This window comes from Peromyscus californicus, unplaced genomic scaffold, assembly GCF_007827085.1.
Source record: "Peromyscus californicus insignis strain IS unplaced genomic scaffold, ASM782708v3 Scaffold_9__1_contigs__length_137607984, whole genome shotgun sequence".
NCBI lineage: Eukaryota > Metazoa > Chordata > Mammalia > Rodentia > Cricetidae > Peromyscus > Peromyscus californicus.
Genome location: NW_026294617.1, coordinates 109,271,060 through 109,415,238, shown reverse-complemented (window position 1 = coordinate 109,415,238; position 144,179 = coordinate 109,271,060). Strand labels below are relative to the sequence as shown.

At 39.0% G+C, this 144,179-nt stretch overlaps 1 protein-coding gene across 1 annotated transcript; it reads right to left on the bottom strand.

Annotated features, from left to right (window-relative positions):
* Positions 1–31,258: 31,258 nt before the first annotated feature.
* On the bottom strand, positions 31,259–128,314 carry Dkk2 (dickkopf WNT signaling pathway inhibitor 2). The gene is made up of 4 exons (XM_052731580.1): positions 127,327–128,314; positions 41,872–42,022; positions 37,329–37,484; positions 31,259–33,523 (listed from the first exon to the last, which is right to left on the bottom strand). The coding sequence occupies exons 1-4, from the start codon at positions 127,546–127,548 to the stop codon at positions 33,273–33,275; spliced, it is 780 nt and encodes a 259-aa protein (XP_052587540.1). The 5' UTR covers positions 127,549–128,314; the 3' UTR covers positions 31,259–33,272.
* Between the last annotated feature and the right edge of the window lie 15,865 nt (positions 128,315–144,179).

Below are 144,179 nucleotides of genomic sequence, written 5' to 3'. Positions count from 1 at the left end.
ATACATTTGTGAAATTCTCAAAGAATAATAAAACATTTTTTAAAAATCACATAAATAACTTTAATTTTTAGTTAAAATACAATTATATATTCTGTCCCTTCCCTTTCCTCCTTCCAGTCTCCCTCATCCTCCCCTTGATCCCTCTCCAATTCATGGCCCCTTTTGCTTTGTTACAGTTATGTGTACATGTAAATGCCTAAATATATAAATACAACCTGCTGAATCAGTTTAGTGTTGCATATATATATGCAACACTAAACTGATTTATATATATACACTCATCCCTGAAACGACTATTTCTCATGCTTCCCTCATTCCTTAATTGCTTGTAGTTCTTTGTCTAGGGGTGCAGCCCCATGAGATTCCCCCCTTCCAAGTTAGCATATCTATTGATGTTATACATGTTCACGTCTTGTTTAGGGAGCCATGTTGTTGGGGTATCATGGAGGGAGCTTCCCTATCAGCTCTAGGAGACACAATTGCACACCATTTTTTCTGGTCCTCTGGCTTCTACAGTCTTTCTGTCCTTTCTTTCACAATGTTCCCTGAACCTTAGGTGAAGGGGTTGTGTTGTAGGTTGTAACAGGAATCTTATACAGTTCTTATTAATAAATCAAACTTGGGGCCAGTTATTGGGGTGAAATGCTGGATGGTCAGAGAGACAGAACAAGCCACAGCTAACCTCACCTGGCCAACTTCTCAGCTGGTCTTGTTTCCTCAGAAACCTCTGTGTCCTCATATCCGAATGGCTCTCAGCTGAAGTGTGCTGCTAGAAGCCTGAAAGCTTAACCAGCCAAATGCTTAACCAGCCAAATGCTTCTAGTTTCTGGTCCTCACACCTTATTTACCTTTCTGCCTTCTACCATCACTCCCTGGGATTAAAGGCTTGCTTTCTGGGATTAAAGGCGTGAGTCACCATGCTTAGCTGTATCCTTGAACAGATGAATTTCTGCCTCTGGAATGCAAGGATTAAAGGCGTGTGCTAACATTTTCTAACCGAAGTATCTTGTGGCTTTTCTGTTCTCTGACACCAGATAAGTTTATTAGGGTACACAATATTTTGGGGAACACAATACCACCACAGTAGATATAGCCACTGAATCTGGACACTGCACAATCACTTAATAGAGAAAATGTGGTTAATATACAGTAGAATGTTTTTCCACCATAAAAGTGAAAACATAACCTTTTCATGAATGAAACTGGAAATTTGTGTGTGAAATGAAATGAGCTAGACTCAGAAAGGCAAATACCATGATTTCCCTCATATGCAGAATCTTTACTTAAAGTGTGTGTGTGTGTGTGTATATGTGTGTGTATATGCATGGGTGTGTGTGTATGTGTGTGTGTGTGTGTGTGTGTGTGTGTGTGTTATGAAAGTAGAAATGAGCCAGGCGGTGGTGGCGCACGCCTTTAATCCCAGCCCTCGGGAGGCAGAGCCAGGCGGATCTCTGTGAGTTCGAGGCCAACCTGGGCTACCAAGTGAGTTCCAGGAAAGGCGCAAAGCTACACAGAGAAACCCTGTCTCGAAAAACCAAAAAAAAAAAAAAAAAAAAAAAAAAGAAAGTAGAAATGGGACCATGAGAGCAGAAAAAGGGACGTTAATGTAGTGGGGAGGGGAGAAAAAAGACAGTGAAGGTATTGATGTGACTTAGAGCAGAAGGGGGACTGTGTGCAGGTGGAAGGAGAACAGCCGGAGAGGGGATGGGGATAGTAGGGAGGAGGGAGATGAATAAGGACAAAGTATAGCGACATATATGTATGAAAACAGCATAATGAAACCTATGATCTCTACACAGAGAAAATTCATCTTAAAAACACAGAAAAATATCCCCAAGCAGCTCTTTCATTAAACATTGAAAGAAGAATGAGAGGTAAAGGGAAGAGTGAAAACAGTCACAAGGTAATGCAATGCAATGCAATGCAATGCAATGCAATGCAATGCAATGCAATGCAATGCAATGCAATGCAATGCAATGCAATGCAATGCAATGCAATACAATACAATACAATACAATACAATACAATACAATACAATACAATACAAGAAAATGAAATATGTGTAGGGGCCATAGAGATGGCTCAGCATGAAGAGGACCTGGTTTCCAGGACCCACAGGACAATTCACAACTAACCACCTGTAACTCTACTTCTAGGAGATCTGACACCCTCTCTGGACTCCACAAGCTCCTGCAGACACATGGCACACATAAATGCACACGTAAGTGCTCATGAGCATGTGTGTGAGTACGTGTGCACACACACACACAATAAGTAAAACTTTAAAATTTTTATATGTAAAAACTCTCAATAGAAAAATGAACAAATGAGCAAACAAGAAGCATAACGCCAGGAGAAAGCAAGCAAGCACGCAGGAGAGTGGGCATTTCCTCTTCTGCATTTGAGCAATCATAAAGAGTTCAGTCCGTGGGAAATAGACTTCTGTCTATCATCGCTTTGACTCTGCATCCTTTTCTGAGAGCAGAGGCTGTTTGCTATTTTCTTTCTCCTTTTGTTTTTTTTTCAAATTGCGTTTCTTATTTGAAAATTTCACACAGAGTTTCAAGGCTAAAAAGAAAGGAAAGGAAAAAGCGCTTCTTCCCTGCTGTGTAAAGTCTTGACAGCATTTGGAGGTGGAGTGTCTCAGGAGCCCGTTCTGTTCTCCTTGTTTGGTCTGCCACCACTGTCTCAGAAACCTTGGACGATTGGGATTCCTTCTCTTCTCCTTCCATTCAGAAGCATCGAGGATGTTTACAACAAGGTCTAAACAGATTGTGCTTAGCGTGTTCGCTGTCTTGGGGCCCGATCCTTCGGGGGAGTTGGGATGCAGGGCTTGCGGTTCAGAGCTGAGCTGAAAGCGGAACCAGCGCCCTCTGCTGGATGAACATTTAGCGTCCTGTTAACCGCGGACCCGGTTCTCCTGAGCTCTGAAGTTAGAGTGGGTTTGTGACAAGCTGATAAAACAACATTGTTAATACGGAACCCAGCTTTTCAAACGGAAACCGGATCCTAGGTTACACGAGTAACATGTTTTAAATTTTGTTTTAGAACAGGAGACACTACTACATATCTGTGGAATATGTTCGCAAGAGTAATGTATGTGTTTCCTACAGCCATGCGTGTATGTGTGCAATGTGTTTTTCTTTGATTTGTGACTGCTTCAGTTGTCGCTACTTTTGTTTGAATTCAAAATTCCTTTAGAAATAATTAGTAGTATTGCAACTTCAATGTTAATATTTACTTTTCCTATTTCATGGTTTATTATGCTTAACGTATTATTTTCCTTATTCTTTCTCTTCATAAATCCATTTCTATCATTGACACTTGTTCAAAATGGAATTTATTTTGGACAGAAAAGGTGATTCCTGGAATAATAGTCTTCATCACAGGGCAGATACTTTTCAATTTCCTTTGACTTTTGTTAGTGGCAAGTTCAAAATGGGATTTATTTTCTAGAGAAAAGGTGATTCCTGGGATAATTGTCTTCATCTCAGGGCAGATACTTTTCAATTTCCTTTGAGTTTTGTTAGTGGTTTACCAATGGCCATCACAATTCTCTGATAGAGAAATTGTCAGTACTAGCTGACAATTCGAAAGATGTAAAATCATGACTTTTTAAAAAAAGATAGTTATGAATCTCATAAAGGTTAATTTTTAAAGAATTTTGGAAATAAGCATCCTTCATTTTCAAACTAATATTAAGGAAACTGACAGAACTTCTCAGATCTGACAGAAAGTGGCTGACAGACTTGTCTCTCTGAAGCATGCTAACTTGAGTTAAGTGTGCAGCTCCTCAAAGCTCTTGTTGGTGGACTGGCTGTGCCTTCAGTCTGAGTGTTGAGAACCATGCATGGTGAGTCTCCCTCGCATCTGCACTGTGGGAAAGAGGAGCATCCTCTCTCTCCATCATTGACTCTGGAATTTCACTGCTAGTGCTCTTTCTCAACACGCTTGTTTATTCTACTGGAAATTTATTAAAATGAAATAGTCAGTTCTTAGCCAGCAGCCTTATTGATGAATCAGAGGACGAATGAAGGTCTTCAGTCAAGACGATCCACCCTTTACAGAACCTCCACTCTGGCTCTCAGGATTTGAAATGCCAGGCAGCAAATCTCCCTGAACAAAAGAGCCCCAGTCAGAAGTGCCAACAAGAGAACTGAGAGGGAAGGAAGTTGGAACCAGTTTATACATAGGATATAAGGTATGCAAATAAGGAGCTTCTTCCAGGGAAAGATGCCAGGGAATGAGCTGGGTAAGACATGAATGTTCTCACACTTGTTTTAAATGAGAGACAAAGGCAAACTTTGCACCTACTTGATAGAGAGGAAAGGAAATAGAATATGCAATTACCTGAGGGGAAAGCGTGTGTTCCTGGAAGACATGGCATGCATTTAGCATGCTGAGAGCAGTGTACCAGAGGCAAGAAGCAGCAGCACAGGAAACTGAAGGGTGGAAAGGACCTTTATTTTACAAGTAACCCAGGGCTGGAGAGGTGGCTTAGTGGATAAAGGTGTTTGCCACCAAGCCTGATGACCCGAGTTCCATCCTTAGGACCGACATGCTGGGAAGAAAGAGCTGACTTCTGACCTCCAGTGTGCCCCATGCACATGCACCCACATGTGTTGTTTGCTTACACAAGCACACACTAATTAAATAAGGAAAAGAGAATAAATTAGAACATTAGTCAACGAAACTATGCAAATGGGATTTGTCACAGAAATATCATCATCTATAATAGGAAAAAATAAATTATAAGAAAGGCGTGACAATAAAATCAAAGGATACTCCTGTGGATAATGGTCCAAACTAACAATCCTTCTGAATCCTCAGCACTTCATGGTTCATTGAATTTGGGGAAGGGATAAATGAGCTGTTTCCTGGAGATTTTTACTTGAATAAACAGAGGGATGCTGATGTGAAAATAAATATAAGAGAGTATCTAGTGCTGGCAAGGAAGAAGAAAGAAGCTTAGTTGTTACAAGTTAGGCTAGAAGTGTCTGTGAGATAGGCCAAGAGTCAGGATCCCCAAGATACTTGGCACACACAATGAGACTCCTCAGCAGTAGACATGGCTTGTTGACATGTGGTACATACATGTTATTATGGCTCATCTGACATCCCTTCTCAACTTGCACGAGCCAGTTAGTTACTTCTCTTTGAGAAACCGCTACCATTCTACTGTCAATTCATTTTATTCACCATTTCTGGTCAAATCCAAAGGCTCTGAGGGGAACATGTGAAATTATAAATTCATAGATAAATGGGTAGGGCAGAAAACAATCATTCTGAGTGAGGTAACCCAGACCTACAAATACAAAGGTCATATACTTTCTCTCACAAGTGGATGTTTCTTTTGAATCTTCTCTCTAGCATATGGATATTAATTTTGAATCTTCAGACAGGTGTTTTTTATTTGGAATACCCATAGAGGTCAGGAAATGACTAAGGAACAATGGGAAAGATTGTTAAAGGGATGAGAGGTAAAGCACACTGGTATGAAGTGTTAAATAGGTAACAATGGAACAGGAAGTATTAAACTAGGGCAAGGAAGCATTAAGTGGGGTAGAGGAGGGAATATGGAGAGAGAAATAGCATTAAAGACATTTCAAAGAGACATATGGAAATCTACCACTGTAGAAGCTACAGAGAGGGGGTATCAAAAGGAGCTGTCCTATATGTAGTTTGAAAGAATATGCCTCCCAAAGGGAGTGGCACTGTTAGGAGGTGTGGTTTTGTTGGAGTGGGTATGACCTTGTTGGAGGAAGTGTGTCACTTTGTGTCACCTCAAAAGCAGGATTTGAGGTTTTCTATGCTCAGTACTGTCCAGTGTCACAGACCACTTTCTGTTGCCTGCAAGTCAAGATATAGAACACCCAGAAACTTCTCCAGCACCATGTCTGCCTGCACACCACCATGTCACACCATGATGATAATGAACTAAATCTCTGAAAATGCAAACCATCCCATTAAATGTCTTTCCTTTATAAGAGTTGTTGTGGTCATGGTGTCTCTTCACAACAATAGAAACCCTAACTAAGACACTATAACAACAATGCCCTTGTTAGACAACAGAGGGTAACAAATAAAATGCCCAGTGTCAGAAATGGCTTACTTGTTGTGAAGTTGTTGGCCAGTGGGGTCCCATAGATCTACAGATATTAGAGGCTATTTCCAGGACTCTTGGTTATGCTCCAGTACTTAGCAGTAAGACCCTATTGATGAAAACACCACATACTTGAGTTATGGAACACAGTGAAATCAAGCTGATATGGACTTGGACTTCATCCTTACTGACTAGCTTTCAGAATATTGGAAGGTGCTATGCAAGATGCTATTGGAGACCGTAATCATCAGCCATACCACGCTGTGAACTCTATGGGCTACAATAATGACATATGCATTAGTGCCATAGGAGCATGAGCATATAGGAACAACCAACTACTCATTGGTGGTATTTAAGTCTAGCTCCACAAGATGACGCCCACGTCTGGCAACATTATCAAGCTAAGAACTCATGGCTAGACAGGTCATAGGCCCCAGGAGAAACCTATTACTATTATTCTGCTTAATGGGTAGGATAACAAACTGGCTTCTAATGACATGTTGTTGTTTCCATAGATCAATGCATCTCTTAACACTCATTGGAGAGGTTTCTGTTCACAGTACATTGTGATTAACCCAGGGACTCACAGTTGGTTAAGGTACAGAGAATATGAGACTGCAAAATGTTCAGCCCTAAAGGAGCACTTTTACCCCATAACCCCTCCTTAGGCTCAGGGATCATTGTAGAAGAGGGAGCAGAGGCAGAAGCAGTGGCTGACTACAAAGAAACAGTGTCTTCTGAAAACAACAGGAAAGCTGCACTTATGAACTCACAGTAGTTGGGACAGAATGTATAAGATCTGTGCAAGCTCAAGCCAGACTGAGTCCCAGTGTGGAGAAGGGAGCTGGGTGTAGATGTAACCAACCGTCTTATTAAATAAGAAACACAGAGCCGATTCAGAGAAGAAAGCCAAGAGGTCAGAGCTAAGAGCCTCACCCTTCCTGATTCAGCGATCCTCTTCAGCCAAGAGAGCTCTCCGAAAAAAGGGACCTACTTCCTGTGTGTAAGGCTGTTCTGCCTTCTCATTGGTTATAAACCCAAACACGTGACTGCCTCATCACTGCCTGAATGTACCGTCCTCCAGGTCCTTAAAGGCGTGCGCCACTGCCGCCATGCACTTGCTATGGCTCTAATAGCTCTGACCCCCAGACAACTTTATTTATTAACATACAATTAAAATCACATTTCAGTACAAGTAAAATACCACCACAGCTGGGTATACAATCTTATCCCTAGCTGTGGAGCTTTTAGTAACTGTTGGCTGCCGAGAAAGGGCTGGTTAGTTTTCTCTAAGAGTTTAGCCCCTGGTAACTTGAACAAACTCTAGAGGAAGACTGAATATCTAAGAATATTTGAGTGCACACATTGCTCCTGAAGGATTAAAAAGGGGATGGGGACACAAAGTAGTAGGGAAGAGGGAGCATCTGAGAAGAGTTGGGGGAGGAGGGTGAATATAATCAAAAGATGTCTTTGACATTCTCAAAGAACCAATTAAAGAAGAAATTTAAAAACATTCAGATGTATCAATTTAAATGATTTATGTAAAGAAAACACTTTCTTGCTGTTAATTGGTCCCCGTCTATCCCTTTCTACCCTTTACAGTGTGACTCTGCTGCTTTTCCCATCAACAGACAGACAAAATCTTCCTCTACTTGAGGTTCTTGTTAGTTGTATAACTTACTTTGCCTACCAGAATGAGGAAGTGATGACTGTCTCATGTATGGTTAGAATTCAAAAACTTTGAGTATAGTACTCTGTCCACTGAAACCCTCCTATCATATGGAAAGCTCATACCCGTCTACAAGACAACAAGAAAAGGAGAAGTGAGATCTCAATTGTCCCAGGACTGACCATTTTGATGTTTATCAAACTTCCAAATTTGGAGGAAGGATGCAATCAACAGAACATTTCAGTCAACCACACACTGAAGAGGGCTTGGCCAAGATGAGGGAGCAAAGGCAATTAGATGACCTGAAAGTACCTATATGCAAGTTAATGTGTTTAGTTCTAAGATCTCAAGTTTTGAGGTAATATACCTATTACTAGTCTTCCTAATTCTAACTTTTCTCTACTTATTTGAGCCACTAGAATACATCAAAATATGTTAGGGTATTATACTTTTCCTACCAAACACAGATACAGCTTTAATTTCATTCTAAATAAAAACAGTGTTCTTATAAAAGCCCACAGTGAATGCTGGCAGGTACCTCACCATTAGCATCTGTTATTCCCAATAGTCATTTTCTGACATGGTACTGGATCCTTTGACATTTTTTTAGCTTATCTTAGACTCAGCATTTGTGTTTGATGTTTCCTTTGCTCATAGTATCCTTCTATGGCAGTTCCATGGCTCTCCTTCATCCCCTTAACCCTTTGACTCAAATATGCTCAAGGAGGTATGTTCCTATCTTTTAAAATTAGTAATATTCATCAATCCCAGCCCACCCTCTGTCTTCTCTTTTTTGCTCTATTTGTCTCCGTATAACCTACCATAATCTAACATACATTTTATTTGCATACTTAAATTTTATGTATGTATTTTATGGTAAACTACTTATATAAAGGCATCAGGAATTGTTCATCAGTTTTCTTTTTCATCCTCAGTTTTAGGACAGTCTTTGTTTTAATAAGTCTTCTTTAAAATAAAAACTGTTAAGCAAATGGATATGGTGAGAACCTTAATGTGCTTGAAGCTAGTGTTTTTTTTTTCTCCAGATGATAATCCAATAAATATCTGATTTTAAAGTTGATTTGCCTTCATTTGAATTGGTGTTACTAGCATATTACACATTCCTGACCAGGCAATAACTTTTCATCAAACAGATGGAACATAAGGCCAAGCAACAGGACAGGTCTCCTCAGACAGTCTTCAAAGTGGAAGAATAAAGATCCACGGATCCTTGAAACAGTTCAGAGTTTGCAGGTAGAATAGAAGCTTGGATAGGAGGCAAAGTATTCAGGAGAAGAGAATACTCTAAGACAAGACACTCAAAATCATTCCAATCTGTCCCAGGGAGTCAAATAAGATATATTTACAAGCCGGGCGGTGGTGGCCCACACCTTTAATCTCAGCACTCAGGAGGCAGAGGCAGGCGGATCTCGTGAGTTCGAGGCCAGCCTGGGCTACAGAGTGAGATCCAGGAAAGGCAAAAGATATATTTACAGATATGATTGAACTTCCAGTTCATAATTTCTTGTCCTGCATGCAATTTTTTTATGAAAATTGTTTAGGGGCTATTACATATATAATTTTTGTGATTTGTTTTTTGATTATCTGTACTCTTCCACACTGGTAATGAACCTCTTGAAGGAACTTTTGATATTTTTCTTATTCTTTTTATATAATGTGTTTGGGTTGGCACATTCATGGAATGAGAGAGACTGTTACCACTTCACCATAAGCTGACTTGTAATATATTAGAGACAGAAAGAGTCGGGAGGAGAGACTATCAATGAACAGGATTCATTCACACCAGCCACTGTCAAAGACTCCAGGGAAGAGTTTCTTCTTTTAGGATTGTAATAACCAGAGTAACCACACAAGGATTCTATAGATGAAATCCATGAATTAAAAGAAAAGAGAACCCCTGCAGGGAGGGGGGCACTATAAGTGCAAAGTGTTACTTTTAAAAGATGAGCAGCTGGAATTTCCATATCAGGCAATTAAAGTTAAACCCCCGTGTATTAATGCACTAATGCATTTGAAAGATTCTCTGGAAGTGTTTTAAAGTGGAGTCATGCATACCCTCTCACTCTGTCTGGGAGATTTCAGGTGCATAGCTTCTAATAAAGATGAGTATGGCTCCCTCTCCCCCATACCCAAGGGAATAGTTCTGCTGAATAAAATTTCTCAGCTTATCCATCACATCTCCTTAAGGACTCTGACATGAAGGCTGCACATGTAATCATTCTATCTTTCCAAGTGATAAATTTTCTATTTCATTATGCTCCCCAAAGATAGCACTAGGCCTTGTGAAGGACTTCTTCAAAGTCAGGTCTGCCACAACCTGGGTCAGAGTGAGACTAGGGTCCTGGCCACCACTTCTCCAGAAGTGACTACCAGAGTCCCCTTCACTCATCTGGAGATGGGCCCTGTCAGTAAGAAGGAAAAATTGTGTCCCCATAGCCCGTTTCCAGGCTGATTCTTTTTTGACAGAACAAAGACTGCCATTTGGGCCAAAGCTGAGGTCTTTACTAATACACCGGGAGCTTTAGTTCTCTGGGAATAGTGCCAAGACCACCAGACGCATTGAGCTCACAGAGTTTTACCATCACATCATCAGAATGAGTTCCAGTCCCTCTGGCCAACATTGGATTCTGACCAACGTGAGTCAGGTGAAAGGTTACCAACTTCAAGATTGCCTTGCCTCAACCCCCACCTCCCTCCATCTACTTCCCATTGTCCCAGTAATTAAATTGTGTTTATCATTCCTTAATACAAGTTTATGTCACTCTGTGCTGAATTTCAGGCTACTGGTTGACAAATGGCTGCTCAGCTCCATATGGCTATTTAACTTGAATTCTTGCAGTCTTATTTAAGAGGGCTTATTTTATGGGAAACTTTCAAATTAGAATTAAAAGATAACTTGAAAATCTAACTCTCATGTTTTACTCTATTGAATCTTGCCTTTCTGGAAAATAAAATAGACATAGAGGATTCATTACTTTAGCTAATTTCAGAACTGCTAATAGGATGAAAATGTTTAATAGAGTTTAATGATACTCTAAAGCAGTGGCTCTCAACCTTCCTAATGATGCAAATCTTTAATACAGTTCCTCAAGTTGTGGGGACCCCAATCATAAAATTATCTTCATTGCTATTTCCTAACTATAATTTTGCTACTGTTATGAATTGTGATGTAAATATTTTTGGAGATAGAGGTTTTACAAAGGGGCCATGACCCACAGGATGAGAACCACTGTTCTAAAGTCAATAATGGCATCTGCATTTGTATGAGTATTAACACATCTCAAAATATTTTGTGTTGCTATCAAATAATTCTTTAGTGTCACGTACAATGTGGTTCTCCTATAAAATAAATATAGGAAAAGCACATCCTCCATAGGCATGGATTTCAATAGTAATTTTTATTGTAATAGTCCACAAATATTTATTGACAGCCTATGTCTTAACTGGAAATACAGATGGAAAACAAATCATGTGAGAATATGTCTCCTGGAAATGGCAGAGAATCTGCACTCATGATATCTCAACAAATATGGCTTCCTAAAGTGGACATGAACAATGACAACATCAACAGACATGCTAAGGAGGGAAATCTCAGAGAGTCTGATCCCTAAAGAAAGGAGCACAGGCAACTAATGACTTCTGAGATGTGGAAACTAGCCTCTCCCAGGGTTGAGCCGCACAACTGATCATTCAATATAAAGTAGCCATCCCTGAAATTATATATACACAAGCTGCACCAAACAGACTCAGAGGTTGTATTTGTATATTTATGCATATATATTTGTGTATGTATGCATATATATATATAATATATATATATATATATGTAGAAACAATAAAAAAATGAGGCCATCAGTTTGAGAGGGGGTGAGGAGAAGATTATGGGAGGGATTGGGGGAGGACAAAGGGGATGAGGAAAAGGTATATAAATATATTTTAATTAAAAAAGAAAAATAAAATAAAATAAATACTTGTAAAGCTAAAAATAGGTAAGTAATATTTTAATAATCAAGAAAGTCAGATAAAAGCTATTTGAATTAAATTAATACCTGAAAGCTCAAAATATTAGATTTATTTATTTTATGTCTATGAGTGTTTTGTCTGCATATAGATTTGTGCATCTCATGTGTGCCTAGTACCTGAGAAAGTCAGAAGAGGGCATGCAATAGCCCACAACTGGAGTTACTGGTGGTTGTGAACTGCCATGTGAGTTCTGGGAACTTACCCTGGGTCCTCTGCAAGAGCAGACAGTGCTCTTATCTATTGAGCATTTCTACCCTCCCCATAATTATTTTCTTTGTTGATTTGTTCTTTTTATTTTGGAGGTGAGGGAGTTTGCCTGGAATTTTCCAGATAGGGTGGCACTTTCTCCAGCTGTTTCTTTCCCTTTTTTTTGTGGTATGAATCTTATAGATGTAACCAATGGTCTTATTAAATAAGAAACACAGAGCCGATTCAGAGAAGAAAGCCAAGAGGTCAGAGCTAAGAGCCTCACCCTTCCTGATTCAGCGATCCTCTTCAGCCAAGAGAGCTCTCCGAAAAAAGGGACCTACTTCCTGTGTGTGTCTTTATATAGTCTAGCTGTTCTGCCTTCTCATTGGTTGTAAACCCAAACACGTGACTGCCTCGTCACTGCCTGAATGTACCGCCCTCCAGGTCCTTAAAGGCGTGCGCCACTGCCGCCATGCACTTGCTATGGCTCTAATAGCTCTGACCCCCAGACAACTTTATTTATTAACATACAATTAAAATCACATTTCAGTACAAGTAAAATACCACCACAGAATCTTGCCTTCATATTTCTATTTCAAACAATGAGTGGTATTGTCTTTGTCCTGACAGAAAAAGTTCTCAGCAAAGTCAGACCCACCTATGAACCACTGTGTGGATGTCTGAATAGGATGCTAACACAGAGCTGATGAAACCTGACTGTGCTCCCTCAGGAAAATCTTTTATCTCTTCTCAAAGAATGCTTCCTTCCCTGGAGAAACAATCTGAGTGTTTTCTAGCTAGGACACGTTAACAAGAGATGGGTTCTCTGGCTTCTATTTTCCAGTTACATCATCAGAGTCACCTTACATAATCCAACTTCTCTGTGGCACTGTGGACAATGCATACCAAAAGCAGAGAAGACATAGGACATAGACTTAATGTTTAGTCCAAACATCTTGCCTGAAATGTGTAAGCTCTTGAAGAGAGGAAGGTCAGCACATGATATCATTGCTTCCATCAGAGACTCAAATGTCAGAAAAAGGAGGCTAAGTAAAACACCGGTACTTTCTGGGAGGGCATTCTCCGGTATTGGAGGAGGAGGGAGCAGTTAAGTAGGTGGCAGGCTGTTTTCCTACCGTAAAACACAACTTTCGTATCATGTCATTCTGACAAAGGGGAATTTAAAACTATTTCTAGTAAGGTGTGATGTGCATTGGAAATGTTTGATGAAAACACCGGGAAGTGATTGGGGACCTGGAAATATGGACTTGATTTGAACCCTTAGATGAAAAATCTTCCTTTCTGGGCCATTTCCATGACTTGTAACATTACAGTGATGACATTTGCATTCTCCAGCCCAAGATTATCTGGAGGGGAAGGAAGGCTCAGTTGAATTGCTTTAGTGAATGCATAAACCATGACATCTCCTGAAAGATAATTCTGATTAAAGGATCGTAAACCCTAAGTCCACTTGCTTCTCAGCATGGGCAGCAGAATTATACACAAATGCAACATTTGCCGAAGTTGAAAGAGGAAATTCCTCTTCATCATCATCTGCATCCTGGTTCTGGGATGAGAGAAGCCATAATTTTCAGATGGTGATGTCATATCCATTCCCACAACAGAGATTAGACCGCACCACAAACACAGATTTATGCTTTCATGGGAGAAATCTTGTGTTTTCAAACATTTGTCTTTAACAATGGGCTACCGGCAGGAAGGAAAGCTACCAGTCACACATAAAAGTATGCATTGTCTTGTCAATGATAGACTGTGCACAAACACGGGTGTTGGCTACTTCTGTGGAATCCACTCCTGTGATGCATACACATTAGCTATTCCATCCGAATCATAAGGTAAGTAGTTTTATAGCTCATTTTGGTAGGATAATTACAAAAATGTTTATCACAATAAATGGCAAAATTGTACTTAAATATCAATGAAATTTCTGTTACAAGAACTTAGAGGTACAATTTTTAAATTCCGTATTTAATAAATGAGGAAATAGCAGCAAAGATAATGTTGTTTTACCCGTAAAAATTCAGTTGGCTAAAACATCAGAACTCTTTCTAGCTTTAAAAGTATTGCATTATACAGGTTTTTTATTATTAAAAGTTACAAATTTTTAATAGTATCAAGACATTGGACTTAGTGGTTTCAGAATAAATTACCTTGGGAAGTCATTGCCCCCATTTCAGCATCTGTTGATGATTCTGTGTTGATTATTTTATTATTATTATTATTATTATTATTATTATTATTATTATTATTATTTCCTCTTCTTGTTTTTGGAATGAATGTATATGGTGTGTATGTATGTGCATCATGAGTGTGTGTGCAGGTGTCCTTGTACTTGTGTACAATGCCTAGAGGTCAATGTTGGGTGTCTTCCTGGTTCTTCACCTTATTTTTCTTGCGACAGAGTCTGTTATTAATCTTGGAGCTCACAGCCTGGCTAGACTGGATGGCCAGCAAGCAGCAGAGTTCAGTTTCTGTCACCCAGCTCTGGGATTATCCACTAGTGTTTGAGCACTCAGCTTGCTGATTGAGGGGAATGCCAGAAATCCAAACTCAGGCCCTCATCTTGCATAGTAAACACTTCGTGGGCTGGGATATTTCCTCAGACCTTGTGGTTGCTGTTTCTTTAAATCCTAAGTTCCATCTTATTCTAAAAAGAATGGAAGTGGATTTGTAAGCATGTATACCATATAGTCAGGTGAAATAAACATAGAAGAGAGGAGAAAATAGGGACTGAAATTAAGGAGGGTTTCATGATTGATGGACACTCTCGTGAGGATGACTCTGCTTTCCAGAAATGAGTCTCACATTTGAATCTCACCTTCCCAAAAGCCAGAAACAAATGAGAAAACATTATTAATGACAAGATTTCATTTCTTCATGTAAATAAAATATTTTTATCTACGTGTATGAGTGCTTGTCAATATGCATGTATATGTACCACATGAGAACATCAGATCCCCTGAAACAGGAATTGCAGACATTTCTGAGATGCCATGAGTGGGCTGGGAACAAAAATTGGTCCTCTACAAGAGTAGGATGTGCTCTTAGCTGTCTCTCTAGCCTGATTTCATTTTCTTTAAGATTTTCAAGATGCTCCTGAGAATACATGCGATTACTTTGGTCCTCCAGGGGCTATAAAAGAGAAACAATATCTTGAAATAGGACAAAACCATGGTTGTCATTGATTTCTCATTCCTTCATGATTACATGGTGAAGCTCTCCCGAAGACATGGGGCATGTGGTAGTGCCGTAAGTCTATATGCCCATGGAGTATATGCTGGTATGTAATTTCCTTTCCTTTACAATTTTCATGTTTCAGTTTTCATTACAGTAAGCATCAAGAAATGTAACCAATAGAAATAAAAGCACTTTGAAGGTTACAATCATTTTTTTAATTAAACAAATTATTGTCATGTGTGTATAAAGATATATGTGTGCAGAGGTCAGAAGACAACTCTGGAGTTGGTTCTCTCCTCCCACTGTAGACTCAAGAATCAAACTTGGGTTATTGACCTTGTATGGCAAAGGCTTTATCCACTAAGCAATCTCTCCAGTGCCCCAGTCATTTTTGAGAATATGAAAGGGTCCTTCCCAAATATGTGAACATTTTGCTTATTTTCACTTTCTTGACAGAAAAACCTGAAGCACTACTATCACAGAGGTTGAATATTGGGTTTAACAAAGAACACCCAGAATCTTGAAAAGAATTCCATAATGCTTGAAACATTGCAGGGTTTGTTTGTTCACATCAGAGTTCTGAGAACTCTTTCACAAGAAAAGGAAAATTAAATGGATATCCTGGTCCCAAGAATCCTTTGCTTAAATTATATGAAAACACAGTTTTTAATTGCTTTAATTTTTTGATATAATGTATAGTTGGACTTTCTTGTTGTATTTTCTTGGACCACCAACCCCCAAATAACAACACAGAGACTTATTAATTACAAAAGCTTAGCCTTTAGCTTAGGCTTGTTCCCAACTAGCTTGTATAGCTTAAATTAACCTGTTGTGGGAATTCCGTCATTGGGTTCATTGATCAATCGAATAGAGCATTTTTTTTTTTTTTTTTTTTTTTTGCCTTATGGGCATGGTCTTCTCTGAAGATAATGCAAACCCTTAAAACTGTGGATCGAGGGTCACAAGCTTTCTCTTGGGCTGGTCAGAGCAGGAGCGAGAGGCGGAGAAGTGTGGCTTGCAGTCTTGCTTTCATCCCCCTTGCACAGAACGGCAAGGGCACCAGCAGCTGAACCAGTGGTGGCGTCTCGGCTCGGTTCTGTGTCATGATGTACCTTACTGAATTCATTCTTTAATAAACCTTACCTGGCCCTATACTTCAGTGTCCCACATTATTAACCTGCTTTTATTAATCTACATTCTGCCACATGGCTTTTTCCCTCTCTTTCATGCTATACACTGGCCCTCCTTGGTGTCTCGCTGGCATCTTCCTGCCTCTCTTCTTCCCAGAGTTCTCTCTCTTCCTAGAAGTCCTGCCTATTCTTTCCTGCATCTCTATTGGCCATTCAGCTCTTTTTTAAACCAATCAGAAGGCACCTTGACAAAGACACATCTTCACAGTGTACAAAAAGATTGTCCTACAACAATAATGTTATTATATCATTTCTCCCTTCCCAATCTTTCCTCCAAATTCTCCTACATTCCTCTACTTTCTTTCAAATTCATGACCTTTTTTCCTGGTAATTGTTATTACATGCATATATGGATGTGTATATACATATATATATTCCTAAAAATAATCTGCTAGATCTATCTAATATTACTTGTATGTACACATTCAGGGATGACTGGTATTAGACAACAAATTGGTGTGCTCTTCATTGGGAAAGATTCTCAGCATCTCTTAGTTGTCTATAGTACTTTGTGTGGGATTGAGGCCTCTTACGCTTTTTTCTATCCACTTTGGTATGCCTCTCATTTTAAATAACCACAGTGGTTAGTGTGTAGAGTGAGGGACTAGGTGGGAGAGAAGGAACTCCCTAGGAAGAGGAAATAGAATAGATAGTTATGGATTTATTTGGGTGGGTGAGGAGCTGGGGAGGCGTTGGAGAAGAGGAAAACATAATAAAAATATATTATATGAAAAAATCTATTTTTCAATTAAAAATAAGTAATATAAAATAAAGTTTAAAATACCATAGGAGCCTGGAGAGATGACCCAATGGCCACTAGCAGTCTTTGCCTTTGCAGACCTGGGTTTGGTTCCCAGCACCCAAATGTTGGCTCACAACCATCTCTAACTCCATTTCCAGGTGTTTCAATGCTGTCTTCCTGCCTCCATGAACTCCTGTTTGTCTATGGTACACATACATTTATATACTCAGGCACACACATAAACATGTAAAAAAAAATAAGCTTAAAGCACCAACAAAACTCCTTTCTTACTACCTCTCTAGGCATGAATTAAGGTAAAGCATTTCATGTTACACTGCCAGTTCGTTCTTCTATTGCAGAAATAAGTGATGCTTCCAGTTACCCTCGCCTGTAGAAGGCTTGGCAGGTTCAGTTTTCCTTCACTGGACCCTTGTTTGCAATAATCCCATAATGTCAAAATAGAAATGCAAAAGCCTCATAAAGTGGAAAAGCGTGGCTCCTTTCGGTCAGTTTGGTGAACTGGTATGCAGCAGCAGATGCTTATGAAAGCTGTTAAGTACCAACTGTGGCTTCTGAAATCACTAAAGTAGATTTATTGTTTCCTAGAGTGTAGACCTGGACACTGTAGGGGTTGAATGGAGGATGACATTTGTCAGAGATTCAATAGATTTATAAGATATCATTAACAGGTGAAAGTAACCATTGTCTGTACTTGATTTGCAATGGACTTACGTTTTTATGAAACCACTGTGAACTGAGAATGTTACAACAAAACTTCATTTTGTACTGGAGAAAGGCTCAAAGTTCAAAGTAGGATTTCTGCTGAATTTGGGTTGCTCTCATACCTTGGTGAAGCAGAAATAGGTTAGACTGAACGATAGTTATTGAACAATAGTTAGATCAAGGACAATGGGTACATGAGAAAGGACAATGTAACCAAATCAATCTTCCAAAGGGAAAAAAGTCTCCAAATTCAGAAACCCAAGTGGGTGCTCTCATTTACTAATGCCACTTGGGAAGAAATTTAAATCTTACCAATTGAACTCTCAGGAGAGGAGTGTCACACGTGTAGTTATTGTGAGAGTGGAATGAACACACACACACACACACACACACACACACACACACAAAGTGTGCTATAGAACAAGTGCTCAGCAAACGTCATTACATCAAGAGCTGCAGAGTGTGCTGCAGTGAGAAATAGAACATGAATGCAGAAGAAAAGGCTCGCTGGGGTCAGCTTGGAAGAGCTTGCAGGGGAGTTAAATCTTCATCTTCGGGGCTACTAAGTGGAGTGGGAAGTTATAAAGGTCTTGGTGGACCATAAATTTAAAATCTAATGGATGCAGGAGGATCAGCCCCAACTCATACATGCACGAGTGTCAGAAACATGGAAAAGATGCTGGGGTCTCCAGAGATGGACCTGGAAGTGCTAAAATGCAGGGAAATGAGAAGGAGAAAGGGAGAGTGTGGGTTATTACAGTGGCCCAAGTGGAGCTAAGTGCTGCGCACTACCTATGGGACCAACTTGCTCCATTCATCCCTCCTAAATTAAGTCTCACTTTCCTCGGAGGAATCTTTGAGAGTCATGTTCCAGAGGGAGGGTTTGCCTTTTGTTTTATTTATTTTATTTTTATAAAATATACATTATGAACATAGGCAACAAACTGACTTTCACAAACACAAAGATATAAATCCTAACAAGTGTTCAAGATTATGTCTATGTGCTTTTTAAGACATTTATAATTCTTTGCCTCCTCATTAAAAGAACTAGAAAAATAAAAAATCATGAAAGGGAAAGACTCGCATTAATGGAAATGAGCATTAATAGCACAAAAAAATTCAGGGATAGTCAAATGCAATGGCTTTCCAATTCTTTGACATTTTTTAATGGTCATGGTGAAATACCTTTGCTTTATTATTGTACTTTTCCGGGTTACAAAGCATCTTTATTCTAATTAAAATAACATCCTTGGGTTTCCATAGTGCACAATAACTCTCATACCCCTAATCCCGGGGCTGAAGGAGCAGTCACAATCTGAACCATTTAGAGGTCATACAGTATTGGTTCACTTGGTGGTACAAATTTATGGATTTGCTAGATGATTCTGGAAGGTACTGATGTTGAAGTTTAGAAAAAGAGAGACAGGTCAGTAGAAAGTAAGACCAGGACAAGATATGGGAGTTGTATACACACAGGTGAGATTCTACTCTTATAATAGAGAACATCAGAGTAGCAAGGACTACCATTTTGTAAAGATCCCACCTGGCAATTCTCGAAGAAGTAAGGGCAGCCACCATTTCTGTTGTTCTTGTCTAAATAGAAACATCACAAGCAGAAAGACTGAAGCAAGGGAGACTTTGAAATTTAAGGATCCAGAGAAATAAGTGTGGCTGGAGGGGCAGAAGAGAGCAAGAGAGGCAGGAAGTGAGGGTGTGTGATACATGGAAGCCAGTTGACTGGTCAGAGTGCACAGTACATGGAAGCCAGTTGGAGGCAACAGGAGTCCTTGAGTACAGGTGATAAAAATATGTGTGACAATTCTTCCTTAGTGTTTCAAAAGGAAAACACCTGCATTGATACTAAAAGAGGAAAGGAAAGGAAATTGTCACGTGGACTAGCAGGTGGTGGACAAATCAAAAGGTAAGGCAATGCGGCTCTCTCCACACTCTAATATCAAGAAGAAATTCAGGATCAGAATTTTCCTATTCTGTTTTGATTTCTGTTTTGCTTTGCTTTGTTTTGTTCTGTTCTTTAGGCACACCTAAAAATCCGCATTTTACAGAATAAACATGTAGTTTTCTAACTGTTGTCAAATGATACAAAGTTTCTTACAATTGGCAAATAAGGCAGCACTCTGTAGATAAAATAGAACATTCTTGGAAGCCAGACAGAGCCCTGGTTTTGATTATCTATCAACCTGATGATGTTATGTCCTGACTCTCATAGATGATGAAGGAGAACAATGAGAGGGGAAAGGTCAGAGTCAGGTTTCAGTGTGGCATCAGGCAGGGAGCATATGATAAACAGGCACAGAGTGAGTGTGAGGCTGATCAGAGAACTGTTTATATGATGGTACCAGGATTGGGAACAGGAAGCAAGGGGGACTGAATTATCAGGACTGAGAAAACAGGAGGTACTGTCACTGGGCCCGGAGGAGCCCATGCTGAAACTCACTAGGTGCTGCACACCCTAGTCTGTGCTGAGGTGGAGTACAGCTTCCAACAAACTACACAGGTCAGGGATAAAGCTCAGAGGTTAGAGATTCTCAGTCCTCTTTTCTCACTCTTGGAGCTTCCATGGGCATTTCCTGTTAGCCAAACTCAGTATGCTTGAGGAACAGGGAGTCCTGGGCATGAAGCAGGTATCCATCACTCTCCCAGGATACAGGAGACAAAGATAGATAATCCAGCACAAACAGATGCCTTTATCATTTCCACATTATTTGTTTCAAGTACAAGTGACTTCAAAGATACTAGTATCTTTGAAATGATATCACTTGAATGAGAAATAAAGAGCTTTAGAATTTTTAAAAATAGAAACCAGTTATAAACTGGCCAAAACCAGCTTAAAGTTTTACTTGTTTAATATGTACATTGTTGGAAAATTATGGCCAGACAAAGCCTTTTTCTCTTCCAAAACTGATTCTTCAAGTTTTTCCTTTCTTTGAATCAAAACAAAACAATAACAATAACGTGCTTTTGTGTACACCTTTCAGATTCTAGTGAAAAGTATTCTTCAAATATATTATGTAGCTAGAGTTTTCCTGACTGGCCCACAGTCAGGACAAATCTCTGACCTGCCAGTCCCACAGCCACTCAGACCCGACCAAGTAAACACAGAGACTTATATTGGTTACAAACTGTATGGCCGTGGCAGGCTTCTTGCTAACTGTTCTTACAGCTTAAATTAATCCATTTCTATTAATCTATACCTTGCCACGTGGCTTGTGGCTTACCAGTACTTTACATCTTCCTTGTCCTGATGATGGCTGGCAGTGTCTCCCTCACCCAGCGTCCTGTTCTCTCAATTCTCCACCAGTACTTTACATCTTCCTTGTCCTGATGATGGCTGGCAGTGTCTCCCTCACCCAGCGTCCTGTTCTCTCAATTCTCCTCTCTGTTAGTCCCGCCTATAATTCCTGCCTGGCCAGTGACCAATCAGTAATTTATTCATTGACCAATCAGCAACACATTTGACATACAGACCATCCCACAGCACTTCCCCTTTTCTTTTCTTAAAAAGGAAGGTTTTAACCTTTACACATCTCCAAAGTCAGCTTGGTATATTTGGGAATTTGGGCGTAGCTTCTCTTACTACTTCCTGCTGGAGGGGGGCGCTGTATCTTATGGGGACACAAAGAATATTTTAGGGTTATGGAGTAGTCCATGAGGGTGTATCATCTGAGCCAGTTGCCTTGAAACGGTTCTGGATGTTGGATCATCTGGGCCATGGTGTCATCGGAGATCTTTCAGGTGGTCTTGGCTGGTCAAACCTGATGTGTCTTAATCTGGAACAAATCCATAGCCTCTGGCTTTCTGTGGAAACAAAAGCAGAGCCTCCTTTCCAAAGCAACATATCCTTACATCCAATTTTGAAGTCAATACACATTTTGGCATAATTCAACAGCTTTTGTAATCAAATGTTTTTCTTTAGTTACGAATATCAAAGAGAACATAATCCAGATTCTCTGTGTGGTAGTCATCTTTACGTGGCTTATTTTTTTATATTAGCTTGAGCCTATTGCTTTGAACTGCAGCCTTCTAAGCCTGAAAGGGCACTGGCGCTGCTGGCTCCGCCCACTTTAGCTTCCCAACATGGCGGTGATACATTTTCTGCCAGCTCTGGGAGCTATCAACTCTCAGAAATAGTGGGTCTGTGCTTCTATCAAAGCAGCGTGTAGCCCAGAAACCTCTTTTTTTTGTTTTGTTTTGTACTAGCAAAGGCTAAATCCACCACACAGCTTAATGTGCCATTTGCAGAGGCCTCATTCCCGCCATACTGCAGGAACCCGCCAGTAGCTCAAACCGGCAGCTGCCGCTCATTTGAGACAGACAATTAGGAAGCTGTTTTTAGCTCCGTTTTAGAATCTTTTTTCTCAGTTTTTAGGTGGAAACTCTTGCCACGTTGGACGCCATTTGTAGCTTAACAGGACGCTGGGCGGGGGGAGAGACACTGCCAGTCGCCATGATGACAAGCCGCATGTGAAGATGCCAGTAGGCCACGAGCCACGTGGCAAGGTATAGATTTATAGAAATGGATTAATTTAAGCTGTAAGAACAGTTAGCAAGAAGCCTGCCACGGCCATACAGTTTGTAACCAATATAAGTCTCTGTGTTTACTTGGTTGGGTCTGACGGCTGTGGGACTGGCAGGTGAGAGAGATTTGTACTGACTGTGGGCCAGGCAGGAAAACTTTAGCTACAATATTACTTAAATTTTTTTAATTTTTTTTAAGTTGGATGTTATGTACTGTGTCTGTGTGGGAGTATGTACACATGAGTGCATGTACTCACAGAGACCATCAGAGGGGGTCAGGCCCTCTGGGGCTGGAGTTTAATGTAGGGGTATGTATACATGAGTGCATGTGCTCACAGAGGCCATCAGAGGGGGCCAGGCCCACTGGGGCTGGGGTTTAATGTAAGAGTATGAATACATGAGTGCATGTGCTCACAGAGGCCATCAGAGGGGGTCAGGCCCTCTGGGGCTGGAGTTTAATGCAGTTCCAGATGCCTGGTGTGAGTGAGGGGATTGAACTGGGATCCTCTACAGGAGCAGCACATGCTCTTAATCATGAGCCATCTTTCCAGCCCCCATCCACTGCTTTTAAGGAAGCAGCATCTGAACTTATGAAATAGTCTCACTTCCTCCTCATGGAGCTGAACTGACTTGGTGGCTGATAAGATGCTACCAACAAAATGAGGTGAGAAATCTCTAGCCTCCCAGAAATGGATGGATTTTCTTTTTTTTTTTAATTTTTATTTTGCAATACAATTCAGTTCTACATATCAGCCATGGATTCCCTTGTTCTCCCCCCTCCGGCCCCCTCACCTTCCCCCCAGCCCACCCCCCATTCCCACCTCCTCCAGGGCAAAGCCTCCCCCGCGGACTGAGATCAACCTGGTAGACTCAGTCCAGGCAGGTCCAGTCCCCTTCTCCCAGGCCGAGCCAAGCAACCCTGCATAGGCCCCAGGTTACAAACAGTCAACTCATGCAATGAGCACAGGACCCGGTCCCACTGCCTAGATGCCTCTCAAACAGATCAAGCCAATCAACTGTCTCACCCATTCAGAGGGCCTGATCCAGTTGGTGATTTTCTAACCCGCTATACTATACAAAGGAACAAAAACAATGATTTTAAAGCATACAGAATAGAACTCAGCCCCAGGTAAAGCGGGAGTTTGGAGTCCAAGCCTATGGGTCAAAGTTTGGGTACATGTCCATCTCTGTTTCCTCTGACCCCCAAGCCATTGACCTTGGTAAGTCATTTTGTCCTCTCTACATTTCAGTTTCCCTCACAGAATGATATGCAGTCAATTGTTTTCATTATGTTTAGTCAGTCTATGTGTTCCCTAAACAGAAATTGATTTGAAGATGGCCGGCCATTGGACAGAGAAGGAGGTCAGTGGAATCTTTGACTTTTGAAAAAAAAAAAATGGTGGTATTTTCAAGGAAATTTTCTAAAAATACTACTTTTAAAGACTATCTGAAAATCTTCCAGAATTTTTCAAATAATTTCAATTAATGTTTTTAAAATACAGATTTGGCTTTCTACTGAATTCTGCTGTCACAGCAGCAGACTGTGGTTGAGGTTCAGCGACTGTCTAAGAGTCTTGGCCTTAGCCTATTCCTAGCTACATACTGTAAGTCCCATTTGAAAAATTCTATTGCAGTTTTTCATTAGCCTTGTGAAACTTTGAACTTTTGGATTAGCCTTCAAGTCCGTTGATTGCAAGTCGCACACTATTAATACCCTCAAACTGCTTTTGTTAACACTGTCCAGAATACTGACATACGGTTAAATTTGTCCTCTGAAAAGAAACCACCAAGAAGGACTATTTACTGGGTGGTGGAAAGAGGGAGGTATGTTTGCCCTAATTTCAGCTGTGGCTGCTCTGTTTTTGGAGAAACTTAGGAAAGTTGCTTTGGGGAAATAGTGATGGGATAGGGCAGTGATAGCGATGGCCCAAGACAGCCTTAAGCATCTCACCCAATACTCACATGACTGTGTGACAGCAAGAAGGCCACATAAAAGGCCCAGTTACTTCAAGTAGAAACAGCCTAAGTTACTGAAGCCATAGCCTCAGAGCGTTAACAGTTTCAAACTCTGACTCTACTTCTCTTAGCTCCAAGATGGTTGCTATCAAGAATAAAATGCTGCGGTGCGGCAGATCTTCATCAACCTAGAAGTGTGGCACATAGTAAAGAATCACCAGGAGGAAGGACTGGCTCATTGTAAGCACTAGTGTAGGGACACAGAAGCATTGTGAGGTAAATTCAAACCGCTACATCAATGTAGGGTTACTGTCTTTGTCACTGTGCCTGTATGCTACAGACGATTCATCATGAACACTCCTTGTTCGTAGAGTGTGAGAAGAGTTAGAGTCTCAGTAAATGACTGCTATAATCAGAAAAGCATGTTGAACCATAACAATAGGGTTAGGTAGTCCCTAAGTCACTCGATGTCCTACAATCCCACCCCTTGTATCCAGTGTTTCCATGTTCAGTCCTCTTTAGCACTTCCTTCATTTGGCTTGTTCAAGGCTACTGAAACTTTGTTCCTATGAGGAAAGTCTGCATGCTTGAATAGTTTCTGGGATCACCTTTATCTACCCGTTTCTTTCAGATGGTCTATCTCTTTAGCCTTTTCTACTATGAAACTGAGTACGTTTGCTGTGGGGCTTTTTTTTTTTTTCTGTATGAAGTATCTATTCTTTCTGTAACCTGAAAACAGTATTTTGAGTGATGTCATACTATTGAAGAAAGACCTTTAACCTTTATTCTGCATACACACACACACACACACACACACACACCATCTCTCCAAAGCTAAGGTTAATTTTTAAGTCTCAAATGGAATTCCAGAGTATACTGGAGTGTTTACTACCCATGAGAATTCCAGATCCCTTGGAACATGTAAAAGAGAGTCTTTCTGTGTTTTCTTCTCAGACATCATAAAAGGATCTTGAAAACTTGCAAGGCATGGATGTGTGTTAAACCAATTGAATATGAGATTCCCATAGACATTACTGGGTTTTACTGATGTCTAAATCAGCTTTAAGAGTGGCACAAAACTGGGCACCGAATCAACAGCTGTTGGAACAGAAAGAACACAGATGGCAGAAATGATAGACAGGGTAGAAAAAGAAATGGAAGACAAAATGATCTAAATTTCAATATTCGTCTAAAACGCTTAAGTAGGACTTAGAATAACTTACATGTGCTATGACGATCTGATGGTCTCCATCTGTTATGAGACCCCAGAGGCTGACTGGCCGTTAAACAACAAGATGATGACTGGTGTAACAGGTGCAGTGAAGTGGGAAGGTGTGGAGCAAATAAAACAAGTCCAAGGCATCTCTAAGAAATGGTGACCCCCAGGAAATTTTAAAAGGCTGTGTGCTGCGGTATTCATGACGTATGTGTGAGAGGCGTGATGGCAAGTGTATTTCTCATGAAAGCACTTCAATTACTTGCATATTGTTATTTCTTTAGAATTCCCAGGCCCAGCACTGTACACTTACTTAATGCTCAAAGAGAGCTATGACTTGCTTTGACAAATTGGCCTTTAATGTAACTCATTGGAGCGATGTCAATGGGAATGTTGCCTGAGCTCCACCCGTTGCTAAAGTAATTTTCTAAACCTACCGCTGTGATTCAACTGGTCTCGTTGTGAGTTTTCCTTGACACCCTTTGACATCTGTATCAAATTGAAATTCCTTATTAGCACCCTTCAGGACTTCCAGCCTTAAATCGATGCATCTCATTTTATTTCCTCACTTGAAATTCTGCTTGGCCCGTGCTCTATCTTAGGTTTCATGTCTTCCCTAGATCATCCTGCCCCTCTCATATTCCTCTATTTTTCTACAACCACTTCCTTCAGTGCATCTACCAAGCTATTTCTTAATAATATGATCCATTCTGCATAGAATCTTTTCAGATATCAGGATGGCCTGTGAAAGATTTACTAAGGGCAGCTTTCTAAACATTTATTTGTACTGTACTAAGGCAATTGTTTTATATATTAAATACATAGAATATTCATATAATAACTATAGAGTAGAGAGGATTGTTTAAATTCCTCTTGAGACCAGTTTCTCTTCCTCTGTTCTTATCATACTAGACCTGAAGGTTCCTTTCTTTCATGAATGACTTTCATCTAGTCTAACAGTCCAGGTAATTCTCCATACCCTAAATCCAGTCACTTCTCATGAATTCTACCTTTCCCCACTATTATACACAGCCATGAGATCCTGCCTACGTGTCCGACTGTCCAATCTCTGATCATCAGCCCGATCCTTGCAAATCATGCCAGTTTATGTCATCCCCTTCCAAAGCCATTACCAGCTCCATCTCTTTCAAAATAAGACTGATGGTGGCAACACAGTTCTCTACCATCTGACCCCAATCCTGCCTTCTTTGTCTCATTCATCTTGTCCCAACCTTCTCCAGTCAGCTGCATCCCACTGATAAATATATGCATTTGTTCTTCTGCGGTCTCATTGTTCCTTTAGATCTTCAATCATCACCCCTTCAGTTCTCTTTTAGTTCTTCGGTTCTCATTAGTTCACTCCATTTGTGCAAACTTTATCCTAAGAGGCATTCATTGACTAGTAACATTAACATGTAAATACCAATCATTTTCCTTTTCTTCTCTCCCTTACTCTGGCTTCGCTCATAGTGTTCATTGTTGTCTCCTATATTGTTAATATATTTGCTATTTAGTTTTTTTCTCCCTATCCTTCTTGGTAAAATACTAACTGCAATATAAAGATGAAATCTTTGACTTCATTAGTTTGCATGGTGCCTCTATCATTTCAGATCTGTTTAAAGACCTTGTGGTAAAGAGCAGATAGAGATGGCAGCGTGCCTGTCAGAGTATGTGGCCTCCAAAAGTCGCAGAGGATCTCACAGTCCCTTCTGCAGGGCATAACCTCAATGTCCTAAGGACCTTCAACTAACACTCACCCGATAACGGCCCACATCATCACTGTAAAGATCAAATTCCCCAATATGTAAGCCTCTTGGGAACACAAACCATATTTAAGCTACAGAGAGAATATCCCCTGGGATCGTTGGAGTATGTCATTTCTGAAAATATTTTTCCAAAATACTAGTAATAATTTTAGTTCAGGAATATGTCAGTGAACCTTACAAATGTAGGGATGATGGAATGCATGTTTCAACAACATGAATCACTGAAAAATCACACAGAGACATGGACCTAAAGATGTTAGCTTGTAAGAGATTATGGAGGCTATGTCATTCAACAGAACCTATTTTCAGTTAAGCACTAGCTGTACTCTGAGTATGCTAGGCACAGGAGAAGGAAACACTAATAAGATTACCACTACGGAAAATCCCTAAACTTGACCAGTCTTGTAAAGGAAGGAATAACTCAAAGCCTACACATTCTTAAAAGGAAAAAGATTGTATGGGTAGATTCTCTTCTCACCAAGCCATGTGTTCAAACATAGACCCATCATGCAGGTTTAGTAAAGCATCAGCAACTTCACCAGTCTGGATAATTGTCTAGGTTTCCAGTACCAGGCATGCTTTCCCTTGTGGTGAGTCGCTCTTAAGTCTAATTAGAGAGCTGTTGGTTACTGGCTGCCGAAGTACATGTGCCACAGCTGCACCCTTGGGGTTATCATGCTGTGCTGGGCATAAATATGGTTCATAGGTTTCATGGCAAGATAGAACTGTTACTTGTTTCCCTCCTTTGGAAGCTTGCATTGTACCTTCTGGTATCATGAGAGCTAGTCCTCACAGAGAAGGCTTTCAGGTCAGAGCCAGCACAGGAACAACTAAGGAATACCGAGGGCAGAAGAAATAGTCTTCCCCAAGGAAAAGCACAATTGGTAATCCAGTATCAAATGGTCAGCCCTGAAAACATATCTATAGATGTAACATTATACAGATTGAGCAGGTTGTAGCTATGTGTTTAGGAATATATTATATTTTGTAAGATATATAATATGTAATATTTTATACATTATATATATATATATATATATATATATATATATATATATATATATAAGAAATTAAAGAAAAAAGAGACCATAAATTTGAAAAAGAGCAAGGGGATACATGTAAGGATTTTGAGGAGAAAAGGGAAGGAGTAAGTGATATAATTATAATATAATGTCAAAAATATTTTAAAAAGAGAGAGAGAGCCTTATCTGTTTGGTGGAACACCCTCCCACCACACACACACACACATAGATTTCAATATATCATAGTTCCAGATACCTGATTTATATCAGTAGACAATTTCACAAAGTAAAAGGAAAGAATTACATTGATGATATGAGTGCATTATCTTCACTCAATCCCATGCACCTCTATGGGGGCCTTTGAGAACTCCTAAGTCTTACTGTGCTGGCTGGACTTTGACAGAGATATCAGGTCTAAGAACCAGAGAACATCTTGTTTTCAGTGCAGTAGCACCTTTGTCTTAGCATTTTGTGTCCTCAAAATTCACCAGACTTTATTGATGGTTGGCAGTGTTAGAGACTGAATGAATTCTTATGTCCTACTGGATTGTCAGCTAAAAGAACATCTTGGCCACAGCTGCTCAAGGAGTTCTAGTTTAGCCACCAGGAACCCTTCAGAATACAGAATAATAATGAGGAAATTTGGCTATTAACTTGAAGATTTTGAAGTTTGGTTGTTTGGGACTCATTTTAAAAGGCAGATAATGATTGCACAATTTAATTCCTTTGAACCTCAACTTGTTTTGACTTAGTTTAACATGCAAAATAATTTACTTTTTGAAGTTCAGTTCCTCTCTAAGGAATTTTAATAGAAGAGATTCAGTTTTCAAATGTGGGGTTTCTCTGCATTATAATTTTATTGTTACTAAAATACACTTGTGCATTCTATTGTTGGATACTTAATGTGGTATTTTTACTGCAAAATCTCTGAAAGGTTATGTTAGATGATGTGACAGACATAGTTGATATGGTAAAAAAAAAAAAAAAAAAAAAAAAAAAAAAAAAAAAAAAAAAAAAAAAAAGAAAAAGAATTGGGAGTTATTTTCCAGATCTGGAAAAAAGTAATCTTGGAATTGGTTTATTTAACAAGTTTCATCCAATTTGCAAGCTGAAAGTCCTGCAGTATAATACAAGCATGTTGTGAGGACTCTCTGGGTACTTTATCTTCATTGATAATAATGATAATTGATAATAACGGGGGGTGTACATCTGGAAACAGATTGGTATATCTCAAACCAGAAACCAAGAGAGATTTGAGTCCTACTACACTTCCTGAAGGCATGTCTCCAATGACTCATGGGTATTCCACTAGGCCCATCTCTTAAAAGATCGACACCATCATCCAGTACTGCCCCTCAGGACATCAAGTTGCCATCACATGGATTTTGAATGGGACTCAAGTCATATTCAAGCCATGGTACTGCACTGGTAGATAGCAGGTCACATTTTAGTTTAAAGCCACGGCTTTCATAATATAGGGACGGTTTTATACAACGGGATGCAGTGGGGGAATGGTGTATTTGGTGTGGTGGTTTTCTTTTATAACTTTAGTACTTATTTAATATGGAGTCTAGCAGTAATGTCCACTTCGTTACATCCCTCACGTACTTCTCAATATGAGTTTCCAGTGTAGGGGAATTCTGAATAAAATTCTTGGATGGGAAATGCATAGCTCACTTTCTCACTCCTTCACCTTTTTAACTCTGGAAGGAAGTGTGCCATTCTGATAGGCCTGTGCATGTTGGAAATTTGGAGGGAAAGTTCACACAGCACAGGACTGATGTAGTTCAGTGTCATGTGCTCAGTGTCTCATACCAGTGCTTAGTGTTTGGAAAGACCCTTGTCCATAAACGTATGTCATATTCTCTAGCATTAATTTTATCTACAACAGAGTACTGGTAGGTCATCTGGCCTTTTGAAAGATCTTTGTTCTTAACTAGCCTGAATTTGAAGGAAGAAAGAAATATAATTCAATAATTGTTCCCCAAATGATAAAAGGCAGTAAGGTACTTCTTGGTTAAGAAAGGAAGATGAGGACATTTGTCCCTTCTCAGAGCATGTCATTTAGTGGAAAAGAAAAAGAATGTCACTCATAGGATTGCTGGAGTCTAAAAATACATTTTCACAAGGAAATACAAATGGTCTCAATTTGAGGGAATGAATGACTGAGAATACCCTAAGTGACTGATTAAAATGATGTGGGAATTGTTCAGTCATGCTTCTGAGATCTTTAACTCTTTCCTGCAGCCCTGGGACTGTTCTGGCTTCATTAAGCAGCTATAGCTACATGTGAACCATCCCACTTTGTCACAGAATGTCTGCTTTTTGCATTTCTACACACAATAGAGCATGGGCTTTTACATCCACCTCAGTCTCATGCTGAGCATTGTCAATCAAACATTCCTGACCCTTAAGGCTCAGAAAGCAGAAGAAAAACCAACTTGCCAGGAAGTAGACTGGGGTTAATACAGGCCCAAATAAATGGACTGATTTCCCTCCGCAACTGTAGCAATTTCATAGGATGTAGAAGTGAACGAATACACTAAACATACTGGGCCTCCATTTTGGAAAATTTCTCCTAAGAGAGAAGGTTACAGGGACTATGGCAGCTGTCTTCAAGTGTTTTTGAAGAAGTTTGTAGAGATCTCTTCTTTAAAGAGGGTCCTGAAGGCAATGGAAGAATGAATGGATGAAATCACAAGTGGGAGTATGTTGGTTTAACTTTATAATAGCAATTACAGCCATTTTGTCTTGGTAACAATAAGCTGGGCCACCCTGTGGTGCTGACATTCAGATGACTCCCTTTCAGGCTGAAGACTCATACCACACCCAGTTGAAACTCTAAGAACTTAGGATTCTGTGAGCAGTTTTTTCCCCCCATAGGAAGACACAAGGCACTTCGCGTTCAGTTTTTTGAAAGAGAAAATTTTAATATATTTTATCTTATTATACATTTCCCCTAAATTACAAAGTCGAGAGCTGCAAATATATTCTGCTACAAAGCTTTCTGTAAGAAACATCTCTATAAGAAAATACATCTCATTAACATTTCCTGTAAATAAATTATTTCAAATAATAATTTTTTGAGAGGGTGAATATAAGGGAAATAATGTGGGAACTGGATTGTGTCATTGCTGTGTAGGAAATTCTGACCAAAATGTTCCATTTTCACCTCACCAAGCTCATACAACAAATTTTGGCTTTTGGAAACATTAGCTTATGATTTTTTGCTCTAGGATACATATGTGGAGCACAAATCATCATCATCCGGGCAAAATGCATATCAGAATCTGAAACTCCTAAGGGGCTGTACTTTGAGATTGCACATGGGATTTAAGTAAAGCAAGAAAGTGATGTGGGTATTCAAGACCTTAAGTAATGGCATGATAGCCTTATGTTTTTTTGGTATTTTGTGCTCTAGACATAATATTTAGAACTGTGTTAAATCACAAAGTAGTAAAGTGGTTTCAGAGAATTTCTATAGATTGGAGATGTGTTGATTTCACTTGTTATTGCTTTTTAACTCTCTCAATAGTTGCAGAGAATAGAAACTATGTCTTTGGTAAAGAAATTCCATTGAGAGGCTAGTACAGAAACTTCTGAAAGCATCATCAGTTCAAAGCTTAGGGAGGACATTGGTTTTTCCTGTATTGCTTGGCTTAAGAGAACCCACTCTTTAAGGGCCTCTCATATTAGATTTTACAACCTCAAAACTGTGAAATATTTTGAGGGTAGGGAGGGCAAGTTTCACTGCACTGAACTCATTTGCATGGTAAGTATCATGAGGAGAACAAACCCGACGGAGAGCTTCAAGTTTGCTTGTGGACCCTCTGGTGTCAACCATAAAAATTCAGCCTGTGCTTCAGACATGTGAAACTAAAGCCTGGAAAAATGATGAGGTTTCCTCTGCTTCCCTGCTGTGCTCCACACAGTACAAATATCATTCAAGTCCCTAGTGTCAGCCTCACCCTACTGGTCTCTAGCTATGCAAAGATAAATGAATTTAGCAGTCTAGTTCTATCACGTGTAGGGGATGTCAAAGCTTTGGCAAAACAATGGTTACTCCATTATTCAGTTCCCCACATGTGTTGGACATCTTTAATGTTTTTGCAATCTGTGAAAATTCTGCCCTGTGCTTGTACCACACAATTAATAGCTCTAGCTTAGATAGGCGTACATTTGAAACACAATGCCATTCCTTCACAATGCAGGATCTGTTTTTGTCTTGCATCTGTCTTCATTAATTCAGGCGAAATTAAGTTTTTGAGAAAAGAAACGAGTGGTATGAGGAGACACATGTTTATCTTTTTCTAATGTCTAAAAGACATGCTAGTATCTTGAAGTGATATGGGAAATATTGACTGCCTTTTTCTCTTGTCTACCAAGGCCTTTATTTGAGAAGTCAAAGCAGAGTTCCAAATTAAAAGGTGTTTTTTGTGATGCAAATTAATGACGTTGCATATTTTCACTTCCTGTTTATCTTCTTTTCCATGTTTTAGAAATTATCTTATGTCAAGGGACAATGAGAATAATTTATTAAACTCTAACTTTGAGCAGAAATATGGCTTTAGGTTATTTTTATAGCCATTGCCAATCTGAAGGAAATGTCCGCTCTAGCTCAAGCCAAACTCTTGGAAAATCCCATGGCATTTGTCAGTAATTTCCGTGGTGTGCTTTCTTTTAATAATAGCATTTTCACAAATGTGTACATTATTTACATAAACAAGTTGCATAATGGAAACACTGGTTGTGCTTTGGTTTTCACTGTCTCTACTTCCTTCAGTCCCCTCTCTCTTGTGCTCCAGATTCTTACCACATTCCTCCTTCTTCTGCATTCCAAACTGGATTTTTCCATCATGCCATAATGCATTAAATACACAAATTCACAGTCTGATAGAGCTAACGCTCCCAGTGTCTGTCAGATCTTCTGGCACACGTGGAGTCTGGCTTTGGAGGAGTAGGTAGCATCTTTCCACACTTTGCAGGACAGGCCCTTTGCACAGTCACACCTCTGGAAAATCTCCAGCCCATGAGAACCTTTCTTGCGTTGTTTGGTACAGACTTCCCCCTGATGGAGCACAGGTTTGCAGATTTTGGTCCAGAAGTGGCGAGCACAGCAAAATCCATCAATGCAGTCTGATGATCGCAGACAGGGGTCTCCTTCGTGTCCTGCAGAAAACATGAGCATAAAGGAGTACACGGGTACTTGAGAGCAATTTCTCCTTTACAATCAGAATCACAAGAAATGCTTTCACTTATATTATATTGCATTATATGGCTACCAATAATGAAAAACCTTGGATTCCTACCAGTTTATCTCTTTATTCTCATAAGTTTGCTTTTGTCTCTTTCCATTTTCTACCATCTGAATATGGCATTTATTGAACAGCCAGACTGTGTTCATTTTCAATGTCATAGTCTACTTTTTTCTATTTTTTTCTCTCTCTGTGTTAATGGGTGTAGTGTACATATATGCATGCTTTTTGCTTGTATGTGAGTGCATGTATGTAGGGGTGTGCAAGCACGTGTGTACATGTGAATGTGAAGGACCAAGTGTGATGCTGGGAAGCACCTTTTATCATTCTCTCATCTTATTCTTTGAACCAAGATCTCACAGTCCAACCCAGAGGTAGCTGATATGGCGAGATTTGCTAGCCAGCTTGTTAAAGGGATCTCCTGTTTCAGTTTTCTGAGACTGGAATTACAGACAAGCTGCCACACCTCACCTCATATTTATAGGGGTTCTGGGGATTGGAACTCCTGTCCTCAAGTTTGCATGGCAAGCAATTAAACCATGGAGTCAACTCCCCAGTCTACGGTCTAACTTTAGATATTTTCCTGATGATTTTCCACTTATGGGGTGAATTAGAGGAGAAAAACTTGGTTTCAAACTAATGAACTTGATGTCTTTTCAACAGGCCTAAACAAAGCTGTGACTCAAGAAAGCTGAAATTTTCAGGGACTCTTGACACCATTTATCAGTTGAGTCCAGCTGTGAAAGCAGAATTATTAGCACAGGTTATTTAATACAGAGAATTGGTCACATGTGTGGTGGTTGAACTAAGAATTATAAGAGATGGATCAGCTGCAGGAATTTACTAGCACATTTAGGCCAAGAGACCCCCAAGGAGCAGGTGATGTCAGCATCCAGGGGCTCGATTCACTAGCCAGAACCTAACAGCCCCACCTGGAAGCAACTGGAGATTGAACGAAACACAGTCATACCAGAATACCAATGCAGGCAGTGAGAGTAGGGAATGGTTTAAACCCAGCCAAACGCATCTGACAAGGAGTGGTAGGGAATACAGCCTACAAGAAGCTGTGAGATAGAACAGAGCAGAGAGGTGACAGCCAGCTGAGCTCAGAGCCATCAGGCTCAGGAGCAACCAAGAACTTAGTTAAAAACATGTGGGATTCCAAATCGGGTTAGTGTGTGCACACACAGAAAGATTAAGTCACCAAACAGTACCCTCCCACACACATCTTTGTAGCTAGAGTTTTCCTGCCTGGCCCACAGTCAGGATAAATCTCTCTCACCTGCCAGTCCCACAACCGCTCAGACCCGACCAAGTAAACACAGAGACTTATATTGGTTACAAACTGTATGGCCGTGGCAGGCTTCTTGCTAACTGTTCTTACAGCTTAAATTAATCCATTTCTATTAATCTATACCTTGCCACGTGGCTTGTGGCTTACCGGTACTTTACATCTTCCTTGTCCTGATGGCGGCTGGCAGTGTCTCTCTGACTCAGCCTTTCACTTCCCAGCTCTATTCTCCTCCTTGTCCCGCCTATACTTCCTGCCTGGCCACGGGCCAATCAGTGATTTATTTATTGACCAATCAGCAACACATTTGACATACAGACCATCCCACAGCACATCTTGGCTGTAATGATTGTGTTTCAGTGTTAGGCAGGAGTTGTCAGACTTTTGTGTTAGTTGCCCAGCTAAAAATACATTAGGGTTCTGAGGCTAAATGATCTGTAAAACTTAGCCATAGAAAATGTCTATATGCATGGGTAAATTTCTGATTTCATGAACCATTACTTAGAAAATCCAGTGATGCAGATTAGGTTCAAAGTCTGTCATGTGACTACCTGTGGTCCAAAGGATTCTCTAGCATCCTTGATGTAACCACTTCCACTGTAAAATTTTGATGCAATTCACTAGCCATGGCAATGTGGTGTTATTTTGTGTGCTCTAACAAATAAAGCTTGTCTGGAGATCGGAGTGCACAGCTAGCCACTGGAGGTCAGGCAGTGGTGGCACACACCTTTAATCCCAGCACTTGGGAGGAGGAAACAGGAAGTGATATGTCTACGGGGAGAGGGGGAGTGATAAGGTGGTATGGAGACAGGAGCTCGACCCCTTTTGGTCTAAGGATTTGGCAGAGATAAGAAGTCTCTCTAGTGGCTGGCTCCTTTACTTCTCTGATCTTTCAGCATTTACCCCAATATCTGACTCCAGGCTTTTATTAAGACCAATTAGGATTCACGCTACAATACAACACAAGATTTCTAGTTAGATTGAAATAATTGGTAGATTTTGAATAGTGCTGTGATGTAGATGTCTATTGGAATGAGGAAAGACACACATAATGGCTATATAGGAATTTGATGAAACAGAAATAAGAGGTTTTGGAAATAATTCAGGGTCTTGGTAGGTAAAGCAAAATAATAAGAGAAATTACTTGCCAACATTTTTAGCATTATACATATGACCACTATTGGTCCAAGCTACACCAGTAGGTCAGATCTTCTCCAGGAGACTGGCTCTTTAGAAGATGAAAAAGTGGGGAAATAGTTTTGTGGTGAGAGAAGCTTTGGAAATAACAAGTTTACAAAAGGAAACTAGGTTTTCACATCATGGATTCCCAGAGCACCGCAGATCATCAAAAATTCTCAACAACAGGGAGATTATCTGTTACAAAATTCTTGAGAACACTGGGCTTTTTTAATCATGGACATCTTGAAAGAGGAATACTTCACAGATACACATGGCAAAAGCTCCTTTGAGTATAAGTATACTTCATGCTTTCAAAATTTTATTATTAGTAAAATAATTTACTATTACTAAAATAATTTCCCACTATTCAAGTTTGTTATTGGTGAGTAGGAGGAAGAAGAGGACTTTATACTGATGACTCACTCCACTACAAACCAACTGTTCTCATAGGTTGGCTATGAATAGCAAGTCATATGATTGCTTAGTGAAATCTACTTCCTGAATCTGCAAAGGTGAAAAAATGGGCAGGAATTGAATTGCCAGCAGCAATATTTTCCTCATGCATTTCCCACAATGCTTTCTCTGATAGGTTTGGACCATACAAGTTTGTTTAGAAGATTTCATCTCAGTTTTCATATGAAAAGAGAGGCATGCTTAGAAAATAGCGTGGCAGGTCAGGCTACTGCCTTTCTCATAATATATACTTTCCAACAATTCTATGAAATCTCCAGCATTTTCAAAATTAAAAATTAGTAAACTCAGTTTAAAATTGTCCATTAATGAACATTTTCATAATGGATTCATTGAACCAAAGAGAATTAACTATCTATGTGGGGTGGTTTGAAAGACAATGGCCCCCAAAGGGAGAGACACTATTAGGAGGTGTGGCCTTGTTGGAGTAGGTGTAAGTTTTGTTGGAGGAAGTGTGTCACTGTGGACGTGGGTTTTGAGGTCTCATATATGCTCAAGGTACCACTTCCTGTTGCCTGTGAATCAAGATGTAAGAACTCTCAGCAGCTTCTCTAGCACCACGTCTGCCTGCATGCTGCCTTGCTTTCTGCCATGATGATAATGGACTAAACCTCTGAACTGTAAGCAAGCCACCACAATTAAATGATTTACTTTATAAGAGTTGCTGTGATCATAGTGTCTCTTCACAGCAATAAAAACCCTAAGACACTATATTTTCTTTTACTTCTTTATAAAAGAAAGAAAGAATAAACAAACATGGAAGTATAGGGAGTCCTACCTTTAATATGAGACATCTTGGTGTGTGGCCTTCCTAGATTCTGCCATCCTAGGTCATGGTTGGAATAGTGACCATGGTTCCGATCTCTATGCCGAGTGCCATCCAGAGCTGGAATATGAGGGGTCAGGATGCTCTCAGTGACTGGGATGCAGATACCTGGAAATGAAGTTGTAAACAGATCACTATAACTGGTGATATAACCTGTGATGTTCATCCTGGTCTGTGTTCGGACATTTATATCTGTGTATAGACATTTATGTGTCTATTTCTTAATCTACCTACTATGTATCTATCTTTTTATCTGTTAGTTAATTCATTCATTCATTCACTTACTTATTAAGGATAGAATAATTTGGCTCTGGAGCCAAGCTTCCTAGATTTTAATTTTTCCTTTTCAAGATCAAATGACATGGTGCAAAGAACAACAAATTAGGAATAAAGGCAGAATGAATCTCATCAAATTATTGTAAGTATATGCAAAGTACTTAGAATAGTGATGTGGTGTAGAATTAAATCAGTGTCCACTATTTCTTTTTTCAAAAGTCATCTGACCAAGGACCTGTCCAAGGTCCTTTTTGTTTATGAGCTAAACAATCTCAGTCAAGCCTACCCACTTCTCACATGGTGTGAGGTCTTTGTCTGCCCCTTCGGTTCCTCTTTAAGATATTCATAGTAGGTTTATTCTTAGAGACCAGAGAAGGCATGACAATATAAGCCTGACTGTGTCATTTTTTATGACTAATAATTCTAACCACCTTCTGCAATTATTTAATCAAGTGTCTGTGATTGCTTTCAGTACATTAATAGTGCTGAATAGATGTCTGCCTATCAGCTCATTAGGCTTGAGTGCAGCCAGGCTGCAGGTGGACCAGTCATCCCCTCACCTAGTAAGGATGCCCTAGGACATCTTTAATATAATAACTATAATATGAAACTCCTGTGTGTGGGTACCATCAAAATTGATAAAGGTTCGATTTGAACAAGGGAGACCTCTTAATTAGAGGAGGTGATAGTTCATCAACTAGCATGAACATCCAATTTAAACTAACTTATACCAGTAACACATGCCTTTTCATTTAATCAGATAACAACTTGCCAAAAAAGGAACATCCCCAAAAAACCTTGGAGAAAGGTTTTTGTTTTTGTCTTTTAGGAGAATGAAGGTTAAGGAATCTGAAGAACACTGGACAAATGAGACAACTGAAGAAAAGGGACAAACCATCTATCCCAGGAAACAGAGTGAAATGGCGTATGGGTATATTATCTAAAAAATTTTGTCTTCCTAAATGATTGTTTCTACTTTTCTCTAAAGATTTAACACTATTGGTCTTCTAATAATCCCAGTTCAATTAAAATTTAAAGCTGACTTTGGAGATGGAGAATGGCTCTCTCCTTCTTTAAACTCAAGCATGTTGTTAAAAGGAAAATGCAAACTCCCTGTATCATGCCAGAAGAAAAGAGCCATCTTCTGCTATGGGACAGGAGAAAAGCCAAATTAATTAAGGGACTATTCTATTACTAATCTCAACTCTTTGATTCTATTCTGATTCTTTAAACTTTTCTTAAAGTATGAATTTTATATCAAAATTTACAAGATTAATATATATATAGATATATATAGATATATACATTTTAAACTTTGCTAAGATATGAATGGTCATATAGAGTACTAACTAATTCTAGAAAGAAAAAAAGGCTTCAATTAGGTGCATATATATGTCTTTGTGTTCAAGTCTCTTATCAGTTTTCTACAGGAATTCATGGCCAGGCCTAACATCAACTGAAGTCTCCAGGAAGAAGATGGGGCCCCACAACAACAACAATTCCACGTGGACAATAATAACATCACTAAGCTGACAAACATCATCTACAGATCAGCTTTGAACTACAGAGTGCTCAGAGCAATTTTGAGAGGGCTAGCTGAAGATGATCCAGTCTCAAAGACTACTTGAATAAGGATTTGAGATAAACCCTGAACTTTGGCATTATACACAGACTGGATAACAAAGGATATAGTTACCTTTCCTAGAATTTGACAATTAACCTAAAATTTTTCTTTTCAGGATAAAGATACCTTCGCCAATACCCAACAGGAAGCAATTTTAAGAATACGACTCCCACATTCCCAAAGAGGTGGGGTGGGGTGGGTGGGATTTTTTTGGTCTTTTAATGGGTTTTGGATCTGGGATAATTTTCATTGATTAGGGGGTTTTGGTTACAAGTTGTTGTCAGGGGTTAGGGATTTAGCTCAGTTGTAGAGCGCTTGCCTAGCAAGCACAAGGCCCTGGGTTCGGTCCTCAGCTCTGGAAAAATTAAAAAAAAAGAAAGAAAGAAAAGAAAAGAAAAATGTAAATACTTTACATTGGATTGGATTGTTTTATATTGTATTCAAATTATATATTGAAATGGATATTGTTAGAAAATGCTATATATATATTTCTAATTGTACTTATACCGTTCATTTAACAATGTAATGCAATTTTCTGATCCTTGAATGTTATTATTACCAACTACTAAGATATAATAAATGAAAGTTAGTAGTTAGACATTATAATAGAACTTGTGGTCATATTAAGTATGTTTTCAAGATTGAGCAGATATATTTTAGATAGACAGGTCATCTTCAAACCCTTCAGAGATCTACAGAATATGGCATTTAAAATGTTTTAATAACTTAGAAAATTTTTCTTTTTTTATGACTATGAGACATGTTGGGTCCTGGCAGTACCAATCTGCTTCAGAGAAAATATGGGCATTGAAAAAACTGCAATTGGAGTTAACTTTCATTGTGGTAAAAGTTAGCCACTGGACAACAAAGTATCCTCGAATCAACTGCTGACAAACAGGACAGACAGGACACAAAACAAAGGACTACTGATTCTTGCCAAAACAAGTGTGGTTATGGCTTCATCAAAAGGCATCTTCTGAGGCCAGGACAATATAGCATCATCCCTGAAGTGGCCTTCGCAATCCGGAAAAGGTACAGTGCCCTTTTCTTCAAAGGCAGCTGAACAGGCAGTGGGTCGATGGCTTCTGATGTGCAATGGAACAGCAGCTGAAACAGTTATTCTTGAAGAGTAACTAAGCTCATGCCTCTCAATAGTAAAATGGCATTTAATAGAGGAATGTGGAGAAGAACGGGATGCTGAGATGAAGCCACATACACACATAGCCAAGAAGAATGGACAGCTGAATCCAAAAAACATCAACAATTTCCAGAATTTAAAATCCTGAATCATGACTTTGACACTAGTGGAATTCAGGTGTTTCTGGTACATGGACTGCTCTCACTCAATGTGAGGTTGAACTGTTGACCTTGTGTACATCCTACTTCACAAATGAGTCTGTCAGATACGCTAAGCCTATAGGCTGAAGATGATGCCCCAACACTGTGGTGAAACCTCAGATGACTGTCCAGGCAGCTGGTTGTTTCTGTCAACTCACAATTTTTTGGAAGTTGCTTGCATGTACTTCCTGTTTTTATTTTTGTTAGCTAATATTTCCTTCTTGGGTCTCTGAGGGAGTTGAAGATTAGTTAGTTATAGTCGAAGATTAATTAGGATAGAAAGTGAATTAGATACATTTTGGACTTACCAAAATAGGATAGATAATGGAATTATTTTCTCTGCATTTGTCAAATACAAATGAACCAGACATTGTTTAGGTATTTATTGCTTGTATATATTGTATATAGTTATTGTACTTTTGTATATAGTTTTTCTTATGTTAGCTATAAGCTTTTTCCTTTTTTCTTTTTATTAAAATAGAAAAGGGGAAATATGATGATATTTTATTTGTATTAAAATGTTATTTGTATGTTAATAAATAAATTTGCCTGGGGGTCAGAGCTATTAGCAAGCCATAGCAGAGCCGGGCAGTGGTGGCATATGCTTGTAATCCCAGTACTTGATAGGCAGAGCTAGGTAGATCTCTGTGTGTTCAGGGATTCAGCCAGCATTGGAGATACACGACTTTAATCTCAATACCAACCATAGAAGACCTGGAGGTCTATACAGACAGGCCGTGACAAGGTGGTCATGTGGTTGGGTTTACAACCAATGAGAGGGTAGAACAGGAACTCTATATAAAGACTTTAACACAGGAAGTAGCTCTCTTTCGGAGAGGTAGGACCACTGCAGGAGGAAGGGTAAGGTTTTAGCTCTTAGCTCTGACCTCTTGGCTTTCTTCTTTGCATTGGTTCTGTGTTTCTTATTTAATAAGATGGTTGGTTACATCTACACCTGTGAATCTGGTCAAGGGACTCACAACTACACTTGTCTTGGTATTCATGCATTTAGGAAACAGAGCATTTTGTGATTTTGCATACAACACTGCAATTTTGCAACAGGAAGTGGCCAGACCTCGGGAAGCCCTCAGTTTGGAAGGTGACTCTGGTATCTAACACTACACAAACACTCAAACCCTCCCAGTCCCGAAAGGCTTATAACTCAGGGGTCCAGATAAAGAAGCATTAAATCACCTTAGGACAAAGGCTTCTGAGAACGAAAGAGGCTGCTTAATTAACCTTGATGAGATCTCTTACCATTATTGCAGCGGGTACCAGGGCAACACATGCCATCTCTATGGCATCGTTTCTTTTTCCTCCGACACACCATACAGGCTGATGATCCTTGGTGGGGACTGTGACAGTATCTTCCAACTTCGCACTCCTTATCATTGCTGCAAGGGTAGGCCTGTCATCAGATAGGAAAGAAAGAAAGGCGTGAGGTCCTTGGATACTGAAAAGGCATCCAGGCAGCAGCCTGAAGAGAGACTAAGTCACATTTGTGGTGCCTGAATGAAATCACCCTAAAGTAAAAAAGCACCTTGAAATTAACATGCCCCATGCATTCTCACTGGCCACCTTTATACTGTATACTGGTAGGCACCTGCTGCAAGTGACTCCGGAGGCTCAGGAAAAGGTCACTGTTGAATCGCCACTAACTGCAGAACACACAATCAGCCTCACCACTCCATTCCCACCTGCTATTGAGAGAGGAGGAAGAGTAAAACAGACAAATGATTGTGCTGATTGGTATCTGCCCAGAGAACAAACACTTCTAAGAAAAACTCACACTTCCTGCCTGTGAAAGGTAAGGAGAAACTCTTACAGATGATCTGAGAAACAACCTGATCTGCACACAACACACAACACCCCCCCCCCTCCAAAAACAAAAACAAAATAAAGGACCTTGCCCTCATCCCTACTTCCTCTACAGAGCAACAGCAGTGTCCGCATAACCAGAAGGATGCTGGACTTTGGTCACTGAGAGTTCTCACGAAGCCCAGCAAGGCATCCCCCTCTCACGATCTCCTTGCAGCAACTATAGCAACTATGCCTTCAGTTTGTGCAGAAAAGACAGGTTATTAACTCATTTCTCCACCAGCGGTAAGTCCTGAAAACTACTTGAGCTGTGTGTGATAGTAACTCCCAAAATAAAAGTAAAATACGGACTCCAGTTACATACACCCTGCCTTTTGGAAGTTCTTGGACCATTTATCATGTACACACTCAGGAGACTGTGATATCACACAGCACACTTAGACTGAGCATTGAGATAGGTTCTCCCCCACCCTTTTTCTTTAAAAAAAAAAAAAAAAAGGTCTAATTACTCAGCCTATGATTGCTGGAACTCACCTTAGACCAGATTAGTCTTGAACCTTAAACTTGTGACAATTCTCCTGCCTCTGTCTTTAAGTAGTGGGATTATGAGCAAACATTACCAGGCCTGGCCTCCTTTTATTTTATTTTTCCAATTTTTTGAGAAATATTTTAATTTTTAACTACCAATACAAATCTTATTTTTGAAAGCTTTGACTTTTGCTTTGAAGTGTGCACAAATGATATAAGGATGAAACTGTGGATAAGATGTTTGTGTCTCTAAAATAATTATTTTGGTTTGGGTGTTTTCATTATGAAATCCCACTTGATGTCCTGACCCCGCACATTGCGTATTTCCTTTATCCTCTCTGCCTTCCTTCCTTCCTTCCTCCATCCCTCCCTCCTTTCCTCCCTCCCTCCCTCCTCCCCACTTTCTGCTCCATATCTGCCAGGTACATCTCATCATCTTCAATTAGAGACAGGAAGTAGAGATGAAGTTTATGTGTGAGTCTGAGGGAAAATGGATTTTATCACCATTACAACATCTTATTTACCCTTGAAAGAGTAGCACTGGGAGCCACTCACGTCCCTTTGAAAGTGATTTTAAATGATTGCACAGTGGCAGTGTGCCATGCATCCATAAGATGAATGTGTGCTATCAGTCCACTTTACGATTCCTAGGTTGACTTTCAAGAATCTGAACGAAGCTGAATTCACGGTAGTGGGATGTTTTTCAAGAACCCAGGACTGACAAAAACCAAACCAATGTCACTTCCCGCCTGGCCTTGCCACACTCTTGCCCCCAGGCATGTTGCCATCTTCCTATTTAGAGTCATTAATTTTAATTGAAACACAATTCACATGTTTCTGATTCATTTACATTCATTTCATCAAATTGTTTTGCAAGAAACATTTGATGTCTTACAAGTCTTTCCTTTCTCAAAAATAGGACATGTTCTCTCGTCCGAAACAAACATGTGCCACCTAAAACATCATGTGCTATTTACAACTCAGCAAACTCTCAAACGGTTCTGACTAGATGTAACACTGGGCTCCATCCATAAAGAACAGACCGAATTGGAGAAGCAAGCTGATTGCTAAATTTAGTTTATTTATCCGGAAAAATGTTCTTAGGTTGAAGAAACAGTGGCATTGGCAAAGACAGTATTTGGGATGTTTTTGAAATGTTATAAATGTTCTGTGCTTGGGACTGAATGCCCATACCAAGATTCTAGAAGGAAGAGTTTGAAAATTTGATAGCAACTTTTAATAATTTTAAATAAAAATACAACTTCTCCCAAAGCTCATAAAACTTTTGGCCACAGTAAACTATATGAAGTAAAATATGTGACTATGAACACGCATATATTCCATAAATGTTTTCAAAAAGGGGGCATAATAAATTGAATGAAGTGAGTTTGAGAGAAGCAAGTGATCTTAGGAGACATGCCTTGCTTTCAAAAATCAGTGTCCCCAGCACAGATTTATTGAGGCATAAAGCCTTTTTAGCCTGATCATTATCAAGAAAACAAAACATAAACTGTAGGCCTAACATATTAGCAACACATATGTATCAGCATTGGTGCATCACATTTCAGCAATTTTGAATTCCCTCCCCAGAGCTGAGGACCGAACCCAGGGCCTTGCGCTTGCTAAGCAAGCGCTCTACCACTGAACTAAATCCCCAACCCCACAATTTTGAATTTTGGACGAAGGTATTTCAGCACTACCATGAGGGCTCAGTCATATCATTTCAGAGGTGTTCTTTTGTGTTTATTTTTCTATTATTAAATTGTGTTGATGGGCATAGGAGTGACTGACAGGACTTCTGGTGAGAAAAATATACATAAATATAACTGCCATTTAGGAACTTTCACAAGAGGATCTTTACTTCCCATTTACTTTGGTCTCGAAAGGCTGTCACTTGGCTCCCACTTGAGGGTAGCATTGTGGTAAACATAGAGCAAGTTTGAGAGCCTTTGCCAAAGTTTCAATTTAATGTTAATAACATGCTTGCCTGGTACTTGTTTTAGAGATTTAAAAGTAAAAGGCTGATATGTTTCTTACTGCAGCAATTAATAGCAGTGGTGTTTTTACAGCTTTCTTGACTTGGTCTTTAGGCGAAGAGACTAGATAACCATGGTGTGGGAGGACCAGTGGCAGTCTACAGGAAAACCAATGGCCAAGTGTAAGAACCAGAGTGAAACTTGCATTCTCTCTCCACTAACTACTTCCAGAACTGATTAGGAATCCCGTTTTGTCAGCATTCACAATCACTCACTACCCAGACTCAGGCATGGTTAGGATGTAAGTTAATTAGGGGCACCTAAGAAAAGGAGATGATTTGCCATAAATTAAGAATGTATGAGAGCAGTCCAGGATCAGGCCAAAAAACAAAGACATTTGTCTTGCCCCTTTTTAGTCTAAATATAAAGTCACTTCTATAAATAGCTACACCAGTGATCATTATAACCATGACAGGAGCTTTAAAAAAAAAGAGTAAACACATTGGACACAGATTGAATTGAAGTCTATCAGAAACCAACATTTCTCTATAGTATGAAGAGTTTGAAGTCCATTTCCACCATGCTAGTTTGGAATAATTATTTATAGTTTTAGCATTAAAGTGAGGAAAAGACATTATGTAACTTTTAGAGATAAATAGTATGCTCAATGGTAGAGAATTTGAGTGTACTGAACTTGCCATGGCATCAGGCCTGAGGTATCAGAACCAAGAGCATGTTATGGGGAAGGTTTCACACCCGTAGAGATGAGGTTGTGCATTGGTGACCTCTGTGCTGAACACAGAGATTGTGAAGGTAAACTTGCCCACATTTTTCTAATGCCAACAGCCTGTCCTGCAGCAGCTGTTGGAAATTCAGAAACCTGTAGGGAAACACAGCCGAAGCTATGACAATGATTCCAGTTCCTGACAACAGTTTTAACTGATTGTAAAGCAGAGTTATAAGCAGAAGCCTGCCATGCAAATAATGACAAATAGAATTCTAAGGAGCAAAGCAAAAAGGAAATGTAGCCGTTCCATCTTATTTGAAACAATTAAGTCTTTTCCCCCCCTCACTTATTGTCAAAACTTGCCCTCACTTATTTCAAGAGTAAGGGTCTATTAATTCAGTTTTACATATAGGATTGAATTTATTATTGTGTTTGTTTTTTGTTTAACTCCCCATCCCTTTGAAATGTAACCACTAGATCAGTTCTCTGAAATCATGAGGAATATTGCTTCAGGTTTCTCTACAACATTGACCAACAAATAGACCTTTGGCCACAACCGAACCTCCCACATTCTCAAAATAATGATATTTTTCCTGTTTGATGATGGGGGTTGGGGGTGGGAGAGAAAGAGACAGAAACATCCCACATTGTTCATGTGGGATGGCTGGCCACCCATCCGGATTCTTGCAAGATCGACCTACTTTCGTCGTTGTTGTTTTAATCTAGACAATCTTTTGTCCCCTTGAGCACTGTTTGTAACAAGCACGGAAGTTGGCTGGAGCCAGGAAAACGTCATCAGCTGGGCAGGCAGAAGACAGCCTGTGGGGGTTGGGGGTGGGGTGGGGACAACCCAGCTGTGTGAATGAAAAACATTTGAGTGGATAGAGGGCGTAACAGCGGAGGGCTGGGGATAGGAACATATCTTGGGGCTCTGCGGTCAAAGCAGAGCAAGGCTGGCCGTCACATATGGGAAACCACAGCCTTTTCCTAACTTCTTAGAGGAAAGGTTAGTTTCCCAGGTTATGACACTCCACCTGGTAGATTTTTATTTCTTCGAGTACATAAGGCACACTACTGCCAAGGCATGCAATTCAAAACTGCATGGGAAAACTGCACCACGGGAGTTGTGTGTGGACTGTACCCCAGTCTGGTTATGGACAAAGTGCTCATTATCTCCTCTGTCCACTATTATCTCTGGGTAAGCACCTTTGAGGACTCATGAGTCAGGATGGGAGGAATGTGCTTTATTAAGTTTGAGATAAAGAGTTCAGATTCTCGTGGTGCTATGAAAGCTTGGGTTCTTTCAAACAGCTGTCTGGCTCTGCACTCGGCAGTCAGCCGTCACTGAGCCCTGGTGGACTGACTATCAGTTATCTCCCAGGTACTTCTAAGAGCTAGATCTGTAATCTGCAATTGTGTGGCTGGCTACTCTGAAAATATGCTCTTACACATTCAACATCTAAAATTTGTCAACACGTGTTTTCTTGCTTGTCTCATTAATATAATGCTTAACGTTAAATATTTTGTTAACATTAACTTCCCAGTAATTTAATATGGCTCAATAAAATAGATAAAAACAGTATATTCATCATAAAATTAATTGCAGTGTATTTTCCCCTGATCACTTCCCCTTCAATTAAATATTGTGGCTTACATTCAGTTAAATTTTGAAATGCAGAAGTCATCATCACAACTTTGAATGCTTTGCTTCCAGATTTTCCACGATTTCACTTCAGAATTCAGGATAGGGGCCAGAAAGATGTCTCAGCCTGTAAGGGCACTTGCCACCAAGACTGATGACCTGGGCTCCATCCCTAGTGGAAAGAGAGGACAGACTCCCCCAAGCTGTACTCTGACCTCCACATGTACATGTACGATATGGCACATGCACGCCCATTCACACACAAAATAAATAAATAATAAATGTGGCAAACATTTTTAAATCAATGATAACACAAAGAGGAAGAGATTTTCAGAGAGAATATTAAAAATAATCATTCTGAGATCTCCTGAGTAAACTGGGGGCGGGGGAACAATAGAGGATAGGGGATGGGAAATGAGAACATAAGGGAACTGGATGGTTGAGCTGGAACAGGGACAGAGCGGGAGAGCAATGAAAGAGATATCTTGATAGAGGGAGACATCATGGGGATAAGGAGAAACCTGGTGCTAGGGAAGTTCCCGGGAATCCACAAGAATGACCCCAGCTTAGACTACTAGCAATGGTGGGGAGGGTGCCTGAACTGGCTTACCCTAGTAATTAGATCAGTAGGTACCCTAACTGTCATCATAGAGCCTTTCTCCAGTAACTGGTGGAAGCAGATGCAGAGATCCACAGCCAAGTACCAGGTTCAGCTCCAGAAAGTCCAGCTGAAGAGAGGAAATAGGAATTATATGAACAATGGGGGTCAAGATCATGATAGGGAAACCTACAGAGATAACTGAACCAAGCTAGTGGGAACTCATGAACTTTAGACCAACAGTTGTGGAGCCTCTGTGGAACTGGACTAGGCCCTCTGCATAAGCCAGACAGTTATATACCTTGATCTGTTTAAAAGGCCCCTGGCAGTGGGTTCAGGATCTATCCCTGGTGCATGAACTGGCTTTTTGGAGCCCATTACCTATGGTGGAACACCTTGCACAGCCTTGATGAGGGGGAGGGACTTGGACCTGTCTCAACTGAATGTACCAGGCTTTGCTGACTCCCAAAGGAAGGCCTTACCTTTTCTGAGGAGGAGATGGAGAGTAGGTTGGGGAAAAACTGGGAGGGGGAAAGCAGAGGAGGAATGAGAGGGAGATCTGTGGTTGGTATGCAAAATGAATAAAAAATTCTTAATAAAGAAAAAAATTAAAAAAAATAAAAACATTCAAGTCAAAATTCAACCAGGTGATACATGTCTGTAATTCTAGCAGTAAGGAGGCAGAACAAGAGGATTCCAAGTTCAAGACCAATCTTGGCTACATAATGAGTTCAAGGCCAGTCTGGACTATATGAGACCCTATAACACACACACACACACACACACACACACACACACACACACACACACACACAAATACATAACATTAAAATGTTAAGAATTTTCCTATATTTCCATCTATAAAGTGTTAAAGGATGCGTAACCTCAGATGTAACTCCAGGCAATTTCAAGAAGAACCATGGATGCTAAGGATCTGGAAGCTAATTTAATTAAAATAATGTGTGCTTCCGGCATTGCTAGGAGACACAATCTCACAGGAAACTCCCTGATCCTCTGGCTCTTATACTCTTTCTGCCCCCTCTTACACAATGTTCCTTGAGCCTTGGTGCAGGATTTGTTTTGTAGATTCACCTGTTGGAACTGGGATATGCAGCTGTGCACTTGGGTTGGAAATGGTTTGGCTGGTCGTGGTTTTATATAATTCTCTCTCTCTGTTAGAATGAGATGTTTCATGGATCAGAGTTGAAGACTACACTTGTATCTGAAGATGTGGAGCTATCCCACAAAGTCTCACCAACATAACAGCCTGAATATGAGATGAACAAGACAACAACAGATGTGCCGAATTGGAAGGGGTAAAGACCACAAGGCTGCAACTTTACATAACTACTACAGGACACCTACAGAACTACAGGACTACAGGAATGCTCAGAGTGGGAAAATGTAGTCTTCCTCCAACTAGCTACCTAATACTGAATGATCACACTTGAAGCATAAATACAGGTGACGTTATACAGACTGAGCAGGCTGTATTTGAGGACATATATGTATACATAGATGCATGGACAATAATCAATAAAAAAAAGCCATGAATTTGTAAGAAAGCAAGGAAGGGTATATGGGGAGGCTTGAAGGGAGGGAAGGAAATGGAGAAATGATGTAATTATATTATAACCCCTCAAAGAAAAGAAAACAGTGAAAAACCAACCAAACAATGACAAAACAGCCACTGGATCAACATGACTGAGTCTACATTAAATTTAGTTTCCTAAGAAGAATAAATAAATAACTTAGGCTGTTCATTCCATTACATATATTTGTTTTAAAGAAAAGATAGAAAGTTGAATTTTGACACAAAGGTTACAAGACAGGAGAATACCTGCTAATGCTACCGGGGTTATTAACTAGGAATCATGGATCTCTTCTAGTAGCTTGGAAATACATTAGTTCCCCAATTAATTCAGAAAGTCCCACCAAGTGCCAAGAGGAAAAGTTAATTCTGTAGAATAAAGACTAGGTAATCTCTGGCTTGTTGTGCTCCACTCTGTCATTTTTCTAAAATTTCTTTTGTATTTGAGATTATAATAAAAATGTATCATTTACCCCCCCTTTCCTTCTCTCCCTCCAAACCCTGGCATATAATCCTTCTTGTTCTCTTTCAAATTCATGGCCTCTTTTTTTCATTGATATTGCTACGTGTGTGTGTGTGTGTGTGTGTGTGTGTGTGTGTGTGTGTGTGTGTACATATATTACTAAATATAGCCTGCTCAGGCTGGATAATGGCACTCATACAATACTCACATGTCTTCAGTGCTGACCACTTGGTATTGGATAACTAATTGGTATGCTCTTCCCTGGGGAAGATTATTTTCCAGCTCTAGCATTTCTTAGTTGCCTGTTGCTCTTTTAAGCAAAGAGAGATTCTAAGAAACTGTGTGAACACATCTCATATTCTCCGCTATAGCATACATTACCCATCATGGAGTGAATGGGAGAACTAACTTTTCTGTCTGGTCAGAGAACTAACGGAAACCTAAAGGATGCAGTTTACCTGGATCTTCAATTTTTTTTTTAATTTTTCATCCCTTCTCCCCTCATTATGTTTAGCCATTCCCTCTCATTCAAAATGTATAGAGCAAACTACTCCTGTCTGTGACAACAGCAATGCCTTAGCATGTGCACAGCTGATGAGTCCTGTGTGTTCTGTGTGTCTATTACCAAGTCCTTTATAACTCAGTGACTGCCTGAGTATAATTATCCAGACTTAAACAGAGCAGTAAAGTGCCCAACTTTCGGTTCTCTTCAAAATGTCTGGTTGACATCAATAATAAAAAAAAAAAGTCATCATAGTCTTACAAATTTGCCTGATTTCATGTCTTTAGAAATATATTGTGGTAAAACAGATTTTATAATTGTACTATTTGAATTATGCCTCCAGATTAATTTGTTTTATGACTCTAGGATAAGTTGGTAAGTTTCATATGTCCCTTGATAAAATGGACATATTTCCTTAACTTCAACAATGCTTACCTGCTTACTTAATCATGAGCATTCCATAGATTGCCTTTAAAAACTACATACTCATGGACATTTTTTTCCAGACACTTTATTTCTATTCTGAGATTGGATGGGGCCCAGGAATGTCTTTTAATAAATTCTATTCTGATGAACACACAATAAGGGAGGATATGGGAAGAGGCATGGCTTCAGAGATATTGCATAGATTAATGGTCCACGTTTTGCAGGTATCACACAAATGACAGCAAGCTAGACAAGTTATGAACCCAACACTTTCTCTAGACAGACAAGGGCCTAAGTGGGCATTGTTTACATGGCAACAAGGGAGTCTAAGAAAGTGACCCACTGGCAACAACTATTTCCAGAAAGGTTCATTTTTATTCCTAGTACTCATCCACTGTGCTTGGGGGAGAGCTTGGGAATTTTCTAGAGCTCTATGAAAAGTAAAGGAAGAGAAACACACACACACACACACACACACACACACACACACACACACCCCATCATGCCGTGGACTCAGACACTGTGGATGGACTCAGAGCTGTCAGCACGTCCATTATTGCTGCATTGTTTCATATCCTCATGTGGTATACACCTGTGTCATGTTGGCAATGCAAAACTATGCAGCTTCCTTTGTATTTTATATCCTGAGGGGAGACACAAAACAAATAGCTTTCGTCCCCATACAATATATGAAAGACAGGTCATGTGAACATCCGTTAGTTTGTGTTCTTAGTATGGCATTTTTCATTTCTCAATGAAAGGTGCATTTATATTTAAAAGTGGATATTTAGGTGGACATGAAAACATATACTATTAACTTACTGCTTTAAAAAGACTTTCATGATAATAAAACAGACCAAGGTTGGTAACTATTTCTGTAACTATTTTCAAAATATAAATACTTGGTAATTTAAATGTCAAATGTGTTGGTGACCACATGTTTGCTTACATTATCATGAATTTAGAAAATGATGACATGACAGTGCTGTGTGTGTGTAATTGCATACATGAATATGTGTGTGTAGAAATCCTATCAAATTATCTCAGGAAATGTACCAAAGAAATACGTGATAGTTTACCCATGGGAAGGTAGACAAGGTTAATACTGAGAATAGAAGAAAAGAGAACATTTAGGTTACATGTAAGCTTTTAAAAATATTTTATAATTTGCACTAGATACGTGCAGCTCCAATTATAATTAATACAATTTCTTTAAAAAGCTAGTATTTGAAAATTTAAAACAGAATTTCTTACTTGTTGAGGTATGCCTTATGTTTTTGTTTTAGGAAAAAACAGTTTTCCTTAATCCAAAGCTTCCTACAAGAGCTTCAAGTAAAGGCTCCCCAAGAAAAGTGTTCTGAATGAGTTCATAAATTTCACCTTCTTGGAACAATAAGACTTCAATTAAACATTCAAAACATATTATCACAAGCATACAAATATACACAATGCATTGCTCTAACAATTGCTTGACTGGTCTAATGTTTGTTAGTATCTTGGCTGATTTCACTTGATGCAGAGCAGTCAAATGGGAGTACCTCTCTAATCTTGTTGAATTCTCTTTCATTTCCTCCAGGAATTAGGCCAGACGAAGTCAAGTAGCCACTGGCTACATTTTATTCTAATTTTGAGGAAACAGCTGATACAAGCAGATAAAATTTGAAAGACTGCTCATTTCTGGTCAAAACGATGAAAAGAAAGCCCAGAAAAATATCTAACTTCAAGGCACAAGAACTTTTTCCCACATCTGTTAAGAATGCTATGAGTAAATACTGAAAATGATAAGCTGTTCCTATAAGAGCTTAGAGCTTGTAAAGAAGATGACACACAACGTTTATCCCTCCCGGTGTGCCAGTGTGGAGAGGCAATGACTTGAGGAGAAGCTCTTCCAATGTTTATACAGAGCATTACAGCAAGAGCCGGACTCTGCCCCTAGCATCAGATCGCATTGACTGAGAAACCTTTTATTACCAACACAGGGCAAGGCTGTGATTCACAGTTTACCACGGGGAAGTATGGGAAAAGCAATTAGACCAGAACTATATCTCTAGCCAAGATATAGGAGCATGTAGATACCTTGTTCTAGCAGCCACAAGATGGAGGACTAGAATAAGCCACTTGCCCATTAGGAAGAGAAAGAAATGAAGCTATCTCATATGATAAGAATTTTACCAGCCTTAGTCTTTTGCGAATTTTAGCCTGATGCCTGAATTCATGGTGTTTACATCCTGGTGTCTCCAGTCTGTCCTGTGTACCTTGTTAATGAAGGATCTGTGTCCTGTCCTGCCTTTGTTCTCCGATGTTTGGATTGTCCTGTTGGAAGATCCCACATAGCAACCTATGCACAAGACATGCCAAGTACACTCACTTTGTCCATCGAATCACTTCTGAGTTCCACAATCCAAGACAACTGGGAGTGTTTGAAGCAATTTCAGAGTGTCAACTTCATGCTAGGGTAAAAGCCTCCCGGTGGAGGAGTGCTTGACTTTCTGACAGATGAAATGTGACAGTGGCCAGGGTCATTTTTTTTTTTTTGAGACATTTTAAAGATGACCGAGTGGAAAAGCCTTAGACTGGAGAATAGTTTCAGTTTCTGATAATAACAATAATACTAGCACATGTTATTTATTAAAATAAAGCACTTTTCCAAAAAAGTCAGTATCTCAATATACATATGGACTTAGTTCTCAGTCTCATACCCCTATGAACCAATTTAAATTCTTACTGTGTAGAAAAAATGAAGGAAGGTCAGCACACATGAGGTAAGGAGATATGTGTCTCCAGAACAATATGGTATAGAGACATCACTCACTGGGTTAGCATCAGTTTCTATGAAAAATTTCTTTCAAAAGCTTTGGAAAGGAAGGAAATCATAAGCCAGATGATGGATGTTTGGGGTTTTGGTGACCCTAGTGTTCAAATATCAGCCTCAGAAATGTGGTACAGCTTGTGATGACATTCTCAATGTGTTAGTAATCCCAAAGAGAACATACTGAAGACATTGGTCCCCCCACACCACCCACATCCCAGGGCATCTGCTTTTGTGTGGTGACCCAAGCATTCTCAGTAGAGCAAAGGGGGTCAGAATATTTGTTACCAGATTAAACGACAAAAAGAGAAATAATGTTTTGGGTGTAAGTCATTTTCCCCTCATTCCATTGGCTCTTTCTGCCTGTGCAAAGAGTATGCTCCTCTGTTTTTCTGCAGCTTCTATTTGTGGGCCCCTGGGCATTACTAAGGATCCCCAGATGTACTGGCATCGAACTCTTTTTAACACCTCCATGTCTGACCTTACATTCCAGCAGCCTTTGAGACAATAAAACAAAGTATGGGGTTTAAAAATGTGAGTACAGGAGAAGGCAGTAAGGAAGAAGTAGAGTGCAGCTAAGAAACAGGAGTTCCCACAGGGATAGAGATGGGCTTGTATTGCCTCGAAACAACCAGAGTGCTTCCCTTACCAACAGGAGGTTCATGAAAAGGGTAAATGGAATTTTTAGACAACAATGCTAGGGTCATTCTAAAAATCTTTCACTTTAAAAAAAATTTTCACCTCATGCCATACATTCAAATGTGTCCAGAGCAATATTTAGAATGCTATACAAAATCTGTCCAGTGTTGTTTGATCATTTTAGCCAAAGAAGAAGAAAGCTATATTACAATTAAGATTCCCAGGAAACATTTGTTCTTGGCTTGGTGAATCTAGTTTCCATCTGCCTTCCTAGGATTTGTGTCCTGCACTCCAGTTACATGGACTATATGCATATCCTCTAGTCAACCCCATTCATGGCTATCTGTTTAGAAACACATTCTTTCTGCCAAGAACACCTTTCCTCCATCCCATTTCATCATTAGGGTATTTCTAGCTCATCACTCAAAGATTACATCAACTTACTTCACTTTTGGGCAACTCTCCAGGTTGAGTAGCCACCTCCAGTGGAGATGGATTTGACAGTTATATTGCTGATGTAGGGTGCTTATCTGTACCAGGACACAGAGCACACTCTGTTGAGTTCTTTGTCTACTTTCTTTATATTCTTTGAGTAAGGACTTTTTTTTATCTCCATTTCCCCAGTGGTTACATAATATTTGGAATGAATTCGAATCCCTCAACATGTCTTCTCTTGAGTTAATGAGATTTTGTTGTAACATTGATTAAAAATTTATAAAATTACATTGACAAAAACAAATTTATAATCAACTAGGAATGGTAATAAGAAAAAGCCCAAAAATTAGTGATGAGTTTGTATGTATTTTCACATTGGTATTTAAAGTCAGTCAAATCTTACTTGTAGCCTAGGAATGAATATATATATATTGGATGATGAGATATTTTCTGTCTAGGAATTTGGCTACAAGTGTATCACTGAGCCACTAACTCCCCTTTCCTGAGTGCTATCATTAGTACCTTGCCTTATAGTCTTCCTAGTTTTCATGTAAAGTTATCTATAGTGGAAAGCAGAACCCTTCATTTCTAAGCAACTGTAGATTGTCTCTACCATAAAGGTAATGATGCCCTGATCTCTTTCCTAATTGTCCTCTGGAAATGGTTAAAAGTTTTGCTAGGTTGGAACACTCACAGTGGATATTTCTTGGATGAGGGAGCTGGTTCCCTCCCACTGCTAAATACTTCTATCATTTCTTTGCTTTTGTTCTAAATATTGTCTTTTGATTATGTATCATATGTGATAGTTTCCTAGTTAGATATCACCACTATTGATTGTTATTGAAAAGAAGAATATAACCCAGGATAGCATCCTCCAACATTTTAGTGCTATACAGACTTAACAAAAGGGCTCTCCAAGACTCTCATTTTTGCAAGAATCAAAATTCTCATTTAACAACTAATTATAGTACTGAACAAACTGATCTCAATAAGGTAGATCCCTTATCAGACACATTAAATTAGTTAAATATTACTTGTGTGTCAGCTCTCACCAAACATTTTATATATATATATATATATATATATATATATATATAGTGTTCATAGGTCTTGAACAAAATGCTTTTCAGCTATTTTCTGTGTTCATATGCCCCTCAACTTCCATAATCATGCCCATATTTATCGGAACTTTATTCCACAAGTGTTAGGTCCTGCTTCTAAATTTAATAGCATACAGAAATTTGCAAAAGATTGTTTTCAGCTTCATCTGAGTTCACATTCGATACTTGGAGAAAAATACTTTGAGACTATTTGCTGGACAGAGGGGTGAGAAATAAAAACTCTGCCTTCTAGGTTGAATGTGTCTTACATAGACAATAACATTCCACACATAATGTCAGTCTGTTTCGAAAAGGTTGAACACTTGTAAGTGTTCCTGTGTACTCTGACTGCATAGAATAGATCAGAGTGTTGGATTCTCTAATTCTGTAGGAAGAGGAAAGACTGTCACACCTGGGCACAGCAGGTATCAGGCAGGATGGATTATATCTGATTACAACATTTCTTGGGTTTAAATGCGATCACCAGGACTTCATTCATACAAACAAGTCAAGTTGTTTCCACACTAAGATTAGATGAAGTGCGTTTTTTATTATTATTATTATAAAACCCAACACTAGCCAGGCTCCTGTCTGAGAATAGATCAAAAGCATAACAATCCACTTGCGAACTGCTTTTCATCTGCCCTCCTGGAGCACAGCACTATACGTGCTGATCAAATGCTGACTGGGCTTAGAAATAGGATGGATGGAAATGCCAAGACAGTCCCTGAAACCAAACCACTCATCCCTTAGCAATGAGAACTGGAGTTGTCTCTTCATTACTGACAGATCAGAAATCCTTACAACTTTCAAGTTGTGCTTCCAAGAAACATTAGAATGTCCTTCTTATACAGAAGTCATTAATAAATATCAACAAACTCAATTCTAAAATGTCTAGTCTTGCTTTCTGGAAATTATTCCAGTACAAAATGTGGATTTCAAAACACAGTTCCACAGAATGATCAGTTCAAGGTGTAATCGGCCTGTTACTTATTATAAAACAATAATTAATATTTAACAGCAACTGTACATAGACCTTTTTGTCTTCGAAGTTAATACTAACAAATTAATTATCTGTCTCAAACTACCAGCACATGTTTGGAGAACGCCAAGGACTTTAGCATCCATGTGTGTCATTTTGTCATGTCTACAGTGGGATCCCTCCATGCTTAGATATTAATAAACATTCTTGCATGTACACAGATGGGGAAGCAACACACCCACATCGCAACATCTGGCTGGCTCCATGCTGAATCCTCAACTCATACCCATTCTAAGGCAAAAAACATGTTTGGAGTGATAGAGTGGTATGGTTTTCATTGAAGACAAGTTTAGCTGAGAATAATAGAGAAATTGTCTGGGAATTTGGGTGCATAACCTGGGTGTGGTAGCAATGAGCTTTTCCCATTTCTTACTAGAGTTCTGTAACTCTCCACATAACCTCAGCCCAGCCACAGATCCTGAAATCCACCATCTCACAGGCCAAAATGTCTCCTCCTGCTAACAGATGCCCCAATCACAAAGCTTCACTGCAGACTGCTCCTATTTCCATGAGACCTTGACAATAGCAAGGCTTGGAGACTACAGATATTTTACAGATGCGCCTTTCACAAAATGATTTCACAACTTCCCTGGACATTTTACTGTGTGAGTTACTTTATAGAAAAATAAGAACAAGCTCCAATCTTGATTACAAACTGCAAATGTTAATTGTAATCCGTTTTCTTTGTTGATTTCTAAGCTTGTGAAAAATTATTAGTTCTCTTTCCTATATATAGAAGAACATGAAAAAATTATTGCTAACTCTTAGTTTCGGTGGTGGTGTTTGGTTGTATTTTTAAAGTTTTTTTTCTTTTAAAGATGTGGCTGAAGTGTTTGGGGATGAAATAATATGATAGCAATGAGCTAAAAATGGTCAAAACTACAGGACCAGTATGTGAGGGTTCAAACACACTATTTCCTCTATTTTATGTTTACTAGAAATTTCCATAAAAAACAAAAGAAGTTGTGTAAATATAGACAAAAAGTGAAAATTAATCTAAACTCAATCAACCCCATACATACCTCACATAACTTGATTCCTGCATGCAGAGCCTGGGCAGAATCCTGGGAATATGCAATCAGAATTGTCCCTTGGCTTCATCTTCTACTTGGAGAAAAGGCAACCTTTGAAAGGCTGTGTCAGGCTAGAAAGACTTTTGATCTTAAAAGAAACTTCAGAGGTTCCAGAATCTGGAATATTCACACTATATAGAGATAGTTATGAGTTAACTGGGCTTAGATATTGATATTCTCAACTCTATCTAGAGGCACGGGACTATAATCCTAGTTACTCAAGATGCTGAGGCAGAAGGATCACAAATCTAAAGTCTGTTTGGTTACATACTAAGTTCAAGATCAGCATGGGCAACTTTGTGAGACCATGTCTCGGAACCAATAGTAAGATTTAGAGGTATAGCTCTGGGACAAAGTATCAGCCTGACATAAACAAATCCCTGGGTCTAATCCCTTGTGCCACCAGAGAGAGAGAGAGAGAGAGAGAGTTCATAGACTGTCATGTATTCCTCAATCCATAAAGATCAAATCACCCAAGTAGCCAACAGAGAAACATACACATCCCTAGCCACTGGAATCCATTGATGACTTTCCTAAAGGCCTCACTTCAGTAGAGGTAAGCATGACTAAGCGAGGGTTAGTGCCCCACAGAGACCAATAGAACACAGGGAAGAGTCAAGACACCACACTTGTAGAGAGTCATGACCCCAGCACTGCTGAGACACCCTTAGTACATGGGAATCCTGTTACCTTGATGTAGAAAAAGAAGAATTGATATGACTAAGCTGGGTGATAATTTTCTAAGCATATAGAGTGTCTTGTCTCTTTTTATTACTCTTCAGGTCTTGGAATAACTATGATGTGCATATATAACATGTTATGTAACAAGGATTATATCACAACATGTGTGCTGTGGAATGTCGTCCTGTATGCTGTGAATGTGTGTTGATAATTAAAATGCTGATTGGCCAATAGCCAGGCAGGAAGTATAGGCGGGATAAGTAGACAAGGAGAATTCTGGAAGGAGGAAGGCTGAGTCAGCAGTCACCAGCCAGACACAGAGGAAGCAAGATGTCAAGGCAGAATTGAGAAAAGGTACCAAGCCACCTGGATAAACATAGATAAGAATTATGGGTTAATTTAAGTGTAAGAGCTAGTCAGTAATAAACCTGAGCTAATGGCCAGGCACTTACAATTAATATAAGCCTCTGTGTGCTTACTTGGGGGACATGAGTGGAAGAGACTTGTCCCAACCATCGGCAGGCCGGGAACAGGAAAACTCCAACTACACATGTGAACATTAAACACAACTCTGATAACCAGTGCTCTCCTCCACCACCCTAACCTCACCATGTGATAATTCCATTATAAAACGTGTTTTTTTTACAATATTGCATTGTTAGCATCACTTGCAAAAAGAAAAACAAAAGCAGCTCCATATCTGTGTTGTGTCTGAACAACCATCACCTGAAATCACATCTGCATAGCACCTGTGAGTGGCACACATTCTCTCACGGAATTAGGAAAGGGGGTTGAGTTGTATTTTTGAAATAGTATTAATATAAAATTCATATAACATAAAATTAATCACTTTTAGATGAATGTTCCAAGAGATAATGTATTCACACACTCACAGTGGTTCAACCACCCCTTCTGGTTCCAACATGTTTCAAGGCTCACCAGAAATGTTGAGTGTAGAGTTGAGGAGACCTACCTCAGAGTCTGTTAATGGCCTGTGGTTAGTTCATATAAAAACTAATAATAGAATCTAGCTTTTCAAATTCTAAATTCATTAAGCAGACTGGAGGTTCTCAAATATTCACCTTCACCAGACAATGAGTTGTATGTATCAGACACAGACTGAAGGTTCCACTTTCAAAGTCTCTGAGTCAGTATGCCTGCAGTGAACTAGAAGCTCACTTTGCCAACAGATTCCCAAACATTGTTGATGTCACTGTCTCCATGCTGCACTTCAAGAACCAGTGAGCTGTAGTGAGTTGTCTCAACTCTAATTTCCTAATTCTAGATTTTGCTAAATTTAACTAGAAATTTGTATATTCAAACAAAGTAGGCCCATTGGAAGCACTTACATTCTCTGTGTTGTAAGATTTTTCTTGTTCGTTTTTGCTTTTGTTTTATGGTTAAATCACCACACAGACACAAATCTGTAGTTAAATGTACTTTGTCAACTTAAAAGTTACCATTTAGATGAAATTTTCATTTCCTGCTGAAGACAGAACTTTCTCTTAAGCCTCTGAACTTTTCTCTTTCAAATGTCTGGGGGAAATATTTATAATGTATGTTTGTAGGTCAGCACCAACCAGAAGTCATTTCCCATAATAATCTGGCATAGTGCCTGGCAAAAAGTAATCACTAACTACCTGGTAAATGAACTCGCCTATGTAACAATTAAAGGTGAGCTTCATTTAGTATTACTTGAAGTACTTTTAAGTACATGGCCACAGAGCAAACTACGTGTTTTGTATTATGGGCAGGGATTTCTGCACTGGTCCCCGCTCAGCCAAGTTTCAGGTTGGCATCGTAGTCTACCAGCACTAAGAGGTTTTCTTCAAGGCACTGATTGTACTGCCAGAGGCATCCACTCCTCTCTTGGGTTTCTGTATAAGTTAATGCCAATGATTTAGCATCAACTCAAGACCACCACCCATGTGTGTGCCTGTGTGTAGATGAGCATTCCAACATCTGCCCAGCAGATCTGCCTGTGCCCTCCTGGTGAGGAAGCTTGAGGTTGGGTGAGGTGGAGCATTGCAGGAGTCAACAGTGGGGCTGAGGATGTCTTGTTTCTAAAGTGCTTGGATCCTTTAATCTTTCTTCCTTTGATGTCTGAGATTTCCTTCTTTAGGCAGTGACACTGGGACCAAAGCAACACCAGGAAACCATTTTCCAGTAAAGGGTGTGTGTGCTACAAACACCTGCAGCGCCCCTGGAACCAGGTGACTTGAATTACACACACATTTCTACATTTCTGCTTTGTACGTGGGTGGCAATTCCAACCTTTAAGGAAAAAAAAAAACCCTATTGGATAAAAAGATGATAGCTCTGGTCACAGTGTTATGACTTCTATTTATTTTCTTCACATATATCAAATAAAATCACAATGATCAGAGAGGGGAAAGCTTTGTAGTGCTTATGAATATAAAAATAATGGCTTGCAAGCCAGTAGGAATTTTCATACAAATGGTTTGTGGATTAAAAAAGGAGAAAGAATAGTTTTTGGTCAAAGTCATTATGCAATTGAAAGACAGAATTTGGGGTTCAAGGTATGATTGTTATCAGCTAATATGTTTAATGTTTTAGGGCTATTGACTTCTTTCTCATCTATAGAATGAAGGTCAGCTTTAAAAGTGTTAGGTTTGGGTTTGTTTTGTTTTTGTTTTTAGAAGCCATCTCTTAAGATTGCTAGTGGGGAGTGGGTGGGCTACCATATTCCCAGGAATTATTTATTATTCATCTGCTTTTCTTTTGCATTACAGAAATACTATAAATCAATGCCAATATGGGCAACAGAAAATGCATCTCTCAGACCTTCTCAGCTGTCTAATGGCTAAGTGTAAGGGGTTCCCTGGCATGGTATAATTTTCTGTCCTTTCTGTAGGATTTTGTGTACAGACAGCCATTTCCTCTGAGCTTCCAGTACGCAACATCCTTGTTTCCCTCCTGTCTCAAGTGAGTCTTCCATTTCCTCTCACGTTCCCAGCATAGTAATCCTTGTCTGTTCTATTCTCAGGTTTCTTCCTGTACTATATAGCATGTCACTCTGGAATTCTAACAATGCCTTCGAATATCTTGTGCCACTGGCATTCTAAACAAGGATTAAGAATTGTTCCTCAAGACTAAATATTTCCCGTTCATCTTCAAGTGTTTTATAGATCTCTTCTTGTGCATCACATGCTTTATGCCTGTATCCACATTCACTAAGATTAGGATAAAACCACCTTTTCCTCGTGACTCTCTAACTAGCCTTCAAGAAGTTAAAATTAGGGAGGTTTCCAAGGTTTAAAAGAGAGCTGCAAAGCTTATGTCTATGGGAGCTGAGAGGAGCCAGCAAGGTAAAGAAACCAAACTCAGAGTATTCACAGTAGGGAAGTTAAACGTATTAAGCTCTAAATATTTTGTTTTGAACAAATATGACAAAATTTTAGAAGTTATTAGCTCTACTTTGTAGAAATTGGGACTTGAATATTTTAAAAATATTTAAGTGTTAAGAATTTTTTAAAATATGGCTCAAACAAATATAGTTGATTTGTCTACCATTTTAGAAAGCATTTTAAAATGGTAGACAAATCAACTATATTTATTTATATTTATATATATATATATATTTAAAAATAACAGAGTCAATTTGTTCTTTTTTTTTAAGAGTGCCATTAAAAACAAGCTCTTTTGGAGAAGACTGTATGTTTGCTGTATCATTGACTATACAGGCTACATACAGAGTCTTCACTGTAGATGTAAGCTTCATCCTTATTTGACTCCTTCTGTTACTCAGTCCTTGACATGTGGTCATCCAGTGTTGGCTGCAGGCAGGAAATCATGACTTGGAGGGGCTGCACATTCCATTTCCAAATCGAATGGCTGTTTTCTGTTCTCTGCATCACGTAAATGTCCAAATCCTTTCTATTCTGATTTTTTCCCAGTAAATCCATTCAGAATAAGTCTTACATTTAACTTTCTGTGAAGTTAAATTTGCAGGTTTGTCTGAATGTACAAGACAATCTCCTTGTGGTTTTGATTCTCTTCTCTGGAGGAAAAGACTTTTATTATGCCATTTTAATGTCATCTGCTATTATAATGGGTATAGCAGGACTTCCCTTGAACTTACAAAAATGACAGCATTATGAGCTGGCTAAGTTAACAGAGATAGAGGTTAACAACGTTCACTATGACTCCTTCCTTAATATGCTCAGTGACTCAACAAAGTAAAATAACTTTATCAAAAATAAAAACCTGACTTCAAAGCCTTAAAATATAACATCAGTATTCATGATTTCATGCAAACAAATCAAGAGTTATCTGTCAATCGCTTCTAGAGCACGATCTGAATATTTTCTTTTTTCTAAATGCTTTTTCTTGTACTGTAAAAGAATTGTACATATACACAGTCATTACCTCTGATAGGCTCTAAAAAGATGTCAACATTTTTAATAGCCTAAATTCTCTAAAATTTGGTCATCACTTTTCATACCATGTAGTAGTCAGTTTGCTTATGTGGTTGTGTATTGTGTATCAGATAAAGCTTGCCTGAGAATCAGAGGGCAGAGCCAGCCACTAGATTAAACATAGAGGTCAGGCAGTGCTGGCACACAACTTTAATCCTAGCACTTGGGAGGCAGAGATCTGTCTGGATTTCTGTGAGTTCAGAGTCACCCTGGAAGAGAAACAGAGCCAGGCAGTGGTGGCACACACCTTTAATCCCAGTACTTGGGAAATACATGTCTTTAATCACAGCACTTGAGATCTTATGCCTTTGTTTGGGAAGTACACATGCCTTTAATCCCAGGAAGTGATGGCTGGATGTAGAAAGGTATATAAGGTGTGAGGAGATAGGAACTAAAGTCTTTTCTGTTGAGGAAGCTCATTCGGCCAGAGGCCTATCCGCTGAGGCTTTTTCAGGCTGAGAAGTCCTAGAGATAAGATGTGGCGGTAGCTTGTTCTTTTGCCTCTCTGATCTTTCAGCATTTACCATAATATCTGGCAATGGGTTGTTTTTTTTATTACAAGACCATTTAGAAATTCGTGCATCATCTTACAAAAAATAATTCAAATGCTAAGCACAGAATCTTCTTTTTATATCCTAGAGTCAACATTCTTTTATCTATTTTTACAATCCCTGATATACTTTTGCAAATTTCATCTAATTTCCTGCTTTAGCTTAGTTATTGTCTAGGATCCCTCCTAGGTAACCTCTTTTATTTTGTGGTATTCCCATCTGTGTTTCAACTCCTTGTTTGCATTTTCTGTGGATAACCAGCTGTTAAGCTTCAGAATACCAGATGTTAGTGTAAGATTTGAGATGCTGTCTCCAGAGCAACCAGCATAGAGCACTGGGCCCCCCTCTTCATCATTATGTTTGCTACTCTACAGAGGGATCTAGACCTCATCTTTCTCTATAAAAATGAAACAGATAAAAGCACTCCAGTAACACAAAGTAAAGTCGCTGCAGCATCTTCTACTGTAGCTCCTTTTCTACCAACTTTTATTTTTATACTTGTAAGAACAAAGTATAAAGAGCTCCATTATATGGAGGGCAGAGAATGTTTTAATGATTACCACTTGAAGGATCAATTACATTTTCATAGTTTCAAGGTTGTGGGTCATTGCATCCCTATGCAGATTCGAAGGAGGAGCTTTGTAACTTCCTACCCATCCTTCTTTTTCAGCATCCATGGACAAGCTGTCAGATTCACGATGTTCCCCAGGGAAAGGGAATAACTTAGACTTATTCTGCCATTTTGAAGTCACAAATTATAGGACACAAAGCCTCTACTCATGGACCTTACTTATGGTGTCAATCATCACTGTGTTCTTGACATCTAGCATGGTGGTTTTTATACTAAGGACTGAACATGTTAGCCTCAAGCCTCAAACATTTAACCACTTAACTCCTCTTTTTTTACTTTTTATTTTTTAAATAAGGTACTACCCTCAAGTTTTTCAGGTCAGCGTGAACTCAGTCTGTGACACATGCTAGCCTTGAACTAGTGATTCTCCTGTCTCAGCCTCCACACTCCACAGTAGTGAGAATTACAGGCTTATGCCACCAGGAAAACACACACACACACACACACATACACACACACACACACACACACACACACACACACACACACACACACACACACACTATGGTATAAAAGTCTTGTTGTGCAATGTGATGAGGAAAATCCAGGTCTTGGTTTAATACTAAGTGTTGTTTATTTCAAATTACTGATAAACCTCAGATTTCCACAAACACAAAATGAGTTCACTAATAACTACTGTTCTATGTTTTGTACCATCCAGTAATCAACAAACCTATCTTACTCACAGTGCGTTATAAGTGAGTAACAATTCTCATCAATTTATAAGCTTTACTGTGTTCAAATTAGCCTGCAATACAGAAATGTTGCCTCCTCTTTCAGATGTGATTGTCACTGATGCACCATCAAAAGTATCACAAGCAAGACAGTTTACAGGTGAGCTGATATCTAAGGGCTCTAGAACAGTGGGTTTGAAGTTCTGGGTTTGGTGGTCTAGTTTTGTTTTTTGATTCATTTTGCCTGGTCTAATATTATTGTCACTTGCCTTCTATTATATGTTTAGTATACCTATATATTCTATCATAGAATACCAAAGAGACAAGAGAGATGATTATTAGTATTTCATTTTAATCAAGAGCTATTCTTTAAGTACCACTTTATTATTTCAAATAGCAATCTAAACCAGATTTGAAAAATGACCATTATTGTGTGTCAGAAAAATGGGTCCTTTGGCTGCTCACGGTGTGCATAAAGCTGCTACCAGTGTTAAAGAGAAGAGAATGTCAGTAGAATGGAGGCATTTCTGGACAATGTGGAAGGCTTCCTCACTGTGGACCATGACCTCACACATTCATAATTAAGAACAATGCTCTGTTTCCACTGAAGAACCCTGGGAAACTGTTCAGTGAGGCAACTCAACATGTCTTCTCAATGGAAATTTGTTTTATTCATAAATCAAGTAATAAGAACAAGACACAGTGTACTAGGCTTTAATACTAATTATCTTAAAAATAACAACTTACTGGAAACGTGATGAACTGTTATTTTCTCTTCTAATGTTATACTGAATCCCCCCAAAGAACTGAAGGCTAAATAGTTTTTGATGCCACTTCCTGCCTTACCCAAGTTCTCAACCTGCCCTTCTGAAGTTAGGCAAAGCATCTCATACTGAAGAGTTTCTTTTTTAAGCAGGCTTGTTTGCTGTGTCCATTTGTTAGGCAGAAGCATGACCTGGGGCTGAGAAGCCGTAGGACTGCCCAAGGCACACTCAGAATAGTGTGTCTGGGATATATGTTCCCATCCAATGGACTCACACCCAGCAGAGATCAACACACCACCCATGAATTCTCCACAATTAGTCTTTTTACACCAAGGAAGAATAAAATTATTACTATTTCCCAACAATGCCCCAAAATATATGACATCCCAAAGAAGCCTTTAGCAAAATTTGTAGCTAAACCTAGATTTACTAATGGTTTTATTTTCCATAATTGTAAATACAGAAAGTAAATTAAAACATTTCTCAGTGGTAAGATGTTTTGCCTAGAATGCTGATTAAGATGAAACACTTCATTGAAGCCATGTCACAGGCCAGTGAAGATTTAAGTGAATGTCATGGTACGGTTGGCTGTCAGCTTGACAAGATCAAGAATCTCCCAGGAAATGAATGTCTAGACATGTCTGAGAAGGCTTTTTCTAGGTTTGATTAATTGAGGTAGGAATACCCACTTTGAGCGTGGATGTCATCATTCCATGGACCAGAGAGTCCTAGGATGAATAAAAAGGAGATGGACACCTAAAGTCCACTACTCATCTCTCTGCTCCCTGACTGTGCATGCAGTGTGACTGGCCGCCTTCAGATCCTGCTACCACGCTTCCCTGGCATGAGAGAACATACCCGCAAATTATGAGTCAAAAGAGCCCTCTGTAAATTGCTTTTGTTATAACAACAAGAAAATGAATACAACTGCCCTTCTGTGGGATCTTCTCTTCTATGCCTTCTCTCCATACTTCAGTCCCAGGAAGAAAATTCCTATCCACATTTCCATCTAACTGTTTTCTCATTTCTGTAGTGTTTGCCATAGTGGACTGCAACAACTGAAAATGTCTGCTCAGTGGCTAAGGTGTTTGCCTCACTCTGTAAGTAAGTGCCCAACACAGTTTCTCTGCATGTGGAAGGCTCAATACACAATTACTGAATTTATACAAGAATACTGAACCCAAAGGATAATTTGGCCAGAAGTCAGAAAATGTGGCCCACGTTTGCTAATAACATGTCAAAGGAGTTCAGAAAATGTAGCTGATAATGAGATGAAATCAAAGAATTGATCATTTATTCAGAATTATCTGCACTAAACATCACCCATACCTATGAAATTTGAACCTGTATTCAAGAAGCAGATTATAATGTGATAATTAATCTCAACATCACCCATATCTATGAAATTTGAACCTGTATTCAAGAAGCAAACTATAATGTGATAGTTAATCTCTATTCATAGATACCATATAATAATCCTACCACACTGAGTATGTAGCAAGCACCATGAACTCTAAATGCACAGATACATGCCTAGCAAAATGATCAAATGATAGAGTTGGTAAGATCTTAACAACAGAGGACAAAAATTATTCACTTGGACACAGCTGCTTCTAATATTTGGCATCCAGTTCACCCAGTTGCTCTAATTCCTAGTAGAGTCCACTTTCCTAGTATTTGCTCTTATCCTTTAAATAAAACACAGTGAGAGCCAAAGCAATTCAGAACCTAAGAGGAGCCCCAGAGGTGATTCAGCTGGCAAAAATGCTATTTCTGCAAGCATGAGGACCTGAGTTTGAACCCCTAGGACCCACATAAAAACCAAAACTTGGAAATATGTGTCTGTAACCCCAGTACTGGGGAAGCAGAGGCAGTTGACCCCAGGAGCTCACTGGCCAGTCAGCCTAGCTACAAACAGTAAGCTCTGGATTTGCTGAGAGACCATGTCTCAGAAATAAAATTTAGACAGAAAAAAAAGACACCCAATAAGCACCTCTGGCCTTAGCATGTACATGCTGGATGAGCACACCTCTCTCTCACACTAAAAATAATAATAATAATAATAATAATAATAATAATAATAATAATAATAAAGAACCCAAGAGCTAGAACAACATTAAGCCTGAACACAAACACTCATGAAATTTCTCAATACTTAGATCCTACCAAGAAGACAGTACTTCGGAAAACGGAAATAAAACATAAGCTCAGTTGCTGTACTTGACTCTTCAAAATCACAAGATGTCTCAGAGATTTTATTTGCCTGTATGGGAAAGTATTTTAGATATATAAAATGGTTTTCCTAGCACATTAGGAATGAAATAGCTTAAGTCTTACATCACAAAAATTCTGTTTACTAAGCAGTCTGGTTACCTCACCAAAGTTTGTTCTGATTGGCCCTGTTCTTCCTATGCAGGGACTTTAGAAAGCCGGCCTCCATTCCATCAGCACAGCTGGCTGCCGCATTCAATGCAAGGAAGTTCCTCCTTTCCCTTTCTTGTAAATCTTTTCATTTACCCGAGAAATCAACTTAGTTCTTTATTTTGTATTTCCTAAAAGGCTATAGAGATGAAACCAGACTTAGACCCTTGGTATTTAAAATTCCCGCAAGTAGCTTTACCTGGACCAGAATGATCAGACTTTAATGTGAATTTCAAAAGTTTTAGTTTTGTTTTTAGTATGGACTACGCTTGATAACGACAAGAGCAAAAGTTCAACATAGGAGCAAGTCTCTAACTACAAAAGTGTACAAACTTAAAGGATATTGGAAAAGAGAATGGCAGAAACTCCCTTCTCTCGTTTGTTCACTCACTCACTCGCGACTTAACTCTCCAGACGCCTTTTTCCTTGGACACCTGTAGCCTTGGTGCTACAGGGAATGTGTATGGAAGGTGCGCTGTGACCCTAGTCAACACCAACCTCGGCAGTGCTTCAGACACTGTTTCTGAACTTGCCTTTCTCACTGGCAAGCTAATGGGAAGGCACAAACTTCAACTCATATCAACAAGACCGTTCAAAGAAAGAAACCTGGGGATGTCTAGATAGTCAAATGAGCAGTGATTCATGTCTCCCTAACTCAGTGTTCAGCTAACACGGAGATAGTGCCTGGCTTTCCAGGACATTTCCTGTCACAGCCATAGTATTACAAAATGAGGAAGCTTGCCTTTGCGGTAGTCAGAGTTTATAATTAGAGGAAATAATTATAATTAATTAAATTCCCCTTTCTGGCTAATTCACTCTCCTACAACAGTTAGTAATTAAACTGTAAAAGGACAATGAAGTGGGCTGACTCTCCTGCTTTTGTTCTTTTTCACTGGGTTCTTCATCCTGCTGTGACAGGCCCATTCTAGTTGAGGAGACTAGTTTAATGACAAGGTCACTACGTATATCTATTCTTCACTGTAAGTATACACGTTTAGGGGGTTGTGTCTCTTTAATATATTTTTATAAGTTAACACAAAGAAATTCGGTTTTTAAAATCCTATTTCTTTGAAGTTTAATACATTGGTAAATGAAAATGTTTATGGATCAATATTAGATAATAATTTTTGACATGATATGATAAAGGAATGCTCTTGACATTTTGGGCTTCCCCTTTCTCTAGAAATCCAACAATCACTAATTTTCTGTGTGCTCTAAAATAGTAATTCTGGACTCATTAAATCTTTCAGGGAAAAAAGCTCTAAATCTGTTGAAAAGTTTGTACATTTTATGGATTGTGTATTTTGTAAAATATTTTAGAGTTGAACAATATTTAATATTTAATTATAGTAACCATGTCTTCACTCCGTGTTAATTTTTAATCTTATTAAAACTTCTAAAACCCTGACATTTCACAACAAAATGCTGTTAGAATTCCAAGAGTCCAATAACCATCGGACCATAAATTTTAAAATGTTTTAGCTTTATAAATAATTTCAAATGCTAGTATTTGTAGCCATGAACAGACTGTTCAAAATTTTAAAAAAAAATCTGGAAATCGTTAGGAATTCCAGACTTCCTTTGCAAGCACAGGGCTGTGGATTTTCTCTTTCTGGTGTTACTGACATTAACAATTCAGTTACAGTCATGCATAGGTTAGGCAGACAATCATAACCACCTCATGTAAATTCATAGATACTCAAAATATGCTTCATATGTTTTTCTACTAAAATTATGCTCATATAAGCCTCCTCATGTATAAAATGCTGCACAAGTCAGGCAAATCAGAGAAACCAGCTGTCCACTGTACAGGTGTAAGACCATGTACTACTACTTTATTCCTGTCTCCACCTCTTTCAAACTGTGTGGCTTGGAGCTAGTTGCTGTACCTCTTTGCATCTAGAAGTCTTACTCAGCGGAGCTTCTCTGAGAATAGGGTGACATAATAAATGGGATCCCCTTTGAACATCACCTCTTGCTGCTGTCATTGTCATGGCCCATGTGAGAAAACAAACCTCCTGCAGATATGACCCTCATGTCTCAGCTGGGCGCAACAAACCTTGAACTGATTCTTGATCAGCTTAACTGAAGGTGATGTCTTTATTTTCGATATCCTCTAACTCATGTTCTTTCCCTTGGAATCTGCGGAGTGGGTCGCTACTGTGTCAGTGATGGCTGTGACATCCTCAGCAACCAAGACGATGAATATCTGCATCATATGAAACAGCTTTCTGAATCTTTTTTGTTTTAGGCTGTCAAATCTCCCATATGTTTAACATTAATCTTCCATAATTGCATAACAAATTATTGAGAAATGTATATCACAAAGCTTCCTTTATCAATTTAGCCCATTACTTACACAAATCTCTACATTATTTTTAAAGATTTGGTATTAAATGCATGTACATCTAAAGTTTTTCTTCTTCCTGGAGAATTATTCCTTTTAGCATTTAGTAATAATTTTTTTCTCTCATCACCATTTAAAATTATTTAAAATTATGGTGTTCATTAAACCTGTAACTAGAGCTTCTTAATGGGTATACTGTTGAAGTTTCCTTTAATCTATTATTTTGTGCAATATTATAGTTCACACCGGTCCCTAAGCATCACTAGGCTGCTGGCCTATTGTACTGATCTACTGACCTTTATTTCCTTTCTTTTCTAATTAGTCAAACAATAGCAGACAACTAATGGGAGAAGAGTTACAATTATCAGAAGTACTAGAATTTTATAAGCTGTTCCAGTGTCAAATGTAAATGAAGACTCTCATTTGAAGGGGAAACTGAGGACAAATCATTTAAAAACCTGGGAACTACTTAATTTTGAACAAAATAAAGGTATCAGAAGAAATATCATTTTCTTTCTCTTTCCATATTTTATTGTTCTCACTTTATATCTTATAAATATTGTTGTTTCATGTTTATATAGGTCAGAGACCTAGGGGAAAGCAAATACTATTGTTCTGCTAAAGAAATGTAGCAATAAAAAATGACTCCTCTGCTGTACACATAGATCAGTGCCTTGTATAGTTATCATCAGAGAAGCTTCCTCCTGCAGCGGGTGTGGGTGGAGGCGGGGGGAACAAACATAGAGACCCACAGCCAGACATTATGCAGAGAGTGAGAGACCTTGGAAAACACAATCCTATGTCTCCATCAAATGCCTCCCCTTGGGGGCTCAGCAGCTGCTACAGAGGAAGAGGCAGAAAGAGTATAATAGCCAGAGGGAATAGAGGACAACAAGGAATCAAAGCCTTCTAGAACCCAAAGGGCTGGCACATATATGAACTCATAGAGACTGAGGCAACATACCCAGGACCTGCATAGGTCTGGCCAGATAGGGTCTCAGAGCTGAAAGAAGTGGACACATCCCCCTATTCCTAACCCACAAACTGTCTCCAATTGAAAGCCAATTTTTCCAAATGAAAAATTAGCTTTCTCCAAGGAAGTTTCAACGTGGAAACAAACTTCTCTTAAGGATAGGCCAGATGCCCAGCAGTACATGTCTAACAGAAAATGAACTCAATGGTATCTTGGGAAATTCTTTAATTCATATTGTTAAATCAGGGCCTTTCATTTCTTTAGCTATACAGGTACTTTGCATTGTATTATGGCTTTTCTTTTGGGGTTCTTATGGGATTCTGTGTGGGTGAACATGCACATCTTTGTGTCTATATGAATTTCACGTGCTTTTTCTTTGACTCTTTTTCTCCTTTGGCTGTTCTGTCATATTCCTATTCGTTTGTTTTTTATTTATCTTGTTGTATTTATTGTTATTATATAGATGCCTATTTGTTTTCTAATGAGTGACAGAAAGGGTGTGGATCTGGATGGGAGAGGCAATGGGGAAGACAGGGAGGACTGGGGGAGGGGAAGCTGCAGTCAGAATATAGTGTATAAAAAAATCTATTTTATTTAAAGGAAAGAGAAAAAGGAGCCAAATTCTACCCAAGTCGTCTCAATTAAACAGCAGCAAAAATGTTTAGTACCCCATCAAAAGGAAGACTGAGTGCATATAGAACCCATGTCCCTTATTTTTAATCTTTCATGGAATTCTTTGGTTTTCTTCCGGACAAAGTCATTCCTCTGAAAGAAAAAAGCTTTGGTTGTTTTTGAAGTCCAGTGAAGTCCAAGGGTATATAGTAATGTAAGATTTGAAATTAATCTGGGAACCTATAAAGGCTTCTTAAGTTCATAATTTCAAATGAAGTTAGATTTGGATTTCTGCACTCCATCCTAGAGAGTTAATTTACACCCACAGGGTGATGGGAATTATTAGAAAGCAACTCAGCAGTAGCCAACGCAGTGCTTCTAGCAAAAAGTTGGCTTTTGTGAGTTAATATTTTTTCATGAAGAGTAAACACGTGTGTATCCCTTCAGAATCAGGCTCTGGTATTTAGGAAAAAGCATGCAATCCATGGATCTGTTCTTGGACTTTTCATACAATGAAATTCATGCAAGAATAAGCCTGATGCGTCAAAACCTATGTAGCATCAACTCTGAACTCCTGTCACAGATGCTGCTGCTGCGCACCAGCTCCATCAATTTCCTAAGTGTTTGCTCATTAGTCTAAATTCTCCATCCATCCTAAAATTTAACAATTCTAATTTTTCCAGGAATGTACTTGTGTTTTTTATTTAAATCTCATCTGCCAGGAAGTACACAGCTGTCTTGCCCATTGTTTGCAAACAGTCGTGTTTGAACGGGCAGATTGTAAGCCTCTGGGTTCTTCCTTTCTTTAAACAGAATGCATCATAATGAGGGGCCTGGAAATCATCATTCTCTGAAGGCGGTCTCATGCCTACCCGCCTTTGCAGTCATAGTTCTCTGGTTTATAACAGGGTATAAGTAGAAAAACGGTCACAAGGAACTGCCTTCAAAGAATTATCTCCATTGTTATAACCTGAGTATTACAGAAGCATCATTTTTTTAAGTATTTAATTTAAAGGGAAGAACTGCCTTACAGAATTATTCATAATTACTGATCAGAAAATGAGCTGGTGTCGGCAAAAGCCCTCAGCGGTCCTATTCATCTATCCAGCTATGTTTATTCATTCATCAACTAACAAACACTGAGAGCTGACCATTGGCCAGGACTTGAGTCAGGCACGGGCTACCCAACAGGGGGACAAGCACGTCTGGTCCTATGGCAGTCACCATTTTGAAGCCTGAATAGCCAATAATAAAATAAACGTGACATGCTTAGATAAAATGTTCTAAACAAACCTAACCCAATGCTGAGCCTCTACGGAGCAAAAGGATCTGCCACAGGCAGAGTAAGAGAAAACAAACCTTGAGTATAAGTTTGAGCCAAGATCTGAAAGCTGCCTTGCAGTGGACCGGCTGAAGTATAGACAAGCTGAGGAAAAACTTAAGGAAGTGGAAATGCATGTGCGACATCCTCATGACTGATGCAAAAAAAAAAAAAAAAAAAACAGCAAAGTGATTTGGGAGAGAATATCAAAGTGCAGACATTGTGTGGTGGCTTGCTCAGTCATCATAAAAGGATTATAAAGAGGATGATCCTAGGTCCTGGGTCTGTCTTCTTCACTGCGAGCTTTGTTAACCCTTGTATCTAGCACACAATGCCTGACACAATTGACAAATATCTGTCAGAGGAAAAAAAACAAGGGAGGAAGGAAAGGATGGTAAGAAAGAAAGGAGTGAGGGATGGAAGAAGGAAGATCTGAAAAGGCCTAAATCAAATACAGCCCAGTCTGGCGCTGCATGCACAACATTTTGCAGAACTCCCCAAGTAGACTTATGTAAGTTACTGTTATTCTTTTATCCTTAGGAATAATAAACACAAGATAATTAAGGAACTTGCTCAAGGTGGCACAGTTCCTCCTCTTCCAGCAGGCTCTGCACTAGACTCTAAGCATGCAGAAGAACATGCATATCATATATAGAGAGAGGTGGGAGTCATCTTTTCCATTGAGGTTCATGATCAAGATTTTAAAAAAGAGTCAAAATAATGAGACCCTGCCTCATACACTCTTAAAACTGTCACAAATATTGTTTACTTTCAGCCAAGTTGTTAGAGATTTTATTGATACATAAAATGCCCGACAGGGAATAACTGAGTCTTCATTTTCCTTACGAATGTCTGTGTACATTCTACCAATCTTCTGAGCTACTAGGGCTTGCTAAAAATTGAAGAGCTGCAGACCTTTCACGTCAGAAGATGGGGGTCACTATCACTGACTGTCCCAACCAGAGCAGGTCAAATGACACTGTTCCAAGCATATAGCCCTCCTCTTCCTTTCCACATTCCCCATGTAGATTTCACAGAAGCATTATTGCTCAACTTTGAGAAATGCCCATATTCAAACAAAACTATTCACAGAGACATCTTCAAGTTTGACCTAAAGAAGTCCCAATTCCATTCTGGAATTAAGTATGTGGTTCCTGGAGGATACAGCTGATTTATGTTTCCCCCTTTGTTTTTAATTTAAGAGTCAATTGCCTCAACTAAGCAGTTTTATGATCTCTGCTCAGAATCAAATCTGGGATTCCTGTATATTCTGCTTTTGCTCAAGTTTCAGGCTTCAGCTTGGGACTCTAGTGGTTTCCCCATCTCACACAGCTTCTTGCAGGGACTAGCAACTCTCTTGATCTGTGACTGTTTTTCTGGGTTCCCCCACTGTCTAAAGCAACTTTCCCAGGAGTGCCCAACCTTCTCTGTCATGCTCGCTCTGTCACTTGTTATCCTTCCTGGCCCTGCACCCAGAAATTCAGTCCCATTTCAACTCCAGAATTACACGAAATATTTCATTCTGAAAATCAGCAAGTTATTTGAGCCCAGGGTCATGTTTCAGTAGAGGCCAGATTAGAAAATCAATACTAAAAGAAGAGGACAGTATGTTTTCTCCTTTGGTAGACTTTCACCCCATTACTTCTTTTGTTTTCTGACCACACAAACTTTGAAAGCTTTGATAATTACATTGAGTGATTGTTTCAGATGTGATATTGCTTCTGGCTTTCAACAGTAGAAAGACAAACCATTGTGTAATTTGACTGGTATGAGAGGGAAAAAGAGCAGCCAAAAGGAAAGCCCAGAACCCTCAAGGGCACAGAAAAACCCCGGGATTTCCAATGGTCCCATTCTCCTCCCCCTCATAGTTATAGTTTCTCTCTCAGTTCGAAAATGAGAGACTCCTCCTTCAGCAGCTGAAGACCTGGAGAACCCACAGTGGGCGAGGAGCGGAGGAGGGAGAGTCTTCCTGAGAGTTACATTTTCAGGAATTGGTGCAAGTCAAAACCCAACTACTAACTTTTGAAGATAGGATTTTCCTACCCAGCTCACTTGGCCTCTAAAGCTTTATCCCCCTTCCTCAGCCTTCCAAGTGCTAGCACTACAGGCATGCACTGACCTTCTGCTTCATCATTATTGTTTTAATCAGGCGTCTTGATCTTGAGTTGAACTGCAGTGCACTCAAACCAGAGAGCCTGGGTTTAACCCCCAACCCTACTGTTTAAAAGATGCATGATCTTTACTGTTTATTGGACTTCTGTTTTCCACTGAGACACTGGCCACCTACTTCACAAAGCTATTGTGAAGACTGAATTAATTAATGTAAAGAACTGAAAATACTTTCTAGTATTATAAGGGATTGTCTAATTATAACCATAACACATATTTATGAGCTTTATGAATGAGGGGTGTGTGTGTGTGTGTGTGTGTGTGTGTGTGTGTGGTGTATATCAAATACAATCTGTCTAGTAATGTGTAATGGCTACCTAGTTTTGCCATTATTATTTTCATTTGATTGGATGATGTGTCAGTGACTTTCCTGTTTGGCATAGAGCAGATCCTCAACCATAGCTGTAAACACCACTGTCATTATTGTGATGATCCTGTGGCTGCTGTCTTTCCCCCACGCACAGGAACCAGCCAACCTCCCAAGGAAACCCTTTTGCTAGTACAGAGCCTCTCAAATGATTGGCCCAAGTGGTGCGCATGGGCTTTGGTTCAAATTCAGTCTTTGTACTACTATGTTGGCCTAGTTTGTGAACTCCTCTTAGTGGATACAAAGGTTTATTTGTCTCAACCTGTGGAATTGGAAAAATTCTAGGAGTTACTGGAGAAATCTTCCAGGCAATGCAGTTATAAACTTTAGGTCCATTGCTCGTGTTTCCCTTGTTTCTAACGAGAGGGAAACCAGTGGCCACCATTCACATTTGTCAGTGTTTCTTATGAAATCTTGCCACTAAATGCAAGCGAACACATCTTTGAAAAGGACCAGAAGTGAAATTTCCAAAATGTCAATGCAATTATCTGGAAACAGAAAAGAGAATCAAATAACTACTGTTATTATGTTTTAAACGTTTCAAATGTAACAAATTAGATTTTGTTTGGCTTTGTTTTGCTGTACTGATGTAAACATTTATTTGGCAGCCATCTTACAATTGCTCTCAGGACTGATTTTTGTCATAGTGCAGAACTGTTTTCTTGTTTGATGTTCTTGTTGGGGAACTATATAGAGGATGAGATCTACAGAATGCACGAGTTAAGATAAACTAGAACATTAACTTTCTTAATGATAATGAGCAACTCCTTCTCAAACTGATTTCTTTGTATTACACACTTACCTCTTGTTAAAAAAATTGTTATATTCTTCATAGTTCATGTATTATCAAAGCCATGTTAGCCACCTACTTTCTAATCAATGTATTTGAAGATAAATTACTAAGAATCTTATATCTTCCCTCTGCTAATATTGGAAGGATAAAAGACAATAGAATAAAGGACACACAGATGGAATAGAGAAGAGGAATATCCACCCCTGAAATCACAAATCAAATAAGTATACACCACTACCTATAACATAGGCCAGACCACATAAAGCTCATAAATCTGAAAAATGCACTAATCTCCCTCCATGCATAATATGAATGTTGCTATTACTAATTATTTCTACTGTCTTCCATCTATTTTTATAAAATTGTTTGATCCATTCTCTGCATTCTTTTTGTCTGAAAGTAATATTCTTGATATACTTAATAAAAGACCCCCCCTCCTGTGTTCCTAGATGCCTTGGCTGCCGATCAACAAAAGCCACGGACACACTCAATCCTCTAAGCTTGGCATCACATCAGTCTGGAAGCAGTTTGCATGCAGAGCCCTTTGTAGTAAATACTCATTAGGGGTTCCGTTGGCTCATTTGGTCACCCACATTTTGCAGTGGGTGGCCCAGTTGGCATCCTCATTATTTTACTTTCCACCACTGCAAGTACTCCAGATGTAGTAACCTGACCCTGCTTGCTTTCTACTCTCAGTGTGTAGTTACGGAGCATCCATTTCTCTCTAACACTGGTTAATTAATTAGTCAAGGTAAGTAGAAGTGCAGGCTATGACTTCTTTCTACAGCATCTTTTGTAGTGAAACTTGTTGAAGTAAAATTGTATTGTTTCAAGGGTAACTCACAACTAACTTCTCACATCTGAAACTCTCTCTCTCCCCCCTCCCTTGTCTGTCCTTCCTGCCCACAGCTTTACACAAGCAAACAGACCAATTCACAGACTCACAATTTCCAAAGTTATTCATGAATTACAAAGGAAATCTCTTGTGCTTTCTTACCTAAACAAATCTTTATGACAAAGTATTGGTGAGTGCTTTGATGAAAGAAGCAGCATCTATAGAATGTCATTATCTTTCTAGGATTAGCAAGGAAAACCTCAACCAAAACAAAAGAACAAGAATACTGATGTTTCTAGACTATATATTAAGGGCAAAGTAAGTTACCTTTAAAGTATAAGGACTCTAAGACAGAGCTTAATTTTCACAGGGCAAACACTCTGGTTAACCACTGGTTATAAAGCAAGCATAAGTACCTTCATATCTACTACCCCTCTTATTATTATGTTATATCTCTAAAAATGCTTGTAAAGATGTTCACCAGCTAGGATTCCTATTAGTATAAATACTAAAATCACAGTATATATGCAAAGCTCTTACAACAGTACTTGTTTCTGTACTTCCTGACAGATGAGAAGTTGTTGTGTGATGTGAATTAGCATCAGTTCTTCACACTTGAGAATTTATAAAACTCTAATTTTGCTGTTGTTGACACCTTCATGCATGAACAGGATTGAGAAGGGATGAAGAATTGGAGGGTGGCAGAATGTAACCATGTACTAGATGTAGGCATTATATTTATATATTTGCATCCATTGTTCCATTTAATACTCAAAGTGACCATGCAAGGTACATATTATTAAGTCTGCAGAGTAAAACCTAAAGCTTCAATAAGGAAGCACAATACGAAAGCAAATTCATCTGATTGAAAATATGCATTCTTTCCATTCCCTACATTCTAAGCAGTCTAGTTAGTCTCACTTTTTTCAGACAGGAAGAGTGTAGGAAGCACCCTGTCAGCTTCCACATAGTCATTCTGCATCCTGGATTCTAACTGCCGCTAAGATTTAATAGCTGTGGGGGGAAAAACAGCAAGGTATCCTCTGGTGTACCATAAATAGGCCAGTCCACAGTAAATTACACGCTCACCACGCATCCTAAAAGGAGCCCCACATCATGGCTGGACAGAAATGCTGACTGAGGCCAACACTGTGAGGGCCTGCACGTGCTCGGGGTTCTAGTCTAAGTGTGCAATCCACATGCAGATGTCAGCCTCACTACTCACGTCCTCCAACCCACTGCACTCTTGCACAAATTCAACTTCTGTCTTTACTCATCTATCATAGTATCCAGGTGTGTGTTTGTTCAACCTTGACATTTAACCACACAAGACTTTTGTCAACAGTCCCATTGATCAATCAGAAACAATCCATAGTAATGGTCATGTGTAATCGTTTACTATCATAAGTCTTAAATTACTCATCCATAAACCTCGACATAGAAATTCCATCTTGGTGGATGGATTATGATCATGGACTTACCAATCTATAATATGGAAAGTTTCTCTCAAGAATGTTACAAGAGCTCTGGAGGGAAACTTTATCTAAAGAAGATAATTTCTGCAAAGTTAGACAAGTGTATCATTTTGTTTTGTTTTATTGCCACTACTATTCAAAACTCAGCACATTTTGGAGCATGTTAATTTTAATTAGTATTTTCATTTCAACATAAAATGTATAGTTGGTTATTCATCTGAAATGCACACAACCTCCTTTTATCCTTCCAACAGCATTGTGAAGCAAAAATTATCATTGTCTGCCACGGGAAAGAGGCAAGTGACATGAGTAAGGACTCCACAGACATAAGGACACCAACACTGGCACTGCAGCCCAGCTGAGTAAAAAGAACTTCCTCTTAATTTCATGCATTCGGTGTTTATGATAGTCCCTGGTGTATGTTAATCTGACTTGCTATCTTTCAGTCTTAAAATGGTACAAAGTACCCACGGCACCGTGGCACACTTAGAAGGTAGCATGTTTGGAAGAGTGACGGATTCCTGGATCAATCATCCAGTGCAAGAGCATAGACTCCCCTAGTGCTGGCTATTAGGAGTAAACAGTCACACTGCATCAGCTATGTGACCCCTCTAGGAAACAGTTGGTTAGGAAGCTAGGTGCTCTATACTCATTTTCTGCTTTGATAGTCCCAATTAACAATAGGCTTATCAGGCGGTAACTCCACTATGATTAAAGGGATATCTGTAAAAGCCATTTAAAAATTATTTGAAATGTTAATTGTCTTTACTTAATTATCAGGGGCCAGGCTATCTGAGGGAAAATAATGGGAAAACGATCAAAAATGTGTGCTATGGACACTTGAAGGATTAGTCTACATTTAAGGAGAAATGAATTAACAATAAAATCTCTTTGGTTTCATGCTGACACATTGTATAAATAAGTATTTCTAGCCAATGTTTGGAAACATTTTTTTCCTTTTAAAAAAACATCACATTTTATCTATGCTCCAGTCTAAGATTTTGGAAAGCAAGCTACACATGGGGCAAAGACATGAATTTCTATCCCTAATGAAGAGGCTATCTCCAACTGATAGCCACTCACAAAGGAAAAATTAGTTTTTTTCTGTTTGTTGTTTGTTTTGTTCTATTCTGGTTTGTTTGTTTGCCTGGTTGTTTTTTAAAGAGAGAGAGAAAGAAGGCATGGAGTTGGGTGAGTGGGGAGAAAGGGAAATCTGGGAGGAAATGAGGGAGAGGAAACCATGATTAAAATACTGCTTGAAGAAAATCTATTTTCTATAAAAAAGAATACATATATGTATATATATACATATATATGTATATATACACACATATGTATGTATGTATGTATGTATATGTATATATAATCTCCATGCAGGCACACACACACCAACACAAATGAAAACCTTGCCCTCGCCTACTTAAAGACTGTTTTCTTACTGATTTCCTTTGGCAGGATCAAGAATAAATAAGGCTTCCCAAATGTATTCCCATATGTTAGTTCTTGTGTATTTCAGTCTCTCCTTTTAACTCTCATGACTGGTTATTACTCTTTCTCTCTTCCTGCACTCACCATGCTGGGTCTCTCTTCCCTATCACTGTCCTTCCCCTCCCCCACAGCCTCTGCCTCATTGAAATTCCCCCTCCTGTTTTAGGTTTGATGTGAAGTCCAACTTTCAGATGGTGCTTTCCATGATCACTTCAGAAAGAAGAGATATTTTTTCCTCATTAGGGAACAATTCTTATTTTATCTTTATTTGTGATTCATCTTTCAGATATGATGCTTATATAATAAATATCTATTTATGCATAATATCTCTAGATAAATTCTAAATTCCTAAAGATGAGAAATTGTAAAATTTAGGACAGTGGTTTGTAGTAGGCCCTAGTACAATTCCACACATGTTACTGTATTGAGTAATTATTAAACAAATTGATAAAAGAATGGAATTCATTCATTGAATTCAATCAACATCACTACAATGATCAATTATAATAGATACAGTGAATGCTCCCAACTAAGCAATATTTCCATATGTGCAACATGGATAAAACCACGTGAAACAATACTTACTCTAGTCTATGGTTATTTCATATGTGTATTTGTCTATTTTCATCCCCTTTCATTAGGCTAGGGATTATCTACTTTTCTTGATGTTTTATTCTCAGGTTATTTATTTATTTATTTTTGAGAATGAAGGAAGGAGGCATGGGGATAGAGAGAAATAAAATTTAAGGGAGGGAAAGGAGAAATGAAGTGGAGAAGGAAGAGCAAAAGCAAGCAAGCCCAGAATTTGATGGCACAAAAACTGCTCTCATCAACAGTTACTAACTGCAAAGTCACTCATGGCTCCAAATCCCTAATTTGCAGGATTGTAGGAAGACAGAATAGAATTAAATTCTGATGAACAAGGCTGCCGATCCTAAGTGTATTGTACAACAAAGAGAGGATCAGAAATACTTTATTTATTTCAGCTTCCCTGGGATTCATTCATCAGTTAATGTGACAATCACGAGACTATGCAACTTGACCAACGAAATGCCAGTTTAGTTGCTTTGTAAGCACATGGGCAAAATGAATCCTTAGTGCATATTCATACTAAGCACCACATCTCCGCTTGGAGGTGCTGAAACGAAGCTATAAAAAGATAAAGGTAGACTCAGAGAAGATAGTTTCAAACATGTAAAGCAATGAGCAGAGAGAGTGCTTACACAGAGGAGAGTAAAGAGGGAAAGGACATACCTTAGTGTCATTGTTTCCATTAAGAAGCACAGTATTTTCAATAAACTTAATGTACATTAGCAAAACATAATTTGATATAAATCTTAACTCAAAATTAATAAATAAATGATAGACTTAAATTTAAGCATAAAACCTAAAGCAATCTCTTTTTTTAAAATGCTTCCATCATCTCAAATAGAAACTCCACACTCAATAACTCCCTTCACACAAGCATTGGCCAACTTTTCTGCTTTCTGTCTTCATGAATTTGTTCGTTGTCAATAAGTCATATGAGTGGCTTCATATAACATGTGTCCTATATGCCTGGTTTCTTTCACTTAGCATAATGGTTTTGAGGTCGATCCTTGTTATACCCTGTTTCAGGCTGTTCTTCCTTGTTAATGGTGGATGATGTGCTACTTTGCATATATATCACATTGTGTATATTACCCAAGTCTTAGTTAGGGTTTCTATAGGTGTGATATAACACCATGACAAAAAGCAACTTGGGAAGGAAAGGGTTTATTTCATCTTACGACTTGTAGTTCATTGTTGTAGGATATTATTTTGAGGTGTGTTACTTTTGTTTATGCTCTGGAACATTTGTTTAATGGTGCAAAGATGTGTTTGATTAAATAAAATTCACCTGTGGTCAGGAGGGTGCACCACAATTAGCTGACAGGAAGTGGTAGGGAGGAGCCAGATGGAGAAGGGTTTATAAGGAGAAGCGAGGAGCTGTACTAGGGCTTTTTGGAGGATGCAAACCGGGAGAGGAGGTGAGGTAGTTGCTATTCAGCCTCTCTGAAGAGCAAAATTCCACCTTAACCTTTGAATCTTGAGTTCTTTAGAGGGATAGACGTTAGTTAAGTTCAGCTCATTGCTTTGCAAGAGTCAGAGCCTGGGGGAACAGAATTCCCTACAGTTAGGGCCCTTGCGGTCCAACCGCTGTTGGTAGCGGTGGAGATGCCACTGCTGATTCTGACAGCCATGGCTTAATAGGCAGCAACAATTAAATAAATGGATGACAGTTCATTATCCAGGGAAGTCAGGGCAGGAACTGATAAAGAAACCATGGAGGAGTGCTGCTTACTGGCTTGCTCCTCCTGGCTCCTTTACTCTGCTTTCTTATAGCACCCAAGACCACCAGCCCAGGGATGGGACCACTCATAATTGGCTGGGCCTTCCCTCGTCAATTACTGATCAAGAAAATGCCCTTTAGGCTTGCCTACAGCTGGACCACATGGAGGCATTTTCTCAATGGAGGTTTCACTCTTCACAGATGACTCTAGTTTGTGTCAAGTTGACACAAAACTAGCTATCACAGCATGCATCTGAAAGGTGAGTTTGTGGTGCTTCCCTTTTTTAGCTAGTATTAATCATCCTTCTATGACTATTAACGTTAAATCCCTGGAGCAGTTTTATTCAGCTCAAAACTGAAAATAAGCATACATGTCCTTCAACAGGTAAATGGTTAAACAAACTTATATTCATACATGAAATACTACTTGACAATAAAAAGAATGAACTGTTGCTACCCCCCACAACCTATAATATACATAAAAACCCTGAAGAAGAAAAGTCAGTTGCAAAGGATTACATATTATACAATTTCATTTGCACAGCGTTCTTGAAATGGTGGGATTAGGACAAGAGAGAAGTGAATGTAACTGGAGATGTCAACCTGATAGTTGCTCTTAGGAATGGAAATAGTTTGACTCTTCAATGCCAGTATCCTACTTGTTTATTGTCCTGAAGTTTCAGAAGGGTACATCAGTTTATCCATGTCATTTATTATAACTTCACACCAAACTTACAATAACTTCAAAATAAAAAAAGAAGGAAAGAAGGAAGGAGGGAGGCAGGGAGGGAATGAATGAATGAACAGTGACTCTCATTAGGAGTCTGTTTAGATCCCCAATCTGGCATGCCTCTTATATATGTTCCCCTCATGGTGACTCAGCTGCAATGTGTGCACACTAATGTATTTGCAGAACGGAACGAGTGGAGATTCAGATTGACTTGAAGACCTACAGTGTACTGTGTGCAGTGTGGTTATAGAATGGCAGATTGTTCAACTTCTTCATATTCATGAACAGAACTCCCGAGAGTTTTGGCATCCACCTCACCTTTTGAATTACTCACCTTAGCACTGGGAGTCTCTCTGAGCTGAGACATACTACAGAAGCTGATTTTTTGCTCCTAAATGCCATATTGTATAAGTAGTTTGTGTTTCACAGAAGATTTCAGAGAGAAGGGGTAACTTTGAGTCTCACTTGATCTGTTTGAGACTTGCTTTTGCAGTGTGATTGTTCAGTTATAATGAAAACATGGTCTATTGTGGAATGAAAGAAGAAAGTTTCAGATCACAGTCAGTTCCTAAGCAATTCCAGACCAAGTACATGATAGATTCTCTCTTCCTATTATTTAAAAGAGGAATGATTTTCAGTACAGAGTGGAAATCTTCTTGTGGAATAAGTTTATCAAAGAACGTATTCCTCTGTAAGCTAATGGCTTGGGAAAATATTCCAGATGTTCTATTTACACACAACTGGAATAATTACTCACATACACATATCACTGTCATTGTCGTCAGTTGATTCATGTCAGAAGTGTCTACAGTCTTTCTAATTGGATGCAGCTGGTACATTCTAAATATGGAGAACCTGGGAATCTAAAGCCATTATTAAGAATCAGAATCCTTGATTTAAAGGTTCCTTATCATTCTCTCAGAAAGAGAATTTATTATCGCATAGCTGTCAGCTTTTCCCCTATTATTCCCAGACAATCGTGCTCAAAATCAAGAGTATATTTCATTCATGCTCTAAAATTAAATCCTTTATCCCACAATTAGACATAATCATGACCACATATGCCTATGATTTACCATAACTAAAATAGATGGTGTGAGATTTATTGTTGGCTTATGTTTGAAATAGCAAAGGCAGATTTCTGAATTAAATAATTGCATGCTAACTGTGTGGAACATAATTATTACTCATTTTGTTTTTCAAATACCTTCATCTAGCAATCAAATCGTTAAAATTTTCTGTTAGGAATTTTTTAAGTTATATCCAAGATCAATCTCTGAAAACCAATGCTTTCCATGTACATTCACAAACATGTGTGTAGAATGAGCTCTTTGAAAATCTGCTCAGTATTAGAGAAGAATAGATGGGATGATGAGAGCTTTCTAATATATTTTTAAATTATCTTTGTTGGCAACTTGGGATTGTCACTGCCTGTGTCTAAGTCAATTATCCCATTTGAACATCTTAATAACTCCGAGTAAGGAGTCTGCTGAACATTTCTGTTTGTTTTTCTGATCTACAATCCCTGTCCTTGCTTATATCACCTGATACTACCTTTGAAAACTTGGCCTCCAGCCTTGGCTTAAATCTAATATCATTATCAGGAGAGCACTCCATCTTTTCCTGCCCTGACCAAGGAGAGGCACATGTGACCCCCAACGAGCCACCAGAACTCAGAAGAGTTTATGTGTTGAGTAGAGAGGCAGGGGTTGTAACTGCACCCCAATAATGCCAATATGTTTTTGATTTTAGTAAGCCTAAAGCTCCATGAATTCATGTCCTTTCCTTTCAAAGATGAGTTTGGTTCTCTACTTGAACTTTATCCTATAGCTACCTCATATCCTTGCAATCAATTATCCTTGAAAAAAAAATACTGATCACTTAAGAGTTGATCTCTCTTTCCTATACCTCAAAACCTAACTGACATGAAGTTCCCCTTTCTTGCAGATGATGTACCTGAGGTGTTGAGCAGTAAAGGAAATAGACCACAGTCACACAGCTAAACTCAGACCGGTCTGATTTGAAAGCTTTGCTGTTAAACTCTAGGTGACTTTGTCTGTTTCAGAAGAGCTTTAAAGGTAGCTACAGAGAAAGTATTAGACTAGATGGCAACATAAAGAGCACATAGTAAAAAGCATTTCTTGCTTTGTTATATTCAATTAGACAGTCAGTATTTACTATGTACACAAAGGATTCCTTGCAATAAGTAAAAACTGCTAAACCATGACAAATTTTGCAATGACCCTGGAGGCTCTTGTCACTCTTCTTTCAGTGTTTAATGTCACACAGCTGTACATAGTTCCAGAATTAGCATGGGTTCAATTGCAGAGCCTACCTGCATTTAAAAATATTTTATTGCCAACTCATTTAGCAAGGGATACACAAAATCTAGTGCAAAGAATGTTAACATGTGTGTAAACATCATTTTTAAACTCCCATGAAAAGCCACACTGGTGGTAAGTCAGAGTCAAATTCAGAAGGATCAAATTATGTCTAGATTGAAAATAAGACTAGAAGGCACATTGTGAAGTCTTTAACCCTCAGGTCTAGGACCTCCATCCCACTTGTGACTTGGGTACTGTTTGCATCGTGAGCTGCTGTTTTCATTCTTGACCAGTGGCTTACAAAGGAAAACAATACTCTCTGGTGGGATTAAAGGTAGAAGATGAGATTGGATGAGATTGCAGTTGGGTTTAGAGCTAGCTCAGTCGCAGGCAGTATGCTGGAGCTGTTGGATGGATTCCAGTAAGCCTCTGCCTCTCCCTTCCTGGAACTGACCTGACAAGCCACCCTAGAAGCAACTTCTAATGGAAGTGTGGTAAGCTCCAGTCTTTTCTAGGTCTGTTTCAAAGTGGTTACGCCTGGAGTCAAGGAAGAAATGGAATGTAGTCTGAGGCTCTGGTGTAGGAGGAAGAAGACATGCTGAGGACCACCTACTCTTCTCATCAAGAAAGTTTTAGAATCAAAATCCAATAAATTCAACAAGTCTCCCCATAAATTTTGTTTAAAATGCCTTGGAGTGGGGATATTTATTGGATAGTGTGCCAGAACGATCATGGACAATGGAAATGAACAAGTCTGGTTTTGATTTGGCCTTCTATATTTACCAGCTGTGTGACTTTAGTCAAGTAATTTCTCTGGGCCTCAGTTTCCTGGTTTGTAAAATGAAAGTATATCAAAGCGTTGCCCTCCCTTGAGATTATAGAGAAAGTTGACTAGGATATTCAAAATGTATCTGGTATGTGATAACTACTTAATTATAGTAATATTTCCTGCCTAGTCTGGAAATACTTGAGAATATTCCATTATATCACACTGTAAAAATCCTACCAATTGTTTCGGAAATATCACCAGGAGCCAAGTATTCCTGAGCTAATAGTACCCATTGACTAAGTCTCCTGTAGAATAAACCTCCTTTTCTTTAAGAACAGACTGATAATTTAACTGTTAAAGTAGATGATTTGTGTGTGTGTGTGTGTGTGTGTGTGTGTGTGTGTGTGTGTGTGTGCAAAGCTTAAAGCTGGACTATTATGTAGTGGGAACCACACAGTAATTTCAATTTGTCTAGTTTAAAGAAATGAGTTATTTTGATCTTAATAACAAATACAGCCTAATCCTCTATAACCTAAATATAATTTGAAGAGTAGGTGAATACAAAGATGCTTTTGCATTTTTGTCACGTTAACTTTTCAAAATCTGGTGTGTATTTCACATTTATAGTCCACCTGTGTGCAAATAGTAAATCTTGAACACAATGCTGGCCTGCCAGAACAATGAAGTTGTATTTAATGGAAAAATATTGGATACTTTTTGTAAAAGGAAATCTTGTTTGGTTTTTTATTTAATTTTAAATTAATTGATTTTAGCTAATTCAAAGACAAACCCCAGCACCTAGATTACACTATGATGACAATTAATAGCCACATGTGCCTCATAGTTCACACATCAGGAGACCCAGGGTCATAGATCGGACCCAGATGGAACAGCAGCCTGAGGTGAGCAGGGCAGAAAAAAGAAACAAACAAACAAAGAAAAGGATCATTTTTTTTTCTTTAAACTTGAGAACGCAGGTGAAGTGTGCTTACAGAATCTTGAAGAGTGCAGCCTCAGTGCTACTCACCTGTGGATCAGAAATTCATCCTTGTCATCTAAACAGAGGAAAACAAAGGAATACGTGCCCACAACCAAGGCCCATGTAGGATCTCTCGGTGTGAATTCATCCACCATGGTTGATTGGTAGCTAATGACATGGGAGAAAGCATACTCTGGGAAGATGTGGATACTGCCTTCAGTCTTCTTCCAGAAACCTGTTACCCTAAGGCCTCCCAGAGCACTGACTATGATGGAGAAGGGTCATAACAGGCACGAGAAAGACACCTGGATTCTAAAGAATAGTTCATCCTTTTCTTTTTGCCTTCTGCACACGTGAAGAAAATGACTGTCAATGGGAAGCTGAAATCGGTAACATCAGCTATGATGGCAAGATGGTGACATCATCAGCTATGACGGCAAGGTGGCACCTAGAGCAGACATCAGACTTCTTACCTCTTCAGTGAAAACATTTTGTTCTGTCAGTATAGAACGTACATAAAAGAAAAAAGATGCTCCGCTACAGAACTTTTGTGAAAAGAGTCCTAGAAAACCCTGAATTTTGTATGTTATTTGAAGTGTCTGTACTTGGCATGTTGACAAAAGTAAGGGACTATGCATACAAAATCCCACTTGTTAATCATCCCCACTTCTGATTATAGGTGTTTGAACACCTGAGTTCAAAAACTGTCTCCCCTTCCATAGAGTAGCCTTTCCGATCCTTCTTTCTTGTTCCATCCCACTACTGTAAGACCCTAGGTTTTCACAGACTGTACTGTGTGCTCATCCACACCATGGATCCCTCTGTGCCCTCCATCCTTTGGAGTATCCCATACTGTGTCTTCCTAAACACTGCTTTTCATGTCATCTCACTTCTCAAGAGCCTTCAAGGACTCCCCTTCCATTAACAAAACCAGTTCAAACCCAGCCTGGCCTCCAGCAAACTCTCTAATTTGAATTTAACTTCTATTTCTGAAATCTCAAATAAGCAACAGCTATGTAATAAGGCCAAATTACAACTGCATGTAGACCTCAGGCTCAATTTAAATAAGGCTTATTTCATTTTGTGGCCTCTCACACTTATCAATCCATGCATTTATGCACACACACACACACACACACACACACACACACACACACACACTCACACACACAGATGCATATGTACACGTCAAAATGCAACTTTTCTGTGCCTGTGATTTTCTAAGCCCCTGAGTTATTGAGATTCAAACACTAGCTCTCTGAAGCTCTCACAAACAAATGGCCTTATGAAGCACCAGGTACATGCTTTTATGGCCAGGGAAAGCCAATCCCAACTCATTTGCATGTCAGATCCTTGTTCCATTTGTTCCTCAGACTTCCCCACATCACTCCTTTTGGTTTCCATCCTATCATGAGGTTCTAAAATTGATCCCATTATCTAGAAGGTAGTTAGATTTTTTTTAAAAAATGAAAGTCACTTGCTTAAGTCCTAAGGGAAATAGCTGGGTAGGAAAGACAATCACTTGAGAAGGTAATATATATCCTTCCTGCTTGAATAGATTTATCCTGTCATTAGAGGCTACATGTGCTTCCCAACTCCTGAATCAACACTTTAATAGATGCCCTGTGAGAGCCGGGCAGTGGTGGCGCATGCCTTTAATCCCAGCACTCGGGAGGCAGAGCCAGGCAGATCTCTGTGAGTTCGAGGCCAGCCTGGTCTCCAAAGCGAGTTCCAGGAAAGGCGCAAAGCTACACAGAGAAACCCTGTCTCGAAAAACCAAAAAAAAAAAAAATAAAATAAAATAAAAAAATAGATGCCCTGTGAATTATAATGTTAGGGATCTGAGTTTATAAATGTTAACCTGTGCTAACATATTGCTCCTCCATGCCCTTTGCCCTCCCCAACTTCTCCCGACCATTGAAATTTCACTTCTGGATCCAATCTCTCATTGAAAGTCTGAAGCAATAGATTTCACTGTGTGTTCTGGGAGATACTGACAAGTCCTAAGTAAAATAGAAGATGTGCATTAAAACCAACTTCAGAACATCAGAACTGACCCTGGAGGGATACAATAAAACCCTGTCCATGTGAGTGGTTATATGGAATACACTCCAGTGTCTAGAAGAATAATTGTAGTGGGATTTTTGTTGGTTTGCTTTTTGTTTTGTTTTGTTTTACTCATTGGAGGCCCACCACCCAGATCTCAGATAAATACATGGAGACCTATTCTTACTTGTGAATGCCTGGCCTTAACTTGGCTTGTTTCTAGCCAGCTTTTCTAACTTAAATTATTCAGCTTCTCTTTAACTATAGTTTGCCTCTTGGCTTTTACCTTTCTTTCTTTCTTTCTTTCTTTCACTTTCTTTCTTTCTTCTTTTTGTCCTTTGGTTTTTTGGTTTTTCAAGACAGAGTTTCTCTGTGGAACAGTCCTGGCTGACCTGGAACTCACTTTGTAGACCACGTTGGTGTTGAATTCACAGAAATCCATGTGCCTCTGCCTTTCAACTCCTGGGATTAAAGGCATGTGCCATCATGCCTGGCTACCTTTCTTTATTCTACTATCTTTCTTTCCTTCTTACTCTGTGGCTGGCTGTATGGCTGGGTGGCTGGCCTCTGACTTCCTCCTATCTTCTTTTCTCACTCCTCTCCCTTCTTCTTCTTCTTCTCTGGAACCTAAATTTCTCCTCCTATTTATTCTTTCTGCATGCCAGCTCCACCTATCCCTCTCTCCTACCTAGCTATTTGCTGTTCTGCTCTTTATTAGACCAATCAGGTGTTTTAGGCAGGCACAGTAACACAGCTTTACAGAGTTAAACAAATGCAACATAAAAGAATGCAACACATCTTTGCATCATTAAATAAATATTCCACTGCATAAACTAATTTAACACATCTTAGACTAATATTCCACAACAAATGATGCTCTTAATGCTTGTCCCTATCATTGTCATCATACCGCTATCTAACTGGTATATACCAGGTGCCCCTGTGTCCTCTGGGAAAAAAAAAACAGACTTCTGTATGAATTCAATAAACTCTTCCTTAAGAGTATGTGGATATTACACAGAATGAGAATAGACTTTTCTAAGGTCATTTGTGTCAGAAAATAGGCCCAATGCAGCTGTCTACTGGAAAGAGAATTCAGAGTACAAACTCTACTGTCTTGCTTAAATGTTGGAGTTCCATGAGTGGTCAAGCATCTCTGAGAAAGCCTATAACTCTGTGATATTTGAATAATTTTATTAGTTCTCTGAGTTGTTATCAGTAGTTAAAGAGATGCTACAGATGAAGTATTTGTCTTTATACTAGGTACATGATGAAATGTTGAATGCTTCTAACTACCTCTCATTTATTCAGACCATGAAATACCAATTGACTTTACCTATGAAGATATTACCACTATATCCCAGAAGATCAATCAATTTCACGACTAATGCTTTGTAACTACATTGGCCACTTGGATGACGGGCTGGGTGATATTCTCTTTGCTGCTATGAGCTTAAGGAAGAGGTTGCCCAGGCTCTCAGTGGCCACTCTTTTAAAAATCTGAAACAGAAATTGAAATTTCATAATTCTCACAAGGCAATCTCTAAAAGAACTCATATTCCTCTATTTTCTTTAATCCTTTTAAGGATTTCTAATATAATGCATAAAACTTTGGTTCCTAGTTAAAGTTAAAAGTCTCCCCAAGTTCATTGCCTTGTACATAAATGTTATTAATAGTGCTGAAATTATTTACAATCCAGGGATCAGAAGCTGTGGAAAAATGATCTCAGTTTTTGATGTCTCATGCAACACTTGTAATGTTATCTATTCTGCTTGGGCAGGGAGAAGACTAACAGGAGTGGTGAGATGGGGAATTTATTTGAGTTAATGGAAATGTTGTGGCTGACCAACAAAGGAACTTCCCCAGCCAAAATCAAAACAATGATATTGACTTGGAGAGAGAGAAGCCTGTGGCATAATAATGTCATGCATTATAACCTTATCTAGTGGTTGAAGTAGCTTGGTTTGAAAGACTTAAAAAGCATTTGTGGTTTCTGTAAACTGCCAACAGGCAGTATGTTAGCAGGCTCTCCATGACTAAGTTCATTATACATCCTTTCCTCATCTCATCAAAGAAGGCCCCTCTCTCTCTTTCTTCCTTTCTCTCTCTTCCTCTCTGCCCCTCCCTGGCTCAGCTGTACCAACATGCAGAAGACAAAATCCATGCCCTCAAGAATGCCCAAATGTCCGTGCATTGCTGCTTATTTCTGAAGGCATGCTGCCCCTGTCCACTTGCTATATTTTCTCAGAGGATACTTACACGCCAGTCTTCGAACCACTCCTCTCTCTTCCGGGAAAGTCTATCAAAACCATCACATGCGTACAGCAATACTCAGAGGAATTCACAATTGAAGTTTACGATACAGGTACATTAAATACTTCAAGAGCTGTTACAGTTAGTGGATTTTCTAATGAAGAAGATGGATGTGAGAGAACAGTAAGGGGTTTTCATTTCTGTTTTAGGATTAAGTATCATGATTTTGTGTAGATAATAGGACAGTGACCAGGGAAGAACAAGAGGACTTTGCTAAGAAACTTAAGATGAACTCTTTCACAGCTGCTGCTGGTCCCTCCTGCTCTCTCTGGAATCCTGATGCCCCTGGTGGATGCCCTGAACAGCTAATACTAGAGAACTGACACTCCCAACCACCACAGATGTACTGCACCAGCACCTTCTAGAACATGGTGGGACTTATATTCTCACTCAGTTTTCTACTGAAATCAACTGTCATTCTACTATGGAAGCTTTCTCAAAACTGTATAGTACTTTATAAAAATATAACTTCATAGCTTCTAGACAACACTGCAACCATGTTAATTATATGTGTGTATATGTATACATTAAAACTATTACCTAAGATATTAACTTCCTATAATCCAATTTCTTAGTAATTCTTCTGGGAATTAATATTATTAAATTTTTTATTAAAATTAGTAAGTACACACCTGTGATCCAATTATTCAGAGGCCTGAGGCAGGAGAACGGCTAGTTACAGGCCAGCCTGGATTACAGAGTAAAACTTTGCTTCAACAAGGAAAAAAACAATAGCAATACCTCTAATGTTGTTTCCTAGGGCAAGTCTTGAGAACTGAGTCAGAACTTGAAGTGGGTAGTATGTTCATCAATCTTTTCTCTGTCCTATTAGCTGTAGACAGTATATGAATAGCATGGATTTGAGCACAAGTTCATTTTCCTGATTGGGCTGCATTATTCAAGAATAACAAATTGAATTAAAACCTTGTATTGGAAATATCGCCGATGTTTTATTTGTTGCCCCTTCTCCCCTTGTTTGTTCTCAGATTAAAGTTTCAATGAGTATTCTGTTGCTTCATGAGAACAAAAGTTCAGAAAATAAATTCACCAAAGTGAATTTGCACAGCTTTTCATAATGTAACTGAAAAACAAACCAGTCTCATGTACAGAATGAGGTCACCAAGGCCAGAACCTACAGAACTTTCCATACTAAGGATTCAAAAGAATTTTACTTCCACAGTTTAGTTTTATTGAGCATGTGAATATTTATCCTAAATTTTTACTTATGTAATACTGAGAGAGATTGAGGTGTGAAATTGTCTCAAAGAACTTTTTTTTTTAATTTTTTATTTTCAAATGAGTGTTTGGGAGGAGTGAATGTGCACAGGCCTACAGGTGCAGAGGCTGGGGCCATCAGCTTCCCCTGAAGCTATCATTACCAGCCATTGTGATATGCCTGACGTTGGTGCTGGGCATCAAAATTGGATCCTCTCCAAGAGCAGTATGCACTTGGAGAGTGCCATCTCTCCAGCCCAAGGATTACTTTAAGTCTGTTTCAAATGTATTTCACTCATCATATAAACTAAAGACAGTGTATATTAGAATGTCTGTTTGTTAATTTTGCATCTTGATAGCCATGGACTGTCTCATACATGCAATATGTGTAATTCAGTTTAATATAGTGTAAGGCTTAATCTATGCAAGAATATGCAGCTCAAAGGGAAAATGGTACAAACTGGGAGATTTCTTATTCCAATTGTTCTGACTAGGATTCCATTCTGTTTCCAGGTAGGTAGCTATACACTCCTAGTAGACAGACATCAGATTGGGAGGTCAGTGTGCTATAAGGAAAGGTTGCTATATGAAACCACTTTGATCCGATAATTCTAAAGTAAACTCTGTGACATCACATAGATTTTCAATTTGACAGACCTTGGAAGCCACATCCACATCCAGATTTTGAAATCTGGGCCCTAGACCTCAAAGAAAGTGTAAGATGTGGTGATCAACCTCATGGACAAAATTGCAGGGTCGCACCACACAGATAGCTTTCCATAGTTCTGTTGGTGACCTGTTTTCTTGCCTAACCAGTAAGAGGGGATAAATAGCTGCATGAAGTGGCTTTCTCCCTCATCAGGCAGTTGTAACAGGAGGCAACCTGTGGGTTTGGTTTCAGACTCTGAAAACTCTCTGCTGTACACTTAGTCCAACATTTGGAGGACAGGGGTAACTCAGAAAAATCTAATTTTAATTTGGCTCCAAATAAATTATTGAAAATAATCACTGAAGTGAGTAGAAGCTAAATCATTTCCTCCACCATTTTCATATACTCCCAGATATTTCTATTAATAAAAATTTGTTCTTTTTTTATAAAATCTGTGATGTTTACAAATTTTTTACATATACGGAGTTGAAGACTGGATTTCTTTTCTTTATTTTATTTATTTATTTATTTGTTTATTTATTTATTTAGGTTTTTTGAGACAGGGTTTCTCTGTGTAGTTTTGGTTCCTGTCCTGGATCTCACTCTGTAGACCAGGCTGACCTCAAATTCACAGAGATCCACCTTCCTCTGAGTGCTGAGATTAAAGGCACTCGGACAAAGACTGGATTTCTATAATGCCTGCTGTTGGTTATAGCTCTACGAGCTGTGAAAAAATAACTATTCCAATCATTCTTATAAAGCAAAGTAGAGCCCTTTCTAGAATTTTGGGACCCAGCACAGGACCCAACAGATAGCAGACTCCCTGTAAATGCTTGTTCACTAAGTGCTGGGTGAGCGGTACTTCCTATCAAGACTTTAGGTACTGCCAAACATTCTCTCCTGGTTAAGAGATTCAGTTTTTTTGTACATCTTGTGGAATGATTTTTAGAATTCTTACTAGCTGAATGCTGTATGTGACTATGGAATAAACACCAACCAGATATGAAAAGAAATTAAATCCCTCCCTCGATATAGGAGATCACTTACAGTGTCAACAAGACAATTTGGGGCCAAACAGCTATGTGGACACCCAAGAGATGTATTTACAAATTTCCATAGAGTTCAACTATTTTTTAACCAATCAACTGAAAACTTCTTTATAGTTTTATCTGAAAAAATTAACTTGGGCAGGTACATAGAAAATCTACAACAAACAACATCCATAATAAAGCTTGTCGTAACCTAAATCTAACTTTTATTCTCAACAATCTCCAAGACTTCAGGTATACTGAAATAAATATTTAGGTCTACAATTATGAATGAATTTGAAATCAGTCACTCCAAAATGTTTAATAGCCTTACACTTGGCTTCCTCTTTTTAAATAGCTTCTTCCTTTTCTCTTTTATGGTCTACCAAATTACAACTGACTAAATGTACCTATTTAATGAAAGTGGATTCCATTAGAGTGTAATCTTACCCAGCTATTGTTCTCTTCTGGAGGATATAATGGGAAACACATGCATATGCTCAGCAGCAGGCTCCTGTTTCTAGAATTAGGGTCTTAAAGATGTCAGAACTGCTCAAGAACAAGGAAGATCCAGAGATCGCTGGGCATATGAGCTTGGTGAACATTTAAATAGGTGAGGCAGGAGAATGCTGAGCAACTGGCATGGAGGACAGAAAATATCTGAGCAAAGGAACTTTCTCTTTTCTTCTCTAGTAACAAGATACTGTGTCTTTTTTTTTCAACAAAATAATTGGATGATATTCTTCTAATCTATTTTTAAAGGCACTGTATTTTCAATTTATTTTCTAATCAATTGGGTTTCGACTTCAAAAGATGGAATCTCTCGGGATGTGCTGAGCAACATGGTGGGGTGGGAGCTGCCTTCAGGTGACTTGGTTTAATAAGTGTGAGTGTGTTATGTGCTGCATGGGTGTGCATGTACATGTCCCCATTAGAGGGAAGAAAGAAATATCTCAGGAGGGAGAAAGGGATGAAAAAGATAGGGTGGTGGAATCCATGGCATGAGAGAAAGAAAGAAAGAAAGAAAGAAAGAAAGAAAGAAAGAACGAAAGGAAGGAAGGAAGAAAGAAAGAAAAGAAAAAGAAGAGAACTTTTTGGGTTAAGAAAAGAACTTGAAAAAAAAAAGAAGAAAAAAAGAAAAGAAAAGAACTCAGCAAGATAACAATAGGGAAGACGGGTGAGGGGAACAGGGAGGGAGACCAATAGGAGCAAACCATAAGGGCACAGACGTATACAAATGATATATGGAGCTTATCACCTTGCATCCTACCTTAAAAACTGTTAAAACAAAAGTCTTTGAAGATGATACCCCCATTTTTGTTCTCAGATAAGCAATTTTGCTTTAAATACTTCTGGATTTTAAAAAAAAAAAGAGTATGGAACCTGCACATTGACAGTACTGATTGATAGGCCAGCTGGGATGGAAGCCCCTCTCATAGGTCAAAGGTTACTGAATTTCAAGTGGTCAACCCTAAAGACATACATATAAGCAGCATTAAATGGATTCAGCAGGGTGTGTGTGTGTGTGTGTGTGTGTGTGTGTGTGTGTGTGTGTGTGTGTGTGGTGATAATAATAATTAAAGAAGGCCATGAATTTGAGAGGGGACTGGGGACAGGAGAGGAGTTGGGGCACAATGAAGGGTTGGAAATCATGTAAATACAGTATTCATGTATAAAAATTTCAAAACATTATTAAAAGATAAAAACAAAAAAAGGTGTATTAGGCCAGACATGGTAATGCATGTCTTTTATCCCAGCATTTGGAATGCAGAGACAGGTGGATATCTGTGTTTGAAGCCAGTCTGGTCTACATAGAGAGTTCTGTGTCAGCCAATGCTACATAGTGAGACTCTGTTAAAAAAAATGTGTACCCAAATTTCTTTATCAAAGTGGTAATGCTTCATCCCCAAAGTACATAGTCAATGTGCTGTCACAGTCCCTAAAGCTGATCTGTATTGGGATAGGTATAGCTATAAAGTCAGAAAAAGACACCTTTATTTTTGAAAAAAAAAATACATCTGTTTATTTGTGAAAATACAGGAGACCATACTAAAAAAGTTTTCACTTGAGGCAATGAATTCCCAACTAATTTCATGTTACCTCACAGGCTGATCATCTTACAAGTATGAGATTTTATAGCTGATAGAAATGAGCTTCTGAATATACTGAGGCATTTCACAACAGAACATCTGAGGCTCTAAGACCTGGGAGCCTCAAAGTTGTATCTTCAGTACTCAGAAGCAGAGGCAGGAAAGGCTATTGGAGGCTAGCCTGTGCTTCATAGAAAATTCCCTATCAAAAAACAGAGACAGAAGAAACAGCAACCTCAAAAATGAATAAATACATAAATAAATTTAAAAAATTTAAAAATATAACATCACTGACTCACCCACTGCGGCATGATAGGCATCTTCGTGGAATCAGATGCTCTAAGTTTCTTTTTGGAAAGTAAACAAAAAGAATTGACTTCAAGGAAAATATACAAAATTGGATTAGCAGCCTAACTCTGTAGCTCAGTTTTTGTGTTCATTGACACCTCACTTTATTCCCTCTCTATGCCTACCTCCTAGAACTCCTGTGAGAATTTCAGTTGAAGCATGAAGATTGCCAAGCAGGTACTGCATCATCATGTACAACAGGGTCTTCAGAATGCCATAGTGGCGCCCATACTTCGTAAAGAAAATTTTATTTAAAATTATATAAATGTGCATATATATATCTATCATTTTAACTAAAGTTTACTTCTGATTTGATTTTCTTTCTTTAATTAGAAATGATAATGCTGTGTAATGAAACAAGTAGCTAATTAAAATAATCTCAGTCCAATTTCTGTCTTTTCATATCTTTTTTAAACTGTTGCATTCTACAAATGCATTTAATTGTGATTTTTAGTGCCAACTAGAGTATTTAGAGTCTGTTTAATATTTCAGCCCTTCTGGTGGAAAGGACTGTGTTGTGAATGGAAGGAGATTGTTTTGAGATCTTATCATTATGAGAATAAATAAATATGATACGGCAGTGTGAGAAGAAATACAGAACGCGATGAATACAGAACGCGATGATAAGAGCATGCAATTGGAGGAAAATGTGTAACTGTGATAAAAGCAGGAACAGCAACAGCCCAACACCACAAACAATGCAGTCTTAGGAGGAGCCAGAACCAAAGCTCACTTTATATTATTTACTGGACTTAAGCCTGGCTGTACATGTAATGTATTATTACTTTAAGAATCACAGGTCTTGATTAATAGCAATATTTTTTTGCTTTACTGTGTATTCTTCTCTGCTGGTATTATGGATTTAAAAACCACAGGTACTAGTTTTGACATGATGCTAATGACTGGAGATTAAATTAAAGTGTTTCTGTTTAATTCACCAATAGTACAGCATTTATTTAAATTATAATAAAGAATGTTGTTTACAACATTTGGACAAAATTATTATGAGTTCATAAGCTAAACTTTGTTGTACACTAGGCCCTAAAGTACTTTAACTACCCAAACCATTATTCATACTGGAGCCTTCCACTTATGGGGCAAAAAGATAACTTACCCTGCATATTTCAACTTGTTAGAAACACTTGGTAACTATTTAGTACCTTTTCAGTCTGTTACATCCTAATCTTTTCCATTTTCCTGCTTTTCCTGCTCCATGATTGTCTCAAGATTCCTAAATAGTGACCTCTTTGCAATGCAACGCACCCATCTAAACCAAACCGCAAAGGGGACAGATTTCTATGGTCCATTGTGTGCCAGGGATGACATCAGACTGTATGCATTGTCTCATAAAGTTTCACACAAGGTTTATATCTCTATTTTACACATGGGACTGAAATGTGAATAATTCTTGTCCATGACCACACAGCTGGGAAGTTTAGATCTCACTCCCTTCAAACCCCTGAAATGAGGTAAATATTCTCAACTCCATAGCTACATGAACCATCCCAATGGTAACTGGTTGTCATGTCGTAAAACTGACACTTCCTGGGAAAACTAGATGTGGTGACTCGTTTAAAATCTCTCTCTCTCTCTCTCTCTCTCTCTCTCTCTCTCTCTCTCTCTCTCTCTCTCCTCTCCTCTCTTTTATGTTAAGCATCACTTAGGCAGGCACTATGACTTCTCTGAATCACAAACCTACACAACAGGAAAAGAACATCAAATGCCAGTAATTACTTACAACCATGAGAAGGTGGGCAGAGTCAAGCAAGAATACTGTTCCATAACCTGCAGAGGGAACAGGGTTATAATGCCACTTTGATATCAGGCATCTCTGACTCACACTGGTAGGAGAATACATACACTGAATTAAACCACATGATGTTCATAGGGACTTGAATAATCCTAAAGCTTTTTCTTTTCAACAAGAATTTCTTTTCTTAATTTTTTCTCAGATTCATTTATTTCAATGTATATATATGAGTGTTTGGCCTGCATGTATGTACGTGTACCACGTATGTTCCTAGTGCCTGTGGAGGTCATAAATGGGAATCAGGTCCCCTGAAACTGGAGTTATGATGGTTGTATTGCACCATGTGGATACTGGGAACTAACTGTAGGTCTGCTGCAAGAGTAACAAGTGCTCTTAAGTTCTGACCTATCTCTCCTGCCTTTCTACAAGAATTTCTATATTAACAATTTAGCTCTCATATGATGATATCCCTTCTTTCCTGGTTAAACAAAAATAGTATGGAAGCAGCAGAATTCGAGTTCATGTTATTTACTTTCTCATTATTGTGAAAAAATGTGTAACAATAGCACCTTGAGCAGTGAAAGGCTCATTTTGGCTCAGGGTTTCAGAGGGTTTCATCATGGTTTCAGAAAGTACAGCTCATCATTCCAGGGAATCCAAGGCAGAGTGGCTTTGTAGCGGTTCGAGTGTAGAACTGTTGCTTCTCACATAAGCAGTCAGACCAAGAAGCAAAGAACACTAGACCAGAACCTATCCTGAGTGTATCCTTCAGAGGACTGCCCCCAGTAGCCAGCTGAGCAGGTTCCAAAACCTACCAAAGCAGCACCAGAAGCTGGAGACCAAGCATTCTGGCAGAGGTAGCTGTGAGGATGCACACTTTCCAGGTAAACCACAACAGTGTTTACATCAACTACATATTGATTGTCAGGTAAAAGAAGATAGCATCCTTAAACCTCTTAGGGCCAATCCTGCCTGGGGCACAGGACAGAGTATATTATTTGTAGTTTCTGCCTATTGTATCCTAGCTGCAGGTTTTAAAGTCACAAAAGTCTAGAACAAAACTTACCATCCATTACATTATATGATATGCTGCCTGATTTTCAGAAGATAATGAACATTCAATCATTCTCTGTGAGAAAAAAAATGCATGGAATAATGCTTCAAAGACCATTTCTGAGATAATTAGTAAAAAAATCAATTATTCCAGAATTAAGGCAGAAATAAATCATTTTCACTTACAATGAGATGGTTATCATTCCAATTTCTCCATCCATCCAACTACTGTACACTTTAACCCTGAAAAACTAACTTGTCTTTATTGATAAGAAATACAGTCACTCAATCGAAGTTAAGCAGGATGTGAAATGTTGCATTCCATGGAAATCTTGGTCTGAACTTAATTTTTTGCGCTTGGGTACATAATGACTTTTCCATCTTCCTTCAAAGAAAAGAAATCTTCGATTTCAAAACCATGTGTTGGGTAGCAGGGGTTGGGGGATCTGTCCTGAATTAGATCTTTCTGAATTAGTTGCAAGAGTCTTCCTTTACAGCACTGGATTTCACACAGTGTGGAGATACGTGAACAAATTGCTCAACCCCGTTAAGCCCTCCTTTTAGTATTGCTGAACCCTTTAGCTTCGTCCCGTGGCTCTACAGTCAGCAGACCTAGTGATTGTCTCATCCATTTACTTGCTTTTGCCCATAAGCAGAAGCTGGATCTAATTTCCAAATGAAAGACCTCTTGACTGAACATTTATTTTTACGAAGGAAGGAATGGCTTTACAGTGTTTGCCATTTAGTTTTTTTTTTTAATTTGGTTTTTTTATTCTCTGAAAAATGCGAATGGAAAATGTTTATCTGCTGGAGGGCTTCACATGCTTTTGCTTTACTGGCTTCTCATGAGTTCTCATGCCAAAGAGGAAAGGAAAAAAGAGAGAGACGTGTCAACGATGGGACTCTGAAGAAATGTTGAGTCAAAAGCAAATTATGATTAGCATTCCAAACTTAAAATCAATCCTATCATACCATTCTACCAACTGTCCCAGAGTTTTGGCAGTACTTTCTGTCAAAATAATCAGTATCACTGATTAACAATACAGGTTCTGAAATACATAGACATGTTTGAATTCAGTTACCACTAAGTGTGTGGTCTTAGATCACCTGATTTCACCTTTACCTCCTTTTCTGAAAATGGAGATGATGCTCATGCTTTGTCCCTCTAATTGGTCATTAAATTAGATAACATGTACAAAGTGTATCAAAGATCACCAGATAATCACATTCTATAGGGGTGATGATACCTAATTTGTGGCAATTATTACAGGATTGTGGATAGGCAAAAAAATGAGTCTTCTTAGCTCAAGTCAGTAGAAGCTTGTTCATTAAAAACTTGTGGCAATGTTGGTTCCTTCTGATGTACCTGAGGAAGGAACTGTCCTGTGACTTTACTGTAGTTTCTGGTGGTCTTCTAACAATCTTTGATAGCCATTGGCGTATAAGTTTCTGCCTTCACATTTTCATATCATTCGCTTTGCGCTGCCAGAGACTGTGAAGGGCACTAAGAAAGAACGAGCTGGTAGCTACAAAAGCTTCAGTCTTTCATTCAATACTCAGCTTAGATGACTGATCATCAGGACCACTACAGATCTCTACCAGTTTCTTCCTGGTTCCCCCTGCCCAGGAGCAACTCCCCATCTTTTGTGCTTATACAATTATATGTTTCTGTCTCAGTTCAAAATTTTACTGTAAATCAGTACTTGTAAATCAATTCATCTATTGATCATTTATCTGTTGCACAGACATATTATTGTTGTGGTGATTTACCTTGGATGTCTGTGTTGGCTATTGTTGATAGATAATGAATTGTTCCTAAGAAAATTTTAATTGTGATTTTGAACTCCAATTGAGAGTGTTCATCATATGTTGTACCATAAGTCAACTTAATCCTGATAATTCACTGCAGATGAAATCACTAAAATAATCTAACAATAAAACCTTTGTATTTACCTAGTTTCATAATTTATGATTCTTTGAAACTATAGAAAATGTATCAAAACAAAATAACCACTTAAATGTCACATATAGTCAGCAGAATAGTGGACTCCAATGACGTTCATAACCTGATTTCTGAATATTGTGAATATGCTGTCTTAGATGACAAAGTGGATTTTACTGATCTGGTTTGGTGACTTGAGTGGAATATGTGAATGGGTTCAATCTAATCACAAGAGGTTTTAAAACTGGAAAAACTTTCTAAGCTAGAGCCAAAAGGAGATCTTGCTAAGATATCGTGTTGCAGAAAAGGAGTTTTGGAGAGACCTCAATCTCCTATTGCTCGCTTTGAAGGTGAAGGAAGAGGTTTCTGGAGGCCAGTACTTTGAGCAGCCTTTTCACTTTAGATAAAGCAAGAAACTGGACCATGGTCACCCAATTAGCTGAAGAGCTCTGTGAAGGATTTCCCTTCACAGACTGAGCTACCCTCCTGGGATGATCTTATTCAACTCCTCCTAAAATAACACTTTGAAATGGGTCCCTGGCTCTGGCCACAGGCCAGTAGAGAAATTCTCAAGAAAAGGCTACTATCTTATTTTAAAACAACTTATATGCAAAAGCTAGAATTGCAACAACATTAAGAATTTAAAATTAATGTCACCCATGACTTCAGCAGCAACATCTAAGAAAACATCAAAAGTAAGTATAGTAAGTACTGAAGTGCTAGTAGGTAACCAAAGACCCAAAGTGTAGCTAATGACTTAAAAGTCAGATGTTAGAAATCAGAATGAAAGAGCCGGAAAATTATAGTTTGAACCAGAATTATACTACAATGACAAATAGTCTTTACAAAGACAAATAGTCTTCCCTGTATTGTTAATGGTAATTATGTTTTCATGTATGATTTTGGTAATAGGGGCAGCATGGTTCAGAAGGAAGAATTTCAACATCTCAAAGAAAGTTCAAAACAGTCGGGTTTTCTGAATTCTTGACTAAGCTCTGGGGCGGGAGCCCTCCCTGGCCTCAGATCCTGCCTCTGTGCTTAATAGCACCTGGTTGTGGGAGGTGGGGGGGGGAAAGGTGGCAGTGGTGGGGGACCTTCAACAAACAATCTTTTGGTATCCATGAAAGTTTGTTTGCCTGGGTCAAATTTCTAGGAGCTGGTTGAAATCTTTAGTGATTTCAAGATCATGTTAATTGCACTTACTTGTCAAGATAAAATTCTATATGAGTCTCATAGTGGCTGAGTTGAGTGCAGATATATTTTCTTTTTAAGATTTTCTTCTGTCCCTGTGTCCACTGCATCTCTCAGTCATGTTCAAGTGAAGGACAAAGGAAAAGGTGGGTGATGATCTGTGACTTGTGTACTGTGCGGATGCAAGACAACTCAAATGAAAACCGAGGAAACAGCTGCTGTTGAATGAGAGTCAAATTGTTGCTCCCAAATTTTGCTTAGAAAGCTCAGCATCTTGTCCAAGCTCTACTTAAATTAAAGCTTAAATTTCCCTGATGATAAATGCACCCATTTAAAAAGAGGTGTAGTCAGGTGAGTTCAAGAATATTACTGTGATAATTATGTCAAACATGGATATATTGAGCAGCCTTTGGGGGCTTCAATGTCTCAGATGTACAGGGGAGATACTGTTTAAAATAGAATTTCATTTTCAGGATTAATAGATGGCACAGATGCATTCCCATAACCTGAAGGAGCGATTCCTATAGCAACTTTGCTTTTCTTAAATAAATAATACTTTTTCTCCAATTAATTATCAAGGATTTATTTTAAAAATAGATGATGGCTTGTGTTGACTTTTAAAGTTTTGCTTAAGCTGGAGCTCCTGCATGGAATGTCTATGCCATTCTGAGCCACGAGAGTTGGGAGCCATAAAAGCTGTGTTTTCTTTTTTTATTCAGTCATGCAACACTTTAAATTCTTTGTTATTATAGCTTAAAAGATGGCATTAAAGAAGTGGGCTGCTTTAAAATACAAATAATTTCTATGTTACTGTGCTAAAAAAAAGAAATGGTTTGAGAAAGAATCAAATACTGGAGATATGCTCACAGGTTGAGATGATTTTTCTAACCCAAGGACACCTGTCATTTCAAACCAGCAGTCCTGCCATCATCCTGAAGTATGTCTGATCTCACATGGGTGACTTTGAGATCTGGGTCTGGGAAAGAGGTTAGCTAACTTGGCCTAGGCACAACCTTAGGTTACTTGGAGATGTCAAGTATACCTAAATCTAGGAGCTGGTGGTGTGCAGTGAGTGAACCCGTGTTATGTCATTTGCATCTAATGACACATTAGATGTTGCTAAGAATGGAGGGAAAGAACAGTGAATGACTCAGTTGCTCACTGTTGCACAGTTGTGCTGGTTCTCTGGGACACATCAATTGTCAGGATGAGAAAGTTTCCCAAACATGACCCTGTTTCTCCCCTTGACCCATTACTCCTTTTCTTGTAGAATGTTGACTCAACTCCAGTGCTCTACAAGTTATGCTCCTACTGATGCTTCTGCCTCTGAAAAACAAGGGCACAATGAAATAGATCATGACAACCACTCATTCCTGAGTAGGCCATGTAGGTTTCAAAAATTCTACTTTCTGGTTCACAAAAAGAATTTGGGATTTGTAATTCAGTATCCATTTACTCATTTATTCAAGTAATGGCTGACATTTCCTATAGGCCTGCTATTGTGGGTACACAATGGGTGCAGATCAATAGCACTGAGTCTGCTATGGTGAACAAGATAGGATCTTTTAATGAGAGTATAGTATTACTCTTCAGCAACATTGACCCAAAATGTTCAGAAAGATACAAGGTACTGTTGGGACATCTAGAAGGGGATCTTGATATGAAAAGTTATGAAAGGCTTTCTGAGAAAGTGATATAGGTTGGCAGACTAGGATAAGAAAGATTGTCGATCATCAGGAAAATCTGTAATGGGAAAAACAAAACCACCGTCTTTCTTTTAAAAGAAATAATCAATTTGCAATTTTGAGCATGCTATCACAGCCATAATATGGAGGATCAAGAGAAAGGGCCAAGGCATCTTGAATGTTTTCCACACACAAGAAGTATTAAACACACTCACACACATGCACACAGACACTCACTCAAATGGAACCTCCTCTAGACTTCATATTGATGAGAACTAGTAAGACAATTTGGTCAGTTAGATCAAGGACCACAAAGCTGCAGTCCTGAGAATGTCCTTGCACGAGACAGAACATATCAGAAGAGAATTCTGGCTCTTGGGTTCTTGTTATGTCTTCCAAATGAGCACCCACTACCTGGAAGCTATACAGGGGATATGAGGATATGAGGATGAGGACATGATCCAAACCAAGCGGAAGCACCTGACCATTTAGGGTGGTCAACTTGACTGATCTCAAGCATCACCAGTTTCTACTTTCAATCTACAAATGGACCCCAGACCAGTAGCCTATTGGCAACATTTCTGGGGACTCAGCCATGTTATGCAGGAGCTCTGCCTTCAATCTCTCAAGCTCTTCAAATGCAAGAGACAAGAACTCAGAAGCAATGGACTCAACTGAAGTGTTGTGGAACCATGAGCATTCAACATTCTGACTACCCAGAGGCTGGGGAGAATGCCTCCATTGAGTTCCCCACTTTTTCCCACAATCCATTTAGGCCTACATGTGTTGCTAAATCTTCACTCTTTAAAACTCTAAAAAATTCATGTCAAATAAAAATATTTGCATAGTAATAAAACAGAAGATGTGATTTTATTATTCAGAAGTCTACCTAGGAGGGCACATAAAATAGCAATAAATAAATGATATTGGGTTATCTAACAGAAATACCAATCCTTTTTCAATATCAGAAATACTTGATGACTTGAAATTCTTTTTCAGAATTGACTGAAGAGCAAGACATCTTCTGCCTGCAAATCTAATAAATTAATGAAAATCATCATAAACATTATGTGTTATTGTAGATGAACCAAATATATTTTTTCTGGCTCCTAAAATGTTTACAAACACATGTCTAAAATGAAGAAATAACAAATAACTAAGCAATAATTCAAAAGATAAACTCTGCTGTTATATTCAAGCACAGAAAAAAGTTCCCATCGTTTCACAAGAAGTTTTTAATGTGCACTTCCTTGACTAATGCTTATTTTGTCATGTTTTTAAGCTCTGAAATGTTCAAAACTAAAAAAACAGTGGGATTCAAAAGTAACGCTGCAACTGAGGAAGGGCTTGGGGTGATTGCCACTGGCAGCTGTCAGAACCCCTGAGAATTGGCACAGCAGTGTGGGCTTGGAAAGAGGGATGGGAGAATCTGGACTGGTTTATATTTTTGAAATATTATTGCAAACAAAAAAACTCCCTAAAATCCATTAAAAAATACTAGAAATGTGCAGCTGGTAGGAGAGAGGGGAGATGTGCTCTTATTTTAAGCATATGTATTAATTATTGAACAAAGCTGGGTAGGAGTTTGCAGCTGGAAAGTGCAGGAAACTGACATTTTAGTTCAGAATAAATTCATGAAATTGCACTTCAACAAGGGACCTTGCAGCTGGGTGGGGGCAAAGGGACAGTGACATTTTTTCACTCCAATAAATATCTGAACCCTTACTTTGACACAGTATTGGAAAGGACATTCTGGCGTTCAGATCAAAGTGGAATCAGGCATTCTGTTGAACACAAAATAATCTCTGGCTTCTTGGCTAAGCTGAAGTATTCCTTTAAATGACTATTGGCTGTCCATTTTCTTGATCTCTGTAATCTGTGAGAATGCTCCTAGAATTATAGAGTAATAACATTTTAACCCATAGTAACTGTTCCTCTCTTCCTAAAATTTGTAGTTCGAAGGATTTACTTTTCTTGGGAGTCCCAAATAATTTTGCCATCTGTGAAGTTTGCCATCACCTTACAAACTCAAATAATGTGTGTGTGTGTGTGTGTGTGTGTGTGTGTGTGTGTGTGTGTGTGTGTTAGTCCTCTCATTTAAATTACTTGATTTATCTACCAGTAAACTGTTTTCTTGAAAAGCAGGACCCTGTAATACTTAAATGTGTGTACACAATGGATTAACTTTTTATCTAAATTACAACCATGATTCTTGAGTAAATCCCTATCAAAAAATTATTAAATGTCCCATGGTTCCTTTTCAAGGTACAGGTTAACCTTTAACAAAACAGCTAAATGTGAAAATCATGGGGAAATAGACAATTTTTATTGCTATTTTTCTAGATCAAAGTAATCTACAAGTATTTATACCAGTGTTTTTCTTCTCGTCTTTTCTTCTCTTTTTATTAGACAGTGTTTCACAATGAAGTCCTGGCTGACCTGGAAAGTTCCTCGCTGTAGTCCTCGCTGGCCTTGAACTCACAGAAATTCACCTGCTTCTGCCTCCCAAATCCCTAGCCTGTATCACTATCTTTACAAAACCTTTCACTGTTACAATTTTAGAAAAATAGTGTTATGTTCAAGCTTATTTAGGGGACATTTATATCTTTTCTATGCTGCTGGTTCTTGGACAATCATCATGTCAAAATTCCTAAATAAATATTGAGGAAATACATGGGAGTAAAATCTTATTTCTCACAATTCAGTCTGATTTTTTGTCAGCATTTGCTGATCATTTGCACAATATTGGTTCATATGATTGTGTAGAGCCTGAAAGCCCAAATTAAGCAACCAATACTTCGAGTTGTTGTCTTTGAAGTGGTAGATTTGCTTTATTCATTTCTGAGAAAATACTCCAGTCTAGACACCCTTCATGTATTTGCCTGCCATTTTTTCAGGTAACATTTGATGTTCATGAAGAAAGTACCAGTTCAGCTGACTGCCCAAGTATTCCTCCTGAAACACTTCATATACTATAATGTAATTTTATGTAAACTTTAAAGTTTATTTAAAAATATTTTAACTTTTTTTTACTGCAACTTAAGAATTATTACCCTCTGCATAGAAGAAAGAAGCAGGTTTAGTAACATTTCAGCACAACAATTCAGGAGCATTATTTGTAAGCATATTTAATAGACTTCATCATGTTTATGTCAGTTTCAGTGTTAGGCGCTCACAATTTTTCTCTGCCCTCATTCATTATAGGTTATTCCATATTTTTATAGTTTCCTGGGAAACAACAGCAAAAGGGGAGTGGCATGCCTTACAGAGGAGGCTGCTTCTGGGAGCTTTGAATGCTTTTCTGAAAAAAGGCTGTTTCCAGGGTAGGTGGAAAATACTCAGGACATCATTTTGACAGAGATGGTGAAGAATCAGAGGGATACAAGATTTATAGGTCAGGAGAATGTTCCAGAGGGTGGAGTGTGTGGGAATGGGAAAGGGATTCATCACTAGCCAGGGAGGAGACTCATAAAAACTTTCGCTGTATTCTCTAAGTTCCAAGTTTTTTCACCCAACTTTCCCCAACACTGTTTATCATGATGCTTTCAACATATGGCCTCTAAAAATACTTTTACAACCATCTCACTTTTCTTCCAACCTAATATTTTTATTCAATATTTGGGAATTTCACACAATGCAACCCATTAGATCACACTCTCTTCCTAGTCTTCCCAGGTCCACATTCCACCTTTGTGCCCTCCCCACCCACGAAAAAAAAAGAGAAAAAGATATGCACCAAGTCCAAATGTGTTGCCCATGTACTCATTGGGGCATGTACAAAATCCCAGTGCCCATCCCCTTAAAAGAAAACTGAGTCCTTCCCCATCCCTCACCATACACCAGAAACCATCTACTCTGAAGAGCTATGCTTCAGCACTCCCATGTGCTCAAAGATATTTCCTCATGCTCTCATCCACACTTAACATACCTGAGTGGAAGATGCCCATGTTGCCTAGTAACTCTCATATGCTTTCCTTGTGTTGATTTTTTTTTATCATAACAGTATACTTAAGTGTTTTACGTTAACAATTAAGACTATGAGGCCACCATCCAACCCAAGACCTAGGATGTACTAGTATCTTGTTTCTATTTAGAAATACCTTCCTCACTCCAACTCCCTTCACTCTTTCCAAAATTAAAACTATTCTCCATATTAACTATTCTTTTATTAACTAATTTGAAAATTTAATATGCTACATATAATGTCATAGTCGCTGTATTTCTGATCCTCATTATAGTCCTCTCTACCTGTAATTCACTTACACATGTTCAATCCCCCAACACATCATGCTGTGACTACACCATAAACTATGTAGACATTTTCTCATTGTAGACAATAAACTTTTAGGCAGTTTCCTGTCTTGATATTACAAGTGGTACTTCCATAGTCAACCTTGGGTGCTGCTTCTGAACATGCTCAGAAGAACCCTACCTAGGTCATCATGTATGGAAGTAAATATTTCAGTGTTTAGGGTTACAAGTCATGACAAAATGACTGAAACAGTTTCATCCTCATGAACCATGCATTAAAGTTTCACACATACACCTATTTACTTCATGTTACCAGTTTTAATATCTGAAAATCTAATGTTATAAATTGAAGGATCTATATCTCAATTTTCATTTGTTATTTTAAACTAATACTATTAAGGTTCTATTCTAATACTTACTAGCTACTTTTATTGGTCTGATAAATGGTTGTTCATGGGCTTTACCCAGTTTTACAATTGTTTATCTCTGTAGTAATGGCTAGGGAAATATGTATCTCCCTAGTAATGCCTAGGAGAAATTACTAGGGATTTACAGAGATTTGTTGTATACTCTGGACAGTAATTTCTAGTCATACAAAAGTTTGGTTGGATCTTTGTGCTAAATACAAATCCAAGTTAGTGTCAATTTTCTACCTTTTTATAGTACATTATTATTATTATTACTATTATTATTTGGTTTTTTGAGACAGGGTTTTTCTGTGCAGCTTTGCGCCTTTCCTGGAAATCTGTACGTAGCCCAGGGTGGCCTCGAACTCACAGAGATCTGCCTGGCTCTGCCTCCTGAGTGCTAGGATTAAAAGCATGTGCCACCACTGCCCAGCACATTCTTATTTTTTAAAGGAGTTAGATTCAATTTTTATATATAGTAAAATTAAGAGATAGTGTTCTGGTATAATTTTTCTCACATGCTACCCAGTGTCTTCAGCATCATTTTTAAATGGTGTCTTACTTCCTCACTGATCTATGTGTTGGTTTAGATCTATGTATTCTGGTCTGTTTCATTGGTCAGTGTTAATGCCACAGTGCCAGTTGATAACCCGCACTTTTTTTCACCTAAGCATGCAAATTCTGGTTCCTAGAAGTGGGATGGGAGATTGACTTGAGGTTGAGACAGAAGAAAAGAGTTCTAATCATTCAGATGAGATACAATTTTCTTAAAAGTCTGTGAATAAATATTGAGAACATGAGTAGAATTAAAGAAGGGACTTAATACTTAAGATAAAAAATTATTATCTACAATAAGAAAAGTAATGAAGATGCCCTGACACTTCTTAAGTGAGATAATTTTCCTTAACCCTAAGCAAGGCCTGCCCATTAAATGAGTCAAATTGGAACAAAGGTATTTGGAAATCTTGGTTTAGGGTCTGAGTCATATGTTACCATAGCACTTCATGATGTTAATCTACTAATACACAATCATCATTGTTCAGCTGCTAACATTAGCTGGATGTATGCCTAGGATACAGAGAAACTAAAACATACACGAAAACTAAAGACTAATTTGGGAAAACATCAAGAAGATAGTTGTGTATGAGTTTTGATGTTGGTTCGCCACTTCAGGCAATGTTTCACACTTCTCTTTCTCGCCACCACAGAACAGGCTTTTCACATTCCGTTCTTTTTATAGGATATGGTTAACAAATGATATTTCAGTACTTTTTCTGCTTTGCAGTGGTAGAGTTGATGATTTAATTGGTTTCTAGAATATCCATTTTTAAATGTTATAAATGTAAACAGATAGAACAGATGCAAGACCTTAAAATAAAGATGTTTTTCACATTTATCTGAGGTTATTGTCTTAGAAAGATCTGCTTTGTCCTGTGTGTATCTCATCAGCCTGATTTAAATCCCTAGGGTAGCTCACTGTGGCCTAATATGAAGTCATACCTTAATAGATAATGGCCCTTTTAAATCTAAGGATGTATTTCGAAGATAGAGCTAAGAGACTTAATTAACTCTTAGCTAAAGAACTTTCCTAATGGGTGGAATATGGACGATGGGTACAGATGGGTACAATTGTTGTAGAGCAATTACCAATGCAGATCTTCCAGCAGTTGTGATACAGAAATCAGGGCTAGGGATTGTTAAGGAAAAAAGATGGATTTTTGGATGTGCTCAGAAGTGATTATCGATTCCTGTATCTATTATGTGGCTACTTGAGTTCAAGAGAAAGGAGTTATGCCTAGAAATATGAAAGTCAATGGTATGTATATACAGGCATTTAAATCTAAATTATCATTAAGTCACAAGAAATGATACATATGATGAGTTTGTCTGGTTTATTCTGAACAAGTCTATGTTGTTTTGTTGGTCATCCATTTCTCTCAGTACTCAACTTTTAAAATGAAACCGTGCTTCGTAATGTGGTTCAGAATGAACTTAAAGCTCATCATTTTATTCAACAACCCACACTTTTTGAGAAACAGGATTGCTCTTCAATAGTAAATGATCCTTCCAGAATAAGGGCAAGGGAGGGATGAAGGCACTTAGAGACGATAACTTCCTGTTCCCAGTGCAGCCAATTATCTGCCCCTGTTAGTTTAAGCAGGATCCCTTGACTCTGCATGGCATAGTTGAATGAAAATAGGTAGGTTTAAGTAATGAGATGTACTTTTCAAATTTGTGTTTTTGTGAAAGAGAGAGAAACAGAAGCAGGACATAAGCAAAATCTGCATGTCTGAGTTGTGGTCCACACCACTCCCCTTTTGCAGCTCCAAATTACTTTTTTCCCACTTGGCTATACTCACTATTAACAGCTCTTACAAAGATAGAAAGGAACGGGAAAGTTCTTAAATATTGCTTTCAAAAAAAAAAAAACCACAGTTTAAAAACATCTGGGCTCTGCACTGGGAAATAGTTTTGGTGAGACTGAAATGATTATGTAAAAGATTATGCAGAAGGAGCAGACAGTAGGTCTCTTTGTTATTCTATTTATGAACCTTTTACTTTCACAGTAGCATTTGTCAAATGCTGTGAAATGTGTAACAAACCTGTCCTGTTTTCCTCGTTGAAAAATGAGACTTATTTGAAACCCTTGAAGACTTTCTAAGCTGGGCATGGGATTGCTCAATCATCACCCATGATTACAAAAGCCACCCATTCCAGTGCAATTTTTAGCTGTTTGTTTGCTTGCTTACTTGCTTCTTTGAGTACTGCAGTATTGTTTCTCTCAGTGGGACAGCCCCTCCCTGGTGAGAAGCACCCCAAATTCTAAGAGGTGAAGGAATAAGTCACAGTGGACAATACAGAATATAAACAAAGAAATTAAAAACAAACACTTGGTCCCGTGACTTAGACCAAACCATCCACATCCTCTGTCCATGCTCCATCTAAGTCAGAGCTACATGATCACCTAGCTTGGTCCAAGCTGATTTAGTTAGGGAGGTTAAGTTGTTGTACTGGGAAAATAGCATCATTGTCAAGCCATACTTCCCCATGGAGGGGAGTGTGGTGTCAGAATTGCAAGAAGGTCCAAATCAGGACACCTGTGTGCCAGATCCGCCCAGCTGCACCCGAGGGCCGTCCAGCGCTGCCTGACACCCATCTGCTCGGCACATGAAATGCCAGTTTCTTGCTGAAGATGGGTTTGAAGGATGAGAGTCTTTAAAGAGAAAGCTCACAGCTCGCCTGTGACATCCTCAAACTTTCTCACATTTTAAAATAAACAATTTTAGGAAGAGGGGATTAAAGGCTTATGTCTGAGAGATGACAAGGAGGGTATATTGTGAGCTCCAGAAGCATTGCCTCAGAAGTCCTCCTTCAGATCAGCATTTGGCTTTTCACTCTGGTGACGGATGAAGTATGACCGTACTCTTGGAAAATTCCAGGTGTTAAGCATGTGCAAATTCCAAACATGCTCTGTGTTCCTGTGCCTGGGTTTGCAACAATCAGACCAGCAAGGGAATAGCTCTCTTCTCTAGCTCATCAGACACATAACAAGACTCTTGGCCCACACCTTCACTTCCTTTTAGAAAAAAAAAGAACATGGAGGACAATCCAGACTCCATAGAATCATCAGAACTTACTGCCCTACCCCACCACACACATCACTAACACCTAGAACAATATACTTGTTTGAATTTAAGGGTTAATTACCTACAAACCGTCAGCATATACCTATTTAATAACCCATCTTTCAGTAGGTATGAGTAACTATTTTGTATTTAAAATATTATGTTTTTTTTTCTTTCACTTAGCCTTTGGGGGTATTTTGTTTTGTTTGTTCTAATTTTTATGGAGATTTAGAACATGCATCCTTTTTATAATTGTCTTCCAGGGATAGAAGACAGGAACATTAATAATTTTCAAAGTTTACAGGCAAAATTCTATTAAAGTTATTTAAATTTATAAATCAAACCAAAGCTCCAGTATGGTGAAAACAACCTTTTCCACTTTTACAAAAATGAGAAACAAAGTTGCCCCCACATTTAACCTAACAAGGCAAAAGCATCTTATATCTAAATGGAAAAAAGTAATTCTGACCGTAAGGCTGAACCTCCAGAGAATCAGAGGCCTTTGTTCCCTCCTCCTTCAGATTTTCCGTGAGTGCTTTGCAGGACACCCAGAAGCTGGTAGGGTAGAGAGAGATTAAGCCAGATTTAAAGAAAAACCCTGGGAAAATATAGGTGCTCAACCAATGTTAGTTGCGTACAGCTTCTAGATGACAGACAACATCTACTTCTCAGATATCTGATGATACTGACACTAGCTGGGAGGGTGTTGCTAAAAATACAGGATTTTTCTAGTGAAAACACATTTAGTGCCAGGCTGCTTTATGCATGGATAAACAATTACTATGGTTTGCATTTATTCTATTTGATTTGTGTGTGCTTGAGTCACAAGCAGCTGTCCGTGGTTTTGTTCCGACCCCTTTCATGTATCTTAGCTGCAGACTATCACTCCTTCAGAGCCCTGCATTCAAGCCCACTGTGATGATTACTATTGGCATTTTGCTAAACCTGATAGCATGGATTCGAAATCAATCATCTGTTCACTGCTTTGGCCATGCTCTTTCTTAAGATATTTTAAACAGCTCCTTCAATTTCCAGAATTTCCTCCTCCCACCATCAAAGCATCCTCTCCATCCAGTCCTTGGCTTTCCCAGAAGTGAAATATGTTTTTTCAAATAGAATTATTGGTGTGGTTGAGCCACACTATTCTTTTTTCATGTCTTCAATGAACCAATGCTGTATTTTTTTTGTCCTTCATATTGTAAGCTCTAGGCCATCAAATATAGTTGCTCTTTTGTACTGAAAGCTTGTATTCTCTAACAAGAAAAATCACAGTACACACTCCAGTGCAATTTGTAATCAATTAGTGGGTGACCTGTACCCTAAGACCTGCACATCAGCCCCTCATGCTTTTAACAACCAACAGACCCTAAAATTCAGCTACAATGCCCTGCAGCTGCTGTGGCTAGGACCCCCTTGGAAATGTCACTTCAAGAGAATTTTTCTTGTTTAAAGCTATTTCCTTTTGAAACACATTGGAGAACATACCTGTGGAGGAAATAGACAAGCAAGGAAGTCTACAAGGATTTCCAAAGTATTTTGGAAGCATTGTGTTAGTTAAGCAATTCCAAAGACATTTTTACAGAGTTAAGAATTCCAGATTTCCTCTGAAATTATAATATGTTTACATTTAAAAACAAACCCAAAACCTTCTTACAGACATTGTTTTCTTTTCTTGGTGCATGTGTTTTAACTAACAAGTTACACGTGAAGTACCCTGTGTCACCAGATTGGACTCCGGGGAGTTATACTGGGTGTGACCTCTTCCTGCCTCTTTCAGGGAGAGTGGGCTTGGGGCGGGGAACATACTTCTAGCCTACACTGGAACATGGTGATTCTCTCAGAAATGGAGAGCATCTTATAAAAATTCTTCCCAAGTTTTTTAATGGAGACCAGTTTACAGGATAATACTAGAGATCTTCTTTTTTAAATTTCAGATTTTATAAAGCCGAATGAGGCTTTCCGTGTTAAACTGGCATTGAGGGGATTACAGTCACAATACTGCCTTGACTCAGAATGACTTGGGGAACTTTTTGGAATTGTTTTTGGAAATAGACATCATTGAGTATGGACACTGAGTTTATGAAAACCACAAAAAGCCACTATGAGCCAGGTATTTTGAATGTGATATACTAATCAATATGCATGACATTGGTTATAGGGCTCAAAAAAAAAAAAAACATGTGAGTTTCTTCTGAAGTCAGTTTCAGAACAAAGGTCTACATTCTAACGTCATGAGAAAGAAATTTCATAGTAGCTAATTTGGAAAAATATATGTGAATATACTTTTTAAAATCTATGACAAAGTTTAAAATGTATCTTTCTATCAAATTGCTTTCTGTACTGTAGTTCAGCCCACATGCTGCTCCTGCACTCTCCAGTGGTAAGATCTTGGGCCCTTTGATGCTGCCATTGCCTCCATCAACCCACGCTGAGGTCCCCAAAGATTTCACACTCCATCTTCGTCATTTCTTCTCATACTTCTAATTCCTTGTAAGCTGCCTCCTCCCACTAAAGTTTCTTTGGTATTTTGCAAATTATCAAATTAGAATCAGACTTTCTTGGGGAACAGCAAAACATTTACAAAGAGGAAAACAGTTAAACTTTAACTCCTAATAAAATATTTGGGAAATAAAAGGCAGCGCTCACTTCTTTATTTATCATAGCAGTATCAGGGACAATCAGATCTTTGATGGCTGTTTATAGTGACAGTCTGTTCCGACAGGTCATTCTCACTGTCTATTGATGCATCTGCAGCATAGTCTGTCAAAAATGATTAAAATGGGTTCATTGTATTTTATATTAATAAGTAAAGATTTTTTTCACAGTGGTTAATATCCAGATTTGTGTCATTTATGTGTAACAGAAGGGATAATGGACTTAGTTTTAGATAATTGAAGTGAGATAGATAACTAAGAGAGTCAGATTAAGTATTCATCCCTAGAAAGCTTGATGAAAACTCATTAAATTTTCCAGGCCCATTTCTATACTATGTGAAACTGGGAACCTCTGTCAACCTCAATATTTCAATGGATTCCTCAAGAACACTACATTGGTTTCATTGCTACATATATGAATGACCCAGTATAACATATGTGTCTAATAAATGCTGGTTAACTGAAATCACAGTGTCTAAGACTCTAAGACACTTAAAAACAAAGCAATTAACAAGCTGATTGATTTACCTAAAGAATTAATTACATTTGAATTTTCAGGTGTATCAATGAAAAGATCTTTAACTTGTTTCTCTGGCCTCTGATATATATGAGGTGACACAGTATAGTAATAAACTATACAGACTCAAGGAGGACTATTTGACTTGATTTTGTTTAATTTTTGCAGTGCTGTGGATTGATCCCAGAACCCTGTGCATTTAAAACAAGCACTCAAACACTGAACTGCCTTCTCAGCCACAAGACTGCTTGACTTACTCTCCAGTTCCGCCACTCATGTACTATATAATTTGAGGGACTAAGTGGGGGAAGTGATATAACCATATGAAATATTAAGGTTACCTTTTATGCTTTAGAAATGGTCAGATGATGGAGAATAGGATAATCAGATTTTAACTTTAGAAAACTCATTCAGAGATAATGTGGAAGACATCTTTCAGAAGTATAAAACATTGATAATACTTTATGGAGAATGATACTGATGTCCTGTGAATCTAGACAGCAACTAGATGACAATAAAGCAGCAAATAATGACCAGCAATAAGATAGGAGAATTAAAGGAGGATTGCCTTGGTGGAGGATAAAAAAGAGAATCCCTAGCACGTTTCTAGATTGAATAATTAGTTGGATATTGACAATAACAAAATTTGTAAGGAGTATAATAAGCAAAGTAAGTTTTGAAGAAATAAATAATATTTAGTTTGAATATATTTGATTTAATTCATCTATCAACTGTCCAAACATTTTGGAGGACTGTGACAGTAGAAGGTCACACTGGATCACACTGTAAAATGCATTTCTGGCCGGGCGGTGGTGGCGCACGCCTTTAATCCCAGCACTCGGGAGGCAGAGCCAGGCGGATTGCTGTGAGTTCGAGGCCAGCCTGGTCTACCAAGTGAGTTCCAGGAAAAGGCGCAAAGCTACACAGAGAAACCCTGTCACGAAAAACCAAAAAAAAAAAAAAAAAAAATTTCTGACTCAGGAAGAAGTCTTAAAGCCATTGGCCCCTATCCTGGTGAGGCTTGGACCAAAGTCAAGTAATTTGCATCCTCTGTTGCATCCATCCTGGCTTCCTTTGTGATGCCGGCCATTGCAGTGTGGATCAGCCAGGCTTCTTGCTAATCACATTATGAAGTGTCAGGCCTGAGAAAGAAGTGAGGACAACACAATCCCAGCCATTTCCCTTCATTAATTTTGTTGAAAAGCTACAGATACAGTTGTCACCATGACACTGTAATCTTTGATAACACATTTGAATATACACAAGTTTGCAACCATTGAAAGAACTATGCATAATTTATCTCCCACCAGTTTTTTTTAATCAACTCAAGAGAATGAATTTAATTCTTACACAGAGCTCAGATGGCACAGAGTTCACTGAAAACATGGCTTTTACTTATTTGAAAGGTTTGTATTAGAGTCAGAGGACCCAAGATCTAGTGAGAATTCTTTTGCCGTGGGTACCATCTGTGCACTGTTGATCTCAACCTCACTCCCTCAAATATAAGAGGATGAAGTAAAACTAAATGATTGCCCATGTGCCACTCAGGTATTCATTTAATCTCTTGTATGAGATCTTGCAGCATTTAGATTTGTAGATGATGAAATTTATTTTTGATTTTTTTCTATAAATACATCCATCTTAACAATGGTTAAACACATAACAGTGACTTTATTTGGTTATCAAATATTCAAGCATTCTTTAAGAGTCAGTCCATTTGAAAAAAAAGTTAAGAGTCTTCACACTGAAAATAACAACTGATCTTATAGGATACAGCAAAAAATAGTAGTCATTCTTTACTATCTCATTCAAGCTATACAGAAAAATAATCTGTCATTCAAGCTATTTTTGGACATTGTATAATATGGAACACTTTATAGGAATAAATCATCGCTATGTGTGCATTCTAATCAAGCAAACGCCATATGCACCACAGAGCAAAGTTAAAAAAAAATCATGTAAGTCCCAAGATTTCAAAACAAGAGAGATTTTTAAAAGACAAAAGCAAAGCACCCGTCCTGGTAGGCATCTCCTAGCTCTTTCATCACCAGGACAGAGACAGTTACACAAAGCTGGGTGCTTGGTGGCCTAAGCACTGGCGATTTGATGTTAGGAGCGAAAGCTTTGCACTTTGCTACTGAGGGTTCGTTTGTTGTTGCTGTCATTTCCGATGTGGTTTCCAAACTTGAGGGGAAGGGGGATATCCTCTTAAAGGCAGAAATCTGTGTAAGTAGCAAATGACTCTAAAAATGGAAGGTCCTATCTTTCATTGAGTGAAAGCAGTTGAGAAACAAAGAGAAAGAGACTGTGAGAGCGCCCGTGTTCACAGGTGGATGGCTATAGTTGGCAATCAATAGAGGAAATAGAGAAAACAGAAACAGCACAATATTAGAGATAGAGGGAAAACTTAAGCATAAGGAATTAACAGCAGAGCCTAGAATGCAAAGATAATTGTTGGGGAGACAAGGACTTTAGGTTTCACTAGACCACCACAAATGCAGGTCAACCCACCCTTAAAGGGTGTGCAAGAGAACATCGCCGTTTGCAGACAACTACAGTTTCAGGTGATTTGAAACTGAAATTTTCCTCTGCGCTCCCATTTGGATGAAGGCTTATATGTCATCCTTGACCAGATAGAAACACTATCAGCTGATACTATTGTTTGTAAGAGCCCTGTTAAAAGAAATTTATTTATTACACCCTTCTGTGAGTTGGATTTACTTCTCAACATTATTAAAAATGCTTCTAATTTGTATGAATTATGGAAACATCATTCAAGGTGGAAATGTCAAAGCTAGAGGAGATGGTGTGGAAATAAGACACCTCCAGTTTATGGATCCTTCTGATAGAGGCAGTAGATATGCAAAGACAAACGTCAGTGCTCTGAGTTCTGAGCACAATATGTGGGTCCAGACACTCAAAAGCAGTTGAGAGTCTTGCACTTGAGAGACTGTCTTAGCTTTAAATAGCATCAGATTAATGTTGTTGGAGCACACTCTACGAATATGCTCAATTATTTTGATTCCTGTGGTTAAGTAACTAATATTGCCTTGGGTATTAAAACCCCAACTTATTATGAGTGTATCCTTGAAGTCTGAGCTATTCTTGCTTCCATATTCATTCCATAATTTTGCCAGTTAACCAGTAATGAGCTAGCTTCCCTTGTATGACAGTGATGTAGTCACACTTAATGTCAGCATTCAATGAGAAAAATGTGACAATATCTAAGTTGCTTAGTTGGTCTTTTTTGTGGTTCTCAGCCTCATATGAGTTTGATTCTTCCCTCCATGCACACCACATAGTTTAGTCACTTTTCCTGTACTTGCTAAGGAAGATTAAACAGACTCTTCTTTGGTGCATGGATACTTGATTGTACCTGTTCTGTACAGCCTGAAGTAATGACATCAGCATTCTAAGATTTTTTATACATGTTAGGCTGTGTGATTCTCATTCTTAACCATTCACATTAATTAGTATTATTTTTGGCTACCTGTTGTTATCATGATGCTGTTATCATGCTGATTGTACATATAAAAAAGAGCTAGAGACATTAAATGACACTTTCTAAAATATTCAGCTAGGCAGTGGTGAGCTGCCACTCAAAACCAGTTAGTAAACTGTAGAGCAATCTGATACTCTAGCAGGAGGATAGGAGAAAGAAATCCAAGGAAAAAGCAAAAGCAATAAAAAATCTTAATACAGATCATTCGCTCCATGTACCATGAGAATAAGGGATGCCCTAGAAGAAATACCATGGAGGAGGTCTGGTCTCATGGAAGTGTTTATGTTCTGAAACGTGTGTAGAGGGACATGTGCTATTGACATGAGAAAATAAAATCTACTCAAGAACATCCCATGCTGCTGATGGCACTACTGTAATTAGGTGGGAAAGGGGTGGTTATGTATTTTGTGTGTGTGTGTCTGTCTGTCTGTCTGTGCGTCTGTGTGTGTGTGTGTGTGTGTGTGTGTGTGTGTGTGTGTGTCTGTGTGTGTGTGTGTGTCTGTGTAGCTGTATATGGCTGTGTATGGCTGTGGCTGTGGGTGTATGAGTGTTTGGGCACACATGAATTTTCCTTACTCATAAAATCTGTGAGAGGTAAGTAGAGACAGAGGTAAAATATACTGCTGTGTTGTCTGCCTTTATAGTCACAAGCTTTGGACTACTTAGAGTAGCAGTTGGCCGCCACAGATGGCTTGTTTTCACTGTGTGTTTTAACACAGCTGTGGGTAAACCCACATCACTACCCAATATAAGAGACACTAGAAAAAATGGCTACATATTCTTCTTAAATGCAGAATAAGAATAAGTTTATCATACTAATATCAGAACCTGGTGATTGAATATACTAGCTCAAAAATCAGACATTCTAGGTCCAGGAATTTTGCTTTCTGCACTAACCACTTTATAAACTATACAAATTGCATAATCTCTAGCTCTAGCTATTGTTTACATTTTATTTAGGTGTGTGTGTGTGTGTGTGTGTGTGTGTGTGTGTGTGTGTGTGTGTCCTGTGTGCAGGTACTTAAAGAGGCCAGAAGAGGGCATTAGATCCCCTGGAAGTGTTCCTAAGGCAAATGTGAGCCACTTGACTTGGGTTTTAGAAACTAAACTCTGGTCTCTAAAGAGCACCAAGCACTCTTAAATGCTGAACCATCTCTCTATCTAGCCCCATGTTTTCTTCATGTATCTTCATCATTTGGAAAAGTAAGAATATTAAGGTTAGCTTTGAGCTGTCTAGAAGATCAAAAGAGTTAATGCAACTAGGGGTTTGGAGTCATGTCTGACACAAAATGGTCAATCAATAGTACCTCTTAGTAAAATTTAATATGTGTTTTAAGTATTTGCAAGCTGTTTAAGAAATTAATACATTTGATGATAACTAATTCTTCTTGTCTCCAGGAGAAAGAACATATGCTTTATCTTATCCACATTATAAATCATAATATTGAAAGTTGATATCTCTTTCCCTCATTGTGAGGCTTTGATTCTTCTCATCATGTGATGTACTTATTCACTCATTGATTTTTTTAAATTTTTGTTTTGTACGGGATAGGGCCATTTAATGGGTAATTGTGAGATACTTGAATTTAAATTATTATGTGTACCAAATTATAATATATTAACAAATCAATTAAATTAGATGCTGCTAAAGGTTTGAAAGAAGTAATGTACATTGGTCCTGTTACTTTGTTATATAAGCAAGTTAGCTAGCAATCTCTTAAAATTTTACTATTTCCATGTAGTCTTATTGACTTGATTCCTGCAATTCTAATTTGTAGTCCAAAGCTAAATCAAAACTAATTTTAAGATCTCACAAAAATAATCTGCTTTATAGATTCAATGCTATTATAGTTTAAACTAGTTACTTAATTAACAGTACAATAATTTCAGTATCAGATTGAAATCACTAATCTTAAAGATCTTTCTGATTCAATTTAACATTAACCAGAAATTAATTCACAGCATAAACACTCCAGAATGATTCTGACTAGATATTGGTGTTGTCTGCGGCCTTCTTATTATTGAATCAGAACCAAAGTAGGCAGTGACCCAAAGTTGTCATCATGAAACACTCATTGAAAAGCCATTATTTTAAATATTTGGATGGTGACATTTTATCCTGTGGACAGATGTTCCTATTTTAAAAAAGGAAAAAAAACTTCCCAAATTTTATATCAACTGACCTCTTTGTTTGAAAGAACGATTTGGATTTGTTTTAACAAACCAACAACAAGGGAAAATAAGATGTTCTGTTCCAATTTCTATGCACAGACGATAGAAAACGAAGAAAATATTGATAACTTAGCTGAAACATTAATACTAAATTTCATTATGCATTCTACATTAAATCTTTCTATGCAACCTTAAAATGTAATGCCAAAGAATGCAAAAACAAATCCATTAATTGTTACTAATTTCAGTCTGTTTTGATTTTCTGATTTTAGGGGAGGGTCGAAAAAGAGAGAAAAAGAACACCAAGTTGGGTGGATAGGGAAGTGAAGAGAATCTGGGAGGAATTGGAGAAAATGAAAGAATATGATTAAAATACATGAAAAATAGTAAAAATTACTAAGAGACTCATGCAGACAATTTGTGACATAAATCTTACCAATTATCAGATAAATAACAGGAGGTGGGTTTATCTCTTTTTATAGATGAATACAAGCAACTAGAGGTATAATGAAGCAAATCAACTTTAATACGTTTTCAGGGAGTCACCGGAAGAAATAAGATTGTAATTCACATTGACATTATCTTTATATTAAGGAATAACTACCCATGAGAGGGCTGACTTTAAATGGCAAATCTAATAATTATTATAAATCTCTTCTAAAACTCCACAGATGACTTTAACGCACATTTTAATCGATTGCATGCATAAAAAGAGTGGACACAAACATTCTCCTGAGATGGAATATACTGTTACTGTTCTATGACATTAACTTTAACCATAGATTTGAAACAGTCGGGAAAGGAGGGAAGAGGGCAGAAATCTGTATCCGACGGAATAATAAAAAAGTCTACACTCAGTCAGAGTCACAGCTGGAGTGAATTTAAGTCACCTTGTCCTCTTGTTCACTCTTGTCTAGCACAAAAATAAAATGATGGATGCTTATACTTAGATTATGATTGAAATGCTTCTCCTGCTAGTCATGGTGACCTTCCAAACTGTGTAGGACTTACCATGAAAGTGATGGAATATAAATGTAGATTCTTTCAAAATATTTTAAATTATTTTTGAAAACTTAACTACAAAATGACACACTTGAATTGTGATATCCAACAAGTGTTAGCAGGTTATTTATTTCTTAGCAGGGAGAAGGTGGGCTAGAGTTAAAATAAATCTTGGATAATTTCAGAAAGCGAGGTGAGCCGCTACAAAGAGAAGACGGTGTAGTTTATTTTAGTGGGTGCTCTCATGATTCTTCACAAGTGCAAATAGATACCGCGTTTTTATTAAAGAAAATGAAATCTACCAATATTAGTGATCTCTAACCAAGTGTCCCAAGTTCTAAGTTCAGTGAATTTCAGTGATTCTTTACTCAAAACATAATTTCACCCAAGCAACTGCCCTTCAAGTATCCAAGTTCTATTCAAAAGTCATAGAATAGGGATTACATTGAACTAGCTGAAGATTCTTTTTACAAAAATGTAAAAACAATGGTCTTCAAGTTCTTAAATATATATAACCCTTTGTCACTGATCAATCTACCTATCACTGTTAGAAATATTTGAAATTGTATAGCTTGCATTCAAGTTAAATACATCTACTAAGAAGACCAAATAAGATGTAACAGAAATGCTTAGAAACACAAATCTAGAAGGTTTTTCATTCACACACAAAACACTGTGAACTGTAAAGGATAAAATGATTGTTTAACTGCGTTGGTATATTTTTAAGTTCATTTCAAAGGTGGCCCATAATGTTCAATATGGAAAATGGCAGAGGAGCTATCAGGCAATAGCATAAAAATGTATTTATTTCCGTGATTTTGAAGATAGTATTTAAAATTGCTTCTGGCTTCAAACATGTGGAATACTCCCCGTAGGAACTGAAATACAGAGATATACGTATCAGTTGTGGAACTTGATTTATCCTGTACACGTATACGGCATGCACTATTTTTTAAAACCCATTCACAGTGCCAGAAGAGAAAGTTAAGTTAAAAATTCTGAATAAATCATGAAAATCACCTTTCCTAGTTAATTTGTACCAACTACCCACATAGTACCACCCTCAATTTTCCTTGTCAGTTCCCACCATCAGCCCTCATGGTGGCTTGGAAAGAAAGCTGAAGTGTTTCTATGTCAGTTCCCACCATCAGCCGTCATAGTGTCTTGGAAAGAAAGCTGAAGTGTTTCTATGTCAGTTCCCACCATCAGCGAAATTAGGGCCCTACAACACCTCTGGTCAGCAATGTGTTTTTTCCCTCTGTGCTCGCTCTTTCTGAAAATGCAAGGGTGTGTTTTCTAGGAGTAATTTACAACCCACCCACAATTCCTACAGACGAGAAAGAATCTATAAATTAAGAACGCTTCTCTTCCATGAAATCGGGCTGAACCGATTCTGGGAAACCCTGGAGCTTCCTCGGTCCCATTTTCACTTTTGCGGATTAATGAAAATTATTATATTTCTTTTTAAAAAATCATTCTGCAACGGCAATAAAATTTACATTTTAACTCATTTTAGCTCCCTATTCTGAACTTTTAAAATAGATAGTTGTTAAATTTCAGTTTACTAGAAAGAAGATCAAAGACTAAGATTCTAATCTCCCGATTGGAGCGGGGTTTTATCCTAGAAAAGTTCCCCCTGTATCTTAAAGACGGATATTTCAATGTCACCAGTCACCACTGAAGGCGATAGACAGAACTGAACTTCTTAGGCCTTGGGTGGTAATATGTAAACAGTTGTTTTCAGCAATTGACACTTTGCTTTCAGTCTTCTCAACTGAACTTTGTTATCATGGCAAGAAAACTTTCTGGGCACCGACATCGCTGTTCTAGAGATTCCCCCTCGCCCCCGCCTTTAAAAAAAAAAAGCAGCATTATTTATCTTGGGTTGATTTTCTAATTTATATCCTATTTGTGAAATTATGAATACCAAGACTTTTGGAGACTACGTATTCAGTGGAATAAAGAAGATAGAATAATAAATGTTAAATAATTCACTTCTCTTCTTCAAAGAAGAATCACTTCTCTTTTGATGCGAATACATGCTTTAGACCAAACCACAAGTGAGAAGACAGAATAGATGCGATTAAGTCCTCCTGGATATCGACTCTCCTCCTGCCACATACCCTGACATTTTGTTTTGCTTACTCTTAATTCCAGCTGGTTAGACTTTTTCACAAAGCTATTGTCACATTTTAAGAATCTCTTAGTTATAGTTAAGAACATAAAATGAAATATATTTTATTATGCTAAGCTCTGAAGGGCATATCAGGAATTTGACTTATTTGTAAAATAAATAATTAGATATTCAATTTGAGGAGCTGAAGTGTGGTTGCAAACTCTTTAAAAAACATAGTTAAGAAGGTCTTTGAGAAACAGAAAAGATAAGCCATAACAAAATGTTAGCAAAATATAAAGGGTAAGTTAGACTCAGAGATACTTTCTTTAGTCCTATCTGTAAGGCACAACAGGTGATTTGACAGAAGAACATCAGGAATTGGGGCTCAAAGTTATGTCAGAAGTAAAGGTACATTGTAGACTCTCCAGATATGCACTGATCAGAAGAGAGAGCAGCTATGTCCTTCTGTTCTTGGGAGAGCTAAAGCTCTCTCAAACTAAGATGGAGTGAGAAATGAGCACTCTGCAGTAGATTATCTGTAAATGTCCTCTCAGCAAGGACCCCAGCTCATGATGGCCCCAGTTGGTGATGGACTTCCAAAGAGAATGTTAGGTTAATTGCTGTTAAAAATGTTGGGGTATACCCCATGGAAAAAGAAATAGTAAGAGAAGTGGCTATGTTGGTGTACATGTGTGTGTCAGAGAGATAGGATGTGCAAAGATTGTGTATGTATGTACTCGTGTACATATATGTATAGTTTTTTTTTTTACTCTCCGTAAATTCTTCTAAAGTCCTGAGTTTGAAGACTTTGCGGTCCTTTGAGAGAGGAGTTGAAACCAAACACACACACACACACACACACACACACACACACACACACACACACACACACACACACACCAGGCATTGCAGACCATGAGAGGGCAGTAGGGGGCCAAGTTCAGGCCTGAGTGAGCGTTCCCTGGCTGTCCAGTCTCAGCTGCCAGTCTTCTCCCTGCCTCCTGGGCTGTGGGCTGCCACAGCTGCTGACAGCGCGCTGAAAGCGGGTGCAGCCTCAACTCTGAGGAACCAGAAAAACCCGCATCTGCTGAGCTTGGAACTCCCCCTGTGGTTGACACTTGTGCGAGGTGCTTGTGCTGCTTGGCAAACTGGCTTTCGATTTTGGCTTCCCACAAAAGGAGCGGAAGGTGGAGCTGTGGTGGTTCCCACTGCCCACAGAGCCCCCTCTCCTGGCCACAGCGCACCGACCACACTTGGTGCCCAGTGCGCCGGCTTGCTTAGCTCTGGGTGTGTGCAACCCTTCACAAATGACTGTCAATCTATCTGCCTGTGCGACAGACACCGAGACACCTGTGGCAAGTTCCCGCTCTAAAAATCAGTTTTGGTATCGCTGCTGTGTTGCAGGCACCTAAGAGGCTGTCATTGACCCTTAGTTATTTTCTGCCTCACAGTTGGTTTATGTGCAGTTCTACTTGCGTGAAAAAATGCGAGTATATTGGAGATCTTGCTTGCCAGTGCAAAGAATTTGACAGAGAGAGAACGCGAAAGAAAGCAAGTCCCCTTCTAGGCAGTGTGAAATGTTTTGGGCGCCTGGGATTCATATTCTCACTGCACTGTTCATCCCGCGCTGTCACTTACACCAGTTGTGAGTTTGGGGCGCACACGAACATTTCATTTGAAGATGGGGAAGCAACAGGCCCTATTTTCCAGAGTTGTGAAGATTAAACCAGTGAACACCCAAAGCGTTAGAGTCAAGGCTAGCAGGCACATCTCAGTTGCTTTGCCAGCTGCTGCTCACATCCATTGCACCCGCTTCTTAAATGGAAGGACCATTCTGGCCACCCTGTCAAAGAAACGCACTAGATCTTGTAAAGTACCCATGTCTCAACGCAAATCTACCCCGTTCCCGCTATAGACAAATATCCCAGAGACCAGCAAATCGCCCAGGTCGGGGTGCCCATGCAGACCCAGCTTCATGAACCCCCTCCCAAGTAGCCAGAAGCGCCACACCTGCCTAGGTAAGGCTTTGATTCTTTCAGGGCTTCTTTCAGGGCGCAAAGGCGAACTGCAGGCGCAAAAGCTCTGGTCCCTACTTCTCCTGGCTGAAAGTGTGTTTGAGAGGGTTTCCTACCTGCCCCAGGCTTTTGCCCTTCTTACTGCCGCCGAATGCCAGTCCTTGGTTCATGCCTGCAGATCGATTGGCAGCCTGAGCAGGAGTCTCCCCTCCCAGAGAGGACTTGATGGAGTTGAGTTTGGCCCGCGAGCTGCCTAGCTGTGAGCTCTCCACCATCAGCACCGCGGCCAGTAGGAGTAGGCATCGGGATGAATCCTTGCCCCGCATCAACGCGGCCATCTCCGGGTGAGGGGTTCCCGTGGTGGGGTGGAGCCCCGAGATGTGAATGCCAGGAGAGGGAGGACGCCGGACACTCAACCCCTCACGTGGGGCGCGTGGGCTCCTCACAGACACCGTTCCCCCAGCCCTTCTTGGACCAGGAGCCCAGGACTCTTAGAACTCAGTCTCGAGCCTCCAGCGGGGAGCAAAGGCGACCCTACAGAGACCCGCTCCTCTGGCGGGCAGGAAGTTCTGCAGTCCCTGGAAGCAATCAAAGGCCAGGCGCCTTCTCGCCAAGGAGGCGTGACCCAAGGTGCTAGGAGACCCAGCCCTGCAGATCGCACGGCCGGCGTCGCTCTGAGTTCTACACCTCTGAGCTCTCGCCCGATTTTCCGCGGTTGAATCCTTCTTCTTAGCCGCTCACGAAGCTGAGTTCTCCCCAGCTTCTTTCCCTTCGGCCTCGGTTGCTGTTCCTTCCTTTCCTGTGCTTTAGCTCTCAACCTTTGCACCACTCAAGTCCCTCTTTTCCAAGTCAGCACGCTTTATAACTGGTGATCAAGAGTCACCCGCCCCAGACCGGACTCCGGAGATCTGAGGCTAGCCGAGGTCCCTGAACGCACACTCCCACTGGTGCGGTGAAGAGTTGTCCCTTGGTTCACACTGAACACTGCCAGCGATGCAGTGATGCGCTGCGCAGAGGGCCAGTGCTCTCTCTCTGCTCTCCCCCGCCCTCTTCTCTTTTTATAGCTTCCACAGTGGGTTTTTCCTCCGCCCCCAATTCAAGAGTGACAAAGAGTGAAAACGTTTCTCTCACTCCCCCCACCACGCTCCCTTCTCCCCTTCCCCCAGTAGGAACCCTTTCTGGGACTGTCCCCCCTTTCTCCCCACCTTTCCTACCCTCCCACCCTTCCTTCACCCTGCAACTGAAAACTTGGGGTTCGCTTCCAGAGCCACGTGTGGGGAGCTCTTCGTGGCTGATCACAGCTCTGGGAGTGATTGGGAGTTTGGAAACGGGCGAAAATGAAGAGGAAAAGCTGTCCCCGTTTGTGATGACTGCCACCAACCACCGCTTCTTAATTCTCCCACCCAGCTCCAGCCTCCAGCTAGGAGCTCTGGAAAAGCCCTGGAGAACATCTGTAAGTTAACTTGGTGGATTGTGTGCAGCCTAGTTTGACTTCAGCCTGTTGCCTCTCGGTTAATGTGCTGTGTGAGGCTGACCGCTGTAGGTGTATCTTGTGGGTGCACATCGGATCCTGGGGGCCCGGGGGGAGGGGGAGGGAAGCTGTAGAAACCGGGACCAGAGAACTGAGGAAAGAGAGGGATAAGGGACCATTCTTTCCCGTTTGAAGTGCTGGCATCTTTTTGGTTTCCTCATCCCCTGCCGGTTCCCACACACATATTACACATTTGTCTATCCACGGAGTGGGAGGAAGGGGATAATATCCCTGGGTGTGCGACCTCACCGCTTGATGAGGCACCTTTATGATTCCAAAGCGATCTCTTTGCAAAGAGGAAATCCCAGACAGGAATAAAAAGCCTAATGGGGAACCGGGTGAGTGGCTAAATAGGCCGGAAGCTTCTGGTACTGCCTCCTGCGCTACGCCCTCCCTCTCATTCCTTGGATAGTCTTTTGGGTCAGTCCTTGAGGCTGGGAGTTCTGCACTTTTCTAAAAAAGCCACCGACAACGCAGGGAACTACCCTGACGCGCCTACCGGCTTGCAGCACTTGGGGGCGCCAGCCGCAGCCATCAGCCAGGCTCACAAACACTGCTGGAGAGAAGCATTGCCAGCAAGCTCTGGGTTTGGAGAAGTTTAGTCGTCCAGGGTGATGGAGCAAAGGTCTTTTACTTGTTTCATTAGATGGAGTTCCCTCGTGCAATCACTAACAGTGTCCTTGAGTCACAACTTGGAGTCAGACAGGGGTGGCCTTCTGTGAGGAGCAGATTCCAGCAGCACACTCTGGAATTTTGGATTTAACTCTCTTCTGTCACACCTGATTCTGGCATATATCAGTCTGTCCAGGAGCCGAATTTAACATGTCGCTAAGGGGAAGGTAAGTGACTCCAGTATTTTCCACCAGACATGCTAAGACCTGAGGTGTGCATTCAGAGCTGGGGTGTCCCTGGCAGAGGTAACTACGCACTTTGCTTTCCGGACCTGTGAATCAGCCTGTCCTGAAATTTTCCATGAACACGGGGTGGTGGCCATGACTTTTTTGTTTTTAAAATATACAACCAAACAGGAAATAAAGCATGTCTTATCTTTGGATGCCTATTGCCTTATAGTAAAATTTATTTGTTTGTTTGTTTGTTTTTGAAGCCGTGTTCTGGTTATACTGCTCAAGCTGACTCTAATCTAGTAATCCCCCTGCCTCCTCCTCCTCCCCCTCCAAAGTACTGAGATTACAGAAGACTGCCATCGACTTCATCAGGTCTTCATAGTTAATGGTTGCTTCTCTTTTTTAAAATGCATAAGAATAACGTGGATAACTCTTGAAGAAATGATGCCAGTGAAAACCATCGGCCATACATACTTAAGACAGTCAAAGATGGTGGTTATCAAGGGCTAGGAGAAAGAAAGGGTCAGGAGTTAGTGTATCAAGAGGCACAAAGTCTTTGTACATCAAGATAAATAAACTCTGGATATTTGCTAAATCACATAGCGTCTAGCATAAACAATAATGAAATGAACATCTAACATTGTCTAAAGGGAAGATCTCTTGGTAAATGGCCTTACTACAATAAACAACCCACATGGACATATAATTTTTTGCAGCAAAAGTTGTGTGTGCCTGTGTGAGCCCAAGAATGAATTTGTATGTCTTTAAGGATAAGCAAGGCTTTACTGGAAGACAGGCAGAAGAATGGTCTGTATGTCGTGAATAAGCTCTTAGTCTTTACAAATGGATAATATTTTTTGCTTTTGTTTTGATTTGATTTGCCAATCAGGAAACTGTAGCTAGAAGTTTCTCAGGTCCCGTGGCCCGCTTATAAAATAATCACTAAGAAGCTTATATTAATAAAAACTGCTCAGCCATTAGCTCAGACTTATTGCTGACTAGCTCTTACACTTAAACTCAGCCCATTTTTGTTAATCTATATGTAGCCACATGTTCCATGGCTTTACCTGTGTGCCATTACATGCTGCTCCCTGGATGGTGGGCTGGTGTCTCCTGACTCAGCCTTCCTCTCCCAGAATTTTTCTTCTCTGCTTATCCCACCTATACTTCCTGCTTAGCTACTGGCCAATCAGCATTTTATTTATCAATCAATCAAAGCAACACATTCACAGCATATAGAGCAACATCACCCATCAGGAAACATTACAAAAATGCAAGAAGTTAAGTTACAAATGTACTGATTCAGATTTTTTAAAGAATTTTTTTTTACAACTTTTACTTGTTATCAGTGCATGTGTAAGGGGTGTCCATGTGTCATGGCATCTATGGAGGTCAGAGGAGAGCTTGATGGAGTTTGTTCAGTCTTTCTGTCTTTGCGTGGCCTCCTAAAATCAAATTCCGGTCATAAGACTCTTTAGGAAAGGTTCTTTTATTAGCTGAGCCACCCCTGACAAATATTTTAGAGCAAATGAAGAAAAACAAAGTATTTAAATATATATGCAACACATCGCCATATGTTCATTTGAAAAGAGATAGAATTTGACCCTAATAGAAGAAAAAAATCAAGTTAATAAAGAAAAATATAAAGAATAATTGCCTGTTTTTTGTCACTTCACACTTTATATCCAATCAAAATTATATTATACACACATACACACACACACACACACACACACACACACACACACACACACACGTCTCCATATGCACTCTGTTCAGAAAATTAATGTCCATCACAATGTACTTACTGAATAAATCCCTCTGATCTGAGGACCATGATAGTGAGTCTATCTAGAAGCCAACACAACACAAATAAACTCCAGGAACAAACAAAAGTACAGTTAAACTCAAGATTTACATGGTCATATCAGGCGTGGGGGTGGCACAAGGACCCAAAAGATAGAGGCAGGTGATCGTTGTGAGTTCAAGGCCAGCCAGATCTACATAGTGAGTTCCAGGCCAGCCAAGGATACACAGTGAGACTCGGCCAAAAAAAAAAAAGTTCACATAAAATTTTCTTTTGCAAATATTTTCCTACATTAAATGAAATCAAACGTATGGGAATAAAACACTTAAATACAAACAACCACACCTTAGACTAAAAAGGAAGCAAAAACTGATTTCATCGGTGACCGAAATGTGCCTATACGATTATTTGGCATACACAAACACACATAATTTCTACATACAAAGAGATACAAACAAAAAAAAATCAATAACTGAATAAGCCCATGCCTTGGGCTGCTGTCATAAATCTACACATATTTTCTCCTTGTGTTTTCTTAAATAGAAAGAAACGCCATCATATTTCACTTGGGAGGATTGATTTTTAGGTCACGGGCAATAACATGATTAGAGAGAAAATGCATCAAAAGAAGATTGTACATAGGAAAAGTCAGATCTCTCCTGCCCAGAAGAAAGTGTGTATTATTCATTGGCTACACCTGCCCTCTCCTCTCTCTTCCTCTAGCTTTGAGCCATTTTGGCTCCATTAAAAAAGAAACAACTTCTCGGCAATTGTTCAGAAACCAGGTTTCCTTCTAATACTTAAGCCTAATTTAGCAGCATTTGCCCTTTTTACTCTCATTTGCAGCACCTTACTATTGCACTCTATCATCAAGCCTCCTGCATTAGGACTTCCCTTAATGATTCCTTTAGCAGCCCCTTAGGATATTGCTGCCCATTCAGTAAGTGTGGGGCCATGTGAAAACAGAGGTGAATGGATGGAGTCCATGACATTGCTGAGGCTTACAGCCTACTGTCAAGCCCTTGACATCTACCTCTAGCACCTGTGAGGGTTAGCTGCTCTGAGCTCTCTTCTGTTCTTGCCCACTGTTGAAGCTGTTTTTCCGTTAATAAGTTTTTTATTTTGAACCAAGCAGAGCAGAGATGGCTCTTGGCTGAACTGTTCTGTATTACACTCATAGCATATTAATAATTCAGCATTTATGTCAGTACAGGTCATGGTCAATGCAAGAGTTACTGACTGAAGGGGGCAGTGGGTGAAATTGCATGATAACTCACGAAAATCTTCTCAAAGAAGGATAGCTGCTCACTGGATTGTGGGGGAATGGAGAGATGTGAGAGAATAAAAGAGAAAGATATCCCTAATAGTGGGAAGGAGGTGGACCATGCCTCTGGGAAGAAGTCCCAGACACCTGCATGGCATCAGCCAGTCTGTTTTTTAACAATGAAGCACAACTGGTATGAGGGTGGTACGCGGCCAAAAGTACTGGCCAATGGGGTAGTGTCAATGTCCTTTGTGTCAACCAACGATTTCAGATTAAAATTTTGCACAATGGTGGTCAGAAGCAGAATTCTCTGAATTCAGTCTCTCCTAGGTTATCTACAGCTTCCAAGCTAGTGACTGTAGAAATAAAGATGATTAAAGACATCCCCTAGAGACTTTCTTCCCATAGTACTTTCACATACATCTTAAGAATGGCCTATACTTCACATGTTTGAGTTTGAACCCTCACAAATAGCCACAGTAGGGTCATTAAGAATGAAGTATTAGATCTTAGCCAACTTGGGAAGGGAGGCTACAATACTGCAGGCCCACAGGATTCCAAATCTCCTTGTATATACAAAATGGATATGGAAGACCTTTGTGATATTGATGAATCTTGGTGGTTGTTAAGAATCCGGAAAATATGGTTAGGAGTTTCATTAACGTATAGTGATCCAAACCACTTGATACTGTTACTCACCCTTTGATTCTTTTTTTTTTTTTTTTTTTTTTTTTTTTGGTTTTTCGAGACAGGGTTTCTCTGTGTAGCTTTGCGCCTTTCCTGGGACTCACTTGGTAGCCCAGGCTGGCCTCGAACTCACAGAGATCCGCCGGCCTCTGCCTCCCGAGTGCTGGGATTAAAGGCGTGCGCCACCACCGCCCGGCCACCCTTTGATTCTTAATACATGTGAATTTGAAGTTACTCATCCTGCCTAAAGAACAGCAACAACATATGTTCCTATCAGTAATGTTTAAACTGATTTTAATAGATGTTAATGAGCACTAACAACCTTGGGAATAAATTTAGATATGAAAAAAACTTGAATCTCATATTTGATGCTTGCTTTAGTTTATACTACTAACTGCATCCTGCCTTCATCTGATTGACAAAAGATGAGGTAACCTCAGCACATACACGTGAGTCATTGCCCTGGGCTTGACACCAACACGTACAAACAAAACAGAAGATTCCACAAAGAAACAATCAAAAGCATAGCTGCTTGGCCAATGTCTGGTTAACTTGAACCTTGAAAAATCAGTCATCCTCCCATTGTTCATCCTAATATCCAAATGAAAGAAAATTGCTCTGTAGCTTGTTCCTTTGCAGTCTGAACACAAGTATTTTTTTATCCAAATAATGCAACCTAAGACTCAAGTAGATAGCCTTGTATTTATTCCTGTGCATGTACATGACTGTACATGGGATTGGAATCAGAAACAATCTCCACATACTCAAATCTAAATTTCTTCTTCTGATACACATTTTTGGTTGTTTGTATACACCAAATGTCCTTCCTGGTAATACATTTATCCTTCCTGTGGAGTTAAGACTCATCTTTGGAAACAATACTAGAGCTGAGTATGGTGGCTCACACCAGTAAGCTCAGCACTCAGGAGGCTGGAGTGGTAGGAGTTCTGTGAGTTCCAGGATATCCTAGCCTACACCATGAAACCTTGTCTCAAGCAACAGTAAAAGGAAAACAGTATGGAAGTACCAAGTAACAAATGACATGAAAAAGAAGAGTGAGTCCTCTGTTCTTCAAGTTTATTCTGTCAGAAATGGTTTCATCATTTGTGAAGTTCAGTTTAAGAAATCTCATCCTGGGAAACAATAACTTTTAGATAATCTGGACTAAAGTTGTCTGGACTCAGGTCCTTAGAACTCCAGGGCTCTGTAGAATTTACACACACACAAAAAGCCAGGAGTTGTGATCTTTCTTGTTTGTAATATGGGTATTGAAACCATGAGTCCAGTACATGCTAGATAAGTGCTCTACCCATGAGACACATCTCCAGTCTCACTTTTCTGCCTTTTATTTTGAGACAGGGTCTCATTAAATTGCTTAGGTTGAATTGTATCCTAGGAAGGTTTTGAACTTGTGGCCCTCCTGCCTCAGCCTTCTGAGTAGCCTGCATTTGCTAGAACTGGCTGAGAGCTGTATATTTTATATGAATTTTTAAAGAGGAAGTGGCAAGAATAGGCGTAAAATGCCTACTTTTGACGTTGTTCCTTTTGGAAGAGGACAATGTTTGTTGGACAGGTGGCTTTAGTCAGAAACCAGACTGCTCAGGTCTGAGAACCACAGTGAGTAGGTAAAATACTTTAAACTCAACCTGCCAATCACAGGATGGATTTGTTTCTGCCCTATTATTATTAAAGACATTCCCAAAATGAATGTTACTCAAGTGGGCAAAGTATTCAAACTGAAAGTTCATTCTGTCAGAAATTATTTGGTCATTTGTAGCAAGAACTACTAAAAAAAAAAAGGAAGGAGGAAGAAAAGAAGGAAGAAAGGAAATAAGGAAGGAGGGAGGGAGAGAGGAAAAATAATGAGATTATCTTCAAACAATGAGAAAATTTCCAAGTAGTGGTTTGACATCTGTATTTGAAGTACACCTGGGTATAGTAACAGAAAATATAAAATGTATTCAATTTCCCTTTGAATGATCATCTTAAATTAGATCTCAGCTTTTCAGACTATAAAAATATAAATTACTAATGCTCAAGCTCAGAAATAGTTTGGAATGTAACAGAGTCAAGATAACACCAATTAGTCTGTGGAGTTTTATAGATAACTGATTAAGAATACATAAATTGAAAATAATAATAATGAGATATCATAACTGCTTGCCACTCTATATGCCAGGTTTGTTAAACATACGACATGCATTATCTCTTAGTTGGGTCCCATAGTTCATACCTCAAAAACAATGAGTACATAAGCCAACATTAAAATAACACTGAGCAAAGAATATGGCCCCAGGGAAATGCACACAAGGCTGGGATTTCCACCTAGGTCTATTGGGTGGTGCCTTTGTATTCTTATAGCTTGTCCCAATATGGACTCTTCTGAGGAAAACAAGGTTCCTCCTTTGACTATGAAAGCTGCACATGCCTAAGTAGATAAGCACAAGCATTATACTTTGCCTACCATAGTAAAACTCTTAGAAAAAAAATAACCATTCCCAGCAGGAAAAGACCCCTTACTTCCATCATGGTAGATTAGATGGCCATAACACAGTGCTTCTCGTGCTTTGGTGGCTTAAACAACAGAACTTCATTTCATAACTGTTCTGAAAGTTAGCATTTAAAGACCAAGATCAAAAGCTTTGGGTTCTTTGGAGGATTTTCTCCCTGACTTTTAGAACACCACTTTCTCAAAGTGTCTTGAAATGGTCATCCTTTGGTCTTTGCCCAAATTTCTTCATATTTGGACACACTAGTTACACACCTCATTTTAGTTACTTCTTTGATGACCTTGTCTCCAAGTCTTGCTACATACCGGGAACTAGGTCCTCAACATGTAAATTTCTGGAGAAGAGAACACAACTCAGGCTACCACAGGTGGATTTATAAATGTGGTATGTATTAAAGCACTTGGGAAAAGCTAACATTTTCATACAAAATCCGTATAGCACTCTACCCCAGCTCTGATATGTAATGGAGAAGTTTTGTTTCATATCTATTAACATGTGTTATATAAATGTCTTTCTATTGCTATTTGACCTCCAGAGCAGTGTTGATGTTAAGTTCTTCAAATTCTTTCTGTATGTGACTTATGGCTAAATTTGAATAGAGTCTAAGTGTGGTTTTAAGATTCCACTGGGGCCTTGAAAATGAAATCAAATAATGAAAGCTATTTTCCAAGAAGATAAGGTCATTTCTACATTGTTTAAAGAGTACCTAGCTAATGAAGGATGGAAACAATAAAACAGCAGTACATGATACAAAAATGAAATCATCACAGATCAAAGAATAAAGAAGCAGCAATCAGAAAGTGAGTGGTCTAGCAATCAGCAAGTCATTCTGTTACTAACTTAATTTGTCCATTTATTTAATTTGATTTGTTCAATTTGCTGAGTAAATTAATAGTTGCCTGCAACCACAGCACCTTTAATTAGTTCAAGGCAGCACTAAATAAGTGGAAGCAGGGGGAATATCTAATTTCACTGAAACTGTTCATGAAATCGTTTGTTAACATATGCACACTTGACCATTAAGTCTTTAAATTATCAAGAAATCTGAGGTTTAATAAGTTCAAATTGAGTACTGGTTTTTGTGCTGTGATCCTATCTAAAATCGTAAAACACACGTTGGTGGTTACTATTGAGACTATATGTGCAGATTTATACATGCCAAAGGTCAAGTAATCTCTCTCATGACACAGCAACTGTGCATAGCACTGATAAAATTATGTCAGCCTTGTTTTCCAACAGCACTTTTGTATGTTTAATTAAAATGAGATTCTTAAATCTTCAATCAATGCCTTTATACTTCAAATTTTATAAATATTATCATAGAACATCATAGAATTGGTAAACTTCTTATTTTTCAGTGTTTAAAAACAGAGTCTCACTAGATTGGAACTCACTGAGGCCAGACATGTGCACAGTAGAATAACTTTTGACACCACAGAGCAAAGCACATCTGGAACCTTCTCGGTGCTACCTTCAAATTCATGGAATCACATGAATTTCTCTGCTTATATATTCGTAAAACTTCATGGGTTGATTTATTTAAAATTCCCATAGCTATAAGATTCAACCAAAAGTTATATAACAGCTCAAATTCTTACATTTCCTTTAGCCAAATGTAGACAAATCCTGAGACTCATAAATATGCTAATATGCAAGACATTTACTAGGAAATCTCTTCCTGAATATAGTATGACCACTTTATTTTATTTGAGTAGCCATTTAATATTAAAATATGTGAAACAAAATCATTCTACGGCATGCTTTTAAGTAAGTCTATGTAAGTTGGGGATGGAAATTATAACACACTATGATATTATTCCCTGGAAGCCAAAGAGTTCCTGCAAACTGTAACAATGAGGTTTAAAAAAAAGTCAGGTTGTTAAAACAGTGGGAAATGCTGTGAGAGCCCCAGGTTCATGCACTAATGATCTCCTATGAAAATGAAGATGAACGATAAAGAGTTTATGAACAAGTCATTTTTTTCTGGAGAAAAGTATTTAAAAGGTCATTACTTTATCACAGTTATCAAAGATTAAATGAATAAAAGAGTAAATGAATAAATCCAGTTATTCCTCCCATATAGAGGGTTAGAAATGTTCCTCAAATAACTGATCAGCAATCGTAAACTCAGGAAGCTTTACATACAGGTGACTGTCCGTGTCAGAGTCTGTGCTAAGGTTGTTCTTTTTGTTTTTCCCCCTAAGGTTGTTCTTGTGACTGTGTAAAATGCTTCAAGTTATCCAGACTTTCTCTGGCTACCATTGAAAACAAGAAAAACAACAAAATCTGTCACCAGCAGCACCCGCCCTACTGTAGCTGCTGCAGCTGTCAATCATCCCCACACCTTTATATCATTTTATCCTGCTTCTTCCAAAATCAACCTCCATAAGCCGCCCACTCCTCACACACTCCGTCATGACTCCTGATGAAGAGGAACCATCCAGGGAAATGGCATGGGCACAGGGTGGCCCGGGCTTGCAGGAGGGGGAGGGATGTTTAGAACCTGGGAAAACTTTATGGCACAGCAGTTCTAATCCCCACAGCGATGGGCGGCATAGAACCAGAAAGGGGACACATGGGTAACAGAACCAAGATGACCACACACAAAGAGAAACACCGACGGTCACATTAGGTTAGAGCCAGGGAAACCAAATCACAAATTGCAAGATGACAGTTTCTGTGAGAGAAGTTTGAGGGCAATTAATGGAGCTCCAAGAACAAGTCATCCCTCACGTCTCCCACAGGACCCCTTCCGAGATCCCGGAGAATCTGAAAAAGAGTCACTCACACCAGGAGTGGGTGGCTTCTGTGACATCAGATGAACGGTGCACCTTGGGGAGGAGAAACTGCTGGGACTGCCCCGTAAAGTCAGCAGGCCAGGGACAACACAGACAGAGAAGGAAAAACGAAGGGAAGGGGAGATCGCAAAAGCACAAGACCTTTGAAAATCCCATGGCGCATGCCTTTAATCCCAGCACTCGGGAGGCAGAGGCAGGTGGATCTCTGTGAGTTCGAGGTCAGCCTGGGCTACCAAGTGAGTTCCTGTCTCAAAAAAAAACAAAACAAACAAACAAAAAAAAACCATGGGATGTTAATACCAAGAGCACTAACACCAGAAATGTATTTCTGATAAACCTTCTCTTAATTAGTTAAGAAAACATGTTTTAAAAATGGGCAACCAAAAAAGACTGTGGCCAACCTTGTACAAATTTAATTTAAGGAAAATCAGGATAATAACTAAAAAAAAAAGGTCACCATAGGAAGGACAAAGTGTAATGCTTGGGAAGCACACAAAAACAGTAACGTCATAATTTCAAAATACTCCAAAAGAAATGGAGAAAACTATTAAAACCATGAGCAAGCATCATAAGCCATTTAGCAGAAGACTTTTTCTGGTATGCTTGAGGAAAATTGAAATTGAAAAACAGCAGAATGAAGGAATTATACAGAAATAAATATTCAACTCAAAAAATAAACAAGCATCATGTAAAGCTGTAAAAGAAATAAATGGAAAGCAGGACAAGAAAAATGCAAAATACGGAGGAGGGGAGGAGATGAGGTTTATGTGAAATAATAAATGCAGAAGATAGGAAACAAAGATATTTTTAAAAAGCTTTAAAAGCCCAAGCAATACAGCAAATGAAACACTAAAAGCAATAATTTATGAGATTTTTCTAGAACAACAGAAACATAGTGAGTTGAAACTACAGACCATAAAACTTTCACAAGAACAACTCTTCCAAGATGAATATCATAGTGTATTCTAGTTAGACCATTGAACTTGAGAAAGAAAATCTCTTGGCTAAGAAAATCCCATTTCCCTCAGCCTCTTTTCTTCTTGTGACTGAGAGTCAGGATTCCTGGTTGTCGTGTAATGAGACTACCATCTCCTCCCCAAGCACAGAAGATGGGTTTGGTGTCACATGTGAGCCAATCCTGCATGGCCAGTATGGCCATGTATTTGTCGTAAAAATAACAGGGTGTGACTTTCGAGGGCCTTGATAGAAAAACAGATGGGAACTCACTGGAAGGGGTTTCAACCGACTGAACAGGAAGAGAAGAGACAGGAGGGTACAACAGGCACAAAGAGATGTGGAGATATAATGTAAACTGCATAGTATGAAAACCCATAAGAAATACATGGACAAATGGATAAGCAGACAAGCAGGTAAGTAAATATGGAAGGAGATGGTAATAGAGTATGCCATAAATAATTGTCACATACAGTCAGTTCCAAGTTACATGGTTAAGAAAAGTCTGTGGGGAAGGCTTTGCCCTGGAGGAGATGGGAATGGGGGGGGGGGCGTTGGGGGGAAGGTGGGGGGGACGGGAGGGGGGGGAGCAGGGGAGTCCGTGGCCGATGTGTGGAACTGAATTGTATTGCAAAATAAATTAAAAAAAAAAAAAAAGAAAAGCCCACTGCCTAAAAATATAGCCCAGCTGTATTGTGCTCGTATATGTATGCCCAGTGCAAACATTAGAATGAAGGGCAACCTCTGGGCTGAGGAGACGGCTCAGTCAGAAGGTGAAAGGCTCGCAGCTGAAGTATGAAGACCTGAACTCACACCCTAGCACACATCTAAAAAGCTGGGTGTGGTAGTAGCTATCTGCTGTAGGCAGGAAGCAGGAATCAGAGAACTTAGGTTGGTTAAGCACATATTTAAACCTTTTATTATAGGGATTTCAATATTATTTAATTTTTTGCAGCTTGTTTCTATTTCTTTTCTATTTGTTTTGATGTTAGCATACTCAACTATTATTTGAATGCTGAAACATTTTAATAATAAATATCTAGAAAACACTGACTGATAATTTAATGTCCCAGGGGAGACAAAAGATTGGCTTTTTAACAATTAAGTAAAAGACTCCAAATATTTATTAATTAAAAGTTCTCTTCCATTTTCAATTGACTACTCAAATAAGAAATGGTGTAAGACCCACTTTGGAGCATATCATTTTATTTCTTATTGTGGTTTTGTTTTCTCATGCTGCACTTAGGCTATCGGAAAATGAACTCTGTTCCCTCTGCTCTCACGTGTTTCTGGAACCAGACAATATACATTGTATCACTTAGGTGTAGAGAGAGGGCTGTGAACAAAATTTTACATCAGGAAATCCAAAATACATTGTAAGATACAAGAAAAGGAACTCTGATTTTCTGTCCTTAAAATATTGTTTCCAGAATACCTCAGTTCCACGCACAAAATTTGGCATTGACAAATGTTTACATGGCAAGTGATCATACACATCCTTTTAATAACGGATGACAACCAGATACACAACAGTCCGAGCTGATCTCAGATAAAGTTCAGTATCTAGTATGTTAAGTCATAAAGAACAGATCAACCCCAGGCACTTACTGGAGTCAGATGATTAATGGTCCACGTTGCTCCCAATAATAATGGTAAGGTCCAAGCTGCCCTGCAAGCACTATTTCCAACAAGCTCCAGTGGTGTCCTTTGCACATTTTCTTTCTTGGACACTAGAGGGAGGTTGTCTGCACTCACCCACTTCAAGGCCTATTTGCAGCAAAGTGATGGTCTGTCTCCCCATCCTCTTCTGGTCTGGCTGTAAGCCACAGAAGGCAGTTCTGCACCCTTAGAGTTCATCACAATATATTTTTATGGCTACTCCTCTACTATGCATGGGGGAAAAATACCAATCTAGGAAGTAGTCCACATCTACTTATAAAAGGATAATCTAAATGGAGGAATTTAACATAGTTAGGGGTATCTAAGAGAGGTAAAGCATAGCCCAGATTTTGTTAACCTAATTATATTTACAAAGCAAATACTGATTGATTCATTCATTCGTTGATTTAGACAGGGCCTCATATAGTCCAGACTGGCCTCAAATTCCCTATGTAGTTGGAAAATGACTTCTAATCCTCCTGCCTCCACCTCCAGAGTGTTGGAATGACAGGTGTGTACACCACGTCCTGTTTATATGGTGCTGGGGTTCAAACTCAGGGCTTTTGAATGTTAGGCAAGCATTCTACCAACTGAGCTACAGTCCCAGTCCCCTAAACTATGTTTTTAGAAAACATAATAGCTAAACTTTTAGAAGCTCAGAGGATGACATCATTTGATACAAAGCATTTTGTTTTAAAAAATGCAATGATATACTATCTGTGTTTATGCTCATGATTGTCCTTGTGGCTCCTTCTGCCCCATCTGGATCCTCTCTATATGTCTTCATCTGTCACCTTGGCATGGGCTCATCCCTCTGCCATCTATGTAGCTCACTTTTTAATCAGATTTAATTGTTTTCTAGGCAGATGGGTATCTGGAATGTAGAGGATATATTTCATCTTCTTCAAATATACTCTCTAAACTATACCTGCTTTGTACTTTTCTGTAATAATGATTCTGTGATCTCAACATCTGTTATTGTGAAGTGCATTTTTATAAAGATAATGCCATTATCTTTCTCTGACAGGGTCTTAACACGTTCCAACACTGATGGATGGCCACCTTCTCTTGGCTTCCTTGTGGTTTGACACTTGAAATCCCTTCATTTTTCTCAGTTCCAGTGAATAAAAAAAAATCTTGGTTTTCTTGTCATTTTCTTCATTTAAAATTCACCTATATTTTTTACTATAGTTACACATTGTCAAAAAGTCTTAAAGCAGGAAAACTATAAGTAAAACCATGTCATTAGATCAAGTAAATCTTTGATGCTATACCAATAAAGAGTATTTAATAGTCTGTCTCCTTTAGACACTATCCCTCAGAAAATTGTTTTATCACTAGCCATCAACTAATCCCTGGTACAGCATCAACTCTCAGTGGCTTAAGTTACTACTCTAGGGAATATTTGTGTTTAATAAAAAAAAAAAAACTTAAGGGACTAGAGAGATGGATCAGTGGTTAAAAACAGTGGCTGCTCTCACAGAGGACCTGAGTTTGGTTCCCAGTTCCCACATGGTGGCCCACAGTAACCTGTAACTACAGTTTCAGAGAATCGGGTGCCCTCTTCTTGCCTCACAGGCAAATAAGCACACACAGTCAGCATACATGCATGCAAGCAAACACTCATACATGTAGCTCGAGTTTTCCTGCCTGGCCCACAGTCAGGACAAATCTCTCTCACCTGCCAGTCCCACAGCCACTCAGACCCAACCAAGTAAACACAGAGACTTATATTGCTTACAAACTGTATGGCCGCGGCAGGCTTCTTGCTAACTGTTCTTACAGCTTAAATTAATCCATTTCTAAATCTATACCTTGCCACATGGCTCATGGCTTACTGGCATCTTCACATGCTGTTTCTCATCGTGGCAGCTGGCAGTGTCTCTCTGACTCAGCCTTCCACTTCCCAGCTTTATTCTCCTCCTTGTCCTGCCTACACTTCCTGCCTAGCCAATGGCCAATCAGTGTTTTATTTATTGACTAATCAGCAACACATTTGCCATACAGAATATCCCACAGCACTTTCCCCCTTTTTTTTTTCAAAAAGGAAGGTTTTAACCTTAACAAAGTAAAATTACATACAATTTGGGAATTTGGGCGTAGCTTCTCTTACTACTTCCTGCTGGAGGGGGGCACTGTATCTTATGGGGATACAAAGAAAATTTTAGAATTATGGAATAGTCCATGAGGGTGTATCATCTGAGCCAGTTGCCTTCAAATCGTTCTGGATGTTGGATCATCTGGGCCATGGTGTCATCGGAGACCTTTCAGGGGGTCTTGGCTGGTCAAACCTGATGTATCTTAATCTGGAACAAATCCATAGCCTTTGGCTTTCTGTGGGAACAAAAGCAGAGTCTTCTTTCCAAAGCAACACATCCTTACATCTAAATTTTGAAGTCAAGGTATCTTTAAAATATACATTTTGGCATAACTCAACAGCTTTTACAATCAAATGTTTTTCTGCAGTTAAAAATCCCAAAGACGCCGGGCGGTGGTGGCGCACGCCTTTAATCCCAGCACTCGGGAGGCAGAGGCAGGCGGATCTCTGTGAGTTCGAGGCCAGCCTGGTCTCCAAAGCGAGTACCAGGAAAGGCGCAAAGCTACACAGAGAAACCCTGTCTCAAAAAACCAAAAAAAAAAAAAAAAAAAAATCCCAAAGACAACACAATCCAGATTCTCTGTGTAATATTCATCTTTACGTGGCTTATTTTTTATATTAATTTTACTGTCTCTTTAAAGACTTTATTTTTTAAAACTGTGTATTTGTTTATATAACTGTATATATCACCTTTTTTGTCTCTTTCAAGCCTACGTATCTTTTACACACATTGTAAACTATTACATCTGAATCTGTCTTATTGTAAATCTATTGCTTTAAACTACAGCAGCTGTGGCTGCTGGCTCCGCAAACCTC

Excerpts from the sequence above, each read along its gene's own strand:
- Dkk2 (XM_052731580.1), bottom strand. The coding sequence starts at position 127,548 with ATGGCCGCGTTGATGCGGGGCAAGGATTCATCCCGATGCCTACTCCTA. Across the intron at positions 42,023-127,326 it reads AGGGCAAAAGCCTGGGGCAG|GCCTACCCTTGCAGCAATGA; the intron begins GTAGGAAACCCT and ends ATCTGATGACAG. Across the intron at positions 33,524-37,328 it reads CAAGATGTCTCATATTAAAG|GACACGAAGGAGACCCCTGT; the intron begins GTAGGACTCCCT and ends TGTTTTCTGCAG.